The sequence below is a fragment of the Galleria mellonella genome, unplaced genomic scaffold (genome assembly GCF_026898425.1).
Source record: "Galleria mellonella isolate WM207_F2 unplaced genomic scaffold, CSIRO_AGI_GalMel_v1 utg65, whole genome shotgun sequence".
Lineage (NCBI taxonomy): Eukaryota > Metazoa > Arthropoda > Insecta > Lepidoptera > Pyralidae > Galleria > Galleria mellonella.
The window spans coordinates 6,829,598-6,935,618 of record NW_026442138.1 but is presented as its reverse complement, the minus strand read 5'-3'; the positions used below and the strand labels follow the sequence as shown (position 1 = coordinate 6,935,618).

General features: G+C 31.8%; 6 protein-coding genes across 12 annotated transcripts; 4 read left to right on the top strand and 2 right to left on the bottom strand.

Moving 5' to 3' along the window:
• Positions 1-13,128: 13,128 nt before the first annotated feature.
• Positions 13,129-46,448, top strand: LOC113519772 (synaptosomal-associated protein 25). 4 transcript variants are annotated; one of them, XM_031913957.2, is made up of 9 exons: positions 13,131-13,480; positions 29,531-29,621; positions 30,485-30,526; positions 33,060-33,108; positions 35,965-36,082; positions 36,622-36,750; positions 37,226-37,370; positions 38,416-41,800; positions 43,362-46,448. In XM_031913957.2, the coding sequence occupies exons 2-8, from the start codon at positions 29,532-29,534 to the stop codon at positions 38,476-38,478; spliced, it is 636 nt and encodes a 211-aa protein (XP_031769817.1). In that variant the 5' UTR covers positions 13,131-13,480; position 29,531; the 3' UTR covers positions 38,479-41,800; positions 43,362-46,448. The 4 variants fall into 4 exon arrangements, with proteins under 4 accessions (XP_031769811.1, XP_026760770.1, XP_031769817.1 ...); XM_026904971.3 differs by lacking the exon at positions 33,060-33,108 and adding an exon at positions 35,060-35,108 and having other exon boundaries at positions 13,133-13,480; XM_031913951.2 differs by lacking the exon at positions 38,416-41,800 and having other exon boundaries at positions 13,129-13,480.
• A 698-nt stretch (positions 46,449-47,146) lies between these two features.
• Positions 47,147-60,603, bottom strand: LOC113519639 (zinc transporter ZIP3-like). The gene is made up of 4 exons (XM_026904781.3): positions 60,189-60,603; positions 54,105-54,474; positions 53,405-53,612; positions 47,147-49,126 (listed from the first exon to the last, which is right to left on the bottom strand). The coding sequence occupies exons 1-4, from the start codon at positions 60,460-60,462 to the stop codon at positions 48,983-48,985; spliced, it is 996 nt and encodes a 331-aa protein (XP_026760582.1). The 5' UTR covers positions 60,463-60,603; the 3' UTR covers positions 47,147-48,982.
• Positions 60,604-61,992: 1,389 nt separating this feature from the next.
• LOC113519614 (beta-1,3-galactosyltransferase 5-like) lies at positions 61,993-64,205 on the top strand. 4 transcript variants are annotated; one of them, XM_052900686.1, is made up of 4 exons: positions 61,994-62,188; positions 62,417-62,625; positions 62,810-62,957; positions 63,319-64,205. In XM_052900686.1, the coding sequence occupies exons 2-4, from the start codon at positions 62,460-62,462 to the stop codon at positions 64,067-64,069; spliced, it is 1,065 nt and encodes a 354-aa protein (XP_052756646.1). In that variant the 5' UTR covers positions 61,994-62,188; positions 62,417-62,459; the 3' UTR covers positions 64,070-64,205. The 4 variants fall into 4 exon arrangements, with proteins under 4 accessions (XP_026760539.2, XP_052756646.1, XP_026760538.2 ...); XM_026904737.3 differs by having other exon boundaries at positions 62,414-62,625; XM_031913361.2 differs by having other exon boundaries at positions 61,994-62,279; positions 62,414-62,625.
• LOC113519615 (uncharacterized) lies at positions 64,196-67,316 on the bottom strand. Its single transcript, XM_026904740.3, has 3 exons — positions 66,886-67,316; positions 66,410-66,588; positions 64,196-64,906 (listed from the first exon to the last, which is right to left on the bottom strand). The coding sequence occupies exons 1-3, from the start codon at positions 67,156-67,158 to the stop codon at positions 64,489-64,491; spliced, it is 870 nt and encodes a 289-aa protein (XP_026760541.2). The 5' UTR covers positions 67,159-67,316; the 3' UTR covers positions 64,196-64,488.
• Positions 67,317-67,750: 434 nt separating this feature from the next.
• LOC113519798 (63 kDa chaperonin, mitochondrial-like) lies at positions 67,751-69,969 on the top strand. Its single transcript, XM_026905010.3, has one exon. The coding sequence runs from the start codon at positions 67,864-67,866 to the stop codon at positions 69,604-69,606; it is 1,743 nt and encodes a 580-aa protein (XP_026760811.3). The 5' UTR covers positions 67,751-67,863; the 3' UTR covers positions 69,607-69,969.
• Positions 69,970-70,953: 984 nt separating this feature from the next.
• LOC113519730 (claspin) lies at positions 70,954-104,322 on the top strand. Its single transcript, XM_052900759.1, has 22 exons — positions 70,954-71,826; positions 72,432-72,572; positions 72,903-73,108; positions 75,025-75,653; positions 75,830-76,052; positions 76,132-76,838; positions 77,105-77,343; positions 77,648-78,161; positions 78,386-78,498; positions 78,709-78,911; positions 79,520-79,635; positions 80,143-80,264; positions 81,235-81,444; positions 82,551-82,724; positions 83,391-83,501; positions 86,443-86,550; positions 92,661-92,816; positions 93,503-93,645; positions 96,057-96,316; positions 96,955-97,106; positions 99,882-101,357; positions 101,814-104,322. Exons 1-21 carry the CDS (start codon positions 71,194-71,196, stop codon positions 101,346-101,348), a joined length of 6,627 nt encoding a protein of 2,208 aa, XP_052756719.1. The 5' UTR covers positions 70,954-71,193; the 3' UTR covers positions 101,349-101,357; positions 101,814-104,322.
• Positions 104,323-106,021: the final 1,699 nt, after the last annotated feature.

Genomic DNA, 106,021 nt, shown 5'->3' with positions numbered 1-106,021 from the left:
TCAATCATTACCTAAATTATTACGCAATATAAAAAAGTGAACGAAAAATGTAATTCACTACACAAAGTGTCATTTCATATAAATCAATAATGTAAAGTATAATATATATATATATATATATTATACTTTACATTATTGATTTATATGAAATGACATGGGAGACATTTTTAAATGAATCAGAACTTCGGGATTTTAAGAGATTTTTTTTATTCTGATAAGAACTAGAGACAAATGGAGCCAATAGGTGGTAATAGGGGTCAAAACAGCGTTTGCTGAGTTAGCTAGTCTTATTAATATAATAAATGTGAAACTACTTGTTTGTTACTATTTCACGTAAAAACTACTCAATGGATTTGAATGAAATTTGATACACCTGTGGGTTAACTATTCCTAACTTAGCCCATAACGTAATTTATATGCCGATTCATGTGGGTAAAGCCACGGGATTCAGCTAGTATTTAACTAAAATATTACTAAACTATGTAAGTGCACATATTACACAAAAACTGTTAGTCACTTACGAGTACTAAGCACTAAGCACGGCACGTACAATGTACTCGTAGAATATTTTTTATTCCTTTTTCCATTCGATTTCGTCACGCGAATGACGTTGCAAACGTTTGGTAGTCTATCAATAATCACTAGAATGGCACTACGGTATATATCAGATGGAGAATACCGTTTGAGTCAACTCCAATGAGAATATACAAGCTTTTTTGTGGATTTTTGTCATTCAGTCACAAACACTGATTTCATGATTAAAATTAGTAATATAAAAAATTTTAATATCTCCCTCATGGTATTAAATAGGTACCAACAAATATTGAAAACCGCTGTATTTTATAGTTCAATGTGACATTTGTATCAGCAAATATATTGCAGGTCTGTCCGTCCAACTAATGGTCAATTATTTTGACAAGAAACGTGCGTACCTAACGGGACCAAACACGATGTCCAGCAAATTCGTGTTCCCACTTTAATAACTTTAATTCGCAGGAAAACCGGTCGTTTTATGATGTGTTCGAAAAACCAATTACGCTTCTGTTCTGATGAATATTTCTTTCGTATTTTAACGATATATATATATATATATATATATATATATATATATATATATATATATATATATATATATATATATATATAATAAAGATTTAACATCACATCAAATATCAATCGTTACTGGTAGCTACTTTCCGCAAAAAAAAGTTTAGTGATCCAAAGAAGGAATGCTGCCAGTATCTTAAGTATGCGCCTCGATATGGTGCATTGGGAGACAATTTATAAGTGTCGTAATTACAGATTAATTAACTTTAAATGCAAATGTGAACTTATTTATTTATTTTACATTTTATTGCCCCATTGATAAAATAATAAATACAATTAATTTTAATGAGAATTGATACAAAAGGCGGCCTTATCGCTAAGCAATCTCTTTCAGACAACATTTGACAACCTTTTTTTAACTTATTATCTATTTAAGTAAACTTTACTGACTTTGAGAAGTAAGTCCTGACTATCTGACTCATTATTACTGAGCCAAAATAACTGAAACTTTAAAGACAATATTTTCAATATAGATAAAAAGTAATTATTCAGAAATATTTTTTTTAATTTTGTCTTAATTTATTTAAATACCGATGTATTTAAACAAGTCACCATACCGCATATATTGTTCTAATTTCTACAACGAATCAGCCTTATTGTCGATGTCGCGTCATTTACAAGATATAAGTGAGAAATATAGTCGTAATTGGGCAATGTTTTTGGAATTATATTTTTTTACTTATTTATTACCATTTGAAATTATGTTGTCAAAAACGAACGGCCCAAGAATAGTTGTAAATAATTAACAGGACGTAACATCCTCTGAATTACTTCTCGCCGCAAATGAATTAGATCTGTTTACTTGATTGGTACATACATTTAATATATGTGTGCATATCCAGAATATAATAGCATAGTCTAAAGATTTTTCCTGTCGTTGTCCAACGAATACTTTTAGACGTTTAGACACCGTGATAATAGTGTATGGACAGCGAAAATTCCATTTATGGTATTCAGGTCTCGGCGCACCGCAGGCTCAGTCACTCTGTTGTCTATAGTAAAATTCTCTACGTCAATTACGACTGTCCTTATATAGCAGATTGTGAATATTGCCCACTGGAATTGAATGTTGGTAGTCTACTTTACATATATCTAAGACTGACTACTCATTGATAGATATGTGACCATATAGCTTTAGGATTAGAACAATCGCAAAAATTACATTATACTTTTAAATCGATTCATTCCATGCCGCAAATAGGAAAATAAGATACATAGATACTTTTTGTTTCCTCCATAACATGACAATAATAAACTTAGTGTAAATACAAACAATTACAAGAAAATATTACTCTAAGAAAACAATGAGCAGCCTTATCGCTAAGAGCGATCTCTTCCAGGCAATTTGTATTTAGTTAAGTCAACCTCAGCACCATTGGAAACCATAGTAGTAGATTTCTCTTGAATTGGCCACAATGGACTATATGACTTGACTTCATTATCTTTATTTTATTCTTCATTAGTATCCCGCCATTGTAGACAGGTGCACCATTTCATCTTCATCTTTAAAAAAACTATACCTATACTAAAAATACATAAAAAATAATGTATGAATAAATTGATGATTTAACTTTTTAAATTAGTAATTAATCAGCGTAAGAATGCTATTCTAAATAAATAGGTACCTATACGTTTACAAAATAAAGTCTCTATTTACAGACAATCGTAATTTGTTTGGCTTGATTACTGATAATGTATTAATGTGTACATAATCCCACGTCTACGTGTATGAAGAAACACCTGGTCCTGTCACAACCACAACAAAACATATAGATAGATCCTTCAAACGTGACTTGAATATATTATAGTGAATAGTAAACTCTTCGCGAGATCATAAAATTGAGTCATTAAAGCAGATTTAGAAATGATGTGCTAAAGTACGAATATAAATAACAACATACTATCATCAACATTATTATATTAACCGTTGATTATCCACTGCTAAACATAGACCTCCTTTAAAGACTACCACAAGGAACGCTCCCAAACCACCTGCATCCAGAGGGAGACTTTGTACAAAAGTCGATTGCTTAGGTACCTCTGTCCCATTCGTGTTTCAACCGTGAAGCAGGTGTGTTTGCATAACTGTGTTTCTGTTTGAAGGATGGGATATGGCGTGAATTTACAGGGTACAGAGGAATAACACCTGAGTCCTCAGGAATGGCAACGCATGGGGGGTATCCTGGGCGAAACAGTATACTCTGTTATGTCCATGGTACTTCTCATGTCTATAGGCGACAGTTACCACTTTCCGTCAGGTGGGCCGTCAGCTTGTTTGCCATTCACCATTGTATAAAAAAAATCCACTAACTTCCTGTAATACCACTGTCGTCGTCTTATCTAGTGGAGGGTCATCCTATTCTGCGTTTGCCTATACGGAGTCGGCACTTAAGAACGTTTCCTCTAAATCGGTTGTCGGTTCTTCGAGCTATGTAACCGGCTCATTGCCACAACAACATATACTATGTAGGTATTTTGTGTAAATATTAATCTAGTAGTAATGGAGCGAAAACTGATAGCTGTACATAGGTATAGATAAGCACTGTGATAAAAGACTAACAATATTACCAATCATAATCATTATCATATCAACTTAGATTGATTGTCCACTGCTGAACAGTTCCTTCCCCTTGGGGACAGAACAGAACCTTCCCCTTGGGGGGTTTGCCAATAGTTGCCACGCTTGGCAGATATACAATATATAGGCGTATAATATTACCAATACAATGTAATAAGAGACAAAACTCAATGTTGTTAATATGAAACGGAAATAAAGAAGAATACGTCTCACATATGTTGGTATTTTTTCTTTAAAATAGCAGAGCATACTAACAAAAAGCATCAAAGATGATCTTCTTTTAAAATTTAGCTTTGTAATATACTTAATCCCTTAAGAATTTGTATTCATAACCTATTCATGAATTAAGGTCCGGTTTCTACTCGTATATACATGTATATAAATTCTTAAATTAATAAAGTCATCATCTTACGATAAAAACATGTTAAACGAATCTTACTTTATCAAAATGAAGTATGTCTGTCACGTTAATTGAGAGCACAGATAACATTACAGGCCCCCTAGACAAGTGTCAAAATCCATCAATAGAATCGTTATCGCTAGAGACTCTGTGAGTTAGAATGAGATATCAAATATTGCTACCTCATTCTATTTTATTTCCTCACTGGCGATAACGATTCTAGTAATAGATTCGCTTGTCACTTGTCTGGAGGGCCTGTACAGATAACAATCAATATAAGTAAAACGATGATGTCATATGATTAAACATGTTGAGATGTCAGTCTATTGGATGCAAAAATATTTTATTGTCTCTGTAACCATGCATAATAATAATGCTTAGTAACATTATTATTAGCCGCCAGCTTGTTTGTCATTCTAAGTTGCATAAAATAAAAAATGCCTAGTAAAAGGGTCCTATTTAGGGGACCAACAGGGCATACACTTAGAAGGCAATGCGAGTTAACATAGTCAGAAAGCGCTATAAACATTTTGGTAAATAATTATAGTACCAATTTGAAAATTCTTCGATGTTGGGTGGGTCACTGATGGGCACCTCTTTACATTTCTGTCATTCATGCGTGCGTGAATGTGTGCATGCGTGTGTACGCGCGTGCGTACGTGTGCTAGTATGCGCCTACGCGCGTGCACGCGTTTGTTTGTGTATATACATGTGCATGTTTTTGATCTTCGATTTTGTACAAATAGTTGCATACAACCATTTTATATATTTTGTCTTATAATATTAGGTGGCTAACGTCATTGGTGGCACAAAAATTATTCATGTTTATATATATGTACGAGTATTATATTGTTATTGTGTCCACTGTTTGTTGACTTAAATAAAAAACAAATATATAACAAATGCTAGAAAGAGTCTATCTTTTGTATTATCATCAATGACTTGAATTTCTATGATTGCTTGAAATTAACAACTTCTTCCACTACACCCTTTCAGCTATCATATTCAGATTCACACTGGTTTATTCATAGCATCTATCATAATTTAAAATTGAAAAAAGCTTGAAAATTAATTAAAATCGGTTTAGAATATTTAATAATAAAAACTATAGGCATATTAATATCATTTTTACATGAAATAGATTCAATTTTATTTTTATTTATTTTTTATTTTAATGTGAACCTTACAGATCTTCAAAATTACAAATCAAACAATGAGCCTGAATATATTTATTATACATGTATTAGGTAAAATATAAATATTTATAATATTGAAATTGAATAAAGTTGCAACAACTTACTGATGAATATTAAAATTATATAATACATATTCGTTTTCCTGTTCGTACACCCGTTATCTTAAATTTATCTAAATATCGTACATCTCAATGTTTTTCCTTAAACACTGCGAATCCGCCTGTACGTGCCTGCATTGTCATGCGCCGGCGCAGACGTCATAATAAAAAGATGCGCGTAAAGGGAATTCCCACCTTGAACGTGTGAACTGACTGTGGACATGAGTTCAGGTTCATGATCTTACAACTATAAAAAAAGTTAATGCGTCGGTTTGTTTGTCGAGGATATTATTTAGAAGAAAGCTAAAATTCATTACAAGAATTGAACAACTTTATCTACTATCTAATACATAGGTGGGGTTAGGATTCCATTTTTATTCATTGTGGATTTTTTTAAGTGATTCCCAAAAGAAGAGAGTTCTTAATTCGGCTGTTTTAAGCGACTGTATTACACGATTACATTACCAGTTCTAAACCGATTTTGACATCTTTCTGTAATAGATAGGATTTACTCCCGTACTGGTTCCTTTTTTTTATATTAAAAAGTTGCAATAGACCGTTGCATAGATTTGTAATAATTGCTTCATAATACATTAATTCTCACGCAGTGGTCTCAATAGTTGCAGTGCTGTTACAGTTCACACAATAATCACACCGTTTATTTTTTCACGTCTAAAAAGTTAAATTGCAATATAATTATTACTCCTACTAAGTTATTTAAATCTAGAACTTATTCTAGATGTAACCAAGTTACTTTATTATCCGACTTTAACATAATTAACTAAAAAATAAATAGAAGATACACGAAAAAGGACCAAAAATACTATGTCAAAGCCTACTCATACATATGTAACTGTGTATTCCTTTGAGCGGTGGACTTAGGACATGGATTAACCTATGAGAGACATCATTTATTCTAATATGTATGAAATATAGTCTATGGTACGAAAATATAATATAGATAATTTCATTAAGTTTCTGTGTTCTCTGCATTCATTCAATTTTATATTATGCCTATTCGTTATGCGAAGCAACACCTATGTAATATTGTCATAGCAATGGCTCAGGAATTTATATCGACGTTATGCTAATTAAGTATATTAACTAATATTGATTTACCAATATTGAATGAACAAGACTTGAAAGTATTTTTTAAATTTAAGCGTACTCATTGACTAGAGAAACTCGTACTCATTAGGCCATATTGTATTTTTATAGCAAAAGAGCTAGTCCAATAGTCTATACAATTACTTACTTATATTTGTATAGATACTTATTATATGTTTTATAGCGATTCAGCACTTCTAATTGTCATTAAAACTAATCGCAAATTTATTAATCTACATACTCATCAGGGGATAATATACTTTATCACAGATTAACTAATCCTATAGACAGTATGGCCAATAGGTAATTTATTTAATCTATCTACATACTCAATAGGCCGTTATATAGTTTTATCACGAGCATGTGGCTCACCTGATGGTAAGCGACTAGTAGGTAATTTACTTAATTAGTCTACATATTCATTAGGTCTTTATTACATTATACTACGGGCCCATTAATCATTGACGGTTCGACTACTAAGTAATGTATTTGTCTACATACTATAATGTGTATATGGCCTAATGCCTATAATATAATTTTATCGCTGGTCAGCTAGTCCAACTGTCAGAATAACTAGAAGGTTATTTGTCTATAATCTGTTTGAATAGTACTTAAAAGAAGGTAACCAAGTTTTATTGAAATTATCATTGAAACACTCTCTAAATAAAATCAATTAATTCATTTGATTTAATAGACAGTTTTTTGATCCGATCAATTATTCGTTTGCTGATATTTTAATTAAATTCTATTGAAACACATTATATGTACCATCATTAAAATAAAATATATTTTATCGCTGTTCAGTTAGACCAGTTGTCGACACGACTACTGAGTAATTTATCTGTCTACATTGTCTACATACTCATTAGGCCATAAAATATTTTATCGCGGGCCAAATAGTCCAGTCGTCGGTAATTTATTCAGTTTATCGACTCATTTGTTAATATTTTATTTATCTTTATTATTATAATATATGAAACTAAATCTATAATCATAAAAAATATTATCGTTAAATTGAGCTCTTTATCTACCTTTATAACGTTCGTGATGTTATCAAGGTTTAACGGATAACGACGCTAACGACATAGCGGCCGTTAAACTTACATAACTGCGTGATTACGTCTGATAAGCGTTATCACTTGATACATTGTAAGGCACTTCAACGTTGATATGATATGATGAACAAATAATTAAAATTATGTGTATAGTAAATATGTATATAGGTGTATTTCTATTTATATGCAAATTCTATTATGTACTGAGTATATTATTTTATGTAGCGCCATTGCTTCCAATCGCTTTTCAGCAATTGACTCTTAGGAAATGTATTTTGCCTTAAATCCTCTTTCTATCTTTTAATGCTGTAGCGGTGTGTAGGTACTAAATATTAAATGAATACTTTTATAAATAAACCAGCTATATCCCGCGGTTTCTTTTGTGGTTGTTCGTGATGTAGAATAAATAACCTTAATAATTTTTCAAATCCGCTTAATAGTTCTAGAGATTAGCACATTCAAATGCTTATGACTGTAATCTCTTGTTATAAAGTCATATAATAATATAATTTATGGTCCGAAATATTTGTAGTAAACATAATCGTCGACATTGTAATAAGAGGCGATCTTGGGGGATAAGGAATTTTTAGTAAAAGGTCAAATAACCCTATCACTAGCAATACACCCTATCAAGTTGAACATCTACGCGGTTCTTTCTTTCTATTAGCAATAGGTACTTACAAGCGTTACTAACAATCTCTATTCCTTTCATGATAGTTTTTTTAATTAAATATTAATATTATGGTAACCTACCTGCGCCATCGATATACGCTGACAGGGCTCCACTGAGGAATGAGGTGGAGATGAAAGTAGGTCAGTTGGCCCATCGTGATGACTACATTAAGAATAAACCATGATGCTTTCCAGAATGAGTTGCATGAAGGCCGATCTGACAAGAGTATATAGCTAGCAATGATACCGCTAGTTCTCAGCACTAACAATTCCTTTTCCTCCCCATGACATAGTTAGAACCGCAGGTAATATCTTTAACCTATCAAAAATAATAAATTGGGCGTATGGTCCCGGCATAGAATAGGCCACCCCTTTCTATACCGTGGGTGTCATAAGAACCAACTAAGGGAGGGCGAGGGATAGACAGCAGCGTCCCTCTTAAAACATCTCTAAAGCCTGACTGCGGTTACCAATCCGCCTGCCAAGCGTGACAACTACTGGCAAAACCCCCAATGAGGCTTATGTTCAGCAGTAGACAATTAAAGGCTGATATGTCTTTGGAGATGTTTTAAGAGGAACGGTGCTGCTTATATCTCGCTCTCCTTTAGTCGCCTCTTTTGATACCCAGGAAAAAGGAAGCCTATAAGGGTGGCCTATTCTATGCCGGGAACGCACGGAAATATTGGTCCATGATCCACGTCAAATGCAAATTGTTTTAATCGTAAAATATTATCTTTTACGGCTTCAATATCATATTTTAAAGTTATGACTAATTTGAAAGCATCTAGATACATTCAAATCAATTTGAAGATTATGCATAGACTGCCAGCATAATTTATTTTATTTTATTTAAATGATAATAAATTTCACTTATTCATGTGACTGTTGATCTAATTAAACATAGTGGGGTGATATAGATTAACATCCTAATAATAAAAATTAAAAAAAAACATATATATATATATATATATATATATATATATATATATATATAGATATCATAGGCGAAACAGTACACTCAGTTATGTCCATGGTACTGCTCATGTTTATAGACGGTTACCGCTTTCCATCAGGTGGGCCGTCAGCTTGTTTGCCATTCTAAGTTGCATATAAGAAAAAGAACAGGAAGATGATAATGGCGAAAGTCAAGGTAAATGTATGAGCCTCATCAATATTGTTACTTACAAAGAATTTTATATACATGTTTGTTACGCTATCTGAACTCGACAAAATTATCTGTTGCCGAGTGATAATGTCGTTAATCTGATAATGGCAACGACGCAAAATACCTAATAACGATAAATTGCTACATTACTTTGTATTCGCATAGTTGTAAAAATATTAGATATAATAATTTATTATATAGTGTCGTATGTTTCAGGTATAGAACGGGCAACCTCTTTCTTTCCAGTGGGTGTCGTAAGAGGCGACTAAGGGAACTAAAAAATCTAGAGGTGGGTAGCAGTGTCCCTTTTAAATCACCACCAAACCCTAACTGCGGTCCTCAACCTACATGCCAAGCATAACTACTGGTATAACCCCTCTTTAGGAGGAGTGTATTTTCAGCAGTAGACAGTAATTGGCTGATGTAATGATGATGATTTAGTGTGTATAGATACCGAAGAATAAAAGTAGCAATATGCAGCTTTTATCAAAATTAAGTAAATATTAAATATAGGTAAAACAGGTAAGAAAAATAAACCAATGAAATGGGCCGCTTCTATGTGTCGAATCAAGATAAAATATACACCTGTTAAGTTAGACCTTCAAAAATGCAACTGTGAAAATCGTGTCCAATTTGGTGTGCATGACGCCGGCACAAATATACAGGCAGACTGACAGACAGATAAAATTTCTTATAATAATTATTAATATTCTATATATTCTGCAGAATTTTGTCACAAACTTCATTTATATCTAGTTATAAACGTCCAAACATCATTATTGCAGACATAGGTACTCTCAGTACTCTATTTTTGGATTTTTATTTTTTAATATGAATGCATTTATTATAATTCTAATATGAATGCGATAATGAGTGTGTTTGTTTGTTACCTTATAACGCCTTAAACGTATAACCAACCACTATGAAATTTGGAAATCTTATCTTTGTGAGCAGTTCAATTTCCTAGTTCCCACTGACATTTCGTAGGTCGATGAAGTTCATCATTCTCAAAATCCCTCCTTATACCTCATGCTATAATGGATCATTTACGGTTCATATAGCTAGACTACAGAACTCTCTTCCTTTGCACATTTGCGAAAGTCAATCGCTGTATATTTTCAAAAACAGATTAAAAGAGTATCTTCTGTCCTCGTTCATACACTTATTATGTTTATGTATGTATGTGTACGTATTTTTTATATTATTATTGCACTAAAACATACAGTAACAACAATAAGTTCATAACAATGTTAGCAAAGGCAAACTTATCTCTAAAAGAGATTTCTTCCAGTCAACCTAACGCAGTGGCATAGGAATTGTATATGTATAGATAATATTTTGTATATATAAGTATTATTATACATTGATATGTGTGTTTTCTAATGTAAGTATATAATTTACTTCGTATTTAGGTAAGCATATTTATTATTTCTTAATAGAAACAGCCATATTGTTTCCTCTCCTTACTGTAAGCACACTGATGGCTAGTAATCAATGCTCCTTTCCACTTAAAGTTTGCTGGAAGAGAACTTTTACAGAGTTAAGCTCGTTTGTTGTTTTATTTAAAGTAAATTATAACAATGTAATTTTTGTGTACAATAAAGTATTAAATAAATAAATAATGAAATTTGGTAAACACATATTATGTGGGATGGAAATGAATATAGCCTACTTACTATCTCAGTCAGTAAGCATATCCCAGTCACGAAGTTGCAGGTAAAAGTTAGTTGTAAATAAATGCTTTTAAGATCAACAGTAATCACAAACTTTCACGTTTATATATTTTACTAAGAAAATAGAATTATTGAACTAGTGCATTTTTTTTATACAACTTAGAATGGCAAACAAGCTGACGGCCCACCTGATGTAAAGTGGTAACCGGCGCCTATAGACATGAGCAGTACGTTGGACATAACAGAGTATACTGTTTCGCCCATGATACTCCCCATGCGTTGCCATTCCTGAGGACTCAGGTGTTATTCCTCTGTACTCAGTAAATTCACGCCATATCCCACCCTTCAAACCGAAACACAGCCATGCAAACACACAATGTCGATTTTTTTCCCTCCTATTTGAGGGTGTTGACGCTGTCGCAGAATCAACTTCTTTGCAGATATTAACTCCATCTACTACTATTAGGTTTTATAGAAACTATAGAGCTTTCTGTTAGTAAATAATATATATATATATATAATAACATATACATATATATAATAATAATATATATATATATATATATATATATATATATATATATATATATATATGAATAATATATGGTAAATATCGCGATTTATCTTATTATTTAAAAGAAAATTATTTATATTAGCTCATAATATCTTTAATTAAAGAATACGAGTATATAACAAAAGAATACGCACAGACAGAAAAATAACATTCTACTTAATCATTACTTTTTATATACATACCTAGAGATTATTCGATATTTATAACGAATCGTTAGAATAACTATATGACAACATAATACTTACTTATCATACTTTCCTAATTATTATTGATAAGTATTTGTTATGTATATTGATAAGTTTTAAAAACTTCTATTGATAACGATTTCAATGTTAATAATGAAGTAAACAAGCATTGGTTAAAAAAGCCACAATACCCAAATAAGGAATGGCCAAATGGCCATTCTTTATTTCCAAGAGAAAATTAACCTTAATTTCTATTTTTTGTAAAATTGTTAAATAACAATTTTACAAGAAATAGAGATTAAGGTTAATTTTCTTTTCTACGTATCATATAGATTAAAAATAGATTTTTTTTTTTTATAATCAATTAGGATAAATTATATTAAGAGTATTATAATAAGGATTGCACTCCTCTTTTCCGCGCCCTAATTCCCCTGAAAACTCTTTTCTCCACTCCCGTGGAATATTAGGAAATCTTTTCTTAGTGGATGTCTATGCCATAAAAGCGCATAAAAGGTCTGCTATGGCATATAACTTATATTGATAATGGTAAATGGTCATAGATCAGTTAATCTGTAGTCTACAGAGTAAAAAGATTGTTGCTGACGTAATGGCAGTCACCACATTGCAGACATTTTTTTATATTTCTTTTTATTTTGTGTTTAAGTCTTGGTCAATAATCACTCTTTTTCAGAATTTGTTTAAAATTATTTTTTTTATAAAGTATATAAATATTTAAAATTTTTAGAATAGGTATTACATTATTGAATTTTCTAACCTACATACTATTTCCTAGAGATTTATTATAAGAATAAAATATAGAACACAAAATAAAAAGGAATATAAAAAAGATGTAGAGTGTGTTGGTTGCCAGTACGTCAGCAACAAAGATATCCTATAGACTATTAGACTATGAATATCTTTTTACTTGCCACTGCATCCACCTCAGCAATGAAATTTAGAATATTTTCCATGATTGACCCATACGTATATTTTTTTTTTCTTTGCTAGGGAGTCAAAAATATGTATACAAAATTTCAAAATGATTGGAATGGTCCAAGAGGGCATGTCATATAGTATTCTATATGAGTATTACAAGAAAAATAAAACAACGTTTCTAAATAGTGCAGTTTAGTTTTAATTTTAATTTAGTTCATATGACGAGGTTTTTAACTACAAACCAACATAGGCCAAATAAGAAAAAATTGCATACTGTACCATCTGTTGATAAATAGTAAATAACAATTTCTAAAAATCTGCTAATTGATGTATGGTACTGCCATTTGTCAATAGATGGCATATTTTACTAAAATTACTCTGCAAAGTTGTTAAGTACTTAAGATAGTATTTCGTTTTTATAATTAATTATATACGTGTTCTAATACCGTAAAATAATTTAAGTAACAATTATCATTAACCACCACAATGCATAATTATGAATAATTATTGCGCATGACACTAAAATGAAGGTCAATGCGCATAGTCAAAACATTGCGCATTTCGGGGCCAGCTACTAACCTCCCCAGAGTTGATCGACCAGCGACGGTACTGTCAGTGCAACCCATTTGTTACGTTTCTCACAAATTGTGCTATAATTTAGTGCCTAGTTGGTGTATAAGGCGATTTCGATCGCTATTTGTTTTATTTAGGTGCTATAGAAAATAAAATAACAGGTAAGTCTGCACAACTTACATATTTATTCTTATCACAAATTGTGCCATTGTTTGAAGAAAGATATTAGATTTTTAATTTAATATTATTGTTTGTGCATTCACATAGAAAAAATGTAAATATGTGTTATTGGATTATTGCTTATTTAAAAATTCTACTAATGATATAATAATAATTCGAAAAGTACCAGGTGATGTCATGTCCGGATATCTCTGACGCGTTTTCTTAATTTCTCCACGTACATACTTATTGGATATTAAACTGTGATAATACTTAACCAGGAACTTTATCAAATCGACTTTTACTATAAACGTCATTCATAATATCAATATTTGGAGCAACATAAATTATTAACTGACTTAAATTAACAAATATAAACTGTTGTCCTTTGAACACTTTACAGTTTACCTAATTGAAATTAATAAAAGTAATCTCTCTATGTGTAGGTATCTACCTGTAAAAATAATGATAAAACTATAAAGCCAAATACCAGATATATACAGATATCACTACATTGCTAAATGCAATTCAAACTAAATAGTTAATCCACAGCTTTCTCTGCATGATTCAATTAAAAGTAGCTGACATCCTTATCCAATTCCTATATATATATATATATGGCAAATTTTGTGGCTCACTGGTGTCTCATTATTGTGCATAATTGTAAGTAATATTAAAAAAAAAAACTCACATTTATATGATATAACAATATGATTATATATGAATGTGATAAAGTACTTTAGGACTTTAATTTAATAATTTATTTCATGTGTAGAAAATAAAATGTAATGTGTTATTTGAAAAAGTAATGTGTAAATAAGCATGCTTACTTCTAAGAGTATATTTATTTCAGTATAATTTGCTAGAAAAAATAAAAAAATCCCCGAAGTGCAATAGGCATGAAACCATATTGTTATGAATTAGGATTTCTCAGGTTACACAGCAAAGGTATTCCAGATTATTCCATGGTTTTGTTCTAATGATACTACAGTCTATTACTATTTATATGGAAAGTAAATTGTGGGTAATGGGAACTAGATGCTAGTAAATAACTTGTCATGTTGATCGCCATGAGACCCTAGAAACAATCATGGTTGACTCGATCCACTCCAGAGGCAGAATGTATACTGGAAATGTAAACCCTTTCATCTAAAATCACCTACATTCTAGCAAAATAATTTCATTTCACTCCTGTCATCCCTCTTTGAGGCTTAACCACCATAAATCAATTATTGATGTTATCGTTCAATGTTCAATCGATTAAAATTACAAATTGATTACTATTTATAGCTAGGTATATAGACTTAATGCTGCAGTTAATTAAGTAGTATAATATTTTAATACTAATTACATAAAGAATCTATATAAGCATTTTGTTTTCTTTGTCTACCCCACAAGATAATTGACATGAAGGCAGATAAATTATTTAAAAAAAATTATGTTTATAGTAATTCATAATAAACTTAACATGTTTATAGTAATTCATAACTAGTCTATCTGCCAAAATATTGATAATATTTTTTATAACTTTGTTCTTTTGTTACTATATCCATAATTGCTTATTGTTGATATATATTTTTTTAATGACTAATCAAAGATGGTAGGTGGTCAATGATTCAACATCATTAACTAATGACATCAGAGGACATTTTAAAGGAAACTGAGAGAACGATAAAGCATCAAGTTCACTAAAAATTCCAATAAAGAAATCTATTAATAAATAGCACAGGACTTATTACACAACGCCATCTAGTTCCAAACTAAGTAGAACATGTACTATGAATATTACATACATATTATAGTATAAGCAGACATGCCCATAAGTACCTACCATCATCATCATCATATCAGCTGATATCCACTGTTATAAATAAACCTCGCCTGTAAAAGAGGATTTTGCCAGTAGTTGCCACGCTTAGCAGGCGGGTTGGCAACTGCAGTTGGGTTTGGTGATGTTTTAATGCTGAGATGCTACTGCCAATTCCTCGATCATTAAACTCCCATAGTCGCCTCTTACGACTTTCCCACGGGAAAAAAAGGCGTCGCCCATTCTATGCCGGGACCACAAGGCTATCTATATGTGTCTATAATATGTATAATAATTTAAATTCTATTCCTATAGTACTACAAAATCCCATTTCATGGTGACACATAAAATACCAACAAATTTAATCATCAGAACTTCCGTAACTGATTCTGTCAGGATATTTATATAGTCAATGATTCAGTTATTTTACAATTAAAGCACAAAATATACATTCATATCGCATTAGTAAACCGCTTAGAGCACAAAAATAAATATAGATTATAGACCTAGGTTAGTTTAAACTAAACGAAATTTGCAATCGTATTTTACAAGTGATTTAATTTAGCTTACAGTTGTAATCTACTTTATATAAATACAAAATGTTAAAGAAATATGTAAAAAGTTCGACACGCCTATCTGGTTCATATCAGCCTTTAACTGTCCACTGCTGAACATAAACCTCCCTCTTAGAGTGTTTTGCCAGTAGTTATCACGCTTGGCAGGCGGATTGGCAACCGCAGTTAGGCTTTGGCGATGTTTTAAAAGGGACGCTGCTGGCCATCCCTCACCCCCCCCTTGGTCGCCTCTTACGACACACACGGGAAAGGAGGAGGTGGCCTATTCTATGACGGGACCACACGGAATAATAATTATCTGGTTAGAATTGTCATTTTCTGGAATAAGTATTAAAAATTAAATCCGAGTGCATATGTATATATATGTACGTATACACAAAAACAATTCTCTTTTCTGCCGTGGAGCAGCTGCGCTTGCATGGCTGTGTTTCAGTTTGGAAGGTTGGTAAGTATAGTGAAATTACAATAAGGGGGCATAAAACACTATGTGGTTATTCGTATGTATAGGTGACGGCTACCACTTTCCATCAGGTGAGCCTAATGTGATGCTTGTTTACCATTCAAAAATGCGTGTGCAGTTAGTATTTATATTATAATCACGAAGTTAGGCAACACAAATAGGTATCTCAATATAGAGTGTAGAAGAAATTGTTAGTAATAGGGATTAGCAACCTCATTGCTAGCAATAAACCCTATCAGGACAACCTCCTCGCGGTGCCCCCCAAGAACAATCGTGATTGATTTATTGTTGAATTTGTCACGATCGGCTAACTGAACTGCTTTATCCTCACCTATCATGCCTCACTGGTGCTCCGCCAGTGTACACCGTAGCGCAGGCGGGGTGATCATTATATAATCATCCATAAACAAATACCTCAATATATATAAAAATAGAGCATTTGATTGAACCATAGAGATAGACTACGCAAATATCTCTAATTGTATAAAAATCAAGCGAGCCATTGCCAAGCAGAGATAAATGACGCCAACAATAGCATACTAGAAAAAAAATAAGTATTCCATTGATTTAATATATTATTAGACTAACTTTTTACCCGATATTTCGTACGCATAAATTTCAGAAGTAGGAAAACCAATGACTATTTCATTAGTTTTTAAATGACGTATCAAGATAAAACATATACCAGTTTTTAAGTTAGATTTTTAGGAATACAATTTTTGCGTGACTTGAAACAAACATACAGACATAAAGTTTCTAAATATTATTTTGGCATCTAATGCTCTTTTTTTTATATTTTCTTAAATATCTTCTATGTACATAGTCTAACTACAATATTATTATATTAGATAAAATAAATACTTTATTTCTCACTCTACTTATAATATTCAAAGCGACTGAATCAACGTCTTAAATCATCGTGGGAAACAACAGTAGGATGTTACAAAACCACAATACTTAATAATAATGATATTACAAGCAAAGCTATTTATGTAAATCTTTGATCAAAATATTCGTCAGATTCATAATTGTTGACATCCGTAGAATAACAAAGCTTGTGTTGTTTCTTGTGGTGATTTGAAGTAGGAAGGGACCTATCTAAATTGAATATCTTCAGAATACCTTGTCTAGTACCTACTTGCTTTTCTTGTTGTTCTTGTTTATTTTGCAATCTCTAGAATAAATGTCATTTACAATCTGAACAACAAGTACAATTTATACATATAAATCATAAGAATTTGCCTGTTACGTCTATTATTATTTCATATCCCATTCTCTTAACTATGCTTGAGAGTGTTGGAAGAACGACGAAAAAACAATGCTGTCCGATTGTTGCCCATTTATGAATGTTTTCAATTTTGAAATATCTAACAAATTTATAACAAACTGAACAAAATACAAATACAATTTATATACATGTAAAAATCATAAGAATTTGCCTGTTACGTCTACTATAATGTGATATACAATTTTCTTAGCTGTGCTTGAGAGCGTTGAAAGAACGACGCAAAAGCAATGCTGTTCGATTTTTGCCTATTTTTTATGAATGTTTACTTCGTCACTTGTTTACAAACTCGTCCGAACTCTCCTACAAAAAATATACATAACTACTTAATTTTTACATCAAATGAAATATACATGATGAATGATGAATATGGAAGATGATGAATGATGAATGATTGATGAATGTGGAAGAAGCGAAAGAGGTTTGTTTGAATCGAAGCATTTGGCGTTCCATTGTTTCTGCCTACCCTAATGAGAGACAGGCGTGACAGATATGTATGTATGTCTGTATGAAATACACTTATTTATTATATCAATATTTCTCTCATAAATAGTAAGATACTTAGATAAATTAATATTTTTAAATATGTAAAAAGCTAGCTAAAAATCACATCAAGTTTCTGAAAGATATTTTGTATCATCAAAAAAGATACTTCTTTGTCGTCGGCGATACTTTGACACGTAACATTAAACAACTTTATAAAGTGTTTATTATCTAAAACAATAGGAAAGTATGTTAACTTGTTTCAATTCCAAACGGTACAAAAAAAAAACATGACAAAACTGAGGAAACTGGACGTTTAGGTATATCCTGTTAACAAGTCACTCAGTTTATCGACATTTTCCGGCCTACCCCAATTCTGAGTTACTACAAAAATATATGAATATCTAATGTAATTTATCCTTGTCAGCTGTTTGAATACCCTTCCTTATCTATACTTGATCGAAATCCTTGATATACATTGTACTATATATTAGGCCGTTGTGCGTGTCGTAAGAGGCGACTGATGGGCGAGAGATGGTCAACAGCGTCCCTTTTAAAACAGCTCTAAAAACTAGCTGCGGTTGCCAACCTGCCACGCGTGGCAACTATTGGCGAAAGCCCCCAAGGGGGAGGCTTATGTTCAGCAGTGAACAGTTAAAGGCTGATATGATAATGATATATATATATATATATATATATATATATATATATATATATATATATATATATATATATATATATATATATGTTATTTGTAATTCTACATGTAAACAACGTGAGCTTGAAAACGTCATAAATTGAATCAACATTATCCCCTATGGCGTACGCTTGACGCGTGGCGGTGTCCAATGTGACGTCAAGAGTAAGCCATAGCTACACTAGGAAAACTCGCAATGCCCAATTGATACGCTATTAATAGATTCTAATAATATTTCTACTCATGAAGATTTTTATTGAGGTATAGTATTTAACTATGAATGAACATATCGCATACATATTTCATTTGAATGTGTCACTCAAAAATAACGATACATATTTCAGTATCTTTTGGAGTCACGACACTTTGACATGATACAGTCTATTCATACTTCAATCTTCTCGCCAGAAACAAGAAAAAACCAAGCGATAACTAACCACCTTTTTTTATGGAACAAATTACCGGCCCACCTGATGGAAAATCAGAACCGACATCTGTAGACAGGAATAGTACGAATACCAGGATATCACCTGTACCCTAATCTTATTTAAGTCTCTTGTTCTGCTTTTATAATTTGTATTATTGCACGTACGTCTTTTCCTGAAAATTGACATGTCTTAAGACGATGAATGGACTACGTTTTTAAACATGTATGTTTTTAAATATGAACAACGACCTTGAAAAATAAAAATCTTTAAAGCTTTGGCGGTTTTAAATAACGATATTCGAGTACACTGAAACTTACCTAGCTAGAAGAAGATATGTGCAATCTCTCGTATCCTCTGTTTCTGATATCAAGTAATTACTTAAATTAATAATGCCAATTGCAACCTACTTACATATATCCGGATATTTGTTCCAATTGCATAATATTTTTATTTGCCAACTATGAATGGATATAAGAAGTTTACTAAAAAAAAACTCAACTACAATCCATATAACAGTGTTACAGGTAGTACTCGTGCTCAACATGAAATGTTGTTTATGAACGTCACGTTATCTACGTTCATTAGCTCAGCCTATATGCTGTTGATACAGCTTATATTTCAAGTCATCACTTAATTCATAACTCGAGGAACAACAAGAATGCCTTCGTTAACCATAACGTTTAAATTAGCAGGCTACCTTTCTCTGTAACTGCATCATTAACGTGTCAACCTATTTTTATTATTATATCAGCCGTTAACTCTCCACTCCTGAATATAGACCTTTCCTATAAGGAGATTTTTGCCAGTAGTTGCCACGATTGGCAGGCGGAATATCAATGCAGTTAGCCTTTGATAATGTTTTAAGAGAGACACTGCTAACCATCACTCGTTAACAATAAGATTCCTTTATGGGATAAGTCAACCATTGTATATTAAATCTTCTAATGTATCCAATATAAATTATACACAATAAAGACACCTACGAGAAATAAAGGAGTGGTAAATTCTATACCAGGCATAATTGCACAGCGTACATCCTAGAATGCTTTCCACAAGAAGTCCATCGATTTTTAATGTTTGTTGGAGTAAAAAGTTATTGATAGCGATGGTAAACGATTGTATTTACTTTCTTCTATACAATGTATGTATGGCCCATCATTAAACCAATATCTATTTAAGCTTCTAAAAATTACTTCAAACCGAGTACATTGAGAAACGAGCCATTATAAAGAATATCCCAACTCTATTGAGAAGTCTATATGCGATTTACTTCATTCTCTTCAAATGCTATTCACTATCGTTATTCTATACTATGTTTATTCATAACAATTACATCTTTACACTGCACAGTTGCCACGTAATCGCAACACGATATTATAGAGTTATTCTCGTCATTTGTTATCAGAAAAGCCAGTCGTTTGTGGCAGGTGGTATGCGTTAAATACGAATATTATTCCACTAATAGTGAAGTTTACGTTCTGTTTTATATATATATATATATATATATATATATATATATATATATATATATACCTGATATACTTATTTTAAGGTAATGGTTGTCATGCCATCTGACTAAATATTTCTGAATCAAAAGAAATGGTTATAAAACTAAATTTGTAAATTAAATGTCCTACCATATTCTTATATTTCTTACTAATGTTTTATACTATCTCGCAAGATTCTAACCGTGATCATATCTTTATGTTATAACCTTCCTTAAGAAATTAGTTACTAAATGCAAAAAGAATTTTTTAAATCCGACTGGTTGTTCCAGAGATTAACGTATTTGAACAAACTTTTCTGACTTGTTATATAAATGTGAAACTGGATTTGGTTGTTACCACTTACTGCCTTAACAGCTTTTATTTGGATGCAAAAGGGGTGGCTTATTTTTACCCCAATCATGCGGACCAAATTGTTTGCTGAAGTTTTATGGTTTTAAATAAATATTTAATTTATACACGTCCAGTTTTAATCGGTTTCTTATTAAGTTTATACGGTATGTTCGAAATATAAAAATACCCTCACATGAAGACAAAATTATACCTTCAAAGTCATTCGTAGCGCGAATCAAGATTCTAGATATTTATAACACAATCCTTTCACTACAAGCTCTCCAAAACGTGGACGGAATCTGTAGGATGATAGCAGACATTAAAAAGATGACGAATCTACAAAAGGGTCATGTCTGTAAATCCTTTGGAAGGGCGGCGAATACTTTTACACGTCAACCCTTGTTTCGGGCGGTTGAATCTCACAGGATTTGTATTGAGATTCGGAGTTATTTATCTGATGTTTCTTGATGCTATAATAGGTACATTTGCCATGAATATTTGCAATGTATATCATCGGCATAATTACATATATTGTAATCATGTATTAAGACGCCGTGTAATAGAATGTGTTCCCGTATGTATACAGTTTTCACCCTGTATACATTCAAAGTCGGTAATCATACATAAAACCAAGATTTTACACATGCTGTACAATATATTAAAATAGAATTTTCTTAAATCAAAAAATTGTAAGACTTGCAAAATGTCTTGAGCTGCCCATAGGCGCTAATATACTAGGTCCTTCGTATTTCAACATCAAAATGTTTTGTCGTTTATCAATTCATGTTCCTTTGGGAAAAAATTCCAATTTTATTAATAGAACATTGTTTTAAAATGCTAATTATTTCAATTTTATTGTTTAAAGTTAACAGAATTCTTTCCTCTAACGCTATTTTTATCACAATATAAGACAAGGTGTGAAAATTATATCTAACGACGTCACTATGTCTCGTATAATTAAGGCATGTGTAGTAAACAATGTAGCTGACTCTGGCTTCAGAGCTCGAGATGTGCGCGCGACTATTGATTTTCCAGCGGCCGCGGACGCGCTACGTCGTCGCCGAGCGCAATCTCTCTGCAAATGCTAAGATTATGACCGCCGTCCGCTTTGTGGTAACAAACTGTTATCAAATTTAAATATAATTTTAACCAATAATTGAATACTGAAATTGAAAGCCCATATTGCGTTTTCAATTTCAATTATAAAATGGAATTTTATAAAAGTTTTTCATTTAATACTTCAATCGTACCAAATTAAAATTGTAAATATTAATCAAAAATATAATTATTCAAGTCGGTTCAGTATAAGCGAAAATATCACATACTAAAAAAAATATGAGCAAAATGCGCACTTTCTTCTTTTTGAAATCGGTGGAAAAAATTATGTTTCTAATATTATTTTGATAACATATTGAAACAAAAATGAAGTTATTTATAAACTGTAATTAGTGCCTCTGTAGATACTTCTAAATGTAAGATCACATTTCTAATCAATCACGTTACAGCTAGTACTAATTACTTCGCGGTGAATCAGTGGAATGTGCCTTTCGGCAATGATTAATTGTTGTTTTTATTGTTTACATAATGTTTAGAAATCAGGATCTCTAATTTTCAACCGATCCTATTATTATAAGACAATTCAGAGAAATACAAACAACAGGATATTAGAGATAAATAAATGAATTTATTTATTTACACTTTATTGAAAAGTAATAAAAAAGGCGACCTGCGTTAGCCGAAGACATTAAAAAAGGCAAAATGTAGGTAACGCACTGTTATATAGTTACTAATATATACATACATAAACATATTTTTATTTTAATATGTAACTCATAATAATACCCGTGTTAAAAAGAACCTAACCTTAATATCTTTATGAAAACTAAAAAAAGGCTTTGATCAGGCCCATATAATTCCAACCATCGACAACCGATAGGGAATTGAGGATTCTATGTAAACAAACTTAATGCAAAGCGACATCTACTAAATGTAGCGACGACCTCAACTATATTATGGCAGTTTATGGAGGAAGCCTATGTTCAGAAATGCAATTAACGACTAAAATTATGACGATGATCGCTATGATGACTCACAAAGTTCAGGTAAACAGGACGAGTTACTGAATTATGAGACACGGATTCACGGACTAAGGACCAACCACCCAAATCATTTTTTACTCTGTCTCTATATATTTATTTCCATGTACTTAAGTACGAGTCAAAATGAAAGTACAAGAAAGCTGAAAACCATGCCCTTTTTAAGGCACTTAAAATACCATTGTTATTACAGTGCAAGTAGACACAAGTAAGGAAATCGATGAACGTAATGTGTCGCAATTTCACTATTCTCTGAATGAATGGAGGTACCTATTAGTGGATGCTATGTGCATACTAACATAATTTTCACTTACACTCGATTACTATTATTATTATCATTATATACTGTATTTATAGATGTTAGTATACACATGATACCTCATTTATAACCTATACATAGCAATGTATACAATAGCTAAAGTCCAAAAATGGGACATATCACTTTCATTCCATTTTTACGATTTTTGTGTTTATAATTCCGTATTAATCTTATCATCGTCATCATTAACATCACAGTCATTATCCATCCACTTACTGAATATATGCCTCCCCCAAAGACTGCTATAAAGAATGGTCCTGATTGTTTACGGTCCACCTGCATCCACTCCCAGCAATGTATTTGAGGTCGCCACTCCATCCCATATTTTATATCAATTGAAGCTGCCCTTGAAATACAATTGTTTATTGCCCAGCAACCTATACACACGTCTACGTTTACGTCCTAAATTCACATATAATGAAATATCTCGTAATTTATTGTGTGTGTATTCACGGTTCAAGTCGCTTTTTTTACTAAACAATAAATAACAACAATAAAACTTGTTAGTTTTATTCTATCATATAGTAATAGATGAACTAGAATGTTTACAATATACAGGTTTAGTCGTAATGGGTATACCAAGCCGAAACCTATTTTCTCAATCCATTTATCCATTACGACTTACCCTCTATAATAGGTTACGTACCAAGAACAGTTTGAGATGGTAACCTCTGCGCCACCGTCATTAAAATTCAAAGGTCGGCAATGAACGTGAGGCACGCAATCGACCAACTCTATCCACAACCACATTCCCACTATTTAATTCTTACATGCTTAGTATTTTAGCACTTAAAATGTTTACTTTCCTTTTATAATTCATTGACTAATTTTTTCATTCATATCTGCCAATGCTATTTATTTTATCAAAAGTCTCATTTTTTTTTCTGTACTGATTTATTTTATTTTACCAGAAGCAGACTTTGTAGAAAAGTCGATTGCTTGGGTACCTCTGTCCTATTCGTGTTTCAACCGTAAAGCAGCAGTTGTGTTTGCATGGCTGTGTTTCGGTTTGATGGGTGGGATATCATGTGAGTTTACTGGGTACGGAGGAATAATACCTAAGTCCTCAGGAATGGCAATGCATGGGGGGTATCATGGGCGAAATAGTATACTCTGTTATGTCCATGGTACTGCTCATGTCTATAGGTGACGGTTACCACTTTCCATCAGGTGGGCCGTCAGCTTGATTGCCATTCTAAATTGTATAAAAAAAATTAATCATTACAGACAGGAATCTAATTTAGTTAGACATATTGATAACTAAGTAAAGACGGATAAAAATACTATATTTTAGAATTCTTAAGAGCTTTTTTTTTTTAAGTATTAAGTCAATTTATTTCAAAAACATAATACCCATTTAAAATCGACAAATTACAAACAACACTAACAAGGGCCTTATTCAAATATCACCCTCGTCCTGAAAATCCTTCATAATTATCTTTATTGTTCGCAAACTCCATAATCCTCTTTTCTGTCAATATCTTTATTTATTCGGTGAGTTCCTTCCTTATTAATTTATTTAAGACTAGAATTATGAATTATAGTTTATTAGGGTTTTGAATAATTTGTTATTTTTTTTCTTAATTTTTTAATGAAAGAACCTATATTAAATGTATAATTAAATTGAGATTCATCTTTAACCCTCTTTCTTTTTTTTAGTCTTATTTTTTTTGTTACACCTTGATCAGACGCTACTTTAATTATTCCTGACCATTCTTAGGTTGCCTGGATGAGAATTGTTTCCTCTTTGTCTTGTTTCTTGTAATTAAAATGTTTTTTATGCACATTATCAACTTATGTAATCTGTATCATTCTTTGAGGGGAACTATAAAGAATTTTCCATTTATTCAATCTTATTTGAAAAATACTTGATTTTTTTCGTTAGACCTTGGTTAAAATATCATTAAAATCAGTATATCAATTTTTGATTATTATTTTAAATATTCAAATTTATTATTCGTTGTGCATATTTAAACAAGGGTGTTATGTCTTAATTAGCTATTGCCCACAACTTCGTACGCTTGGATTTTAGAAAAAGGAAAGCTAATGAAATAGAACAGTTTTAGATGGCATACAATTTTATTAAAAAAGACGTTTTGCAGAAATCATTTCCAACCTCCTTTCCTGAGACATCAATCATATTCATTGATCGTATAGTTACAATAACATGTCAATTATTCATATTTCCCTTCCTCTACAAGCTAATTATCGACGAGATAGCTCATTGATTTCCTACAATTCTGATAACAATACGTATTGTTGTTACATATATATTCACTACAAAACATGATCTAATTATAGAATAGCTTACTTTATATGAATCCATAAGTTCATAAATATCTCAAGAGAATATATAAAGAAATGTTATTTTTGTACTTTTATAAAAGTTGCACGTCCTTCCTTTTTTACAGCCTATTTCTATTCAAAAAGACAGTTATATATTTTATGTTGAGTTGTGATATACTGGGCCATCGTACATTTTGCCGAGTCGTGCCAACCTTTACCAGACGTCCATACCAAAGTGGGTCAGACAATACGAACAGGAAAATTGCCAATTTTCTACAACTTAAACTTAGCCGGGATCAATAGCTTTGGTCCTTCAATGTTACCGTATTGATCTTAAACCCCTCTCCTGTATGCAAATTCTAGTCAACATAGTGATAGAGTGTTTAGCTTTTCTATAAATAATTATCACTTAATACTTCTTAAGTGGTGACCGATCGATGGTGTAACGGTTTAATCTATACCTTATTTTATTTTCCAATGATCGCGTTATCAATTCCCACACAATACAAACATTCGTATTCATGAGTAATTAATTTGGTTTTGGTATTTTTTATGTGTATATATATATATATATATATATATATATATATATATATATATATATATATATATATATTAATTTACAAATATATTACATCCTTTAGACAGATACTAAACGGCGCCATATAATTTATCCAATAATTTTATTTATTACTACCTGCTCTTTATTCTTTCATACAAACCTTGTCCTGACAATTACAAACAAAACAAAAAATAAGTACGCAATTCTGAAGTGTTGTTACGTTTATACATATATTCTACAATTGATTTTTATTTAGGTATACAGATTATTTATATAAGTTATAAACGTCTGTAAGAATAATATAAGGATCAACATTTGAAACGTTTATGGTAAAATGTCTTATGTGTAGTATCGCTGTATTAAAAAAAAATCTGATATTTTCTGAGCATAGTAATGTATCTTTAGAAAATCATTGGTTATAGTATCATTATTTGAATGTTATTCAAGTGTAATCTCCGGCCGCAAACAGTAGGTACTGGCTATAAAATGGGGGTGGTGTAAGCGAGGGTAATGAGGTAACCCCCTCCTTTGTTTGCTAGCGTTCAAGGTCACGTATATCCTATTGCCGCGTCTATATAATATATAGAGTTTATTATTCTGTATTGTTCTTCTAAAAATAAAATAGTGTTGCTATTACAAATAATATTAACACTAAATTATCTTATAATAATTTATTCATTAACACTCAAAAAAGCAAATCTAAACATTCAGTTAGGGTAAACAGGGGGGAAAGGGATTGTTAGTAATGGAGACTGAGAATCCCATTGCTAACAATATACCCAACCAAGTCGACCTCCTCGCGGTTCTCCGTGGAAACTATCATGGTTAATTCTTGATGAATTCATCGTGATGGGCTAACTGGCCTGTTTTCATTCTCATCTATCACCCTTCACTGGTGCTCCGCCAGCGTATCCCGTTAGCACAGGCAGGGTTACCATACCATTTTCACCCATGAAAAAAAAAGTTAGGGTAAACACAGCAATGTAAGTTCTTTATCGACTGTATCAGTTATTTTTAATGGATACATACATTTGTGTATGAATAATACCGTGAACATCGCAAAACGATCTACAAAAATTTGTCATGTAAACCAAAAAAGACTATTACGAAATGGCAAATTCATGAAAATTCAGGAAAGTGATACAAAATTACTATTTGGGTAGACTATTCAACTAGATAATAAAAGCAGAATATAACAACAAACTGCCCAGGAAAATAGTCCCGTTAACTATTCATTTTAGACACCGTTTGCGCCCCGTTTTGTCTAGTATGGGAATGGTTAAAAATGCAAAGCCTGCTAGGCACGTTGCTTGGGTTGGATACGTAATACACGAAGTGGCTTAATATTTTGTGAAAAGTTCACGGCGCGTTTAAATCTAGTTAAACTCTGACATCCAAAATGTAAACATTATAAACCAATATTGCTCACAACAAAATTGATACTTTCTGAAATTGATACTTATTTGGATATGAGAAAAATTAAAGTAATATATTTATTTTCTAATAATATTTATTAAATGATACATTAATCGTCAGATCGCCCAAACTTCACTATGGACTGAAGACAATTACTAAGAATTAAAGAAACAATATCGCCGTCTTATAAATTAAAGCCGTGCCATTAGACAATCATTCTAATCTACACTTGAAAAAAACTCAACTTGAATTACAAAATTATTTTTCCATAACTATATCCACTTAGCATAGATGGTGACTACATTACTAGTTGATTGTTTTAAAAAACATGATTGGTTAACTATTAATTCAATTGTTAGTTTATCAGTTCTTAACTGCAAACGTAAGGTCACTACTAAGACTTACTGCCTAACTTCGATATGAGTAACCTTCGCCTAAGTCTCAGGCGAAGGTTACTCATATCGAACTTGCCTCACCTTTTGTTAACTTAATTCTGCCAAGGGTTAGACCCTCTGCGTTAAAGTGATAATAAAAATTTATCGTCTATATGATTTTAAGATTTTTTAAAAAGATAAATAAGGTCTTTATAACGTAAATTTTCATTTGTTTGTATATTCTTTATTGTACATTCTTATTTAACACTGATATTAGGTTATAAAAATGAGAAGGTACGCAGATGAATTTATCCCTTGAAGGGATTCCTTCCAGTCTACCTTGAGAACCCGGAAGCAGAAAGTATCTGTAGGGTTAGTGCATAATAAACTATAATTAATAACTCAATATGTATGCAAAACACACACATATATATATATATATATAATATATATATATATATATATATATATATATATATATATATATATATATATATATATATATATCATTCTAGGAGGGAGTTCCAAAGTCTATCAATTTGCATTGTAAAGGATTCACTGTAGAAATAGAAATTATGGATAGGTATTTTTTCTTTCTGTATCTTTTACTCAAAAGTATTTCATATTTTTATAAGAAGGTTTATAAAAATTAAGTACTCTACGAGATATTAAAAAATCTTGTTATTTTAATACATTATTGATTTGTTAATATGAGACTTGTCCTTGTGGCAAAGACGGGCGACGCTCTATATTAATATTCAGTAGTCTAAGATCGACCTAAGTAATTTGAAAACCTAGGAGCCTGGATAGAGCCCACTAGACTCTTGACAACTTTAGGCTAAAGTGAAAAATCTCGAGGACAGCAGTTTAAGCAGCAGTGTTCCAAATTAATGAAACAACCATAACATGTAGGCGTTAATTTAATACTTTCATTAAACTAAACAACAACGAGATGTTCGAACTAATTTCACCCTTATTTCTGTTTTCCGTCATTGCGCGTGCAAAAATTGGATAAAAAATACATGGAGAGGAGAAGAATACATTTTTGTTTTCTGTTGTGGTTGGATGGATCAACAAGGCTTTATTAAAGCCACGTGTAAGCTTGAAGGGCATTCGGAAGAATCATCTTCCGAATATTAATGACAAAAACATTGTTTTTCTGAACTCGGGGTAATAATTTAATTCTCAATATACCTATTCTCAATCTTACTTTAAGAAAATTATTTTTTAAGGATCTTTTCATACCTCAAATGATTTAAAGATTCATGATGACAATGAGAATCCATTAAAAAAAAATATGAACTGTTTTTCGTTATTAGCTGATTATGAGATTCCTTTAATATTACAGTTAAGACCAAATTTAAAATGTCTGATGATTATCATGTTACATTTTTTTTATATACAAAACGTTGCTGTGTTGTTCCAGGATGCCTTCAGCAGCGCCACCAGCGGAAAATGGCGCGCCGCGCAGCGAACTCGAACAACTCCAGATGCGCGCTGGACAAGTCACCGATGAGGTCAGCATTATGTTTTTTTTTTTTTTTATTTCTTAAAATGGCAAACGATAACCTAAACGATCGCCTAAATATGCACACCATGCACTTCACAGAATATGCTGTGATGCTCATGGTACCCCTCATACGTTGCCATTCCTGAGCTATACCTCCATACTCTATAATTTCAGTGCTATATCCTACTTTTCAAATCGAAACAAAGCCGTTGCTTCTTGGCAGATACATAAGTGAGACATGTACCAAAGCAGACAACTTTTGTACAAAGTTCCTCGCGGAATATTATTAATCGTAATATTTTTTATATTTATTTGAATTAATGAATTGGATTCTCCTTTCTTTCGCTTTTGATTACTTTAAATAACAAGAAGCAACGACCCTCAATATGTTGCAGGAGATTGATAAAAACCAATGGCTAAACACCTTATCACATTTGCTTCTTCGATGTTTAGCAAAGTAGAATGAGTAACTGAAATAATAACAATAATTGATGTATGAAAAATATAATAGGTAAATTATTGTATTTAGCAAATGTTATATTTTATTTAATATGCTGTAATGAATTGCAAATAGATAGATATATAATAAATATAAACAATTTCATTACGGTTTAATTAACTTTAGTAGAAAGAAAATTTATTTTCTTTCAAGAAAACTTTAATTTAGTAATTCATCTACTACCCATTCAGAATATAATTTCAGCTGAGAAAAGTAGGCGAAAAACTTAGTTATTACTTTTTTTTAATGTTAAATTTTATGAATTTATGTGGAAACAAACTACCAATCTACATCATAAAAATTAAGATATTACATAAATTATTAATAGAATAAATCAGTTGCAGTAATATATTATCTTTCTAAAATTTCAGTCGTTGGAGTCCACACGGCGCATGATGCAACTATGTGAAGAGGTGAGTTCGTATATATTCACATATGTAATTATTTATATAAGACACATATTTGATATCAATGATAATCTAAATAGAACTGTCTAGAAATATAGGGACACAGAATATAAATTTCGTTCATTATCACCCAAGGACATCAAACTAATTAAATGCAATAATTTTACAAAAACTATATTCCGTGACAGTTTTATTATACATAAAGATACCTATAATTAAATTAAAAGGGAGAGTGACATAGTAGAAATGTCGAGAATACCTCCCAAATAAGACTATCTCATGTTTGTTAAGTTTATTAATAAAACCTGTCTGTCGTTTACGTAACGAAATTAATTTTGTCAAGAAATTGATATAAATAACGAACATTAATTGAATTCTAATAGTGTTTTAAATTAAAATTCGTTTTTATATCAAGTTCAGTCTTGAGATTTCTGTGCAAAAAACATAATTTAAATAATGTGTTATCTTTATAAACTGATCTAATTGATTTTACAAGCCAACGAGAATACTGGAAAGAGTTCCCATGTCTATTGCTAATTTAGAAATTAATTTAGATGATAGATCTGTGCGGACTCGTAGATGCGTTTCAGTTGGAGTTAAACGTTTGTTTCCCCTCATAGTTTATTTACGTTGAGTTGTTATGTTGGTTATGTGATTATTTGTGACCATCTGTGAGAGAGGTGTTCTCGATGCGAGGGAGTGAGGGGTATAGCGGAAGTGTCCTGGACAGCCCCAAGCTCGGTTTGGTCTCCGACGCCCGTCCCACAGTACCCCCTAGGGCGCAGCCTCTGCTATCCCTGGCTGTTGTGTATCGATGTCGCTAAATATAATTTTTATTTGTATTAAATGTATATGTATATCTACCTATTGTAGTTCTTCGGTTCCAATTTCCCGTTTTATTTTGATATCCTTCAATTATAATATATCATATATAATCAGTATTATATGTTATTATAACCATACATAATGGGTGTTGCATGATCCGTGCCTTAATTGTGTCCGAAAATGTTAGAGACCTCTATAGCCCTTTATGTTGTTCGTAGTATTGTAAATTTTATGTGATTAAATTTAACTTTCTGGGCAATCCGGCCCTTGGAGTTGACAGTTAATTTATAAAGTAATTACCAAGATTTGAAACGTGATCACATTTACTTGACACATAATTAAACTGATAAATAATATTACCGTAAATTAGTTAACCGTCAACTCTCGATATATTCTGCCCAATTTGCTGTTTTTGGTTCCAAAGCATGAAGCCCATCATTGACAATAGAGAACATTCCAAGTCCTACTATAGTTTGAAAATACTTCTCGGATGTTAGTTATCCTTTAGTTATGTAATTTGTCCCCTGACGTGCGCTTACCTGTCTGGTTGATCCATTGTGCTTGGGCCTGCTTTCGAAATGAAACCCTTGTACCTACTTGGACGGCAACTCGTACCACTCACTATAACCTGGACTTTCGAGTAACGAATCCGCCCCCGAGGCTGAGTCACTACTCTCATACGCACCTTCTGTTACTTTCTTACTGTCTTTCTGATATTTATTCCTATACTCTTCAAAAGCAACATCATAAAATATTCTATCAATAATTTAATCCTTGTCTTTCTCTCGAACTTGTTAAGTTTCTAACATCCTAACACTGACAACTGCCGAATGGTTGCAACACATACTAAGATCAGTGTATGTTGATGTTCGTTCTATCCTGTTTTAGTTGACTCTGTATCTTAGGTTTCTGTGTAGTGGCTGCTCTCTGTTGTTGACTGTAAATCTATTATGTTGTATGATTTCATGCCTTCTCGAACATTCACAATACTATCAATATGGGCGCGTACACACCCCCGTACCTGCCACTGAACTCCAACAAATATATCGAGATACACCAGTTTTAACTCTCACACAAATACAAACCAATGAAATATTATTTATGTTTTATCAGTACCTAATTAGTACATAATTATCCACATTGCTGTATTATTATTGAATGTATTAATTATTTTTATTACTTGTACAAATTTTGTTATTTTATTGGTTTTTGGTGTTTTATGTGTTAAAATATTATTTTATTAATTACATTATAGATATTTCTTTTGTTAATAAATACGGATATTTTTCGTCAAGAATTGTACGCGCATACAATTATTTACAATGATAACACATAATATATGTAAACATTGAGGGTATGATGTCAACACTAAACAGACTGTCTCTACTCCAAACCACACAGATTAGACATTAGGAGGTAATCTTCACATCACCAACTCTTATGACATGTCACAAGAAATGTAAAATCGGTAATGTGGAATACGTCCTTTTGCCTGTACATTGTATTCTACGCAGCGACTTTATACGAAAGATAATTGACTCTACACATGTACTGTACATGAACACGTCTACATGCTGCGTGTGTGCGACGCGACACGATCGACAGCAACTGTGTCGTGAGTCGCATTCGCGTCCCTCGCATGCCCACTGTCCACTCACTTCACTGTACCCCTCACAACTAACATGCTCTGTGACTTTTTGTTTCTGCGGCGTAGAGCAAGGAGGCCGGCATTCGTACTCTGGTCGCTCTAGACGACCAGGGAGGTGAGTGATCTGCAAAATTTGCAACACTACATTATTTACAATTTTATCTTTTTTACTTTTCTCGCTAATCTTATTCAAGCGCCGTAGGGTTTTCAGCCGACCCGAAGACGGGCTCGTCGAAATAGAAGAGTTAAGGGGGTATCGCATTGAATTATTAATTTAAAATTTCATCACTGCTAACTCAATGCAAAGGTGCGGGCATCCACGGAGACTTCTACGTTTTACAATTGATAACTCTTACACACGGATCTGATCATCATCTGGTCAAGGAAAACCCACATCTTTGTATGTTTTGTTCGTTACGTAGATTTTATACACCACTGCACTACTTAACAACGAGCTCTATCTCTTACTAAATCAGGCAAATTGAACGATTCGACATAATATACAAACGTAAATATATATTCGGTTGAACTGATACTTATACATTCTGCATTCCAGATGTCGACTCTAAATTAACAACTTTACCTAAATCACATGAAACGAATATATGAACGAGCAAAGTAAATTCGAGACGCTTCTCCTCAACGCACGACTCTTAACATCACACAGAATAATCATGAATCATATGAAACTGAGCACAGATGAAACTGAATCTGGTTTTACTTGCAAGCTTCACTGCATGCATGTCGTTGTGGATCGAGTAGTGTGTGTTAGCGGCGAGCGGTCGCGGGCGGCGCGTGTAGCTGCCCCGCGGCCGCGTGGGCGCAGGCACGCGCACGCGCACGGACACGGGCACGGGCACGGGCACGCCAGCTCGTGAGCCGTGACACGCGCCGGCCGCGCCGCTCGCACGCACGCGTGCCGCACGCAGCCGCCCGCCGCCGCCACGCCCGTAGCGCGTCACGCGTCTCACGCCCCACGCTCCACGCCCCACGCCCGCCGCCGCCACGCCGCACCGCACCGCCGCACCGCGCGCGTCTCGTGCGTGCCGTATCCTTCCGGCGCACCGCACCCCCCACCCACACACCCCGATACTCTCTCCTACGATATATTATTTTGATTTGTATTTTATGTATAGAGCGAGGACGCCGGGGGGCAAGCGCTTCATATGTTGAGTCACCAGGGCGGTAAGAGTTAAAATGAACACTGGGTAGTCGAAACGTGAGAACGTCTGTGTTGAATGTGCAGTTAACTAAATATTAATCTCTTTGTTTTTCTTTGACGTTTCTCTTAAATAACGACTTATCTCAGATCAATGTTGCGTGTGTTTCTGTTTCGGTGGGGATGACTGAAGACATAGTGTAAATAGATAAGCCCGATGGCCGTTCGTTGCTAATTGTCGCAAAAGACTGTTACTCTATCTTTTGCTGAAGATTTAATTTGAATGAGCTGCGCAATCTGTTTAGTTCTTCCGTTGATATTGATCGGAACGCTTTTTAATAGGTATATTTATTTATCTTTCCGAATCTACTGTTCTCTTCTCGTAATGAACTGCGGTACTGATATGAATGCGCGTTTACAGAGTGTATCTGTTGGACGTATAGATTAAATGGTATACGCCTTCATCTCCATGGCTAGCAGCGTACTGTTAATGTTAGCTCCGTAGGTCTGTAACTGTTAGCTCGATGCGATCTGTGTCTGTCTGCGAGGCCGCAGCTCCTCGCCACACTACATATTAGTTTGTTCATTTCTCTTCTTCAACTAAATCAATACTTTGCTATATTCACGTTTCATTTAGGAATGGCTTTATGGTTACGCTCATTTGCTAAGTTGATTTATTTTTTTCCATAATCACCGGCGAGGTGGCCGTCCGGCTGCGCTGTTAGCGGCCGACGCGCCACTGCGGCCGTATTCATGTATCGTTTCTTTTATGTTTAGTTGTCAGTTTGAGTTGTGTTCAGTATGAGTAGTCCCGGCGGCGCCCGCGCGGCTGCCTGCGCGCGCGCCGCCCCCGACTCCTCACCGCATTCGTTTGGCGAGCTATAGTGACATCATTATTGTGTTGTAGAGTCACGAGGTGGGCATGAAAACCCTGGTCATGCTGGATGAACAGGGCGGTAAGCATCCAGTATAGTACCTACTATTTTGCATCACATTTTAGTAAAGCTTCTGTCTGAAATGCCAGTTCAGATAATTTGTGAAAGTTCATTAAATGGAGATGACTCTTATAAAATTGAATATCGATTGATATGTGCTAACAATATATTTATAATGGATAAAAACCGAAGGTAAAAACAGTTTATCATGATCATATTAAATAAAACTAGCTAATAAACTGCATCAAGCTGTCTCTGCAGTCCCGTATTCTTCCCTTCATGATGCGGGACTCGGAGATTATCTAATTTGATCTATTCTGTCCTTTCTTTAGTTTTTTCTCACGCATCTAGCTATGCACGTCTTTTTAAGTCTTGATGTTGATTGCATGAGTTTTAGTATTTATGAATTTACGATTGACATTCTAAATGTTAGCCACTTAAGTATGGTATTATCACTTAGTTTAGCACATACATCATTTAATTCAAGGTAAAGAAATATTTTTATTATAGATTTTACCTGATCAAGTGTAAGACATATATGGAAATAGGTACCACCATGACATGAATACCATAATACGTTTAACTAACTAGATGCTTTAACTGTAAATTTTAAATAATAGAATTGCCCTAAACACTGATGGTTCTTAAAAATATGCATGTAAATTAATAGTTAAAAGTAAATATACATACATTCATACAATAATGTCTTACATTTTGCTCGGGTTACTGTCGAGAGCGTTGAGAATTTACAAACGAAAATTTAATGATAAAGTTTAACGCGATAATTTTTCATAAACAAAAAGTAGGGGCTTGAACACAAAGTTGTGCTGTGTGGCACAAGGTCGGTTATAACACGTCTATTGGTGTGTGTGGACAGAGCAATTGGACAGAATCGAGGAGGGTATGGACCAGATCAATGCGGACATGCGCGAAGCGGAGAAGAATCTCTCAGGAATGGAGAAATGTTGTGGCATCTGTGTTCTACCATGCAACAAGTATGTATGATAAGGAATCGCGATTGATCTCGAATAAAGGAAATAAGCTAGGCAACCGTTAGCGATGTCACATCTTGCAAGCGAATTTTCACAACTCAAACATTGCTTAAAAATAAATCAGTTTGAAAAATAATACGTACTTAAAACAAAATACTACTCATGAAACCATACTATATATGTAATATTTTGTCTATAATAAAACTAAAGAACTTTTTCCAAAATAAGTTTGTACCTTGCGTATAAACATTCGGTTACAATCCGGTTACGTTTGTTAAAAAAATTGTCTAGTTTTAAAAAAAATATTGGGTTTCGGCTCATTATATACGGTCAGATTAAACCTATATCAGTTTTAAACTTTATTCATACACACTTACTAAATAAATTATGGAATAAGATTTTACATTTTAAGCTGACTTTGTTTTAAATCTGTTTTTTCCTTTAAATAAAGATAAAATTAATGGCAACACATTATTTCACAATAAGCTTCAAATAAGATTAATCCAGTTAAAATTTTTAATGTACCCCTTATAATATTCCAGGGGTGCATCCTTCAAGGAAGACGACGGCACGTGGAAAGGCAACGATGACGGGAAGGTGGTCAACAACCAGCCACAGCGGGTGATGGACGAGCGCAATGGTATAGGACCGCAAGCCGGATACATAGGCAGGTCAGTAGTGATCGAGGATGAAAGAATATTAATTATGTAATATATTAATTCGACTGTTATAATATTGGAATATTATATATTTTTTCTGTCTTAATTCCCAAGTCTCTTTGTGCACCTGAATACGTCGCAACTAAAAAGATACAGTATGGAAAAGACTGTTAGGTGTGTAAGAAAGAAAATTAAAGTAGTCAAATAAATGGCGCCGCATGATGAATATAAAAGTAGAAGTTTATTTAATCCTATGGGATAATATACCAGACTAGCATATTCTTGTACTAAACATTAGTGTCAAGTCAATTAGCAGTTTAGATATTGCCTCATACATTATTCGAACATGTGGAAAGAAATACCAATAAAAATAAGTATATAAAGAAGAAATTCATGTAGAAGAAGCTTTGAAGAAGTTTAGACAATGATTCAATTCAACGTGAACAAAAGCTAGAATTTAATATAACCTACGAAAATGGCGTTACAGAATAACAAATGACGCCCGCGAGGACGAGATGGAAGAGAACATGGGCCAAGTGAACACGATGATCGGCAACTTGCGCAACATGGCGCTCGACATGGGCTCCGAACTCGAGAACCAGAACCGACAGATCGACCGTATCAACCGCAAGGTAACCGCGTACAACGACGCCTGTGTTCCGATTTTATCAATAAGCGTGCACGCGATTTTCCTATCGAATCTCGATGTTGTGGGCTCTCAACTATCTTTCAAAGCAATCGTGTTGGATTTTTTTATTGATTTTTCTCTTTCTACACATGAGTGTTTTTCTTCAAAATTTAATAACCAAATTAAGAATTAATCCAAAGTGTAAATTGTATTTAACTTTTTCTAATCAAGTAAAAAAATATTTAGTGTGTCTTTTAAATCTTCTTTCAAATATTTCACGTCGCTTGCACACTTGATCCTCTTTAATTCAAAACTATCTTATTTCAGATTATTACTTTTTCTATGACCTCTCAATGTTTTTAATAAAGTAAATGTCATATTGAAAAAATTATAATATGTATTAGGCATATTATGAAATTTTTCCAATATACCTATACTTTCTATGTTGTCATAAGTCATTATCATTTTCACCATCCAGTTGTACTGCCTGTCACCTTAGTAATTAAAGTGAATAAAATCTATCGTCGATCTATATTCCTCGATCTATGTGCGACTTTCCTTGCTTTATTGGCCTTCAACATTTGGTCACTCGCTTATTTGGCAAACTGTCACTTAGCTCTGCCCTTTCCAGTCGAAGCATGTACTTTCATATCTCCTTCGTAGTGTATGCGGTTAGAATTGATTGGTTGTTGTGAAAATTATTCCTCTAAGTGTCGTCTGATGGAAATTCATGAGACATGTCCACCGACAACTCCAGAACACATATGTCCACACTGTCATTGTGTTACCGATTGTTGACTAGTATCACATCCATTGGACTGACTAACATATCTCCTACTTAGACCTCATCAGTAACACTGTCATTCACTTCAAGTATATAACATAACATGTGTTTCCGTTTCAAATTACAGCGACTGTACAATACACTGTCCAATTTTTTCGGTATATCAAATCGATCATTTAGTTACAAAAATTGATAAAGATTTTTGTAAGTTATACAGTCGCTGTGAATGAACTCGAAGCAAAAACAATACGCGTGTTGTCCTTAGGGCGAATCGAATGAAACGAGGATAACGCTGGCGAACCAGCGCGCGCACGAGCTCCTCAAGTAAACGTCGGCGGCATTCACACCAACACACAAACACACACACGCGCGGTCTCGTGGTCGCTGTCGGCGCAGGCGCCGCCGGTTGCGGACACCAACTTAATTATAGCGAATCTACAACTGAGGCTTAGACATTGCAACCCGAAGCGAAATAAAGACATCTCTAACACAAATTAATATAAAATCACAGTTTAAAGTCAAATATAAACCACTATTTATATTGGACTTTTTAAATAAAATTCTCATTTCATCTTACAAAAATTTCCTGTTACAATATTTTAGTATTTTGTACATCTGTCCTAATAACGTTTAAACTAAATGTCTACTTATGCCTACTTTTATATAATTGTGACACGCTTCCCATGGTTCTGCAACCGGCGATAACTATTTATCTTTCCAATATTTTGCTTAGTGTTTCTCGTATCCAGAGAAACGAGTACATATATCGAAATATAACCTTAAGATCTTGATGTATTCGCGTACTGTATTAAGTGAACACTACCTTAACGTGTAAAATATTACCCTGTCCGTACTATACTACCATCAAAAGCTCAAAATGTTGAAAGTAAAAAAATATATATTTTATACACAACGTACTTTTACGTGCTTCACTTGCATAAACGTAATACCTGTTATTGGGGTCGATTCTGAAGTACCACTTCACTAAATCTATCTTTATAATAAAGTTTCAATTTGATATCACAATGAAAACATTTACAGAACCATTAATGAAGTAAGTTTCTTAAAAGATTTAAGTTATTATATTTATATATTTTTTTAGTATATGATGGTTTATAAAACAGTCAAATTGAAATATTTGATTAAGTGATAGGTTTACAATGTTAGCGGCTCAGAATCGACCCCATTGTTGTTTTCCGTCTCACACGTAATCGTGCGTTTTATATAAAATTAAATCTTAAAATAGTCTTTTGGTGCTCATTTTTTGCAGTAGGCCATTTGAAATTGCAAAATTATCAAATAATCGCACTATGTAATTATGTTATTAAATCGAATGTCTTAAATAACATTCTGTAGGTGGTTAGGTAATTATTGTGTAAGGATCGATGATTAAATGTGAATCATTGATAAGGATGGCTTCCTTGCTATTTTGTACGCAACGTCTCGATTTCCCGTCAAATTCTGTGATTTTCCATTACTATCGGCATTTTACTTAAGACATTTTTTCAAAATGTATTCTGAAATTAATAGCTATCATTTTATCTAGACTTCATTATAAACAATAATCCTTATAAGTTTAAAGTTTTTGTGAAGACTATTGAAAACAAAACTTGATAGCGAAATTGTCTTATAACTTCTGCAAACATAATAATTAGGTTTTATGTTTATAAATGTTAAATTTCTAGCTAAACTATAACTTTAAAACTATAACTGTTAAATTTCTAGCTCTGACTTCCACGAGACAGGCATTGCCTAGTGTGGGGTCATAGTTATATTGTACTACAGGCTAACTTTGTTTAAGAAAATAAAATTTATTATTATATGACTATAAGCTACGTTTTGAAATAATGTCCTATGTAAATGTCAATGAAAAAGCGAACAATTTGACAGTAGATTATAAACTTGCAATTGTTAGCGAGGTGGCCTTTAAAACGGGCAAACCCATTATTTTGAGAATACACATTTTACCCCTTGTTAACATGTAGTGTTACTGTTACTGTTGCTAGAAAAAAAAAAAAGAATATTGAGATAACGTTCATGCAAAGTTTTTAATGATTAAATTTTCACTGCATTTTTTAATTCTAGTAGGTTGTTTTTTATAAACCAATTGGTCGATAAGTGTTGGATTGGTCGTATCGAGGTGAACGATAAAAACACATAACTATTTCTGTTAAAATACATAATTGAAAGCTGCCCACTTAATAGCTATGTTACATATTGAATATACTAAAGTTTTAAGTATAAAGAGAAAACTATAGGCTGTTTTTAATCCGTATCTCGTGACAATGACACTAAATACTTTATTTTAGAGGCGGACGTTTATGTGGGATTTTTGGATGGACCGATAGGAATGAGTTGATATGTGATAATAGTTCGAAACTAAGGATTAGTATTTAGCCATTCAAGTCTTCGTGGAATCTAATAAAAATCTGAATGCATTAGATCTCATTTTTTATTTCTAATACTGTTCTCATAGGAGCATGTATGCATGCAAATTTATATAACGGGGAACACAACTAAATTTCAAATTGTTTTAATTTATTCAAATAGATTTATAAAAAAAAGAAAATAATATCAATGAGTACTTATTATTCCATTCATAATATAGGTACTTAATATTATATACTTTATATAATATCATTGATTTTATTAAAAACAAAATATCGATAAGTAAAATATAAAAGGTTCATAAAAATACCGAACCTTTCTTGTACATATCCCTAATCGCATACATATCTGCTTCTATGGACATAGTATTCGCTAAATATTTATATCTAGTAATAAAAATATAGCTTCTTAACTTAGCGATAAATATATTTAATTAATATAAATTTAGAATTCTTATTTATTTTGAAAAAAAGAATAAACAATTTAATTTTCAATATTTATTTTATTATTTTCCCTTACAGCTTTAATTTCTCTTGTTTTGATAATTGAGACCAAAATTATTTAGAGAATTTGGATTCGATGCACCAATGGAACGTTTTGATAAGAATAATGAATGAAATTAAATATTCAAATCGTTACACTACAACAATTTATATCGCTAGTATAAGGTTAATATTATTATGATAGAAAGTAAATACTCCAACTATATTGTAGATATGTACGAGATACGAAGTAATTAATGATAGATAACGTATATTGCACTACGCAACAAAGTAAACGAGACTAAAATGGCATTATACTTTAAGTAATAAATAAATATGCAAATGTTAGCACCGTTTCCTATTATAATGTCGCAATTTCACCTCAATACCTGTTCTTGATTAATTGTAAATTAGAGCATTTATGGTGCATTGTAAAGTAGGATATTTATTATTTTATTTCTTAAAAAATAATTTATATAAAAACAATTTACAACTGTCTAAAAACTTCAAAATTTAACTTACATAATGACTAGCTACAGAAAAACAAAACTTTGTTTATTAAATCATCATTAACTCGCTTAGAATTTATATTATCATTGGGACAAGTCAAATAGATCGATTATCGAATTTCACAAAAACTTATGCAAAACGTTATAAGTTTTTAGTTCGGTCAGATTAAGCATCAACTAAACCCCAATATGACAGTTGTATACGTACTAGTAGCCACGAGACTGGCACATATCAACACACGCACACAGACACAACACGTCGGTGGTAACTGTGAGTATATATTTTTTTATGAAATCACTTTTTTAAATAAAGCACAGCTTGTATTTTATGCAAGCTATATGCACTTTGTAATTTACATAATATTGTAAGGCTTGGCTTTAAGCCTTTTATATTAATATGAACAGACAAAGAAAGTGCATAGGTACATTACATCATTCATCAGAAATTCTATATCTACTTGCTCTTAATTAATCGGTAAGGCTATACGCCATGATAAATGATATGTTTTCCATAAGTATTCAAATACCTGTATGCACTTTTAATTATTTCAATAGGCCACAGACTGATTTTCTAAAAAAACATTCTCCCTAATAGTTGTGCTCTAAAAATTTTCCATTTGTAAAATACTTATTTACAAATTTTGTATGAGTAGTTAAATGAGTAAACCTACATCTTGTACAACATTTGTTCAATTTCAGTAAACGTTAATTCTATATCTTGCTTGGTCTTTTGTTAATTTTAAATGAGTTTATGGCCTAAGTTTGTAAAATTATTATAAAATCATGTTAAAGTAATCCGTATTTTTTGTAATAAATCTTTACTTTTTTTTTTCTTCTAAACATTGTTGCTGTTACTATTTTCAGTTTTGGTCTTCTTTCTGTACACTCTTCTTTCTTGACTACACCTCGTTTGTTTCTTTTTATTTCTTCTGTACATCCTAATCTCTTTCGTTTTGTTTAGTTCTGTTTTTCTGTCTTCTACTACTACTACTGTATTGCTTCTGTTTTATACATAACAAGAAATTAAATAATGGTATAAAGTAATAAGGAACTTTCTTCCAATTATAAATTAATATATTGTGTAAGCCCGCTTGTTAATGCCACAGTTTCTTCTATAAAATTTTATGGATGGAACATTTAAGGTAACCTTTATGTAACAGGTTTCACATTTCACCTAATACAATAGACAATTGTTTATTAACAAAATGCCTTTGTATTTGTTTATTTATTATATTATTGCTAATAGTAACTCCAAGGGCTAACTAAAATACCGTTGAAAAACACTATATGAGAATTAATTACAATCACATTAATTTTTGCTAATAATTTAAATATTCACTGAGTAATTCAGTCAATATTTGTTTAAATGTTATATCTATATCTTTATAATTAATTTTGTTTTATACCTACACATTTATCAATTATCAAAAGCTGAATTCTTAAAACTATAGATTTACATGAAAATAGTATAAATTATAATCAGAGTTTATTTTCTGAAATAATTATAATAATAATAGACATGCTAAATTATAAATTATTGTTTTTATGATTCATCGATAGAATTCAGCTTTTATTATGGTTCGCGCATTTAATGGAATTAATTTGATTATTAATTATTTAATAATAATTTATTTAAAATATATTGATTGTTTATTTTAATGATTTACAAAATTTTAAAATGGTATGACTGAGTAAAAATTAATTCGAAATGTGCGCACCACACAAAGTTACAATCTAACATTGCCATCATGAAATAAATAAATTATTATATGGCATGATAGATTGCAACTAATATATTTTGTCAACTAGTAACATTTTATACCATATTATAGGGTGAGAGCAACGAGACACGCATAGCGGTCGCGAACCAGCGGGCTAACAAACTCCTCAAGTCCTAAGCGCCGACAAATTGCGATACTAAATAGCTAAGTATTATTTTCCTTCTTCGTTCTGTTGCCAATATAGTCGACTAGCTTGTGATTGCCTGCGGGGTGGCGTAGGGCGTAGGTCGTTCCCGGAAAACACCGGCGTGACCCGGTGCTGGCAACGTGCCGACTATAGCGAAATTAAGATTATAAGTTCCTGGTACTCTCGATTCTCAACCTATATACAGTGTGGTACTAGGAATATTTCCAGTATGAGAACGTTATTTATGGTAGGTAATAATTGCATTTTTGCCAATTTAGTAGGTAAATTGTGTTATAGCTTTGAATTAAAGTGTCTATAGAATAATATATTATCCAAATAATTCATGTACTATATGTACACAGGAGTAAAATATGTCAGAATATACCTACTCAGAATCTGCTAAAATACCACATGATATTTAGAAAAAAAATACATAATGGGAAGTAGCAGTACGGGTACCAAGTTGAACCAGCTACCGAGAGTCAAAATATATTAGGAACCACACTAGTTCTATAAGCTCAAGTAGTATCATGCTAAAACTCTTACCAGGTTGAATGCACTTGGGCTAAGCATTTAGTAAATGGATAACGAGAAATTTGTAAATGTTAGAGAGTTGTAAATGTCGAAATGTTAAATGTGAAGATGTTACTGTTTTAAGGCTGTGGTTGTTTTAGCTTATGTGAATAAGGGCAGTGCACAATAGAAGGTTCTAGAATCTTGCATCACGACATGCCTCACCCCGCGGGCATAAAACATTACGAAAAATTTGTCCAACGTTTGTCTCTATTATTAATATTTAAAATGTATAATCACAAAGCATTTAAAGACTTCGTACGCTATAATTTCTTTGTTAAATGTTAATTAGTCAAAATTTTAATAAATAACGTTGAATGTATCATATTACGTACAATTGATATATTTAATATAGAAGGCAATAAGTATCAAAATAATAAAAACCTAATTTGACCTATCGATTTACGAGTCAAAAAGGCTATCGCGTTGATTGCAGTATAAATTTTATTATTATATGTTGGCTTGGAATTTCGTGGTGTTTACATATCCGAGATATTAATTTGTGCCTAACAGAACATATGCATTGGAGTCGACACTAAAACGCCGTACTCTATATCTATCAAATTTCTACTTCATATAACAAACGGTACGAACTAAATTCATTGTAAATTGAGTTATAAGTACATGAGATTTAGTTCTTTTTTATTTTTAACATCAAACTTTCATTAAAATATCACTTTAAAATTTTAAAACATGGTTCTACAGTATCGACTCCAATGACTACGTTCGATTAGATATAATTGTTCTAATTTATATTTACGGGTGAGTACAGTATATTACATTAATATTGATATGTCGAGCTAAGAATAAGAGATATGTTTGTTACAATAAAATCTGTTTAGAATTAGTACGTTATCTAAACATTATAGAGCAAGATCATGTCTTCCCTACGTATTAACTAACACAGACATATTGCTCTTTGCCTTATTGCTTGCATAATTCCTCGTCAAAAGTTCCAATATAATATACAATCATTAATATTGCTAGTCATTTCAATTAAGAACCAATTTATTAAACACTGTACTTACCCCTATTTTAATACTTGTGTTAATTTATTTCTTATTTTAAATTATTCTTGTGCTAGTCTATGTAAATATTTATTTAAACAAACGAAGTATGAAATGAGATCTCGCACATTTTCGTCGAAATGGAAAATATTTTCTTCTGGCAATTAATTTTGAGTAATGTGCCAAAATTCTCACATTTCTATAGAGTGAGAGACATATTGATTTCTATATCACTTGTATTATTTTAAATCGTATATCACTACACTTTCATGCACTTGGTTTTATATACATTCTAATAATTAGGTGATAGCTTTTATAAAGTTGTTTTGCACGTAAGTGTAAGGTATGGGTATCGAAAGAAAAGTACATACACATAAGCTGCAGTGATCTATTCACGCTCAACAACTATAATCTGCATTCTCATTAATTATAACGTTTAATCTACGATCATATAATCGATTATATGCAATCACAATACTTACTGTTTTCATTAATTATATGAAGGTTAAATTTTAGCGATTTAATATTGGATAACTATTGAAATATATAATTTATATTAAAAAAAATTCTGTATTTAATAACTTCCACGTTTAGACATGTTACCGAGAACTTCACAGTTAGATTAAGACGATTGTGCCTGGATTACTGTTTCATTGAAATTGTTTAGAGAATATAATTATTCACGATGCATTTAGTATTCATAAGTTACATATATTAAACGCTTCTCAGTAGGTTCCTTTTGTAATTTATCGCGTGTAGGCTCATTCGCCGGCCAATTGGAGTTAGGGTGACAGCACTCGGGCCGTGTATGGCCCTGCAATAATACAAATAAATAATCTATAAATGTTATAGGCTTTGAAGCCGCGCATACGTCTCAATCGATATATAGATATACTAGTGACAAATGTGATTACAAAACATGCAATAGACATTATAATAGTTGAATATTTAAAACTTTATTACTTAAAGTGTATTGTAAGTACGATGAATAAAGTGTACCGGCCTTTAGGAGTAATGAACGTAGGAATGTTACGGCAGCGGCTTGACAAATTATACTATATTCGTGTACCAGTTAGTTAAGAGTTTTCGAAATTTTCTCTATGTCTTTTCTCTCGATTATATTAGTTAAGTCATAACCCGTGTCCACCGCGCGGCAATTTACCTAAATAAATATTTTTAATAATAACATATTTTAAACAGTGTTGTCTTGTAACCATATAGAGATTGTTTTGTAAAGGCTAAACAAATATCCAATATAGTTGTATAAATTTACCGCCTGCATAACATGTATCTGTTTTTATTCAGCATAAAATTGACTAATACATAGGATAAAATAATTATATCTATTTTCTTTAAGAATAGATTATAATATACGTAACGAATAGCATAAAATGTTAATTTCTAATTACATTATTGATTTGTTAAAGTATATCACACTTTGTATTATTTAATCCACGATATTCCACATCCTATACCCACTTCATACTCACAACGATATAATATATTCAAATTAAAATTATCTTTATTCAAAAAGTCTTTAGAAGCCCGTGTATGATCGACTAATGCTATGCACAGTTGTCATTTAAGTAATCGTTTAGTGTGTAATAGGCTTTTTTTAATAAGTGTCTTTTATATAATATATAAAAGTTAAAATAATAATAAAAAAAAAACAGTTTTAAACATATTAAAAAGCATATCCAAAATATCCTTCTATTCCCATAAAAAAAAAACTTATTAAAGTTTTGTAAACAGTACTTTGGAAAAGCAAGTTTGAACTGTATCTAGTGTTGGTTCATATATCGATAGATTTATACATACATGCATACATATCTGCCACGCATGTTTACCTATTTTATGAGCCAATATATAATTGGTATTTACTATAATAAATTGGTTCATATATCGATAGATTTATATGTGTGCATAAATGTAAAGCATGCCTTTTAACTTCTTCAATCTGAATTATCCGACAAAGAACCTATATTTTTATGTTTATTTTTCCCTCCTTTATTTAGTTGTCTACATTAACATTGCTAATATGAACTCGAGACATAATTAAAAAAGTTTGGAATATTTTAAAACTGGATAAATAAGTCGTACTGTAAAATAAAGTAAAAATACACATAATATGAATCTTTTATAAATCTTTATTAATATTTAATTTTTTACCATACAAAATCCATACACATTAAAATCTTTAAATATCACTGTCTATCATAACTATATAACAATTGTAATTATATTACCAATTTATTAATATCGCTAGAAAGATAACAAAATTTATGATAATAATATTCAGTCATACAGTAATACTGTGGCTTAAAATAATTATGATTGTCTATATTAAAAAAAAAAAAACTGTTTATTAAATTTGTTCCCAAATTGCATTCTTTAAAAACAAAATTTTCTTTAAACCACCAATACCACCTAGCTAACATTTATATAAATACTAGCTGACTCGGTAAACGTTGTTTTACCATATACATTATTTCTAGAACTATAGAAAGAAATGAAAGAAAGAAAGAAATAATTTGTATGTATTTTTCAATGCTAAATCATAATAAAATAAAAATTAAAAAAATTGTCAAAAAAAATAAAAAAAAAATTTTGGAGTGGGTCACCCCTATCATTGAGGGGTATGAAAAATAGATGTTGGCCAATTCTCAGACCTACCCAATATGCACACAAAATTTCATAAATATCGGTAAAGCCGTTTCGGAGTTTGGTAACAAACACCGCGACACGAGAATTTTATATATTAGATTTACATAAATTAGATGTAAAAATCGTAATACAATGTCTCCTTTTATATTTATTAAAAATTTATTTTAAAATTAACTATTTTACTATTTGATTTCATCATATTTAGATTAAATTCAAAATTACGATGTTTTCTGTAACTCCTGTAAATTTTTATCCGTTTTAGGAGATATTGGTGGTTAGCCTTCGCTTTGTCCTTAATCATAATGGTTATTACTGAATAGTTTTATTATTTTATTTACTTTTTATTCTGTACTATTTGCCTCAAAAACAGCGTATCAGTACTAAACTATTATCCTTAAAGTTACACACTAAACCCTTCCAATTATACCATCTATAGTCCTGTTTTGTCAATATTTCTCAAAAATTTTTTTGTCATCAATTTTATGTAGAAACTCCAAATCAACCTACGATAACACAAAGATAAAAAGTCTTTTATCTGCTCAGGGTCTACTCAGAAATTAAAAATTCAAATGTTCGGATCCAAACAATAAGTACTCGATCGAACTTTTCATTACAGTTATAGAAAGACATAAAACCTCTATGTTAGGGGCGGCGGTCGATCGCGACTATTAGTCCAGTCGATCGTGGCAAGGCAAAAAATACAATATTTTACTAATCTAACGGAAGATGCTCAGACGCAATGCTCGCACTAATATAAATAAGTAGTTACTAAGATTAATTTTTAGCTTTATGTTTTCCCTCTTAATGAAATAATAAATACTACAATATTACATAATTATATACTGAACTATGTTGTTTCATTTGAAATTTCAAAAAATATGTAATCGGTAGATCGCACTGAGTTTCGTTAGTAAACAGTAGATCTTGGGTCTAATCAAGTCTGCCACTCCTGCTCTATATTATATATAATTCTATGGAATGTCTTTACCAACTAAATTTAAGGACAGAACCTGATTCTGTTATTTCTCCACTATGGGCAAACAATGTACCGCCTTTTACTACGACACTTTTGACGACTAAAAACTTACTACCTCACAAGCTCAAACTATGACGCAAGAATGCAGGTGATAGGCGGAATGCTGACGTTTTTAAGCCGCCAATTGCTCTCAGTCTCAATTTTGTTGCCCCTCATTTTTGTCACATTTACCATTTTGTACTAGAACCCCAAGTCGTCATCGATATTGCAATCGAATTGCATTTCTTACAATATAAAATAAATATAAAAATAATTATCTAATTAATTAAACACTGAGTTCCACAACGAGTCCCAATATAACCATAACCGAAAAGCCGAGAAGTGAGCAGGCAAACTGCGAAAGATTGGTGTTGTTACGCCGCCATACCTCGAAGAAGACCACATACACTAGTGTCCCGCAGGCTATGCCCTGTGTACAAAAAAAAAGTTTATTTGACAAAAATAATCTCATTTATTTACTAAATTACGGTTCTTTTGCCAAGTTACGTATATTGCTGCTAACGAATTATTACAATAAAAGGCTTTATGAACCGAATCTCAGTGATTACGACACAGTCGTTATGATAAGATAAAAATCATTAATATTTTTTTTCGAGGGAGTCGACCTTTTTGATATAAATAACCACACAATAAGATTTGTGTGGTAGATAGATCAAAATTGAAATTCTGACATTTTTTATTAACGCTGTGGCCCCAGCAAATGATGATAGGGATAAAATCAGTTGGCATGTCAAAACGAATTCACCATGATTTGCTTTTCAGATATTGTTAACAATTGGAGCGTTAGTCACGTTAGTAATAATTATCTCCCTTGGAGATATTCTTATTAATGTAAAATCTCCTAGAAACATTATTGTTGTGCATTGTGAGTTTCAAATCGCAATCCAAATATTTTAGAATCATCATCATGAAGGACATCACTCTCTGTTATTACAAAGAACGACGTCATTTGAAAATTGCAGATATCAGCACGCTATTTGGAATGAGATTCTAATAGCACTTTCCGTCGCAGGATGAATATTTTTTTATGAAATTAAGAATGACGAACAAGCTGTTCCACCTGATGGAAAGCGGTAACTGTTGCCTATAGACATTTATAGCACCATGGATGTTACAGAATAATCAATAACCCCATAGAGATCGCATGAAAATACCGGTCGAATCAATAGGGTACCAAAGCAAGTCTTATAGTGTTTTTTTTTTAATGGATGATAATGAAATGGTAAACCCACCCGCGCTATTGGTATACACCGGCGGGGCACCAGTGACGGATGATGGATGAGGATGAAGCAGGTCAGTTAGCCCATCGTGACGAATTCAACAAGAATTGTTCACGATGGTTTCCAGGGGAAACCACGTAGAGGTCGACCTAATAAGGCATATTGCTAGCAATGGGGCTGTCAAACTCCATTGCTAACAATCCCTTTCCCTCCAGTCTTATTGTGTTATGCTTCGGTACTCTGTAATTTCACTGCCATAACCACATATACCCTTCAATGGGTGAAATATTTTTATAAACTCCTTGTCAGTAAATGTAACTGAAACATAAATTTTGCCATCGTATTAATTACCTACTATTTTATTTAAACAAACTGTTGCTATCGCTGGCATATCTTAGAATTTTTCTCACGCAAAAGCATAATGAGAAGATGCTTTGTACTTTTCATCAGCCGTGAACCATCAACTTGTTTGCAATTCTAAATTGTATAAAAAAAACTAGTATAATATTATATTATTTGTGCCTAGGCTACGATATGTATCTCGATTTTTGTATCATTAGCTTTTTTTATAATTTAATGATAAATAACAAAATTTTTCTCTGAAGAGATTATTTATTTTTGTTTTTATTGAGTATGCATTGTGCATATAACCTTATAAAAAAAAAAAAACCCTGTATAATTCGTAACAATAAGTTCTGTTGTTTAGAACTGGAGAAACCGACGCGGACAGCGGCGTATAGATGATAAGCCAATTAGATCAAGGAGAGACTGTACAAAAGTCTTCTGCTTTGATTCCCGTGTTCCACTATAAGTCATTTCATGCCTATAGACAATGGTTACTAGTAAACCGTCAGATTTTTTGCCATTTTAAGTGCATAAAAATAAGCCAAAATATCATTTACACTACAGTAAGAATTAAAGGTCAAGATTCAAATGAACGATATAAAGTAGGTAATAGATTACTACAGTAAGTATATTCAATGTTTGTATTGACACGATATTTCTACTATTTCTAGTAGATATGGAACTAAAATATTTTATCAGCATTTCATAATATTGATAAATTTTAATATTACTAAAACATATCTGTGTCATTACAAGTATTTTTGACTGATAACAATGTTATTTTGAAATAAGTCAAAACGAAATAAAGTATATCCTGTTTCGAAATTCGATAATAAAAGTATTTTATACTAGCTATTTTTTAGCAGCTTTGTCGCGTGAATCAGTAAAAGTATCCTATAATGTTAGAATATAACCTACCCCAGTATCAAATTTCATTCATATCCGTTAAGCCATTTAACAGTGATTAAGGAACAAACATACATACATTCAAACATGATTACAATTTTTTTTATTTATAATATTAATAAGACTTCATGCTTACCTTAATTTTTTTGTACTGTTTCTTATAAAAGTTGGGTAAATGTATAAGCAATCGAAAAAATGTCTCGAACCAAAGATTAAATCCCCGGATCTAAGATCTTAGATAGATAGATACTCTTTATTGTTTCCTCCAAAAGATTACAACAGTAAACTTATTATAAATACAAACAATCACAAGAAATAATCACAATGAGAAAACAATGGGCGACCTTATCGCTAAGAGCGATCTCTTCCAGGCAACCTTTGGATGGAGAGGAGTAATATCTTACAACCTCATTACTAGCAATACACCCTATCAAGTCGACCTCCACACGGTTACTCGTGGAAACCATAGTGATTAATTCTTGTTAATTTGATTACATAATGGCTTCAGCTATCATCCCTCATTGATGCCCCGCTAGAGTACACTGGTAGCACAGTCGGCGTTACCATTTCATTACCATCCATTAAAAATAAAATAGTGTCCCTCTCTCTAGTGTTTTAAGATAAATTATTAAAAAACTCTTATATAAATATAATGGATGGCAATATTGCGATTTTGACACCCTCCGAATATACGCACGGAGTACGTTCCCCAATTTATCCCCCAACCTGGGGCTATTACTATGTATAGCATAAAAATGAATTTATTTTGTCATTTCAGACAACGGTATACCTAGTAGTTAGTTAATTTTGATTCAACTAATTCATCCATTTATGGGCGTGAGAATAATCTAACTTTATAAAAGTACACATATACGAGTATAATCACAGACACAAATTACCTACATTATAAAACATAACTGACAGCAAAATTGGTCTGCCGTATCTAGTTGGGTACGCTAATATCCGATTTGTATTGGTCAAGTACCTATTTAGCAAAATAACAAATACAAGTAGACACCGCACCTGTATTGGACAGTTTCAAACGCCTGAGGTCTGACACTCTATTAGTTTATAGATATTCTATTAGTTTATACCACTGTCCTTATAGGAGAAGAGATCGTTAGTAATGCGTACTACCAATCCCATTGTTAGCAATATACCCTACCAGGTCGACCTCCACGTGGTCCTCCTAAAAACTATCGTACTCGATTCCAGGAGTATTCATCACGATGGACTAACCGACAGGACATCAAGCTAAGCACAATAATAAGTATGTGTGGTGACATGAACAGCATCATGGTGTGGCAGCGAGATGGACATTACGAAATAAACTGCCACCATGGTATCTCTCAAGCATTGCCATTCGTTAAAACTAGTATATAAGTCTCATAGACTTGTTATAAGATACTATATAATCTAAGATCTAATAGATACACAATAATTTGATTGCATCTCGTTATTGAAACAAAATGTAACATGTGATAAATTTATAGACAGGTGTTTGACTTTTGTAGATAAAAGCATTTAGTAGATAATATTAAGTATTTATCTATTAACGACAACAATAATATTTCATATACTAATCCTTATATTTTATTGCTTAATTGGAACACTATTTATTACTTACAAATTAATAAATTTAACGACTAATATTATTTACTTATTACAAAACTGTAAAGTATCTAATTCTCATTGACCATTAATAAAATTTGATAGCAAACATTTGACTACCTATCAGCGTATCCCGATAGCGCAAACGAGGATGTCATTCCATTACCACTCATTAAAAAAAAACAGTTTTATAATGCAGATTTTTTTCCAAGAGCAATCATACGTCGTTAAGCACATAATGTTTTTGTTATTGAAAAGCAGATTTGTTAACCGTTTTATAACTATGAATACCTCATCACACCTGAAGTGTCCGAATGTCAAAAATTATACCTAATAATAAAATAATGTACTATTATTACGTAAATGATACCTAACAGTGTTGGGCTCAGTTTCAAGCAGAATTATAGTAATTTATGTAATCTTCCAAAACAGATACACCTATTTTAATATCATATATAGATATATTTAATATCATCATAACACTATCTTTCGCAACGTAAAATACACAAGTAGTTTAAAAGTAGGATTTCTGCCTTTATCCTAAAATACATGGGTGAAGATCCAATAATAATCAATTAGGTAACTAAACAATAAAGAACTCTTACTTGTAATACCACGGAGTACAGTCCAGCATCAGCAGCACCAGCGCCGCCAACCATCAGAATTCCAATTCCAATACCCAGTGCCGACATAAAGGAAAATGTGAAGATATACACTAGTTGCAACCACTTTTTCTGCCCAGCAGCCAAGAGTTCGACTCCAATGCAGAACGCTATAATGTACTTATGAGCCGACACGGCTCCGAACATGTACCTACAACATGAAAAGGTGGAACTATATGAAGAAACACCATAACAGAATCATCATAGAGGATCGTAGATCATCAGAATTCGTTATTTGGCCTAATGCGATAGAATCATTAAAATATACTATTCAGAAATGCTTATAATTAAGTTTACTTGAATGGAAATTATTTTTATACTTAAAAAAGGCTAAAAATAAACATTAATATTGGTTATTTTAAATTTCGATACAGGATAGATTCAAGGATGCTTAGATTATTTTTTAAAGTTTTTATCTGTGAGATGCGAATGTAAATCCTGAATTAGACAATGAGAGGGAGCCTTGAATTCATCTATTTTAAGTTTTATCTTGTAAAATACGTTTTTATTTATGTAGGCATTTATTAATTATTTATAAACGGTTAATGACCGGATCGAGAAGATAACGCATAATAATAAATAGCCTTGGTTTTATTTATAAAATTTTTGGGCACAAGTGAATTTATAAGATTTCAATACATACCACACATTAACAACTGAAGCTTCTAATCCCACAGCAAGGCCCTCAAACAACTCGTGGATGGATAGTGCTAAAACTATTAGAAGACCTCTCAATGCAGCCGTGACGGAGTCTTCTGATGAATCCATAATGTGACTATGACCGTGTCCATTCTGGCCCTTCGCCTCTAATTCTTTAGCTGGTTCCTCAGAAGTAGTATCTTCGAAATCCTTTCTCAGAGCAAAAGTCCGTGACACATCACTGTTTATAACTTTCTTTTGCCTACTTTGAATGTACAAATGTACCAATTCTTCTATTAAGTACATCATGAAGAAGCCAGCACACATTATAAGGCCGGCCAGATATATCGGCATATCAGGAATTTGTCCTTCCTCTGGAAATAATAATATACTACTTTAATATTAAATATTTTTACGCAACTTAAAATGGTAAACAATCTAACGGCCTACCTGATTGAAAATAATAACCATCACCTAGCCTATTAGCAATGGCAATACACGATGGTACCCATCGTGTATTGCCATTGCTAATCAGATTACGGAGGTAAAAGACTAAGATTTTACGCTTTCGGGCCTTGTAATTTCAGTACCATATCAAACCGATATAAAGTTAATTAAAGACAGAAACACGAGTAAAACGAGTTTCTTTTAAAGAAAACAATAAAAAGTATCTACCTATCTACTAAGTACCCATGCAAACGCATTTTGTAGTCTACCTCTGGCTAATAATGTGGAAAACTACTAATAAAATTAGGTACATCTATTTAGATTGATGGTAAAAGTTTGCATACTGAATATTTTAAAAGGATTTTCGATGAAACTTGCTTTAAAATAAGTATATTGTGTATATTATTATATATTATATTATTTATGTACTATTTTATTTATCCAGTCGTATAAAAGCTGCATTCAACAGGTTTGGATGTATGTAGATATTTAATACGAATATTTCTTCAGGGTGCAAGTCAATATGTTTACAATTTTGTTTCTATTACAAATAAAAACTACAGCTTTGATAACTAAATTTTTTTGCATGACTCATCATGATTCACCATGTGTTAGATAGGTGTCTCATCTGATTGAGTGATAATTTAAAATAGCTTATCACAGACGCAGGGACTCGCTCCCCTCGAAACTGATTATCCATAAATATTGAAATGAATGATAGGATGGTATGATATAATAGTTTATGTATGATCTAAGGATATATGGTAAGTATTTCACTGTATATTTATTTGTGAGTTAAGCATCTAGTACCTAGTACCTATCTAGGTCCTAGAAAAATTTGCGTTACAGCAGCATGCTGCGGCTAAAGCTGAGTGAACATCAACTAAGCTGCTTCAACAGCATGCATTATTGAATTATTAAATTATTATATTCTTAGAATAATAATAATCCATCATTAGTATGTTTAGTACAACTATTGATTTTGTATATTATATATATAATTTACAAAATCAATAGGGGAATTACGGGAATTTTATGAACTTCCTACAATATGTTTGTCGTTTGGGGCGTTTGCTATTTGGGAGAAGAAACCCTGTAACACAAAGCGCCGTACGCCCCTGTAGAAAACTTCCAGGTGAAATCGAAGCAATTGTCGCAAACGACAAATATAGAAAGTTCATAAAATTTCCGTTATACATATATATCTACATCATTAAAATATGAACATAAATTTAGAAAAAATATATAATTATCGAAGCACATTGTAGCTATTCAGCTAACTAATAAATAAATATTGTTATTATTTATTTATTACTTAGGTATTTTCAATATCCATCCAAATATACTATTTGACTCAAATATAAGTAACTAAATATCACCGTGTAGTTCCCGGCATAGAATGGACCACCCCTTCCTTTCCCGTGGATGTCGTAAGAGGCGACTAAGTGATGGACAGCAGTGTCCCTTTCAATCATCTCTAAAGCCTAACTACGGTTGCCAACCTGCCTGCTTAGCGTGGCAACTACTGGCAAAACTCCCCTTATGGGGAAGGCATGAAATGCATTATGTTCAGCAGTGAAAAGTTAACGGCTGAAATAATAATAATACGTAAATCCACAACTTGCAGCCCAAATCGAAAAAAAAAGCTACAGCCATCAGTCAGCTTCATGGTCTTTTTTTAATGAATGATAATGAAATGGTAAATACCAATAGTGCAAGCGGGGCACTGTCGGTATATGCTGGCGAGCCACCAGTAAAGGATATATAATAGATAAAAATAGAGTCAAATTAATTGACCCATCATAACGAATTCAACAGGGGGGAAAGGGATTGTTAGTAATGGAGACTGAGAATCTCATTGCTAGCAATATACCCAGCCAGGTATATTGCTAGCAATGAGACCCGACCTCCTCTTGGTTCTCTTTCGAATTCGTCATGATAGGCTAACTGGTCTGTTTTCATTCTCATCGATCACCCTTCACTGATACTCCGCTAGTGTATCCCGTTAGCGCAGGCGGGATTACCATTCCATTTTCAATCGACAAAAAAAAACGAGTTCAACAATAGTTAACTACAACGGTTTTCAGGAGGAACCGCGTGGAAGTCGAACTTATAGAATAGATTGTTAACAATGAGTGCTAGTCCCAATTAGGTACTAACAATCCCTTATCCCACTAGCTTCGTAATCCTACACCAGTACCGTTGATTTTAATTTCATGAACACTGAAAAGTTCAATACTTGCTGAACGTTTACATACACATGGGTTAAATTGGGCAATGACATTAAATCTTTAAAAAAAAAAGGTATTTAATTACTTATTCCAATAATATAAAAACTAGTAATATAATTGATAATGTGGTAATCGATCGCATCTAAATACGATAGTTATAAATTCATTAGAATTGAAGGTGAACAAACAAAGGCATTATTTTTTACAATGAGAATAATTTATGAGAAACCAGTCAAATTCAAATATCTACCTCACGCGAATTGCATAATATAGCATAAACTTTATCAACCTACTGTTGGTAGAATCCGAAGATTTTAATCGTTAGGCCCTATTACTAACAATCTTGCATGCACCTACAAATTTTGGCCCGAAGGATTAATCTGATACTGATTTTGTATTATGAAAAGATGTTTCCTTTTATAAAACTCCAGTACTAATAACAAATATGCATATGTATATCATTTGCAATTTAAGACATTTTTCCTGTTTCATACAATTGACAGTTTTCACAGTCTGGCTATTCAGTCAAGTGCTAACGTAAATATAGATGCGTGACTCATGACTCATCTAGGACCATGGCGCCTCAGCCTTGATAGTGTGATCATCATTTACTAAAGAAATGGTAAGTTTTGTTGATAAAACACTGCCTTAAAAAGATTTCAATTACCTATACCTGTATAAAGTAAGTAGGCAGTGATTCGGAGAAAAATAATATTATATAAATATAGATAATATTATATATTTTTATTCCAAATAAAGAATTATTATTATTATCTGTCTTCATCCTCGCCTATCATTCTTCACTAGTGCTCCGCCAGCGTATATTATATTTATAGCGCGAGTGGGACTACCATTCCGTTATCATTCATAAAAAAACCTAACTGCGGCTGGTATGATGAACATTAGTTAACGATTAGAGTAATGTCATTCTACATATCTAGTCACTATATAGTATAGTAGAATTGTTTACTTAAATTGAAACAAACTGCTAATAAGTAAATTGACACTTGCGAAGCAGTAAGTAAAGTACCTATCTAATATGTACATAAATAACAAACGAGACTGGTTTATTTACCTTGGAGCAAATCATCACAATGTCTACCCATATCTACCTACAATAAGTCATATTGTAATTATTACTAGTTTACTAGAAGCTAATTCAAAACTCTTAGTACATAGTTTTTGTCAGTGGCGTAACAATAGGGTGGCAGGGCTGGCAAAATGCCACTGTCCCCCGATCCAAATGGGCCCCGGCTCAAGAGGCCGCGATCTCAGAATTTTTTACCTTGTACCTGAGTATTTTACTTGAAAATAAATGATAAGGCCCCATCAAAAGAATTTGCTACAGGTCCCAAATGGTATAGTTACGCCACTGGTTTTTGTTTTTATTATTTACTATGTATTTTTTACCCGCGACTATTAGCCTATGTTCTTCCCCAAGCCATTGTTCTTGAAAACTAATTTATTAAAACGCCAAGAGTTAAGAAACAAAGAAATTCACTTTTACATATTTGCTATTATTATATCAGCCGTTAACTGTCCACAGCAGAACTCTCCCATTAAAGGGGGTTTTGCCAGTAGTTGATTCACTTGGGTTAGCAAGGAAGGGGCGACCCAATCTATGCAGGACCGGTGGGGGGGGATTGTTAGTAATGCGGACTACCAGTCCTATTACTAACAATATACTCCGTCAGGTCGACCTTCACATGGTCCCCCCTGGAAACCATCGTGCTGAATTCCAAGTGTATTTATCACGATAGGCTAACTGACCTGCTCTTTCATTTTCACTTATCATCCCTTACTGATGCCCCGATGATAAAAAAAAAAGTCTATGCAAGACCACACGATACTATTATTTATAAATTATATATTTATAAATATTAAATAAGGTTTATTTTACGTATTTTTGTCTTGCATGATATGACCTGGGAAATAATAGATAAGTACCTAACTCAATGACTTACGAGAAGACGAAGATTCAAGTTGTGTTGAGAATCTGGAGAAATCAAGAATTTAATAGATTGTTAAGTATTAAATTTCTTCAAAGATAATTCTTTCTCTCGGTTTCAAAATAAATTACGCTAAAGAATTTACTATCGTATTCGTCTTTTGTCAATAAATAAATACCTACATAAACTATGATAACAAAACGAGTTCTACATTGTTAGAATTATCTTTTTATATACAGTAGGAGTAAGGTAATAAATGGAAACAATAGAAGTCAATATTCATAACATACTCGTGCACATAGTAAGTTGGTAAATGTACCCATCAATCATATATACTATACATATTAATAACTGTCCCTACTACTACCAGTTGGAGGGAAAGGATCGTTAGTAAGACGAACTACCAGTCCCATTGCTAAGAATATACCCTGTCAGGTCGATCTCCACGTGATCCCCACTGGAAACCATCATACTGAATTCCAGGTGTATTCATCACGATGGACTGACCTCCCTTTTCATTCTCACCTATCATACCTCGCTGATGTCCCGCCAGAGTATGCCTTTAGCGCAGACGGGATTACCAATCCACTATCAACCATTAAAAAGATATCACATAACAATCTGACATCAATCGCACATGGCACCATAACATTTTGCCACTTCTCCTTCCTACTATTCTACCTCTATATTTCAAATTTCAATACTACTTAATAGAAAGTAACTGGGAATGCATTGAGTCTGGATAATTGAAAAATGAACATAACTTCAAATCCTACGAATTTGAATTAAATTTGACTCACAGACAGGCCTTAACCTAGTTGGCATCCGTTATCATTATTTCATCTACGGATATTTCCATTTCAGGCGTTCTGTTACGCAGTGTAAGTAATCCCGAATATATTTAATCGTCTCTATAGATGACCAAACTGCTTAGATTTTATATCATACGTAGTACCTTTCCATCATTATTATTACGCCTGTGTATACCAATGTGATCAATGTTTTTAATTTAAAAACGAACACTATGTTACAGTGCAATGATCTAATATTAAAATAAATAATAGTACAGGTCTGCAAAAAATAAAATATTATGAACTATTGTCCATAATAAAACAATAATCCAGTAATTCTTATTGCACTTGTATTGTATTGTAAAGAATAGTCTTTACAATATAGTCGATGCAATAAGAATTACTGTGTTTTATTATTGTAGGAACATCACGTAAAGTAAGTACCTATAAGTACATTCAAGTCTTCTCTTCGCGCCTCTTTATTCATAAAAACCGAAACCTTCTACTAACCTATTTTAACTATTGCACTGTTTTGTCACTTTCTTTCAATTTAGAAATTTAGCACCAAAGGAAGAGACAAAACAGTTCAACAACTAAAATGCGTTCATGAGAGGTTTGACGTTATTATGAATAAAGGAGGGTACTCTAAAAACTGTTAATCAGGTCTCACCTTGCAGCAACTCGATATTTTCATCCACTTCCGGCAACAAATGCATAAATGTAGTAGAGAAAAGCACTCCTCCACCAAAAGCTAACAATCCCATCACTAACGAATTAGATGCCCTAAGATTTGGATCATTGGCCTTCGTGAACCAGTCGAACTTGAAGGATATGAGCAGGGGCAAACAGCCGATTATCATTGATACGCCGAATAAGCAAACCATAGTTATTACTTTCGCTATTAGTGAATCTTCATAATTATCCGCCGCCATTGTTAAATTCATTGTTAATATTTTGTTAAGTATTATAATGGTACGTCGTATTAACACTGTTTATTTGCGCGCGAATGATTGTGTCGGCGCAGTGCACGCACCGTTGTCAGCTGAACTCGGACGACTGAGCTTCCTCCGCTCCTGGGATAGTAGGCGGACATGATAAAGTCTCATTATTAATGATAAAAACGACAAGCAGTTTGTTCACTGACGCGTCAGTAAAGAATTACCGCTCAATTGATATATATGTATTGACATGAAACAATGTCAAGAAACTAAACAAATAACAGGTTCTAAAAATAATTTCTGCAGTTTACGAGTATATTCGGTAAACATCCAGACAAAAAACATCATAATAATCTCTCTCTAAATATGCTTCGACAAAACGGCCTAATTAAAAAGTTAACCTAATTCAAATGATTTCTTTTTCCTTGTTACGATTACTAAAGACTATAAATTCTAATCTTACAATAAAAAAACGGGATAAAATACAATTAATGAAAGATGCCCGGTTGCCCAGAAAATGAAGCATCCAAATATTGAAGATCACAGACAACCTCTGTGGTGGAGTGGTAGGCAAGTTGCTTTGGGTAAATAAGGTATTTAATTATTTAGTTTCAATTGCTAATCGGGTCAATGTAGGAAACGAACATTTGTGAATTAAGTATGTTTTGGGTTGTGCTCTCAGACCTTTTATGGATTATTTTCCATAGGGCGCCTGGCCCCTTAAAAAAGCATTTTTTGTACTCTCAGACATGTCTTTACGCATAAGTAGAAGTTCAAGTCGCGTCTTAGGGTGGCCACCAGACAATTAAACATCCCTACGTCTCAGACATTCATTGGCTGGCTCCTCATAACACAAAGAATCGTAGCTTGAGACCATGCGATTAGTACGATGCACACTTATTTATTATAAATAAAATGAATATTCCTGTCTGCAGTACCGAATATTTGTCGAATTTAGGATAGAAAATTGGTTCACAGCTATATTTTTATTATTTAATGAATTGGTCTATCTCTCTTTACTTAGTACTTATCTATAAAAATTAATAATTGTTTTCTATTTAAATGACTTTCACTATATCCCGCAAAGGAAGAAATTAAATTCCCAATTGGTCTATATTTTTCACCTGTATGTTAAGAGATAATTAGCATATTTTTTTCTACAGAGAATTTGGCCCTTTAAAAATGTGCATATATATTCTTAAACATATCCATATTTCCACTCTTGATGCTAAAATGGACACCAAACAATGCTGGGGTAGACACATCCCAAAGCGGTTTACCCTGGAAACCATCGTAACTGGCCAATTAACCTTGCTTTCATCCTTACCTATCATCCCTTACCAGCGTTTGGCCAACATTTACCAATACCACAAGCATGGTTACTACTCTAATATTATCCATTTAATATTCTATGAAGATACTATATAATTTTTTACTAGCGTACTTAGTGACGTAACCTTGTGTAAGAGGTCAGGGATGTTTTGCGTCATTCAGCGTCATGTCCATGTCATTCAATCAGTTTATAAACCTAATTATTTATTTTTAAATTTTTTTATATTTAGTGCACTTAAATTTCACTTAAAAAAGTTTAATTTAAGAGTTATTAATTTTGAATTTAATTAAGCATATAGAAATGCCTTAATTAATATTAAAATCTTGTGACATGATCATTCTAAGGAAATCATAGAAAGTTATTTGTAAATTTATTGAACAAAAGTACTAAAAATGAAAGGTACTTACGGATTTCTATGAATTACAATATTAATAATATTAGAATAATTCGCATTTCTGAAATTCGACGTAATAAAAAAACAAAGCAATAAGTAAATATCTAAATTCCTAAGTTCTGTGATAAATGCTGCATTTATAAAGTACATAAATAAAAATATTAGCAGCTTAACATAACCATGTATTTCAGTTTTATAATAATAAATTTAACCAATTAATACTTCTACAGTAGCCTGTAAAGACTAGCCGATTGAAAGTATCAGTTGTTACTGAAAATGAAAAAAAGATATATAAATATTTTATTCATCATTATCACAACATTATTTATATGGATACTGTGGAGTTCTGACACTGAGACAAATAACACAATACTTTTATTAAAACAAAATAATTATTATATTAAAGATCTCCTGATTTCACCTTCGCCTTCTGTTTGCACAGGTATGTAAGTTATATAGAAAATAATAAAATTTAAAACAACATTATAGACACAGAAAAAGTGATTAATCTAAACCAAGGTGGTTTAGACAAAACAACTACATATTATAATTATTTTTATTTCTGTGACAGTAAAAAAAATAATCCTAAACACATCTACTGACCATAATCTTTATTTTTATTTCAGAAAACCAATTTCTAGTGATAATAGTAACATCATATGTAGGTCATGTGGAACTAAGAAGTGTACATAGAAGATCAATGCCATCAAGTCTTTTAAAATCTATGAACATAACTAGAATTTTCTTATTAGCTAAAATACCACCAGATGAAAGGTAAATAATATATATAAAGATTTTTTGCTATTCCAATGATAATGAATTGAAAATGGCAAATGCAGGCTATCTCATCTCATTTTGAAAAGTTTGCTAAATGAGGAATAAATAATTAATCTTGAAGTGTGGTGTGGCATAGAATAAGCCACCCCATTCTTTCCATTTAGTATCATAAAAGGCGACTAAGGAAGAGTGAGGAATGGGCAGCAGCGTCCCATAAAATATCTCCAATATGGACAATTAAAGGCTGATATGATGATGATAATGATGGATTAATCTATACAGACATGAATCTTATCATAATTGAAAATAACATATAATCTCATTCTCCTAAGTATTAAACACAATTTGATGATTTCAGATATATAACACAAGAAGCTATTAAAGATGAAAGCACAATCTTTGATGATGTACTACAAGGTTCTTTCACAGAAAACTACAGGAATTTAACACACAAACATCTTATGGGACTGCAATGGGCATCAACTGTCTGCAAGCCTTCATATATACTTAAAGTGGATGATGACACAGTGTACAATTTACAGAGCACTCATAAATTACTATTGCAAATGAATAAGTCAAATGACAACTTACTCATAGGATACATGTTGAATAATACAAAACCTAGGAGAAGTAAGCAGAATAAATGGTATGTTACTTGGGAAGAGTATCCTAGAAATGAATATCCGCCATATTTATCTGGTTGGTATTATATAATAACTTCTAAAGTGGCAACAAGTTTATGTGAGGAGGCAATGTACCATCCATATTTTTGGATAGATGATATATTTGTGACTGGAATATTGACAGAATCTCTCAATATTAAACTTAAGCAATTGCCAGAAGACTACTGGCTAGAATATTATGAATTACTTGAATGCTGTTTGACAGATATGATAATTAGATCAATAAGATGCAATTATGTGGTAGGTCCAAACGGTGGCAGAAATAATTTAATGTTAGAGTTCACCGAAGCCATAAGGAATTGTGATGACTGGAGGAACTGTACAAGGAGGGTGTCTGAAAAGTCTCTAAAGAATGAATGTGTAGTGAATAAAGAACGTAACATCTTCAGCAATGGGACTGCTGAAGTGCATTTTGTTAGGTTATAGATTTTTATACTAACTTGTTAATTATAATATCAATATAAAATATCAGATTATAACAGCTGTTGCAATTAATACTGTGATATTATTTGATTAAGTGATATACATTATACATTAAAATAAAATAAAAGATAATATAACATACTGATTTATTATTCTGTAAAGTAACTGGAACATAAAATATGTCATATGGCACAAAAATTAATATGTAAACAATAATATAGACTACTAATCAATAATTGTTATGAATAACACAAAATCAAGACTTTATTCTAATTTCATTACTCATAATTATACTAATTAAATAAGTACATTAAACAATCTTTAATATTGATTGATCAGTCAAAAATAAAATTGAGCATTAATTAAATTCAACTTTAATTAAAATAAAATTGACCTAAATTAAATACCTAAATAGATATTCATCAAGATTTCAACCATGTATTTGCGACAGAACTGCCATTTACAATACAATCTTTAAAACCCTTCATAACATATGCTGATTGATACCATTTTATCTTGTCGGTAGATTCAATTTCATTAAAATCACTTCTTTCATATTCCATGTCAGGATCTTTTGGTACTATATCATGTAAATTACTACCAATGTCTCCAAATACTTGAAACTGGTTACAACAGGACATAGTCCCTGTAGTCTGTGTTCTGAAGTCCATAACAACTATTTTAGAACTCCTTGGTATTCTATGACCATTGGCCGGAACAAAATTATCATTGTTGATTAACTCTTGATTTTTTGTAGACTTCTTTATAAATACATACATATTTGTTGGGGCCATTGCATTAAAAAATACTTGACTCAACATTTCTGATGTCACCAATGTTCTAAAATTAAAATTAATAATTTATTAAACACAATGTTACAAGATATCATATTTACCCTGAAGAAAACTTTCAGATAAAGTCAAAACAATGATTGAAAATGGCAACATAATAAGTTTAATTTCCCATTATATGTCTATATAGACATAGTATAAAAAATTAACAAATATGAAAAATAATATTGCAGGATAATATGTATTATTTAACTAAATTCATTTTTGTTGATATCTAAACTATATGTCATATCAATTTGCATATAAATAAGTTAAGAATTTATGTGAATAATTGTTACACAGACATACCTATGTATAACTACAGTTATAGGTTAAGTTCAACTATTATTCACTTATAACTAGCGACTCAGCCCTCTTTAGCTGTAACTGGGTAGACAAATAAATTACAGCCCATGTTACCCACTGGTAATGTAGCTTCCATAAGTGAAAGAATTTTTAAAATCTATTACTTGTTTTTTGAGTTTATCCTTTACAAAAAAACTATTAAATCTTTCTTTTTTTATAATATTGCTTAAATGTCTAGATAATTTTAACTAATAATAAAGGTAGGTTTTACAAAAAAAAATATGGCATGCATTTGAAGAATGAAATCAAAGCATAATAACTACCACAGTTTAAAGAACATGGCAAATTGTAATTACATACTAATGGTAGTAAACTATTGGTTATCTACACTAAGCCTTTATTCAAATTTATTTTATTCTAAAAAAAAAAGCCTTTACTCAAAAAAATTTCAAACTTCTCATAAACCTATTTTAGCTATTGAAGTGTTTTTTTTTTTATTAGTAACATAGGGCATATATTATTTTAAATAAAAATTAGTTCCCTGTGAAAAGTACAATAATGTAACTCACAATATCAAAAAGTTGCTTCTAAAAGTAATTATTTAGCATGTACTCCAAAAATTATTGATGATAAACAAGTAATATACCAGATGTTAATAGTACTCATCATTGCCCACGAAAAGTTCATGAAGCTATTATATCTAACTATTATAGCTAAGTCATAATAACCATTTTATTGTTAAAATTATTGGATCAAAATATGGGTAGAAATGGAAAATGATAACATTTATATCCTGTATCAATCCTTATCCAACTACATTGTTTTATGATCAAGGTTTATGATGTACATGTAAACTCCTCTTCAAATTATTTAAATCTCATTTTTTTTATTTAGAAGTTATGATCAATATAAAAATACTAAATGTATGAAAAATATTGTAGTATGAGTGAATTTTACACATAATATTATCTTCTATTGGGCCAAGTATCAATTTAAAATACTAATTTATTGTTCTATCTACTTGTGTGAAACTGGAGTGAGCTGCTAGTTTCTAATATTGTGATAACACATTAGCCATTGATTAAAAAAATAGATTAAAAATCTAAGGGATTGTTTATTTTTATAAGTAAAATGTTGTGCAATGTATTTCTAATCAGTGGGTGCCCGATAGGCGATTTTTTATTGTTATAGTGACACTTTCACTTACCTAAATATATTTTTCTGAATCTTCTGATCATTAGCTATGTGAGTAGACTGACATTGGGGCTTATGGCACAATGTGGGCAAAATCAATCTGTATATCTCTTTACATGTCACTGGAGTCCCTCCAAGTATTATACACACTTCCTCCGGTATTGACGGGCCATTTATCTCATGTAACAGGCTCTAGAAAATTTTTATAAAGTAAAATTTTGCTCGAAATGTAGATAGATAGATAAATAATTAATTTGCATTACAGCACACAAATAATAACAGACATTCACAGTAAAAAGAAAAGAATGCATATACAAAAAAATCAAAATATATACAACAACAATGTCCTTCTTTCATGCATGTGCCATAGTCATGTACGAAGTAATAAGGGTGTGAAAAAAAAGGCAAAAAAAAGCAATAGATAAATATAATTTATTCTAATATTAACGTTTAACTCAAGCACTATAATAAACTATAACTGAACTATACCTTCAAAATATAGTCCAAATTATCCAATGCGGTAGACGCAACATGGTAATGTTTTTCTGACTGAAAACTTCCTTTTAGATCGTCATTTTCACAATTTCTTTTCTTTGTAACTACATGTTTTAACCACTGATACGTGTAGGGAATTTGCAGTCTTTGATAAACTATAAATTTAATTATTTCGACAACAACATGTCCACATGATACAGATGTCAATTGGTCACCAATGTTCAGATCAACAACTATTGGTTTTAAATTCTTAGACATTGAATTCATTTCCAACAAACTTTTAATATCGCTCAATAATTTCGAATCAAATATAAATAAAGATTATTGACAATAATAGAACAATTTTTAAATCTAACCGTTAATAAAAAAGAATTGATGAACTTGACAATAGACTATTGAAATTTGACATTGACATGTGGACTGCACAGACCCTTTGCCTATTAATGAATAGAGGTAATTTTACATTAAGACAGTTGAATCTAAAATTCCACTGTCCAATACTTATACATAAAATATTTTTTATAGTAATTTACGCGAGTGAATTGTCAGAAGACGGACTATAAAAATATAAAATCATATTAATTATCAAAACAAACACGTTTTGGTAGGTATTCGTTATTTACTATTGAATACAGACTTTACTTACTTAGTCTATAATATGCTATAAAAAGGAATCTGAGTTTTCTTTACTTGCTTAATGCATATGAATAAGAATTAAATTCTATATTATTCAATTCTGTTAAATTTATATCATCATCTCAGCCATTATCTATCAATTGCTAAATTTAAGATCTACAATATTTTTTTCTGCTGTGAGCAATAAAATTTTGGCTTTGAGATAATATTTATACTTTTTTATATTTTCAGCCTGTTTATAGATTCCAAAACTAAATTCAAATAATTAGACACTTTTAATAAGTTTCATACCTATCAGAAACGTCGAATTATTTGAACGATTTTAATATTTTGTTGATGTCAATTTATGTAAAAATATATAAAAACATTTTTTTCTGCAAAATGTACCGAAACCAACAACTTATACACTTTGGCATCAATAAAATGCAGCGTATTTCAAGGCGGAGTTATGCCAAGGATGTAAAGTTTGGTCCGGATGTGAGATCACTTATGTTACAAGGAGTTGATATACTCGCTGATGCTGTAGCAGTTACTATGGGTCCCAAAGGACGCAATGTTATTTTAGAACAGTCATTTGGTCCACCAAAAATAACGAAAGATGGAGTTACAGTTGCTAAAGGTATTGAATTGAAAAACAAATTTCAAAATATAGGTGCAAAACTCGTACAGAACGTGGCAAATAAAACTAATGAAGAAGTTGGAGATGGAACTACAACAGCTACTGTTTTAGCTAGAGCTATAGCCAAGGAAGGCTTTGGAATAATTTCTAAAGGAGCCAACCCGATTGAAATTAGAAAGGGCATTATGCTAGCTGTAGATGCTGTACAAAAAAGGTTAAAAGAAATGTCTATACCAATTAAAACCTCGGAAGATATTGAGCAAGTAGCAACTATATCTGCCAATGGTGATAGAGAAATTGGGAAATTAATCGCTTCAGCTATGAATAAAGTAGGTAAAGATGGCGTTATAACTGTTAAAGATGGTAAAACATTAACTGATGAACTTGAAATAATAGAAGGCATGAAATTTGAACGTGGTTACGTATCACCATATTTTATAAATTCTACAAAAGGACCAAAAATTGAATATAACGATGCATTAGTTCTTTTTTCTCAGAAAAAAATATTTAACGTTCAACAAATATTACCAGCATTAGAAATATCTAATTCCCAAAAGAAACCTCTGGTTATTATTGCTGAGGATTATGACGGTGAACCGTTATCAGTACTTATTGTTAATAAACTTAAAATAGGACTGCAAGTTGCTGCTGTAAAAGCGCCTGGATTTGGTGATTTCAGAAAAAATGTTTTGTTGGATATGGCCATAGCTACTGGAGGTGTTTTGTTTGAAGATGATCCTAACCTTGTAAGACTGGAAGACTGCCAACTTGAAAGTCTAGGAAAAGTTGGTGAAGTTATTATTACTAAAGATTCAACTCTTTTGTTGAAGGGTAAAGGTAATAAAGTTGATATTAAACAACGTATTGATGAAATTAAAGAAGAATTAGAAAATACTACTAACGATTACGACCGAATACGACTTATGGAAAGATTGGCAAGACTGCAATCTGGTGTTGCATGTTTATTAGTTGGAGGATGCAGTGAAGTCGAAGTAAATGAAAAGAAAGATCGTATTAATGATGCATTAAATGCAACACGAGCAGCTGTTGCTGAAGGCGTTGTACCGGGAGGAGGAGCTGCATTGTTACGTTGTGCACCAGCCTTAAAAAAATTAAAACCAGCTAACTATGATCAAGCCATAGGTATTTCTATAATCAAAAAAGCTTTACGCACCCCATGTATTACTATTGCCACCAATTCTGGAATTGACGGAGCTGTTGTTGTGTCTAAAATAGAAGATATGTCGGATGAATATGGGTATGACGCTATAAATAATGAATATGTAAACATGATTAAAAAAGGCATTGTAGATCCAACAAAGATTGTTAAAAGAGCTCTGACAGATGCTAGCGGCGTAGCATCGCTTTTAACCACTGCTGAAGCTGTTATTTGCGATATGCCTAGGGCAAATGAAAGGCAAACACTTTCACAAGACCTCGCTAGGATGGGTGATTATTAAAATATGTTTTTGTATTTTTAAATAAATATTTATGTTTTATTATTTTTTTTTTTTTACGAAAATATTTTATCTCACTAATGTATCACTGTATTTATACAATAAGTCGATTCTGAATCGTTATTTCTCTAAATTTCTTTTTTAACCTAATGTTTTAATTTTATAGTTTTGGGAAATTACTGTTGTATGGACAATCATAAATTAAATTTGTAATAATCTTATGTACTTGAAATTCAGTTCATACTAGCTGTATCCTGCTAAAAATCCACTATGCTCATTCCATACATAGATATGAATTCAAGTCACTTTATATACAAATATGTTTATTATATATAAGAAATACTGGTTGCGAAATTAAATTTATTTTCAGAGGTTTTTTGATATTTTTTCCTGAAAGTGTGCTAATTAGAAACATTGTTTTATTTTTCCTTCAATATTTACATATAATTTTAAAAACTACTATTATCTAAAATTTTTGCTCCATAAACTTCAGAGAATAAAGAAGGGGGTTATTATATTTTTTTCTTATTTATAACATACTAATGATCCGCTTGAACTCCGCACGGGTAGAAAGAAAATATTATAATTCTACTTTGTATATAGCTTATGTTACTCAGGAATAATGTGGCATCCTAGTGGTTAAAGAAATCGATTCAACAATTTTTTTATTTGTTCGTTACAAATATACAAAACTACAAATCCTTCCTCTTTATAATATTAGTGTAGAAAAGCAGTTATAAATTATTTTAGAAAGCGAAGATAGAAAGTATAATCATATTAAAAGTTTCGAGTACTGTTTTGGATCCTCTAACAAAAGAAAATAAAAATATTTTTCAATTATTTCTTTTGCAATACCTAATGCATAATCGTAATAAAACGGGGACCGGATAGGCCGTGCCCATTTTAAAATTGTCTGGTAGTCTGCACTTCAGGACGTGAATGAAGCTTCGAAAAAACATGTCTAAGAGTACATATATACTTTTTAAAGGGCCAGTCAGCCCCTTTGGAAAATTATTTTAAATACGTCAATACCTATGTGTAGTTAACTATTTCTAAAACTATTCACAAATTTCAAATTCATAACATTTATAGATACTGAAATTAAGATATGTCAAATAGACGAATGGATAAATAGAGAAATCCTATTTTCTCTCATTTTTACATAAATTTTCTACAATAACTATTTTCGTAATGACATATCTACTGTGTTTGGAGCATAGACTAAGGATAGTATCATAGTATTTATCTAAATTTTGACTTTACCTTCACAATTCTTATGTCAATGTCACTGCCGCCAATGACAGCCATGACAACGACATTGTCATTGGTAATAACAATACTATATTTTATTTTGCCGCGAGTTTATCCGCTTAAAGCAGTTTTTGTGATTATTTTTAACAAATTTCTTTATTTCTTTGCCTTGAATTACCTTATATTTAGAAATATTTACAAAATTAAAATATTTTTCATATTTGTTACATTCTTAAATGGATGTATATCCACTATATTTAGTCAAATATAACTAATTCATAATGTTTTAGAGACACTTATGTTCTTTTTAGTATGGGTAATTCAAATTCCTGAACTACAATGGCTAATGATCACTGTTCTGACCTGTTATTAGAATTACAAGTCACTGATAATATAATGAGCACTGCTATAGAGTCACCACGAAGCAATTCTCCCAAAGTGATTGATAAAAATGAAATTACTAATAACATCGAAAGTGGGGAATACAGCGATCAAGACCAAGATCTAGTGAAACGAGGAAAGAGACGAGTGCAACAGTTTTCAGACAGTGAAAGTGATGAAGAGAAGGAAAATTGTCCAAATGGTGTTAATGCTTTAGGTTTAAATAATGAAGAACTTTCCCCTAATAACCAAGACACACGACCAGAAAGTAATGAGGAAACCACAGAGGTATCAAAAATTTGTGTTCATAAATCTAGGATTAGGACTATTTCAACTAGTGAGGACGATAGTGATGCAGCATGTTCTGAATCTGTTTTTATTAAGAATGAACAACAACAATTACGAATGTTAAACAAAAGGAAAAAATTAAAAGAAAAATTTAAAAAAATTACTTTGTCCCGTGGGAATAATGATGAAATGGGAAAGGTTTTAAATACTAATACTAAAAGTGATTCATCATCTGATCATTTTAACAATGTAAGCTCTGAGAGTTCCTGTGATGAAGACTCATCAGTTGTTAAAATTAAAATGGTTTGTATTAAGTATTCTACTCTTATTATGAGTGTGAAAATTTGTAAAGATATTTTGATGGATAGATGGATGTTTGTTATTCTTTCATGCAAAAATACTGAACAGCTTTGAATGAAATGTAGTATAAGGATAGATTATATCGTAACTTTGCAAATAGGATACTTTATGTATTGTATATTTTATTGTATATATATGTATGAGATATGCAGACAAAACCACATTGATTCCACACTGTCACCATATGGAGCAAATATTTGTATCATAATAAAAATTTATCTCATCATATTATTCAGATAGACTTGTTTACAAGCACTTTTTAATTGCCATTTTTGTAATCTACAGCAGTTGTTGTCTGTTGAGAAGAACCCGTAAGAAACTCAACAATTACTCTTACAAATCTCTGTTAAATATTATGTGTATTTATTTAAATATACTATGTCTAAAATTACATGGTTGTTAAAAGCCCATGTATGATCTAACACCATGCACATTTGTCATTCAAGTAATTGTTTAGTGTGTGACAGGCTGTATAAATATGCTTTGGATGTTGGCTTTTTTACCCCATAATAATATTTCTTCATTATTATTGTAATATATATTTGCAGAGTGTTAAAAAAGAAATGACTACATTCAAGACTACTCTTTGTGATCCTGACACTTCCGATGAAGAGACTCATTCAATAAAATCACCACAGAAAAAAAATGAAAGGAAAACAACTATACTGACATCACCAAAACCCATGAGGGTAAGATTTAATGAATTTGTTTTAGAATTTTGAATATTTTAAATAAAGACTATTAGATATACTAAACAACAACATGTACTCTTAACTACTATATATTCTAGACTATTAGTAGACATATTTAAAGAATGTAACTTAATATTTTGAAGCTAAAAGAATAAAATGTAATACTTATTGTATGTAATGAAAATTAATAATTAGATAAATATTTTAAACTAAAATTAAAATCTCATTGTAGTTAAAATAAATTTACATACTTAAATTATATGTAATTATGTAATAGTATTTGAACATTATATTTACTGCTTAATTTGTATATTTTACTGTTATTAGCTAACTGCAAAACAAGCATTAGAGAATATGCAGAAAATAAAAAGTGAATCCAATCGAATGCTGCGTGAAAAAGAAGTATCATTACCTTATCACCGGCCAAAAGCATTATCTCTTAAAGACATAATGAGTAGAAGAAAGCCAGCAGTTGCTTCAGATGGTAAAGCTTTGCCAATCAAAATGAATAATGAACAATTAAAACAATATGTGTGAGTATATATTTATCATAATTGCTCATTCTTCAATTTTACCAGAAGGAGACTTTGTACAAGAGTTGTTTGCTTGAGTACCTCTGTCCCATTCGTGTTTCTACCATGGAGCAGTTGTTTTTACATGGCTACATTTCAGTTTGAAGGATAAGATATGGTAGTGAATTTACAGGGTACAGAGGAATATTATCTTAGTGTTTAGGAATGACAATGCATGGGGGTATAATGGTGAAACAGTATACTCTGTTATGTCCATGGTACTGCTCATGTATATAGGTGGTGGTTACCACTTACCATTAGGTGGGCTGTCAGCTTATTTGCCATTCTAAGTTGCATAAAAAATATTTAAATGGTTTTGTAAATTACTGCTAATTTAATTTATTAATCTTATTAATATTATAATTGTGAATAATTCAAGCAAAGAAATGGGTACTTAATCTAAATTACTGTAAAATATAAATAGCTAGACAGGTTTGAATTAATATTTTGTGGATAGACTATATCTGTATGATATTAACACAGAGCATTGCAAGTGTGGCAACTATTGGTAAACCCCCTCTATAGGGGGAGGTCAATGTTCAGTGATAGACATTGAACCGATGTGTCATATAGTCCCGGTTTAGAATAGGCCACCCCTTCCGTTTTCGTGGGTGTCATAAAAAGCGACTAAAGAAACTTAATAGTTGAGCCCCTCAATAGAGGAGGCCTATGTTTAGCAGTGGTTAGTTAATGATTGATATGGTATGGTAATGATAAATGCAGAGCATATTTATTTATTTATTTTACACTTTATTGCAACAAGTAAAAAATAATAAATACTGTGAATATTAATGAGAAATGATACAAAAGGCGGCCTTATCTTTAAGCAATCTCTTCCAGAAAACCTCTTGAGTTGAGGACATTGAGAAAAAGACAGGGTAGGTAGTGCACTATTACATAGATAGTAATATATACAAACATAATTTTATTTTTATATTGCTCTGTGGTCCCGGTATAGAATGTGTCTTCCCTTGATTTCCCATGGGTATCATAGGAGGCGACTAAGGGAATTTTATGGTCGAGGGATGGGCAGCAGTGTACCTTTTAAAACAAAAAAAAGCGAAACTGTGAACAGTCCATGGAGAAGTATATGTGCAGTAGTAGGCAGATAACAGCTGATTTGGTGGTGAAGGGATTTATTTTATTTTTATTTTTATTTTATCTTTATTTGGTCTCCTAGTAATTGTTACACTGATAAGATTTAATATTTAAATTACCGTCTATTTATACTTAGTGTACAATCATTTTAAAGGAAACACAGCATGCTAATTAACAAAAACAATAATATAGTATAACAATCTCTTGAATTGAAAGGGATTGTTAATATTGGGGATTAGCATCCTCATTGCTAGCCATAAAGTATAAAGTCGACCTCCCCTCCGCCTCGTAGTTTCCCCTGGAAACCTTCGTGCTTGATTTATAGTTGCATTTGTCAATATGAGCTAACTGATGTTCATCATCTCTCATTGGTGCCCCATCGGGAAAGAAAGAATTGTTAGTAATGTACACTACCAGCCCCATTGCTAGCAATAAACCCTGTCAGGTCTATCTTCATGTCGTCCCCCCTGGAAATTATCGTGTTGAATTCCGGTATTTATCACGATGTACTACTGACCTGCCTACCCACCTATCAACCCTCACTTGTGGCCGGCCAGCGTATACCGTTAGTGCGAGGTTGCCATTCTATTATCAACCATAAAAATAACTGGTTCCCTGCTAGTGTATACCGAAAGCGCAGGCGGCTATACCATTCCAATATCATCCCTTAAAAAAACAGCTGATATGATGATGATGATAATTTTTATTCTAAAAATATGAGCATAATGAAAAATTTTATTGTGATATTCTTTAATGATACATCATTTTTTTTTTTATAGGCAATTGCTAGAGCAAAGACAGAAAGAGATGATGGAACTATGTAAAAGTGATACAGACGAAGAAGAAGAAAGAGAAATAGAGCCACAATATGATTGTTTAAATCTAGAAACTGATTTAAATAAACCAGAAAAAAGCAAAGAAAATGAAATCTGTGATAATAATGATGCTAGCAATGAAAATGAATATACAAATATTACTCAGTGTCTCGATAATGCAAATATTGATAAAGAAAAAAAATCATCAGGATTACCTGAAAATGTTTTAATTGATGAAACTAAAGACATTTCTAATTCTGAAATGAAACTTATTAATAATGATTTTGCAGTAGATGTTAACATGTCAGTTGATAATGAAAATAAACATGCTGACTCTGACGAAAACGTAATAGATAAAGAAGCAACGGCCCCTTCCTTAAAACAAGCAATAGATAGTCAATTGTTGTCTTTACATTATGACTCAGATATACTAGGAATTGGCAAAGAAATCAATAATTCGGATGTGTATATTAATACTAATAATAAAACTGAGAAAACAAATGAAGAATATAATATGATTGAAAATGACTTTGATAATGATTTGAACATTGAAGAAATAGATAAGATTATAGAAAATGCTGAAATAATTAAAGGTTTGTTACTTTTTGTAACTTTACATGTAATTATATATATTTATTTGCTTCATACACTGGTCACTTATGGGGCAAGTAGAAAAAATGTGTGCTGACAATTCTTCCTCTTATATTTGGTTTTATTCACTGTTATTGTTTTATGTTTTTAAGTCATTGAAATTTTTCCCATATTCCAGATTCTAATTGTAAAGAAAATAAATTACTCATGTCTGAAACAGGTGTAATACCAAAAAATATCATGCCTAAGTTAACTGGAGCTCCTGGAATGGTTATTGATCTGGATGCAACTGATCCATTTGCAGTAAACAAACCATCAGGTGTTGAATTACTAAAAGAGAGGTTCACATACTTTGCAAAGCTTAAGACACCTGAGGAACTGGAGAGAGAGAAAGAGAAGAGGTAAACTATTCTTGCAGCTTTTTCTTTTTAATTTCATAATATTTTTTTTACATTTACTTATAAATATATTTTTTTATAGATTGAAACCAGGTACTCAACATCTAAAACTGAAACAAGAACTTGAAGAAAAAATTGCTGAACAGAGATCACTGGAGTGGGCAAAACGATTGGAAAAAGAAAAGCAAAATAATTTAGAAATTAATGATGATGATAGAGGTAATGTTTCAGATGAGGAAGATATTGAGAAAATTGAGGCTAAGTTAGAACATGATGAGGCTTTGAAAAACGAATCTTCGGGAAGCGAAGAAGAAGAAGAAGAAATGGATGATATTGAAGAATTAAAAGATGTGCCAAGAAAACGAAATCCTATGATTGATGATGAAGCTGAAGAATCGGATATTGACGAGTGTGATGATGATGATGAGCTTAAAGCAAAAGATGGTAAGAATAAAAGAAGTAGTGCATATGCAGAAATAAATGATGAAAATGACACTGAACTAGAAGAGGGCAATGACGATAATGAAGATGATGTTGAAGAAGATAATGATAGTGATTCAAATGAAGATGAATCTTCAGAATCAGAAGTTGAAATTAATTCCAAAACAAAGAAAGGTAGAATATTGAAAGCATTTGAAGACTCAGATGATGAAGAAATCTCTGTTAAGTCAGATATTCAAGAAGTAAAAGCTTTAAACGAGAACAACAATAAACAATCTGTAGATGATAATCCTGATTTTATTGTGAATGACTTACCGAATCACAGTCATGCTGAAGGTGAAACGCAAGGTGATTTAATAAATTTAAAAATATGCTATGACAACATCTTAAATTCTGAGATATTAATAATATTTGATTAAAGTAATAATTAATAATTAGCACTTTTAGTCCTAAAATAAGTGTCCTTTGTTTTTGAAATATGTAAATACTTCATATTATTTTGAGTCAGACAATTTACTATTATGCAATAGAAAAAGGTTTCAAATATGTTAAAATAAATTTTCAGCAATATGTTCTTAAAATTTTTAATTCCAATATTTTATTCTTATTTTTAGATGATGATTTACAATTAGCTCAAATACACAAGTCTTTTTCTGAAGATCTATTTACAAGTCAAGAAAGCGGGGTGATCGGTTCCTCTAATCCAAAACAGGCCAAAGAAGGTGATGGACTTGATTTGGGAACACAAACATTTTCTATTCTTAACACTGATGGGAATAAAAAATCTAATGGAATGTTTAACTTGGGTGATGCTGATAAGTTGACTGTTATTTGTGAAACACAACCTGATGATGTGAGTTTATATACTTATAATGTTAATCAATCATATTTATAGATAACAAATACCCACGACTTCAACCGCATGCTTTCTTTTTTATTAATTTCCTTTAATTAATTAGCTAGTACAGAATTCTAATTTAATTCTTTAAATTTATTTTGGTAGGTCCAGAGTTTAACTTTGGGTTTATTAAATATTAATTAAAATTTAACTGAATTTTAAACTGTATAATAAATAATTTTATTTTTGCTGATATTGGTTCAGTTATTTGCTTGTCATATTCAACATAATGTAAATATATTTTTGAAATTTTTTACAGGATAATTTGGACGCTATTGTAGGCATGTGCTCTGGAAGTTTTTCACAGAATTTAGTCACATCACAATTCCCGACAACTCAATCTCAATCTCAAGTCATTGGTGAAGATATATTGAATCTCTGCACTGGGAAGTTTTATAATAACGAATTTGTCTCACAAATCGATGACGGTGTTAAAATAAATGCTATAGATAAAGCTTCTCAAAAAATTATAGAAGAAACACATACAGAAGATTCGTCAGGACCCGCCAAAGCAGAAAATGATCAAAAATCTGGAGAAAGTAACTTATTAAAATCAATACTTGATGAACTAAATGACCCTGAGTTTGATATTCCTAAAGGCAACAAATATTTTCCAAGTAATACACAAAACAATGAAAATAATATGCAATATAAAAAGAAATTTGTGATAGAATCAGATGATGAAATTGATAAACCAACTGATGTTAATGGGACAAAAAAGAAGAAAAAAAATAAAAAGAAAAAGCTAGAAAAAAGAGCACTACAAATATCAGGTATGCAGAGATTACATAAAATACATGCATATAAAAATTCATTTAGGATTTTATTTTGTAAAAATTATTATAATATCATTCAATAATATCTGTAAAGATGTTCTATCTATTAAGATTAGGATTAGAGCTAGAGTATTGTATTATTTATTGATAATCCAATTGGAAGATAACAAGGTAATTAATAATAAGATAATTAATGTATAATTAATTTTTTTTGTGCATAGATGATGAAGATGAATACTCAGAAGAAGAAATCGATGACGTCATGTCCGATGTTGAGGAAGATGCTGAAGAGAATGCTGCTAAGTTTGTAGAATATGACTCTGAAGAGAATGAGGTAAAGTTATTAACATATATAGTATTACAGAGTATAGATACAAATATAAATATAGATATGATTTGACTTGCTTCTTATAAGCACTCGCTATTTTTAACATAAAAAAAAAGTATTTTTAGAGATAAAATACAATGTGAAGTATGATTCAATACTTATATAATGATGCAAAGTGGGAAAAAATTGTAAAAATAAATTTGTATTGCATTACAGGTAGAAGTGAAGCCTCAAAACTCGAAAAAGAAGCGCAAAATGGCGGAATTTTTCGAACAGGAGGCTGAACTGACTTCTGAAGATGAATGGGTAGGCTCAGGAGACGAGGATGAGGCCGGTCTGGACCGCATGGAACGCGAAGAAGGTGACGACGAGACCTTTAATCAGACGAAGTTGCAAAGGGAACTCGGCCAGATTCACCTGTGTGTATCCATTGATTTTTTTGTTCGTTCATATTTGTTTGAATTTTAAAGTAAAATGCCATAAATAAGAGTTATGCTTATAATCTATATTTGTTGGTGATTTATGCGTGTATTTTAAGATAAAAATAAGCTACTTAGATATTGATTTAATTTGTACAATTGTAAAACTATTTATATTGATATTTAAATTAATATTATAATTTACACCATCACGACATTAAATATATAATACGTTTGGGCGAAACAGTATACTCTGTTATGTCCATGGTACTGTTCATGTCTATAAGCGACGGTTACCACTTTTCGTCAGCTTGTTTGCCATTCTAAGTTGCATAAAAAAAATGCACATATATATATCTATCTATAAGTATAGGTAAAAACTGGGAGGTTGTAATTTCGCCAGTTTTTTTCTGTATTTATATTACGCGATATTCTCGATACAATTGTAAAGCAACTTTTTCATTTATTTTTGCAATCGATGAGCTTAACTCTCGCGTTGGTCCTTTATTAATTTATTCAAAACCAAATTATTAAGTTATTTTACTTATTTACTTGCATCTTGTATATGGACATCAAATTCGTTACGAAATAAAAAAAAATAATTTCAGGCGTGACGTACTAGATCAAGACAAGCGTGAAGTGAGAATTATACAAGAGTTGATGTTTGAAGATGGCGATTTGGGTGTCGGTGGACGACAACGGAAATTCCGTTGGCGCAATACAGGTATTATATATACAATACAATTATATGATGTTAAATCAAAACTTTGTAGTTTTAGATGATTTAATCCTTACTAATATTATAAATGTGAAGGTGAGATTGTTTGTTTGTTACCTTAACCTATGACTATGTAATTTGGTATATACATATACTATATGGGATAATCAGTAAAAAGTCACGCGGACGCAATTGCGGGGAAAAGTTAGTTATCACATAAAAACTATTAACTACAATTACATAACAACCACAGCGCCATGGTTGTCATAAAAAAAAATATTATTAACCGTTTTCCGCCGCCTTGCTTGCGTGAATTAGTATTCTTAGTGTTAAGATATATTTTATCCATGTACGAAATTTCATTCGAATCCATTCAGCAGTTTATGTGTGATTAAGTAACAAACATTTTTACAGATTCACATTAATAACCTTAATAGGAAAGGATTGACCCAAATTTAAATTATATGGTGACTATTAGCATTCTCTAATTGCCCAAATATTTCGTATTTTTAGATGGAGAGGAAGAAGTTGGTACAATGTCCGACGACTTTGCTGACACTCAAGAAGAAGAGTTTGAATCTGAGGAGCAGTGGCGCAAACAACGCCACGAGAGAGAAGTTTACTTGCGCCAAATGGTAAATTATTGACTGATTCCACTTCTCATATAATATTATCGATTTTACCGCTTGTCAAGGTGAAACACACATCAGATTTTTAATTCTACGTTTAAGAACGCTACTGTGAAAACCGCATCCGATTTGGTGCAATAGTTTTTGCTAATCCTGGCATAAACCTACAGTACAATATTATTATATGTGTTTAAGCATTAATAATATGCCATAAATATTCATCACTCCTGCATATAATGAAGTGTTTTCAGCGTTAAAGCCAATGGACGACTGCTAAGTTATTAATAAACAATCACCCACAACAACAACCATTCACAAGAGTCGCTCATCACTACATCGTGAGAACGCCAATCATAACGTAGGAGAAATGTACATGACCTTTCAGATTTCAAATTGTAACTAACTTGCAAAACAAACTGCAGCGCATTACATCAAATTTATATTACATCAACGCTTAAAAATTATTTATTTTTTATTTACCCTAGTTAAACCGCTTCAAATACTAGGTGTATTTATTCATCATCATCATCATATCATCCGTTCATCATCAAAACGCAAACGCACATCAATTACAATATGTATATAGATTAGTCGTTATTCATAAAAAACGTTATTTTTCTAACCCTTGAGAATTCCTTGAAATTCCTCGTCAATAATCTTAAGTAAAATGTGAAACCTGTCAATTACTATCTGTCTATAATAATTTTGTAAATAAGAGATTTTCTCTAAAATTATAAATGGAAATGATTACAAAGAGAACTATTAAAGTTAGTTTAGAATTGGCGAAGACAATGCGTAATATTCATAAACATATTCGTAAAAATATAATATTCATAAACATATAATATTCTAAAAAATACTAACGGTTATTTATGCATTTAATAGCTCACTTCTTGAGGAATGTTATTCAACTATAACAATCGTAGACGAAACCGAGGGATGCAGCTAGTAACTTAATATCTAACAATATTTTTAGGAGCAAAAACAGGACGAGACAGAAGACAATCTCAATATGAGTATAAACAGAACAACAATAATCAAAGCGAATCTGTGTTCGAGGACTATGTCTAACTTACTATCCGAAGTCAAGAAGACAACAGATGACAAGGCAAATAGTCCTACAGTCCTGGAAAAGAAAACAAATAAAGACATACCAAGTCCCAAGAAAGCTTTTGCTGTATTTCAGGTAATTTTTTATCATTACCACAGTATTAAGTAATAAGTTTATGTAGTAAGATTTTTTATCTTTTCTATAGTTGTCTAATGGTCTATAGTTTTTATTTTCTATAGTTGTTAAACCATAGACTTAGTATAACATACTATGTAACAGCAAAAATAGAGTAGAGTTCCAAATTGTCATGTAAACGCTCAGCATATTTTACTGATTATTCATTACGCTGGTTACGCTTTCAAGAAGATTGTAATTTATTTATTTATTGAAATGAAATGAGATTTATTCGTAAAAACAACTGTAAGTTTTTAAATTTTCTAAGAATAATAATATAGTTTTAAATGGGTACAATAGTTATGGTTTTAAAACTGGGCTCTTAAATAGGTTAGTATATTATCTGTGTTACAGGGGCTACAGCCCCAACCCCCATTGATATAAAGTAACTACAACAAGGTTTTGTACATAATTTAACAATTAAAAATAAACAGAAATAAAATACATTATTTAATTGAAATTTTATCATAAATAACATTCATGATAGTTAATTACAGTATGAGGATGTATGAAAATAATGCCAGTAGTGAAGAAAATAAATTTTCATATGGATATGTTAGGTGGAATGAAGAACACATTTTAAATATGGTGTTAAATATAAATGAGGGAATGTCCAAAGATAGAAGTATGATGATGAACATGAAAGTGATGATTGACAGACAGATTAGAGTTGGAGTAAATTTTTCTTTTCTAAGTCAGTAATATGTATTTCTCTGTGTAAGAAATAAGGAGACCGAAACAAGGTGTCGATATTTAAAATACAGAATCTGGACTTTTACGCGATGTAAAAGCCTTTATAGGTAAATAGTACCTACATACCTGCTTCTTTATCGCCGACGTTTCGACGTAGATTGCACCACGCCGTGGTCACGACAGGACCTCTAAAGACTTTTACATCGCGTTAAGTCCCTATTTTGTACTTAAAATATGTGTAAATAACGCGAAAATTTAAAATTAAGATGTCCATAATAATATTCAATTCACAGACCAAACTTATATTAAATGTGATTATTTATTTATACAAAAAATAAACATGTTTTCAGAATTAAACTTGATATTGATTGCAGCAAAGTTACCACGGCTCGTTACTATCACGAGGACGCGGCTCCCTCGCTCGGCTAGCGGCGCTCGCTACACCGCTGGCGGTCGACGATGATGCCCCAAAGTTCAGCTCATTGTTACCGTCCAATAAAAAGAACTTTGTTTTCGCTGCTCTTTCACAAGAAGACAATAAACCTAAGGTGGAGTTTATCTTAATTTCTTTGTTTACCTTAATATCCAAAATAGTTTAATCAATTTTAATGAAATTATGCAAATGGACATTTCTTAATCTAATTTGAGAATTTGACAGTAGAGAATAAAATTATATTTGCGGGATCAGTTAGCATATAATTTTAGGTTTCCACATAATATTTATTTATTTATTGAAATAGTTGTAACATTATATAGAAACCAAATAATAAACAACTTCAACCGTAATAGAGTCTAAGACCGGAACAAGCTTTTTCAGTTAAAAGCAAATAGAATATATATTACTGTCTATGGTCGACTGGTGGATAACGCCCTATGGTGTTAATTTCGTCATTTAAACTTTCTATGTGTATTAAAATTTAATAAATAAAAAATAAATATAGTAACATAATTAATTATATAAATAATGTAGCCGTCAAGATAGTTGATATACTTGATTTTCACTTATTCAACTGTTTTTACAATACCTAATTAAAAATAATTGTCAACTTCCAAAACTGCACTTAACATGATATTTAATTAATATTTATTTAGATTACTGACAAATTACATATTATAATTTTTCAACTTTAACTCAATTTACTTAAAAACTGGTTTTGTTCTTTTTTATTTTGCTTTATTTTTATACTTATTATAAATTGACGAAATTATTACAGGTTACAAAAAGAAAAGCTGAAACCAAAATCGGTACTCCAAGACTGGTGAAGAAAATGAAAACTGAAGAAAATAAAAAATTACCTAAAAATAGTTTATTTGACTATTTAAATGTATAGATAGTAGCATAGTATAGTATAAATGTTTTAAATTAACTTTTATATTTATAATTTTATAATAACGACACACAGTTTAGAATAATTAATGACAATAACTAGACCATTTGTTGTATTATATGATAGCACAATAAAAGTGTAACAATAGTATTTTATTCTTTATTTTTATGTTACATGTTTCAAATAAGTACCTATATTAACCCATGAGAGATTATATCATCCTTTATCTACGTACAAAAGTTAAACGAAACAAATTATATCATTAATTTTCCTAACAAGCAACTTGCTTGAACTATATTTTGGATAGAAAATTGAAGACATTATTCAAAGGGTTCGTACAATCAATATGGCGATAGACTTCATCATGATCATAAAGTCTATCACCATCACCATCAGATAGTCATCATCATTTCGACCATTATCTGTCTACTACTGAACATATTCCCCATAGACTACCATAAATAACGGCCCTGAGTCCCCTGCAACGCATTTCAGGTCGTCACACCATTGGAGGGGGGGAGGTTATAATCTTTATGAGACATGAACTGAGGTGACTGCGGTAATAAAAGTTAATTTCGCAAGGTTATACATTATTTAGATTTGAAAGAGAAAAACAAAAACTGTATGGCTATAATAAAGCACATTTTTTTACAACACAGAGGGCAAACGAGCATACGGCTTACCTGATGGCAAGTGACTATCGCCGCCTAATTGTAATACATTACAATTTATTAATACTATATAATACTGATAATCGCAGTGTCGCGAAATTCTGACTATTAATACATATAACACAGAAAGAAATATATAGAAACATACTCAAGTCTGGAACGCAATCACGATTTTTGTTCTTGACGTACAAAGGAGACGCAATCTAGATTTACACAATGCAAGCAAATGGGACAAGGACGCTGGGTGCTCACTCATATATGCGTTAACAGTTGAAATAAAATATGTGATCCATATTAATAGATCATGATATCATGCATAAGTCATGAACTAGGTTAAATAGTAGAATAGAATTAATTCCTATTCACACAAATTTTATGTGAAAACAAACTGTCAAATAACAACACCTTAAACTAGAAGTAAGCAACAAAATAAATCAGTTGCAGTTTACAAGTTATAATGTGGTTTCAGTGACAGTAGACTAGTTCCGAGTCAACAAGAAAGGTCATTTTTCCGGTTTATCCATTACGATGGACAAAATGATCTATTATCCTACACTGGTACCCTGTTTTACTGATGGTTATACTGTAAAGTCTTAGTGTAAAGCGTATACCAATAGCGCAAGCGGGGTAACCATTTCATTTTCATCTCTAAAAAAAATCCGGGTTCTGTTCAATTCACGAAAATAAAACAAGGCTGATCATGTATCAAAGTTCTTTAGCGTGTGTCATACATATACCATAACAATGTATAGTCATTCTAATATTCAAAAGTTGTTTGTCGCACAAATAGAAGTGTTATTGTTTTAAATAATAATAAAAAATGTCTAACTACTCTAACCTATATGCTCCTGAAATGAAGAAAATGTGGGAGAAAACTCTCTTCTCGCTTTTTTTACCTACACTTATCTACTTCGTTAAAGACTTAGCGCGAACTTAATTATACTATCTTCAATGTTTTTCATAGCCTAAAATTATTGAACTTTCAACTTTTATATTTTTCAAAATACGCGGGTTATAGTAAAAACTATTTGCCAATATAAACACAAACACGACAAGTAGTTGCCATATTAAATCTTTGGTTTTTCTGGGAGAATTACAGTATTCTCTCCAATTTTACACTAGGCACATGATTCTGTTTTAGCGTCATTATATGTATTTAATTATAAAATATGTTTTTATACTATATACATTAGCATTTATACATACATTATAAAAATATATGGGAAATTCACATAATGTAAACAGTACCTGATATAGCTTAGAAATAGTGAGATTGCTATTAAGACTTCGAGAATATTTTTTTTAAATTTAGGGTAACAGCTAAAGTTCACCTTTTTATGTTATTAGCAATCTATAAAAACGTTGTAATGCTATATAATAAAGTGTTCGTTCTTGATTTAATATCATCATCATCATCATCTCAGACATTTGTCCACTGCTGAACATAGACGTTGCCCATAGACTTCCATAAGGAACAGCCCTGAGTCCTGAGCTATCTGCATCCACTGACTCCCTGCAACGAGATGCGTTGAACGAGATTTAGATGAAGCGACGACCTCGATCGTCGTGGTCGTCGCTTCAGGTAAATAGGGGGGTTGTCCTACACTGTGTTTGCTCATACGGGGTCAAACTCAAGAATCTTTCTGCTCCATCGGTTATGTCGACGAATATTTGACAGTCGAGATCGATTTTCGTGAGTTAGATCTTTAAAGCGTCAATCAAATCCCTTCAATTTGTATCAAAATTTATTTCATCAAAGATCGGAAATCCCAATTGAACGTTTATCGACGGATATCTAAATTGATAAAATTATTTATTTTATAAAGTGATATTTGCTTACAATTGTTCAAATGCTATTTAGTATTTTTATATTGTAATATTTGTATTTTAAGAACTTTATAATATTTTAAACTTGGTTATGGAGTTTAAAATACGGATATGGTAATCTGTCTGCAGAAAACTAAGTTTTATAATATTGAGAACATTGATTCCAAATGTCTGTATCCTTCCGTTTCCTCTCTCTTTTCCTCTTCGTTAAATCATTCTATCTCGCTTATTTCACAGTAAAAAAGCATATAGTTTGCGCGTCTATCTCGCTTATCTTGTCCTTCGCCGTCAGTTTATTCGCCGGTCGTGCTCTTTCTCGTGCGTGGCGTTCAATAAATGCTTTTTTTCCGTGGTGCGGGGAAGTAACATACCGTGAAAGAATTTCTAGTCAAATAAAATCGAATACTGTATAAAAGTACTCCTTTTATAGGCAGTACTAACGTAACGAAATGGCGAATGAAAGTAATGAAATCGGCAGCATCATCAAGAAATGTAAAATTCTTTTGTTGGACATCGAAGGAACAACAACATCGATCAGCTTTGTTAAGGTAGGTCTGATGACCGGCCGGTGTTTTGTTCTTTGCATTTGCGCTTATAAGAATGATATTACTTATTCTTACTTGTTTCTTTTTAAAATCTCGTGAATTAAACTTGATATTGGTCAGTAAGAACATGCGAAATGGTCGCATTTAGAATTCGCAATATGGTGGACGAAATCAAAATGGTACCTCTATTCATGCCGCTTTCATTGTCTGATTTTTCATACATGTACATTGAAATCTTATAGTTTGTTTGATATTTAAGTTGGTTTTTTGTTTAATATTTTAATATTTAAATTATTTTAAATTTATACCATGTTCGTATTTAGGATGGGAAGAAACATTTTATAACCCAAAATATAGCTATATCATGGTTTAGGGAAGTACCTACATAATATTGTAAATTTATGAAGTGAAAGGCGCGCCGATTTTATATTAAAGGGTCTTCTAGACATTCCTTCGTTGTTAGAAACGTGCTAGGAAAGGTGGCGGCCGGCACGAACAGCTGTTTAGAGCAGCTGGCTTGTAAAAAAAATGTGGAACAGTTAACTGTCCTCTTTCAATAGACGTCAAGTATCTCACTCCATCCTTGTTCCTCTCATTGCCGACGTGCTGTAATGATGGGGATAAAAAAAATGATTGACGTTTCTTCCATACGCGGAATAATAATATCAACGACGACGACCGCGTACGAACGACTTGCGATTTCACTATCAGTCAGTTTTTATTAGTATGGTAGGTGCCTTATATTATTAAAATGAAAAAGGTCAATGCGTACATTAAGGCGTTTTACTATGAGATAGAAAATTTTATCTACAAGCCAGTATCTTCAGTGGACATATAGAGAGCCAAACAATTGTCAAAGGTCTGTATTCAAAGCTAAATGCCCTGAAAGATGTAAGATATCTGTAACATTGTGCATTTTAAATTTATAAATACACAGTATAAATACATAGTAAACTTTGTTTTTTTTTAAATATATAACTGAAAACATGTTACTTCACTACTCTCTCTATGCTATAGTGTGACACAGGTACAGGTTACTCAATCATGTTGTGAAAATTTATTATCACTAATCCACAATACAGTTGAGGAAATATCAGTTATTCCTATTAGATTGACTTTAAATAATAAAATTTCATTCATTATATGTAGGCAGTTTGTTTACAGTAAAAACTGTGTTAACTGTTATCTGCACACATAAAGTATAAATTTATTTATGTCATTCTATAGATTTGACAATGTATAAATATATTACTTTATATTTTAATGTAAAAAAAGTTCAGGATTCACATTATTCCATATGATTCTCTTAAAACTGTCTACAATTTATTTTAAATAAATTGAAAAACTATTTTTAGAATATGTATTTTTAAAAAGGTTTCATAAGTCATATACATATATAAAAAAAAATGGGCATCAATTATTCAGTAATTTAGTTGTCTTGGGATAATATAAAAAACTTTTACTTTATTTTTATCTTATTTTTTATTTATAAAGTTTCTTAGCAGTCCTTTATATTGGTTTCGTACTTGTTAAATGAATAGTTAATAAATTAAAAACAGTTTTCTATAAGTCAGAGAAAACTTTAGTCAATATCAACTTTATAGAAGAGTGAACTAAATTATTTTTAATTTATTTTTTTGTAATTTTTAAAGTTAATAAACAATGTTTTTAACAGTAATAATTTATTTTTGTTTGAGTTGCGTTAAATAGATTCTGCTTGCATTATCAAATATAATGCAAGGAAATATTTATTAGTATTATTTAATATAAAGATTTTGACTTAAAAATCTGCTGACAGCTACTCAATAGAGATAAATTAATGGGATCAAACTCAAAGAAATTGCATTGTTTTATTAAAAATACCATAAAAATTCAATAACAATACTATCTTTATTTTCTTTTTTAAGTCAAAGCCAATTGCCTTGACTATTGCACTGTCTCCAAAGTTTATAATTTGATATTTGTGCACTATGAATAACAAACTACTAATATTATGCAGGCTAGTTTTGTAAACATTTATGACAAATATAAAGTGAAAGACAAAATGTGGCCAGTTACATAAAAAGCTTCAAAAAAGTAAATATTTGGGTTTTTATTATAGTACTTATCTGTCTGTATTTAATACAATCAATAATTTATTATTATTATAATAACAATAAACTTATCTGTCTATATTAATTACAATTAATAGTAATTAATTAGAAAATTGGTGAATTTAACATCTTTCACTTACAAGTTACTTATTATTGTCTTTATCAAAGTAGGTATTACAAACTGAACCCAGGCAGATGCCTTTATGTGAGAGGTTCTAATTAATACTCTGTAAGGGTCTTGTAGTGTAGATAGATAAAACAGTTGAATGAAACTAAAGTTACAATGTCAAAGCACAAATCTTTAAAACTACATGTTTACTAACTTTCCCATGTAACTTCGTCTGCAACAGAAGTTCGAAGGGAATAAATTTTGTAACATTTCTTATTGATGTTTCCCTCATATTGGTTGTAGCATGATGATAAATTGCCTATAATCTACCTCGATAAATGGACTACAATTATACTAAACAAGTTTTTCTAATCCACTAGTTTCAGAAATTGAGACAAACAAACTAAGCTTTATAATATAAGTATAGATAGATAATGGAGCATAAGAATGATATGCACACTATAACTGCTATTGTAATAATCAGTTATTAATTGGTTGAAATTGGAATATAATATACTATATGATAGTTGATATGCAATAGGTATTATTTTTTGATTGATGAAAATGGAATTTTCCTCTTGCATAGGCTTACTGTAGACAATAGTGAGATACTAGTGGAGGATGAAATCAAGTTAGTTGGTCCATTGTGATAAGTACAATGGGAAATAACCATAATAATTACCAGGAGTGATTGCATAGAGGTCAACCTGAGAGGTTGATGTACCATTGGTAATGGGGATCAATCTTCTCATTACTAACATCCCTTTCTCCCAGTTAGGGGTGGATAGGTGAGGATGAAAGTAGGTTAGTTTGCTCATTATGATGAGTTCATCATGGATTAATCACATTAGTTTCCAGTTTCTAGGGGTTATTGAGCAGTATACCAGTGAGAGATGTACAGGTGAAGATGAGTTAGATCAGTTAGTCTGTTGTGACCAATTTGATAATGGCAGGAGGATGTATCTAATAAGAAGGTATATTTCTAGCAATGAATACTAACACCCCCATTACCAAAATTTTCTTCGCTCAGTCTTTGTCTAAGCTGTCTCATTGTGGTTTCCTTAGAAACCGTTTCTGAATTTAGAAATTGCAATGGGGCAATTCAGTTGACAAGAGGAAAGGGATTGTTAATAATGGGATCTAACAGCCCCATAATTTGCAATATACTCTATAAGGTCGACCTCCATCTCCATCGACATCGTGGTTCATTGTAGAATTCGATAAAATAAACTTATACTTATTTAGGAAATACACAAAATGGTCACCGCTCAGCTAATTGTTTAGGCATTCAAGCATGACGCCTCGACGTAATCAATTAGTCTTCTCTCAGAATCGGCTTGCCAGATAGTTTGGGCGGGCGAGGTAGGGGCCTCGGGTTCCTAAACGCTGATTATCTGTGGAACCAATGGGTGTGGTAGATGGCGCTATCGAGTAGACATTACTATTTGAATATACAAGTATACTATTTGAGTGTGCAGACAGGTGGTGGCGTGGTGAGCCGCGTTATTGAGTTCCCTAAAATATGATTGAATGCAATGATGGCTGGCTTATCTGTCATACTCGTGCCTATAGGGACTAGTCTGCTCTGGTCACTGCAACTGATTTGTTTTAATTATATATTATGCTAGCAATTATTTCGATATCCGCGTGGTCTCCTGGGAACCATTAAGTTAACCTAATCGCTATAAGCTTACAATAATGTAAACAAAGTCAATTTCAGATTTATAATAAGATTTTTACAATCGATTCATTTCGAATACAATCGAGGATTAACTCCCGTGTTAATTATATGGCGATCGAATCCAGCGGTTTTATTTGCGCTGCAAAAATACTTTTTTGTTGCGAATCTAAAGTTTCTTGTATACACATGAATACGCATTCGAAATTCAAATAGTTATTTTCTATAAAATTTGTCTGTCTACGAAACTTATCGCACAATTGAAGTAGCTCTTTTTTCGGGTCAAAATGTACTTGTCTAAAATAGGAATATAGATGTGTTAAGACCTGGGATTATTACTAGTCCATATTAATTTTGTCGCAGAATCTACTTGTATTGAATCGTAATGGAACCTTCCGGTTGCGAGACCCACTCTCGACTTATTCATCTTTTTTTCATTCTTGCGATATTTTTGCTTCTAGTTAATTGGTTCAGCAACTTTGTGTGTTGCATTATTCCTATATTGGCCCTGTCTCCATGTTGGGTCGTTCAGCTAGGTAGACTCGCTATCCGGTTTGGACAAGGCGGCAAGGCGCACAGTTCGTTCACCCGTCGCCTTCTTGCATCGTAGACGATGCAATTTCACTACAGTTTTATGCTATGCTAATTCAAACCTATTTATTGCCGTGATATCAAATCGACTACTTCCCTTAATTTTTTTGTTTTAAATGTTTTGTATTACAAGGAAAGCAAACAAGACTGGCGATCGTCGTCTATATATATGAATGATATCATAATCACTATTATATACCCTTTGTACTTCCTAACATCCCAACCATTTTTAATTTTTGCACCCCGGCTGAGAATTTGGATTAGACGGTGTTATTATTCTTTTTTTTTTTTGATGGGTGAAAATGGTATGGTATCTCTGCCTGCGCTAACAGAATACGCTAGCGGAGCACCAGTGAAGGGTGATAAATGAGAATGAATATGTGTTATTATTCTTATACTTGACGATTTGCATGGGGAAGGGATTGTTAGTAATAGGGTCTAACAGTCGTATTGCTGGCAATATACCTTGACGTGGGGAAAGGGATTGTTAGTAATGGAGACTAAGAATCCCATTGCTAGCAATATACCCAACCAGGTCGACCTCCTCGCGGTTCCCCCTGGAAACTATCATGGTTAATTCCTGATGAATTCATCATTATGGGCTAACGGGTCTGTTTTAATTCTCATCAATCACCCTTCACTGGTGCTCCGCCAGCGTATCCTGTTAGTGCAGGCGGGGTTACCATTCCATTTTCACCCACTAAAAAAAACAGTCGCATTGCTGGCAATATGCCTTGACAGGTTGTCATCCACAGGGTTCCCTCTGGAAACCATTCTAGTTAATTATTGATGAATTCGTCACGATGGGCAGACTGATCTGCTTTTATTTTCACCAATCATCTTACTGGTGCCTCGCCAACGTATACCGATAGCGCAGGCGGGGTTATTTCATCTTCACCCAAAAAACTTCAAGAAAAAAAAAACACTTGGGTGTTTCTTTATATTAACAGCTAGTTCAGTTATAAACAAACAAACAGACTCATACGCATTTATTGGTATTATTAGCGTTACTCCTTTCAGCCTTTCCCATAGGCATTTTGTTTTCGCCAGTGAAGACATTGACCTCCTAACAGGGTGTGATTTGGGGTTATTGTCTCAGCCTGTACATGCGCATTAGCGCTACACGAGGTACTATAGAATACCTGGTTGCTAACCCACTCATCTTTCCGATAGTTATAAAGCTTCACCGCTTGCTTCATGATCGTGTAGGTCATTGAATAATGATGATCAGACTCGATTTTTTTTTTATAGACGTCAAAGTAGCCGTTTTTTAATAAAGCTATATCTGTATAAGATTTATGTTATAATTGAAAAATATTAAACGATATTTATGTCGTATTTCGTATATATATGTTTTATTTATTAAATACATTGCACCCCTTTATAATTCTGAACGCAACCTCTAGTCACCTAGATAAACGATATTTTTTGGGATATGTTTTAAGTTTTATTCAAAATACATCCTGAAAATTGTGGAGACACATAAAATGACTTTGTACATAAATTGTCGCATATGTAACAACACGCAGACAACATTTCGAAACTAGTGGCAGAATCATAAAAATATTTTTTTTCGCAGTCGAAAAAATGAATAGTTTTATTTGTAAACTTTTAATAGAAAAATGTTATTGTTTGTCAACAGGACAAGCTTTTCCCTTATGCTGAAGAGAATGTGAAGCAGTTCCTGGAAAGCAAGTGGGAAGAAGAGAAAGTGAAGGAGGCTGTAGATGCCCTCAGAAAGTTGGCGCTAGAGGACAAGGAGAAAAATGTGGAGGGCGTCGTTACCATTCCTGGAGAGGTATGTTGATAGGAATGCAGATTAATTCACCAACAGTTTCTTTAAGGGGTTGGCATAAAGAGAGTAACATGTGAGGACTATATTGGGCATTATCAGTTTATTGTGTAATGTCCTTGGTGCTGTTCATGTCTATACGCGCAGGTTACTATTTTCCATTAAGTGGGCAATCAGTTTGTTTGATATTTATGATAAAAAAAAAACTAATTTATACTTAATATGTATATTAATATATAATATTTACTAAATATTTAGACGTATTTTTTATTTAGTTACGTCTACATGTTATAAATTGTTATGATGGATGTGTCGTAATGCCAGGTTTCTATCGTCAGCGATTTTTGGTCGCTCATCACTCGCTGGCAATTTCAGATCAGTGAAATGCAAATTTGCTGAAGTGCTTCCGACATAAAACATCCAAATATTGATATGAGGCGTCTTAATAGAGCAGTAGAAGTCAACGATATTTTTTTGAAATTTTGTCTCTCAGTTTTTTTCGGCATAACATAAGAACTACTGTTTTCGTATTTATATTCCTAAATGTCTAAATCAAAATCTGGTGTATGCTTTATTTTGATACGGCATCTAGAAGCAGTTACTTACTTCAAAACGTACGAAATTGCGAAAAAAGTTGCAGAAACTAAATAATAATGTACATCTTTAAAGTATATTACATCCTTTAATTCCAGGATGCGACGAAAGAGGAGCAGATTGAGGGTCTAGTGAACAATGTGAAGTGGCAGATGTCTCTAGACCGCAAAGCGGGCCCGCTTAAATTGCTGCAAGGTCTCATTTGGAAGCAGGGTTACGACAACGGAGAGATCAAGGGACAGTGAGTGCCATTATGTTATAGAAGTAAAATTGTTTTAGTATTAACAAATTTTAAAAAGCTGAATTGACTGTATTTGTCTTGTAATTTTATTTTCACTCTATTTATTGCCAATTAATGTATTTTTTGGTTTTAACACAGTGAACTTGTTAGCTGAAAAGAATGGATAAGAAATTTACATTTCCTCTTTGCAATCAAAATTTTATTATTTTTTGTAAGTACAAATCAGGTTTCATATACACTGTTAGGGGTTTTTTTTAATGGGTGATAATGGAATGGTAACCCCGCCGGCGCTATCGGTATACAGTGGCGGGGCATACCGATAGATGTGAGAGTGAGAGATGATAGGTGAGTATAAAGCAGGTCAGTTAGCCCATCGTGATGAAATCAACAAGAATTGTTTACGGTGGTTTCCAGGAAGAACCACGTGGAGGTCAACCTAATAGAGTATTTTGCTAGCAATGGGACTGTTAAACTCCATTGTTAACAGTCCTTTTCTTCCCATACTATGAGAGTTATTAGTAATTGAACTAATAACTGACTACTAGCTTTTTTACATGCGACTTCGTCCGCGTGACCGGTATATGTTGATTGACCGGGACTAAAAGTTGTATATATCCTCCATTTCACATATTAGAGGTAACAAACAAACTCATTTTCACATTTATATTATTATTAAAGGTAAGATATTGAAGATGATGGATAGATCACCCTCAATTTCAACAAAATTTTTGTAAACACTTTCAATAAATCATAAACTTATATTGTGTCACAGATAATATAATACACTCCTCGCAAAAATTAAGGGAACATAAAAATTTTTGAAATTTTTGGGTGATTTTCAACAGGCTGTATTTCAGTGAAAAATAATCGTACAGGAAATTTAAAAAAAGGGTTTTGAAGCTTGAAAACTCTAGTTCGTAGTAAAAAAATCGAAAAAAATCAAGAAAATTTTATGCAGATAAAGAAACTCGGCACCCGCTTGCTGTGCGACCAGTAGTTCCAGAGATATTAGCAGTTGAATGGAAAAGGATGCTTTTGCATTCAAAGTTCGATATCTCGGAGACAAATGGTCGTAATTGAGCCATCCAAAGCGATTTTTGAAGCTGAATAAACACGCTAAGAGACCTATACAATGGAGTAGCTCGAAAAAATTTTTCCATGCCCATAGAGTGAAAAACGAAACCTAGAAAATTTAGAAAAAAATTATTTTCAGCTTTGTTTAAGAATTGCATGGAAACCGGAGCTCAAAAAATTTTTTCACCAAAAAATCTGAAAACTAGAGTTTTCAAGCTTCAAAACCCTTTTTTTAAATTTCCTGTACGATTATTTTTCACTGAAATACAGCCTGTTGAAAATCACCCAAAAATTTCAAAAATTTTTATGTTCCCTTAATTTTTGCGAGGAGTGTACTATACTGAGTTAAATGTTTATTTATGATAAGTCACTTGGAAATTTACTAATTGCATCCTAATTAAAATATATGGCCTGTTAGGCGAGAGATTTAATTGAAGTATTAAAACCCGTCGCTTATGATATTTAAATTATATGTTAACTACTCAACTTACCTACTAGAATTCAGCATAGGCTATTTATCTAAATATTATATTACTAATTTATATATTACTAGCGACCCGCCCCGGCTTCGCATGGGTGCAATGCCGCATAAATACACAATGTAATTAAGGTACTTAACTGGATAAAAATTAATGGTGTATTACTTAAAATAACTTTTAAATAAGCCATTTTTTCCCTTAAAATGTAAAGGATAAAAAATGGTTATTGTGGGTTATCCTTAAGAGATAGACATACCATCGCGGACTTTTTTGTTGACCTTTTTAAGGTGTACAATACTGTAGTACTTTATTTTGATTTATCTCATGGGGTTCAGCCAGCGTTTGCAATGTAAGCATAAAAAATGTGTTTATTTACGACATCACATTAGAAACCTCTAAATTTATCAGTGTTTCTCTGCAATATTATGCATGTATTATACATATAAACCATCCTCTTGAATCATTCTATGTATTAAAAAAAAACGCTTCTAAATCCGTTGTGTAGTTTTAAAGATTTAAGCATACATAGGGACGGACAGACAGCGACAGCGACTTTGTTTTATACTATGTAGTGATTAGTAACACATTCTGCCTTTGCATTGCGGATGCAAAATATCTATCTTACATACCCAAAACTTTAGTATGGATTTATTGTATTTATTATAAGACTTCATAAAAAATCTAAATAATAGTTAAACCCATATGAAAATCTGTTGTGGTTTAGAAAAAATAAGGGTAAAAACAGTTACAGCTACTTTATATTATTTAAAGATTCAAATGAACATTCAGAACATTTTATTTATACTTTCTACAGTAAAAAAACTTTTACTACATTAAGAATTGTATTATGAATTCCAGTGTATACGACGATGTCTCTCCTGCTCTGGAGCAGTGGCGCACTGTTGAAGGACAAAAGGTGTACATCTATTCATCTGGCTCTGTGGAAGCCCAGAAACTTCTTTTTGGACAATCGATGGCGGGCGACTTGCTTCCTTTCATTGATGGCCACTTTGATACTGCTGTTGGAGCCAAACAAGAGGCTGCTAGTTACACTACTATTGTTGAAAAGATCGGCTGCAAGTCTGATGAAATATTGTTCCTTACTGATATCGTAAAAGGTTAGTAACATTGTATAAATATAAATATATTCAGGCCCCTTTGTTATCTGCATTTAGTTTATCTCATATTCATTAAATACACAAATACGAATGTACAAGATAGACATAATGTAGATGTTTCTTCAATTTCGTCAATTAAAATTAGATATACAATATTATTATATATATGAACAAATATATGTTTTATTAATATGAGCATATTTAATAATTGGAAAGTAGAAAGTGACATGATATAATATCTCATATATTACAAAATTTATTGTTAAATTTATTTATTGTTTTTATGGACTTCAGTAATTTTTAGTCCATTAAAAGGATTTTGTATGGTCTGTAATGAGCTGAATTAATTTTTAAGAATAAATTCTAGCATCGAAAGTTACTAAAAACACCGCTAACAATTTAATCCGAGAATAGGCAATAGGCTGGCCCTTAGACACTTTGGATTGGAATAAGTTTTGTGAAATATCCATATCTTTTCATATCACACTTGTATGAATGAATTTGAATATTTCGCAAATGTAACACATTCTCCATAATAGTAATTGTCGATAAATGTTTTTGACAGGCGATGTAATTGAATGCTTGCATGTTTTTTATTGTAGTGTAGTCATCAAGTTGCAATAAAATATTTGTTACAGAGGCAGAAGCTGCCCGCGCGTCCGGCTTGCACGTGGCGCTAGTGAGCCGCGAGGGTAACGCCCCACTCCCCGCCGAGGCGACCGCTGCTTTTCCCGTGTTGCAAAGTCTAGCGCAACTGACTGTCACCAACAAACGCAAGACAGACCCTCAGGTGCTCCATACCCTGCCTCAGTAGCACGCTTCCATGCATGCACTATATAGTCTATTGTCTGTGTATAATATTGTAGGTGAGTATGTCGTAGGTTAGTGGTGCTACTGCTTGTGCTTGTTTAAGCTTATAAAACCCCAAACTGTTTTAGTTACTAAAGTGTTTTTTCTTTTAAATGTTAAAACAGCAGTAGTTAAAATAGATTTTTAGATTTTAATTTTCATGAATAACGGGGTTCTTATGTACAATGGGCGCATGACACGACTCGTAGTGGTGACTTTAGTACTCGACTATAGGGAAAATTGTTCAATAAATAAAATAAAATATACATAGAAATAAATGTTAATAGTATAGTAGATATTATAAGATTTTAACGTTATAGATAGCAAGCAAAATGTATGCAATTCTCAAAAATACAATATAGTATTTTTGCGACTGTATTGTGAAAATGTTCTGAAATTTAAGTGTCTCAGTGTAATTGTTTATATGTCTCCAAATATATTGTAACGTTAAATTAGTTTGATATCGAACATCCAGTAAATGAAAGAAAAGCAGTAATTGTTTTTCATTTGGAAGTTTATATTGAGAAATTTACCAGAGGGAGACTTTGTACAAAAGTCGATTGCTTGGGCACCTCTGTCCCATTCGTGTTTCAACCGTGAAGCAGTTGTGTTTGCATGACTGTGTTTCGGTTTGAAGGGTGGGATATGGCGTGAATTTACAGGGTACAGAGGAATAACACCTGAGTCCTCAGGAATGGCAACGCATGGGGGGTATCATGGGTGAAACAGTATAGTCTGCTATGTCCATGGTACTGCTCATGTCTATAGGCGACGGTTACCACTTTCCATCAGGTGGGCCGTCAGCTTGTTTGTCATTCTAAGTTGCATAAAAAAAAAAAAAAAAAAAAAAAAAAAAAAAAAAAAAAAAAAAAAAAAAAAAAAAATAGTTTGTGGGGGTGAACTATAGGGCTGTGGATCGGTTTGAAAAATGAAAGTATAGAGGCGAAATACCTTAGTCTTCAGTAATTGAAATGTATACGGGGTTAAGTTCGCGTCACAGTGTGTTCATAGAGTAATTCTGGGCTTTAAATTGTAAATTGTCCAAGTTGTATAAAAAAGTTTATAGTCGTCAGTTCATTTTGTCGTGTCATGCGTTTGTCTGTACAAAAGTAATTCGTTTATGTGGTAAATAATATGTAATATATGTAAATTTTGTTGGACAGGATTCTTACCTCTTTATGTGTATTAACAATTGGTAATAACAGCCTTACACTTATAGAAGTTGTTTTAGATATTTTAGAATACTGAAGTAGAAAAAGTGAGATTATAATTTTAATGATGATTGTTTTTATGTGATAACTTCAAGTTTGTTTATGTAATTTTATAAAATACTTTCTAAATAAACTCTTTCCAAATTTAAAGACATGTTTTGCTTTTGTCACACTTCTTCACACTTTATCAAATATATTATTATTAATTTACTTCGTTTTGTTTGTTTTTTATTATTATTGTATTGATGTTTATAAAATAAATTAGAGATATATATGCTGGAGGTGGTGGTAGTCGAGGACTTACATCCTTATTCGTAAACCCTATTTTAGCTATTGAAATGTTTTTTTCACTTTCTTTAATATTAAAAAAAATAGTGCAAAAGTAAAAATAAAACACATCAATAGCTGAAATAGGTTTATGAGAGTTTTAACGTTTTTATGAATAAGGGGTTTAATATGGTAGACAAATAGACGTTACGAATATATATTGGGTACTTATATAATATTATTTGCATGAATTGTAAATCTTATGTTTTGCTTTGTGAACTAAATTCTATAAATGTTCATGAATTATTTAATAGTTAGGATATCATAAAAATAAAATTATAGTATCTTTGTTTTTGTCTTGAATGGTGGATTTCCTGCAGATGCCCATTGAATCCCTAAAAATAGACCAATCTAGTCTCAAGTATTGAAATATCGTAGGTAACTCATATCATTTGGATAAATAGATTAATGAAGTTAATAGATATAGGAATTTTAATTCTTAGCAACTTTAAAAAGGATATGGTTCCCAATTCAACTTTTTTTTTGTATATATGTTGTGCGATATCTTCTTCAATTCTTAACCGATTTTAATAATTTTGCAATTGTAGTAAGTGAACCTTGTTCATTTGGAGCGAGACTTGTCATTACACAGTTTTTAATTAACACGTGAGGTAATACATTTAAACTGTGTATCCACAAACGTTTTTGTTAACGGCATTTAAGATCTATGTATATAAACGATTGTAATTAAGTTTGAAATAAAACAATTTTTTTATAATCTTAATTATATCAAGATTAAATTTAATATTATTTTTTTCTCAATGAAGTTATAAATCAAAATTATACATAGTAGATAAAGTATGACTAACGAAATGTAAAGAGTTTTTCATAGTAAACTATTAAAAATTTTATGTAACTCATTTTTGGATAAAAATGATTTAAAATAAATTGAAGAAGATTTTTGGATTGTGAGTAGCCTTGATTTTACCAAAATTAATTTTTTTTTTATTCAGTTTTTATAATTGTGGAGATGGTAAATATAAATACTCTAAATCTTATCTTGTCTTACTCATTGAAATAATTTAACTATTAAACTAACATTATTTAGAGTTTATCCAGGCTAATAAATTCAAATTACGAATTTGAATCTGGGAAAGTCTATAATCTACCTATCTTTTATGTTTAATATATCACATTCATGCTGTTTTTGTCTAAATTATTCAATAAATAAATTTCAGGAAGAACAACCAGCTAAAGTAGCAAAAACAGATGTAGAGAAGGATGTGAAGACAACAGTGGAAACAAATACAGCTGAAGTTACTACTGTTAAGGAATCTAATAATGTAGAAAGTATGGAAGTAGAAGAAACTCCCATTGAAGAGAAAGTGAAAGAAAGCAATAATGATCTGGAAATGACAGATGAAGTCACCTCAAAGACAGAGATAAAAGAAATCACAGATGCCAATGAAGTTGCTGATATACCTACATTAAATATTAAACCAGTTATAATTGAAGATAATGTTGATAAGGTTAATGAAACCGAGGCTCAAAAGATGGATACTGAAGTAGCTAATTCTGATACAGAAAAACTAGATACAGAGAAGACGGATACTGAAAAGATGGACACTGAATTATCTAATTCTGATGTACCTACCTCTGATGAGTCTACTAAACCACAAGAAAATTCTGATTTAAAGAAAGAAGAGAAAACTCAGTCTGTTTCTGAAGAAATACCCGCAGTAGTTATCACGGAAATAGAAGATGTAAGCGACAAACAAACGCTTAGTGAGGTTGCAGAGATCATTGAGGATTTGGAACCAGTAGTCGAGGAACCTGCTGTTGTAGAAGATATGGAAGAATTACAAAATGTTGGAGAGGTTCTAGAAAAAGAATGTGATGAAATTTTGTCAAAAGTGCAAGATGTAACTAATTTAGATAATATACCTCTCAAGCCTTTACTAAATCCTATTGCAGAAGAAACAATAGAAACTGATAATGTAGACTCAAACGATATTGTGGATAGAATACTCGATACTGAACTAGAAATGGAAATGAAACAATGCAATGACATAGATTTGAATACAGTGGAAGAAATAAAAGAAACAAAGACTGACAAAGAGAGTGACAAACCTGTACAAGAAGAAGTAAATGATACTACTACACCTGTAACAAATGATGTTCCTGAAGAAAAGACTACAGAAACTGAAGTAGAGGCCAATAATGTAATAGAGAAAGTTGAAGAGAGTAGTCCCACAGAAACAGAAACTACCCTAGAATGTAAACCAGAAGAAGTAGAGAAAGAAAAAGAGAAACCAGTTGAAATCGAGAGCAATGACGCATCAACAGTACAGAAACCTACAGAAAATTCTGATTCCATTGTGACACTTTCAGAAGAAATTAAGGAAGAGGAAAAACTTAAAGAAGTTGAAACCGAAAGTGAAGTTAAGGAACCACATGTTAATGGCAAAGACACAAATGGAGATGCAGAGACGTTGAATTTAAATGGAGATGCGAGTAAAGTTGAAGAGTTAAACTCTAGGTTGTCTGTAGAAAATGGCAAAGAAGTAGTGAATGGCTCAAATGGGGACTCTAGGGATTCTGAGAAAGTGCAAATCGACAACGTAGCGGAAGCTGATATTAAAGTGAAGACAGTCGCTGTCGAAGAGCCGCGTACTGATCCAATAGAGCAACCTACGGAAGCATAAGATAACTTGGTAAGTAATATTTAAAAAATAAATAATGATTTTTTCATTCTTGTTATGACTTTTGAAATCATTTAAAAATAAAACAGGCAATAAAATTAAATTTCAGAATTTCATAATGTCATAGGGTATTCTATAAAGTCTATAATTATATTCTTGTTTTTTTTTATTGATGAACGAATATGGCGAGCTCTGGACCGTTCTTTATGGTAGTGTATGGGGGAGGCTTATATCCAGCAATGGACGAATAATGGCTGAAATGATGATGATGCATATGACGAGACATGGGATTAAGTTGGGTTTGTTTGTTTATAATGGTGAAGTCGCTATCCTGACAGCATATAAGTATTACTAGTAATGGAGTATTGTCCCTATTAGTAATAATCTCTTCTCTCATGTTGTCTATAGGCAACGTTCGGCCTAGTGTCATTCTAATAACCATTACATAAAAAAAAATCATGATTCCAGTGTGCGACGGGCGAAACAGCAGGGCATAGCAGCGTTGTTGGTTCACATCTGAAGATTGACAAGACTGAGGTTGCTTCCACGCTAATGACATCACATCCTAGTATATATGTGTATTGAAATTTCACTGTGTACCGCGCGACCGACGGTGTATACTGCTAACGCACAAAAATTTTACACAATATGGTCATCATTGATCATTGGTTGCAGTTTAAATTGATAGTGTTGTAATAATAGAGAAATGCTAGTGGCTGATTTTATAATTTGTCATAGAGCAACATGGTATGATTTTACTGACACGGCGTCAATAGGAGAGGAAAATGTATGCAATTCTATAGAGATTAATGTATTAATTTTACACGGCGTGAACGTGTACGTGCACGAAAATTTAAAAACGTTTGTTACACATATTTTTCTTCATATTGTACAATATTTTGTTGTTCTATGACAGTATAAAAACGTCAATTAAGCTCGTACAGTAAATAATGAGAAGGATATTCTTTTTTGCCACGTTTTTGGCATACTTTTAAATCATGTCTGTTTGTACATTTATTTTCATAGTGTTATCACTATAAAATCTGAAATGTTAAGCCCCAAAGACGGTCAATTTTCTAAAAATGATTCACGAAAATTATATTTTAGGTTTAAAATTATATCTCTCAATTTTCATTATAATCTGTTTTGTAGTTTACACTTCAAAACTTTTCAAGTAGACATACTTTGGTATTTATTATATTGTTAAGTTAAACGTTGTAATACTTGATTACGTTGTAATCAAGTGGCCTAAATAGGTGACGTGAACAGTATTATTTTTTTATAGCGTATTTAAAAAAAATATTTTTTGTATTGAGAATTTCCTACGCCATCAATATCCCTAATAGGATTCTATTATAAGTATTATTATTGACATTAATTCTAAATGAAGGATTTATGTAATTTAACTATTCATATATATTAATGGGATGGAACTTTTGTTCTCCTAATTAAACATTCCTATTCCCCTGTTACGATAAGTGACAATACTTTTACAATTTTATATTTTTTTATAAAAGCCAATTTCGGTGCTTATACATAGTGCAAGGTTAGCAGTGTACATTGATCGTAGCTTATTTGACTTAGGTAAGTTTTATTAGTAAGTATTAACTGTATTGTGATTCTTAATTATCGTATATATTACTCGATTTTCTTGAATTTCATCCACTGCCAAACTCGTGTCGCACATTTGACGCTGGGTAACTGAGTTATTGTGATATTGAAACGGATTATAAGACTGTAATACGATTAGTAACTGATGTGTGGGCTGTGCTAGTAAGGTATTTATTAAACTAGGTGCGAGGAGTTAACGCATTCGTATGCGTTTGAGAATTAGTTCTGTATTTTTTTTTTTTTTTATTTTAAAATATTATAGATCTCTACTTTGACTCTTGCGTACGATAATATAAATAAATGTCAATTATGATGTCACACATAATTTGTAAAATTAAAAGTATTTGTACGCAATTGTGGTACAAAAACGTTTTTTTATTACAAATTTTATAATGGTTTGTCTGCTAGGTATTACTCTTTTTTTTTACAGCAGATAAAGGCGAGTAAGTTTTATAAAATGTTTGTGTTTACGCGTTTTATGTTCTGAATGTGGAATGAATTTTGTATGTATATCGGAGTCTGTAAATAAGTGATAGGCTTGGGGATTGTATCGGAGATGGTAGGTCAGATTTAATTAATTTGTATGGTAATGTGTTAAATAAACATCAAATGAACTTCAAACAAGGACGAAGAGCTATCCACCTTTGGTCATTGTTCGAATTTTGGCGTGATACAATGTATGATGTCTGTTTCTATTAGTTATTATAAAGACGGAGTAACGAATAAACGACAGGGATCAGAACACTGCTAAAAGGAATAAGAAAAATATAATGAAATTATTGATGAAATAAATTGGGGTGGGGAGAAAAGAGCATTGACTCGTTTTGTCTAATTCCATCATAATGATAATATATTATTTTCACGTGCTTTAAGTGCACGTCGCCACCAGTCGAAAAATGGCCTCTTTATAAACTAGTCAAAGGTATTAGAATCTCAGACTTCGACGTGACTGTTTGATAATTAACATACCTACACGAAGATACTATTTTTTTATTTTTATTTTTTTTTTAAATTAATGTCTTAGCTTCCATAGTACTTAGTTATTAGGCCAAACGGGAACGAGGGTCAGTATACCAACATCAAATGTGCGCGCGAGCCTCTTCGTTTAGACTGATTTTTTACTTGTCACTATTTTCGTCACAATTATTATCTCCGCTTCAGAATAAAGACTTGCCAAGTTTCAATAAATTGATTTCCGGGTTGAGATAATGAATGTGAGACAAACGTAACAGTAAGGTACCTAATCTAAAATATTTTAAGTTCATACATTTATTGTAAAAATGAACATGTCTGGAACGCAATTGAAATGTATTAATTTTAATTGTCATCACTAATGACGTTGAAATATAATGGATGTAGAATTTTTTATTCGTATTTCATTTTATCTCCTTATGATTTATAAGTATAATTTATCAAGCGTTCAATTTCTTAACACTATTTTTGTTAAGAGTAGATTTTAAATACCTTAGTTACCTCAATGCTTCATACTTTTAATGTGGGGTTGTAAGTTGGGTATATTTTTTGCCTTTCAATTTTCGACATCTCTGAAGTGTAAAGAATAAATATAAGTACTCTTAAAAAACAATTGTGTTTTTATAGAACTGATAACAAAAGTTTTAAAACGAAAGATTATTGCATACTAGTCGTATTCCACGACTTTACCCGTATGAATCAGTACATGAAATATTTTATGTGCTAATTTAGAATATAGCTTGTATATACCAATTTTCATTAAATTTTGTTTGTAGTCTTCGTGAAAGAGTAACAAACATTCATTCAACTATATAAACTTAAGTATTTACAATAATATTATTTAATTAGAATTAAAGAAAATTAATTAACCAGTGTTATTGATTTCCGAAAAATAAAACCTAATGCAGTGATATAAGACTCAAAGTCGGTCCAAAGTTATTGAAGATATTGAATAACGTACTAAAGAATAAGCTCTTTTGAAGTTGCTTAAAAAATGTGGACAAAGTCAATCATGCCATGATTGTTATACACAATTAGTTGATTTTTTTAGATTTGACTACATTCTGGGCATAAAAAAGGGGCCAGTTCCACTTGTCACTAGCAACTTTACTCATTCACTACTTTCCCACCACTAAGAGATTGGTGTTTTATTTTAACTACGAATATCTTGACACGGAATATAATTTTATAGGGAACAGAATAAACGCTCTAATTTACTTCAAATACGTTGAAATAAAAAACATAAATGATTTCTCTGCTATCTTTCTACTCGTAACTTCACTGTCCAGGATAAGGAGTAGCCTATGTCCTTCGTTCCATAAAGTAGGTGTTTAGAAAATTTTAAAGCGATGGGTTAGCATTTTAAGGCGCTATAACTAACATAATATTTAGTAAAGATGTAATATAAAAAAGGAAATAGGCAAGTTAAATAAACAATAAACTTTCTACAAATATTTTGTAAATGCATGTCACAAAACTTATACACTAATCCTTACAGCTCCTAGTCCATTGTAGGCAAGGGTCGACCATGAAATAAAATTCCGAATTTTCAGACTCAATTTCGTGTTTTCGTTCATGCTGAAATCGACCCAGTAAATGGATTTAATGTTTTGTTCATCATAAATCCTATTATAAAAGTCCAAAGGTATAATATTTTTAAATGATATGTATATATTACGTAATTTTAAGAACAAATTTGTGTTTCGTTCGGCCTCGAAATTTCGGAAAATATTTTTGGTAGGCCTCTCTATACATATTATATATCTGAGTAACATTACTTTCCTACTCTTAGCTGAAAATATGCTCACTGTAATCCCTAATGGGGTAATCAGAGGCATTTATTTACCCAGCGTTATGGTGAATGCAACATAAAGGTATACCACATACTCACATTTCACTATACATATTACGAATTAACTGTGGCAAGGAATGAGTCTACCATCTTTATTTAATGGTGTTTCCCATTACCGGAGAGTTAGTCGGTAAATTTATTTTATAAATGCTGTCAAAGTTTTGTGTCAAGACTTTTTTTTAATTAGTAAAATTGATTGGTAACACCATCTATGCTATTGGTATTTGCTGACGGGGTGGGT

What these genes read in the sequence shown, in the direction of transcription:
- LOC113519772 (XM_031913951.2), top strand. Translation starts at nt 29,532, where the DNA reads ATGCCTTCAGCAGCGCCACCAGCGGAAAATGGCGCGCCGCGCAGCGAA. An exon ending in TGATGCAACTATGTGAAGAG is followed by an intron (nt 30,527 to 33,059) that starts GTGAGTTCGTAT and finishes TCTGCGGCGTAG; the next exon opens with AGCAAGGAGGCCGGCATTCG. An exon ending in TGTGTTCTACCATGCAACAA is followed by an intron (nt 36,083 to 36,621) that starts GTATGTATGATA and finishes ATAATATTCCAG; the next exon opens with GGGTGCATCCTTCAAGGAAG.
- LOC113519639 (XM_026904781.3), bottom strand. Translation starts at nt 60,462, where the DNA reads ATGAATTTAACAATGGCGGCGGATAATTATGAAGATTCACTAATAGCG. An exon ending in AAATATCGAGTTGCTGCAAG is followed by an intron (nt 54,475 to 60,188) that starts GTGAGACCTGAT and finishes TATTATTTCCAG; the next exon opens with AGGAAGGACAAATTCCTGAT. An exon ending in GCTTCAGTTGTTAATGTGTG is followed by an intron (nt 53,613 to 54,104) that starts GTATGTATTGAA and finishes TTCATGTTGTAG; the next exon opens with GTACATGTTCGGAGCCGTGT.
- LOC113519614 (XM_052900686.1), top strand. Translation starts at nt 62,460, where the DNA reads ATGAAAAAAAGATATATAAATATTTTATTCATCATTATCACAACATTA. An exon ending in TTCGCCTTCTGTTTGCACAG is followed by an intron (nt 62,626 to 62,809) that starts GTATGTAAGTTA and finishes TTTTTATTTCAG; the next exon opens with AAAACCAATTTCTAGTGATA. An exon ending in AAAATACCACCAGATGAAAG is followed by an intron (nt 62,958 to 63,318) that starts GTAAATAATATA and finishes TGATGATTTCAG; the next exon opens with ATATATAACACAAGAAGCTA.
- LOC113519615 (XM_026904740.3), bottom strand. Translation starts at nt 67,158, where the DNA reads ATGAATTCAATGTCTAAGAATTTAAAACCAATAGTTGTTGATCTGAAC. An exon ending in ATTTGGACTATATTTTGAAG is followed by an intron (nt 66,589 to 66,885) that starts GTATAGTTCAGT and finishes AAAATTTTCTAG; the next exon opens with AGCCTGTTACATGAGATAAA. An exon ending in ATTCAGAAAAATATATTTAG is followed by an intron (nt 64,907 to 66,409) that starts GTAAGTGAAAGT and finishes TTTTAATTTTAG; the next exon opens with AACATTGGTGACATCAGAAA.
- LOC113519798 (XM_026905010.3), top strand. Translation starts at nt 67,864, where the DNA reads ATGTCAATTTATGTAAAAATATATAAAAACATTTTTTTCTGCAAAATG.
- LOC113519730 (XM_052900759.1), top strand. Translation starts at nt 71,194, where the DNA reads ATGGCTAATGATCACTGTTCTGACCTGTTATTAGAATTACAAGTCACT. An exon ending in CATCACCAAAACCCATGAGG is followed by an intron (nt 72,573 to 72,902) that starts GTAAGATTTAAT and finishes TACTGTTATTAG; the next exon opens with CTAACTGCAAAACAAGCATT. An exon ending in AAGCTTTTGCTGTATTTCAG is followed by an intron (nt 81,445 to 82,550) that starts GTAATTTTTTAT and finishes TATTGATTGCAG; the next exon opens with CAAAGTTACCACGGCTCGTT.